The following is a 144,179-nucleotide window of genomic DNA, read 5'->3' as shown; positions in this document are numbered from 1 at the left end:
TCAATGTGGGAAGAGTTTTTCTACGTCTAGCGATCTCACTATACACCAGAGAACACACACAGGAGAGAAATCATATAGCTGTACTCAATGTGGGAAGAGTTTTTCTACGTCTAGCTATCTCACTAAACACCAGAGAACTCATACAGGAGAGAAACCATATAGCTGTACTCAATGTGGGAAGAGTTTTTCTACGTCTAGCTATCTCACTATACACCAGAGAACACACACAGGAGAGAAACCTTATAGCTGTACTCAATGTGGGAAGAGTTTTTCTACGTCTAGCTATCTCACTATACACCAGAGAACACACACAGGAGAGAAACAATATAGCTGTAGTCAATGTGGGACAAGATTTTCTTGGCTAACCAGCCTAGTATCACATCAGAGAACACACACAGGAGAGAAATCTCCTAGCTGTGATCAATGTGGGAAGAGATACTCTGATAACAGATCTCTGATTAAACATCAGAAAATACATGAAGGAGTTGTTTCATGATATCAATGAAATTATGTCACAATGTAGAATGTTTTAACATTGTAGTAGGAGTATTTTAATGATGTCACAATGTAGAATGTTTGAACATTGTAGTAGGAGTATTTTAATGATGTCACAATGTAGAACCCTAAATATTTGCCTAAATATTATATTATATTTGTTCTATTGATTTTAGTTTCAGGGGGAAAATCCAGACTCTGAAATGGAAGAGTACTATTTATGTGATTTAACAAAAAGTGACTAACAAAAAAAGAGCTGTGTTACACTTACCACGTTGGTGACGCACTTGAATCAAAATGCAACACTTCAAAATGTAGCTAGCTGCTTTCTACAAGTTGTCCTCTAACCAGGGATGTACACATTATTCCCAGATTCCGTGTGCTTTTTGAGCTGTTCGTTTTAACAGGACGTGCAACTTCATCGCCCTCCTGTCACACAAATGATTTTAACATGATATCGATGAGTTATGACAAATAAGTGTTGTGTTCCTTTGTTTAGCGACCCCTACATTTAAATGCATCACTCCAAAATGTAGCTGACTGTCTTCTGCAGGTTGTCCTCTAACCAGTGAGGTAAAATATATCTCCCATTTCCATGTGTTTTTTTAGTTGTGTTAGTTTCAACAGCACGAACAACCTGATTTCCCCCCTAATCGATATCAGTGATTTATTGCTACTTGTCAAAACAACAGTGTTTTTGGTGCTTGTGCAGTTTATAAGGTGCTTGTTTAAGTAATATGATTATTGTGGCAGATGTTTGTGTATATAGCACATGTTATGTTTAGGTTTTCAATATATCCCAACTGTTTCTGCTTATTGGTTATTGATTAGGACACGTTAAAACTGTGTTTTGACATTGGGGATATCCCACCTAGCAACATGTCATTGATAAGACGTTGAAAATATGACTATGCAAACAAATATTTCATATTTACATTTCATGATCAGATTTAGTAATCGATTTATTGATGATATTTATTAATGCAACCAACTGACAATTTTTGGTACAATTATATTGACATTGTTGCCCTGCTTTTAAAATATCAGGGTTCATTCTCAGATGTGCCAACCCAAATGTACTAGAACATGACATTGGGGACTGGGCCCCGATCCAACAACATGCCTATCTAGTGAACACTGAAAAGAGAGAGAAGCTCTGCAATGAGGTGGAAAGTTACTACGGATATTAAGGAGTTTCCTCTTGAAATCAGACATGTCTGTGGTGAGGACAACTTGGTTGCTGATTGTCTCAAGGGTGGGCAGTTAAAAAGTTTTGTGTTTAGCTAGTGCGTTGCCATGGATCACAATGTATTTTGACTGCACGTTTTTCCGTATTGGAGATGAGTTTTGTTTGGGCTCGTTCCAAGGGGACGAGAGTTCTAGAAGCTAGTGAGTTTTAGGAAGACGAGAGTTCTAGAAGCTAGTGAGTTTTAGGAAGACGAGAGTTCTAGAAGCTAGTGAGTTTTAGGAAGACGAGAGTTCTAGAAGCTAGTGAGTTTTAGGAAGACGAGAGTTCTAGAAGCTAGTGGGATTTAGGAAGACGAGAGTTCTAGAAGCTAGTGAGTTTTAGGAAGACGAGAGTTCTAGAAGCTAGTGAGTTTTAGGAAGACGAGAGTTCTAGAAGCTAGTGGGATTTAGGAAGACGAGAGTTCTAGAAGCTAGTGGGATTTAGGAAGACGAGAGTTCTAGAAGCTAGTGAGTTTTAGGAAGACGAGAGTTCTAGAAGCTAGTGAGTTTTAGGAAGACGAGAGTTCTAGAAGCTAGTGAGTTTTAGGAAGACGAGAGTTCTAGAAGCTAGTGAGTTTTAGGATTCTATAGAAAGAAAAAGGAGAAACAAATAATCCTATTGTATATTATTATTTAGAAATACGTGTTTTTTTCTTGTTTTTAATTGTTGACAGCCAGTAGACACCATGTTTATATTGGTGAAGGTGAATCATTGTAATTGATTATAATGTGAAATGGAAGTTTTTTTCTGTTGGTGGTGAGCAAACTTGTCCAACAAAAATATAGGATATATTTGTTGTCTTAAGGTGTTACAGGCTTTGGTTTTTCCATTTATGTTTTGAGGTTGGACTTTAGTACGTCTAGCTCGTTAGCACGTATAGCTCGTTAGCACGTCTAGCCCGTTAGCACGTATGGCCCGTTAGCACGTCTAGCTCGTTAGCACGTCTAGCTCGTTAGCGCGTCTAGCTCGTTAGCACGTCTAGCTCCGTCAGCCCGTCTAGCTCGTTAGCGCGTCTAGCTCGTTAGCACGTCTAGCTCCGTCAGCACGTCTAGCTCGTCAGCACGTCTAGCTCGTTAGCACGTAGGACGCACTGATTGGTGTCACCTCGTTAGTCAGTATGTGTTACACCTGTGCTGGCTTGTCCATCTCGTTAGTGGGAAGGTGTTTCACCTGAGCTGGTCCAGGTTCTATTTAAGAGTGTCTGGCCCAGTGCTCCAGTTGTCTTGATACATGTGGAGAGTCAACACCTTTAGTTGCTCCACCTTTTTGGTTTGCTTCCTGTCTTTAAGTTTGGTGTGGGTTTTTATGTTGTTTGCCTCTTCTTGGGCAGATTTAGTGGGTCTCATGGTGGGTGTCTTTTAGATCCCAGTTGTTGTTACTAGTCAACTTTCAGTGGACACCCCCATAGTGTCTTTCAGAACCCCTCCTAAAAAACAAGTTATATTTTGGGTTGGATGTTGCATCCAATTAATATTTTAGTCAATGTCATTTCCTTAGAATGTTCATTAGTCTTTCAGTTGTTAGTCTTCTGTTTGTTGTGTTCTAAATATTTTCATTTTTATTTATTTTTTCCTGTGAAGCCATTGTGTTGCATCCGTGTCTGAAATGTGCTGTATAAATAAAACTTAATTTGATTTCAACAAATGAACCCAATGACTGACCAATCAACAAACTCTTGGTCCCTCTTAGTATGAAAAACAGTATCAATCCCACTTTTCCAGCCTGCTGAAGGCGTGGTGGAGTGGTAAACACCACCCCCGGCTCTACCAGGGGCTTGAGGTGGTCTCCCACAGCTCTGCTTATGTCATGTTCTGTGGCCTTGCTGTTCCATTTCTTGACTGCCCCTGCAACACAGAAACACATTTAGTCATATTATATAAAACACAGAGCCGGTTTCACATAGAAGGCTTAAGCTTAGTCCCAGACTAAAATGCTTGTTTGAGCTGTCTTAACTCAAAGCGACTTGCACAGACTTATCTTAAAATAGTCGTAGATTTAGACTGTTCTGGACAAATCAAAGGCGATTGCAAGAGGGAGGATTAGAGCTACTCCAGGACTAAATGGAAGATTAAATGAATCTTTCAAAGAGGCAGGTTTAACTTCTACTTAGTGCTGTTTGTGAGGGAGCCTGGATGATGTGGAATGTCTAAAGGAAGACCAGCATGCACTACAGAGGCCAGACCAGTACTTGTGGATAGGAGGAATCCATTACATTACCTTGAGGCCGCTTTCGTATGTACAAAGAAAATGCATTGGAGCACTGGGCCAGAAACTCTTAAATAGAACCTGGACCAGCTCAGGTGAAACACCTTCCCACATATCTCTGCTTGAGCCTAGACTTTCCTCTCTGTCTCAAAGAGGAAGGCCTTCACCCAATTCTCTCCAAGTTCTGATCACTGTGAGGTTTTTGGCATCTGGAATCTTTCATTGTGAAACTGGTGATTTGTGTCGGTGCCAGTGAAGCAACTGTGTGTTTAATAGTTCACAAAGTCTGCAGGAGGAGTCTTTACATCTAGTTTCCTGATGCTGCTGGCCAAGCCAACTATAAAGTCTGCAGGAGGAGTCTTTACATCTAGTTTCCTGATGCTGCTGGCCAAGCCAACTATAAAGTCTGCAGGAGGAGTCTTTACATCTAGTTTCCTGATGCTGCTGGTCAAGCCAACTATAAAGTCTGCAGGAGGAGTCTTTACATCTAGTTTCCTGATGCTGCTGGCCAAGCCAACTATAAAGTCTGCAGGAGGAGTCTTTACATCTAGTTTCCTGATGCTGCTGGCCAAGCCAACTATAAAGTCTGCAGGAGGAGTCTTTACATCTAGTTTCCTGATGCTGCTGGCCAAGCCAACTATAAAGTCTGCAGGAGGAGTCTTTACATCTAGTTTCCTGATGCTGCTGGCCAAGCCAACTATAAAGTGCAATATGAATATCTGAATGTGGGCAGCTCCCAGGAGTGATTGGCTGGTTAGATGGATGTCATGTTCCCATCAAGTGTCCATCAACTCCTGATGCTGAGGGGTACCGTAACCATAACAACTGGTTTTCCATCAACTCCTGATGCTGAGGGGTACCGTAACCATAACAACTGGTTTTCCATCAACTCCTGATGCTGCGGAGTACCGTAACCATAACAACTGGTTTTACATCAACTCCTGATGCTGAGGAGTACCGTAACCATAACAACTGGTTTTCCATCAACTCCTGATGCTGCGGAGTACCGTAACCATAACAACTGGTTCTCCATCAACTCCTGATGCTGAGGAGTACCGTAACCATAACAACTGGTTCTCCATCAACTCCTGATGCGGAGGAGTACCGTAACCATAACAACTGGTTCTCCATCAACTCCTGATGCTGAGGAGTACCGTAACCATAACAACGGGTTCTCCATCAACTCCTGATGCTGAGGAGTACCGTAACCATAACAACGGGTTCTCCATCAACTCCTGATGCTGAGGAGTACCGTAACCATAACAACGGGTTCTCCATCAACTCCTGATGCTGAGGAGTACCGTAACCATAACAACTGGTTTACCATCAACTCCTGATGCTGAGGAGTACCATAACCATAACAACTGGTTCTCCATCAACTCCTGATGCGGAGGAGTACCGTAACCATAACAACTGGTCAACCATCAATGTTCAGGGTGGATGCTAATCCTCATTTAGAGTTCTCAAACATTGTTGCCTGTTGGAAAGGTACAACTCACCATTGAAGGATTTCCCTCAACTCTTCATTGGTCTCAGTTTCAGAGAGGACAACACAGTGGACTACTAGAGTAACTTTTTATTCACTCCAGACATAAATCCCACAACAGCTGAGCAGCAAAGATACAACAGACCTCATATCCACACGAGAGGGATGGTCCAGCGTGTGTTTGGCGTATGGAAAAATAGATTCCAGTGTTTTCGCAATACACTTGGTTTCAAGCCAAGAAGTTGCTGCAAGGTGATCATTGCTACAGCTGTGCTGCACAACTACCTGAAGCAGCATGGCTGTCCTGATCCTCCCATGATCAGCATCAAGCAGATGTACCCATGACTGTCCTGATCCTCCCATGATCAGCATCAAGCAGATGTACCCATGGCTGTCCTGATCCTCCCATGATCAGCATCAAGCAGATGTACCCATGGCTGTCCTGATCCTCCCATGATCAGCATCAAGCAGATAATGCAGATATCTCACCTCTAGTTGTTGTTTCTTCCTGTAATCCTGATAATAATGCAGATATCTCACCTCTAGTTGTTGTTTCTTCCTGTAATCCTGATAATAATGCAGATATCTCACCTCTAGTTGTTGTTTCTTCCTGTAATCCTGATAATAATGCAGATATCTCACCTCTAGTTGTTGTTTCTTCCTGTAATCCTGATAATAATGCAGATATCTCACCTCTAGTTGTTGTTTCTTCCTGTAATCCTGATAATAATGCAGATATCTCACCTCTAGTTGTTGTTTCTTCCTGTAATCCTGATAATAATGCAGATATCTCACCTCTAGTTGTTGTTTCTTCCTGTAATCCTGATAATAATGCAGATATCTCACCTCTAGCTGTTGTTTCTTCCTGTAATCCTGATAATAATGCAGATATCTCACCTCTAGTTGTTGTTTCTTCCTGTAATCCTGATAATAATGCAGATATCTCACCTGAAGTTGTTTCTTCCTGTAATCCTGATAATAATGCAGATATCTCACCTCTAGTTGTTGTTTCTTCCTGTAATCCTGATAATAATGCAGATATCTCACCTCTAGTTGTTGTTTCTTCCTGTAATCCTGATAATAATGCAGATATCTCACCTCTAGTTGTTGTTTCTTCTTGTAATCCTGATAATAATGCAGATATCTCACCTCTAGTTGTTGTTTCTTCCTGTAATCCTGATAATAATGCAGATATCTCACCTCTAGTTGTTGTTTCTTCCTGTAATCCTGATAATAATGCAGATATCTCACCTCTAGTTGTTGTTTCTTCTTGTAATCCTGATAATAATGCAGATATCTCACCTCTAGTTGTTGTTTCTTCCTGTAATCCTGATAATAATGCAGATATCTCACCTCTAGTTGTTGTTTCTTCTTGTAATCCTGATAATAATGCAGATATTTCACCTCTAGTTGTTGTTTCTTCCTGTAATCCTGATAATAATGCAGATATCTCACCTCTAGTTGTTGTTTCTTCTTGTAATCCTGATAATAATGCAGATATCTCACCTCTAGTTGTTGTTTCTTCCTGTAATCCTGATAATAATGCAGATATCTCACCTCTAGTTGTTGTTTCTTCCTGTAATCCTGATAATAATGCAGATATCTCACCTCTAGTTGTTGTTTCTTCTTGTAATCCTGATAATAATGCAGATATCTCACCTCTAGTTGTTGTTTCTTCCTGTAATCCTGATAATAATGCAGATATCTCACCTCTAGTTGTTGTTTCTTCCTGTAATCCTGATAATAATGCAGATATCTCACCTCTAGTTGTTGTTTCTTCCTGTAATCCTGATAATAATGCAGATATCTCACCTCTAGTTGTTGTTTCTTCCTGTAATCCTGATAATAATGTAGATATCTCACCTCTAGTTGTTGTTTCTTCCTGTAATCCTGATAATAATGCAGATATCTCACCTCTAGCTGTTGTTTCTTCCTGTAATCCTGATAATAATGCAGATATCTCACCTCTAGCTGTTGTTTCTTCCTGTAATCCTGATAATAATGCAGATATCTCACCTCTAGCTGTTGTTTCTTCCTGTAATCCTGATAATAATGCAGATATCTCACCTCTAGTTGTTGTTTCTTCCTGTAATCCTGATAATAATGCAGATATTTCACCTCTAGTTGTTGTTTCTTCTTGTAATCCTGATAATAATGCAGATATCTCACCTCTAGTTGTTGTTTCTTCCTGTAATCCTGATAATAATGCAGATATCTCACCTCTAGTTGTTGTTTCTTCCTGTAATCCTGATAATAATGCAGATATCTCACCTCTAGTTGTTGTTTCTTCCTGTAATCCTGATAATAATGCAGATATCTCACCTCTAGTTGTTGTTTCTTCCTGTAATCCTGATAATAATGCAGATATCTCACCTCTAGTTGTTGTTTCTTCCTGTAATCCTGATAATAATGCAGATATCTCACCTCTAGTTGTTGTTTCTTCCTGTAATCCTGATAATAATGCAGATATCTCACCTCTAGTTGTTGTTTCTTCCTGTAATCCTGATAATAATGCAGATATCTCACCTCTAGTTGTTGTTTCTTCTTGTAATCCTGATAATAATGCAGATATCTCACCTCTAGTTGTTGTTTCTTCCTGTAATCCTGATAATAATGCAGATATCTCACCTCTAGTTGTTGTTTCTTCTTGTAATCCTGATAATAATGCAGATATCTCACCTCTAGTTGTTGTTTCTTCCTGTAATCCTGATAATAATGCAGATATCTCACCTCTAGTTGTTGTTTCTTCCTGTAATCCTGATAATAATGCAGATATCTCACCTCTAGTTGTTGTTTCTTCCTGTAATCCTGATAATAATGCAGATATCTCACCTCTAGTTGTTGTTTCTTCTTGTAATCCTGATAATAATGCAGATATCTCACCTCTAGTTGTTGTTTCTTCCTGTAATCCTGATAATAATGCAGATATCTCACCTCTAGTTGTTGTTTCTTCCTGTAATCCTGATAATAATGCAGATATCTCACCTCTAGTTGTTGTTTCTTCCTGTAATCCTGATAATAATGCAGATATCTCACCTCTAGTTGTTGTTTCTTCCTGTAATCCTGATAATAATGCAGATATCTCACCTCTAGTTGTTGTTTCTTCCTGTAATCCTGATAATAATGCAGATATCTCACCTCTAGTTGTTGTTTCTTCCTGTAATCCTGATAATAATGCAGATATCTCACCTCTAGTTGTTGTTTCTTCCTGTAATCCTGATAATAATGCAGATATCTCACCTCTAGTTGTTGTTTCTTCTTGTAATCCTGATAATAATGCAGATATCTCACCTCTAGTTGTTGTTTCTTCCTGTAATCCTGATAATAATGCAGATATCTCACCTGAAGTTGTTGTACTCTTCTTGTGGTTACATTTCCATTGAATTCACAGCAAATTGCAGCCCAACCCGCTTGTTCTACTGCTCAGTAGCAGCAGTGTGGCTCAGTTGGTAGAGCATGGTGTTTACAACGCCAGCATGGTGTGTTATACATACTGGCCTTCCCCGTGGCTCAGTTGGTAGAGCATGGTGTTTGCAACGCCAGGGTTGTGGGTTTGATTCCCACGGGGGGCCAGTACAAAAAATGCATGAAAATGAAATTAAATGTATGCATTCACTACTGTAAGTCGCTCTGGATAAGAGCATCTGCTAAATGACTAAATTTAGCAGACTAAATGTACCTTCAATAACTGGATGGTTTGACAACATTTGTTTTGGAGCGTTTTTTTGAACAAATTATTTTTGCCTCTGCCGTTGTTTCGTCTCCAGATTCACACCAGTATTGGTGTTTTCTATTCCGGGTTTTAATGAGCACCACTAGACCAACAGCATGTGTTCATACTGAACCTAATCAGGATTAACCCAGGTGTTCATACTGAACCTAATCAGGATTAACCCAGGTGTTCATACTGAACCTAATCAGGATTAACCCAGGTGTTCATACTGAACCTAATCAGGATTAACCCAGGTGTTCATACTGAACCTAATCAGGATTAACCCAGGTGTTCATGCTGAACCTAATCAGGATTAATCCAGGTGTTCATGCTGCACCTAATCAGGCTTAACCCAGGTGTTCATGCTGAACCTAATCAGGATTAACCCAGGTGTTCATACTGAACCTAATCAGGAGTAACCCAGGTGTTCATACTGAACCTAATCAGGATTAACCCAGGTGTTCATACTGGACCTAATCAGGATTAACCCAGGTGTTCATACTGAACCTAATCAGGCTTAACCCAGGTGTTCTCATTCAGGCTTACTTACCTTACTCCAGTCTCCGACTAACTAAGCCAAATTTAAGACACGATCACGAAAGCTACTTAAATATCCTAGTTTAACTAGTTCTGGCTGAATCTAAGCTCTGCAGGGTCTGAATGAAACCTAATGTCCAGTGGGATTGATCTGTTTGATCCAATTGTTTGTTTCAGTTTTCAGTTGTTGAATCCTTGACGTATTGTTGACTTCAAAACTTTTCACTTTCAACAAATGCACTGGGTTGGTTGAAAAGTGATACTGTTTTGACATAGTGGAAGATATACTGAATTGATACTGTTTTTCATACTAAGATATGTGCTCATTGGTTATGCAAGAGGGCGGCAGGTAGCCTAGTGGTTAGAGCTGACAAGGTAAAAATACACTGCTCAAAAAAATAAAGGGAACACTTAAACAACACAATGTAACTCCAAGTCAATCACACTTCTGTGAAATCAAACTGTCCACTTAGGAAGCAACACTGATTGACAATACATTTCACATGCTGTTGTGCAAATGGAATAGACAATAGGTGGAAATTATAGGCAATTAGCAAGACACCCCCAATAAAGGAGTGGTTCTGCAGGTGGGGACCACAGACCACTTCTCAGTTCCTATGCTTCCTGGCTGATGTTTTGGTCACTTTTGAATGCTGGCGGTGCTTTCACTCTAGTGGTAGCATGAGACGGAGTCTACAACCCACACAAGTGGCTCAGGTAGTGCAGCTCATCCAGGATGGCACATCAATGCGAGCTGTGGCAAGAAGGTTTGCTGTGTCTGTCAGCGTAGTGTCCAGAGCATGGAGGCGCTACCAGGAGACAGGCCAGTACATCAGGAGACGTGGAGGAGGCCGTAGGAGGGCAACAACCCAGCAGCAAGACCGCTACCTCCGCCTTTGTGCAAGGAGGAGCAGGAGGAGCACTGCAAGAGCCCTGCAAAAGGACCTCCAGCAGGCCACATGTGCATGTGTCTGTTCAAACGGTCAGAAACAGACTCCATGAGGGTGGTATGAGGGCCCGACGTCCACAGGTGGGGGTTGTGCTTACAGCCCAACACCGTGCAGGACGTTTGGCATTTGCCAGAGAACACCAAGATTGGCAAATTCGCCACTGGCGCCCTGTGCTCTTCCCAGATGAAAGCAGGTTCACACTGAGCACGTGACAGACGTGACAGAGTCTGGAGACGCCGTGGAGAACGTTCTGCTGCCTGCAACATCCTCCAGCATGACCGGTTTGGCGGTGGGTCAGTCATGGTGTGGGGTGGCATTTCTTTGGGGGGCCGCACAGCACTCCATGTGCTCGCCAGAGGTAGCCTGACTGCCATTAGGTACCGAGATGAGATCCTCAGACCCCTTGTGAGACCATATGCTAGTGCTGTTGGCCCTGGGTTCCTCCTAATGCAAGACAATGCTAGACCTCATGTGGCTGGAGTGTGTCAGCAGTTCCTGCAAGAGGAAAGCATTGATGCTATGGACTGGCCCGCCCGTTCCCCAGACCTGAATCCAATTGAGCACATCTGGGACATCATGTCTCGCTCCATCCACCAACGCCACGTTGCACCACAGACTGTCCAGGAGTTGGCGGATGCTTTAGTCCAGATCTGGAAGGAGATCCCTCAGGAGACCATCCGCCACCTCATCAGGAGCATGCCCAGGCATTGTAGGGAGGTCATACAGGCACGTGGAGGCCACACACACTACTGAGCCTCATTTTGACTTGTTTTAAGGACATTACATCAAAGTTGGATCAGCCTGTAGTGTGGTTTTCCACTTTAATTTTGAGTGTGACTCCAAATCCAGACCTCCATGGGTTGATAAATTGGATTTCCATTGATTATTTGTGTGTGATTTTGTTGTCAGCACATTTAACTATGTAAAGAAAAAAGTATTTGATAAGATTATTTCATTCATTCAGATCTAGGACGTGTTATTTTAGTGTTCCCTTTATTTTTTTGAGTAGCATATGTTGTTCTGCCCCTGAACAAGGCAGTTAACCCACTGTTCCCTGGTAGGCAATCATTGTAAATAAGAATTTGTTCTGTTGGGGCTAGGGGGCAGTATTGAGAATTTTGAAAAAAATATGCGCCCATTTTTAACTGCCTCCTACACCAACTCAAAAGCTAGGATATGCATATTATTAACATATTTGGATAGAAAACACTCTGAATTTTCTAAAACTGTTTGAATGGTGTCTGTAAGTATAACAAAACTCATATGGCAGGCAAAAACCTGAGAAAAATACAACCAGGAAATTAGAATTTTGTGGCTGTACTATTTTCGAGTCATTGCTAATAAATCACACAGTGACAAAGGATTCATTTTGCACTTCCTACGGCTTCCACTAGATGTCAACGATCTTTATAAAGTTGTTTGAAGCGTCTATGATGAACAGAGACCGAATTAGAATGCAGGGAAGTTGACGTCCCTGGGATGTCGTCACTTCATTATTGTGCGCACCTGCGCGTGCATGTGAGGCGAGACATTTTTCAAAAACGTTTTTCAAGACACAGGAGAGGTCGGGTTGAAATATTACTGATGTTTCACGTTAAAAATGGCCCTAAAGATTGATGCTAAACAACGTTTGACATGTTTGAACGAACGTAAATAGATTTTTTTTTTAACTTTTCGTCGTGACTCCCCCCCCCCCCCCCCTACATTTTGAGGAGCCTACTGAACGCGCTAACAACATGGAACAACTTGGAGTTATTTGGACACAAATTATGAACTTTGTCGAAAGAAACCACATTTGTTGTGGATCTGGGAATCCTGGAAGTTCCTTCTGATGAAGATAATCAAAGGTAAGGGATTATTTACAATAGTATTATTGATATTAGATGGTTCCAAGATGGTGCTAACCTGTATATCCTAGCCTATTGTTCTTAGCATAGCACCCCGTTTATTGCAAAGTGTGATTTCCCAGTAAAGTTATTTTGAAATCTGGCAATGCGGTAGCATTTATGAGATGTTAATCTATAATTCTTTGAATGACAATATTATAATTTACCAATGTTTTCGAATAGTAATTTTGTAAATTGTAACGCTGCTTCACCGGAAGCATTTGAGGGAAAAAAAATTCAGAATTTCACCGCCACTGTAAAATGCTGTTTTTGGATATAAATATGAACTTGATGGAACAAAAAAATGCATGTATTGTATAACATAATGTCCTAGGAGTGTCATCTGATGAAGATTGTCAAAGGTTAGTGCATAATTTTAGCTGGTTTTCTGCTTTTGGTGACGCCCGTCTTTGAATTGACAAAACATTACACGCAGCTATTTTCAATGTACTCTCCTAACATAACCTAACTTTATGCTTCGCCGTAAAGCCTCTTTGAAATCGGACAATGTGGTTGGATTTAGGAGATGTTTATCTTTCAAATGGTGAAAAATAGTTGATTGTTTGAGAAATTGAAATTATTAGATTCTTGCAGTTTTGAATTTCCCGCCATGGTATCTTATCAATAAATCCCATTAGCGGGATCAGAGCGGGAAGGGGTCCTCTAGAGGTTAACCGACTTGCCTAATTAAATAAAGGTTAAATAAAATGTAAAAATAATGAAGTCTGTTGATTGGTCAGTCATTGGGTTCCTTTGTTTTGCAATATGCTCAAATCAAATCAAGCTTTATTTATACAGCACTTTTCAGACATGGATGCAACGCAATGGCTTCACAGGAAAAAACAATGAAAATAAACGGATATTTACTACACAACTGAAAGACTACGGAACATTCCAAGGAAAATCCATTGATTAAAATATTAACAATTGGATGCAATATTCAACAATAACGAGATGGACAAGCCAGCACAGGTGTAACACATTCTGACTAACGAGGTGACACCAATCAGTGCTAACGAGCTAAAGTCCAACCACAAAACATAAATGGAAAAACCAAAGCCTGTAACACCTTCCCCTTTAAGACAACAAATATATCCTATATTTTCGTTGGACAAGTTTGCTCACCACCAACAGAAAACAACTTCCATTTCACATTATAATCAACTACAATGCTTCACCTTCACCAATATAAACATGATGTCTACTGGCTGTCAACATTTAAAAACAAGAAAAAACACTTACTTTTAAATAATAATAATATACAATAGTATTTTTTCACCTTTTTCTTTCTATAGAATCCCCCACCTTGGTTCTCTATAGAATCCTAAAACTCACTAGCTTCTAGAACTCTCGTCTTCCTAAAACTCACTAGCTTCTAGAACTCTCATCTTCCTAAAACTCACTAGCTTCTAGAACTCTCGTCCCCTTGGAACGAGCCCAAACAAAACTCATCTCCAATACGGAAAAACGTGCAGTTATAATAAATTGTGATCCATGGCAACGCACTGGCTAAACGCAAAACACAAATCTTTTTGACTGCCCACCTTGAGACAATCAGCAACCAAGTTGTCCTCACCACAGACATGTCTGATTTCAAGAGGAAACTCCTGCAATATCCATAGTAACTTTCCACCTCACTGCAGAGCTTCTCTCTCTTCTCAGGGTTCACTAGATAGGCATGTTGTTGGATCGGGGCCCAGTCCCCAATGTCATGCTCTAGTACATTTGGGTTGGCACATCTGAGAATGAACCCTGATATTATAAAAGCAGGGCAACAATGTCAATATAATTGTACCAAAAATTGTCAGCTGGTTACATAAATAATTATGATTACTAAATGTCACATGAAATGTAAATATTAAATATTTGGTTGCATAGTCTTATTTTCAAAGTCTTTTCAATTACATTTTGCTGGGTGGGATATCCCCGATGTCAAAACACAGTTTTAACGTGTCCAAATCAATAACCAATATGCAAAAACTGTTTGTGATAAATTGAAAACCTAAACATAACATGTGCCTATTTACACAAACATCTGCCACAATAATCATATTACTTGTATTTTTTTTTAAACAAGCACCTTTATAAAACTGCGCAAGCAGCAATAAATCACTGATATCGATTAGGGGGGAAATCAGGTTGTTCGTGCTGTTGAAACTAACACAACTAAAAAAACACATGGAAATGGGAGATATATTTTACCTCACTGACTAGAGGACAACCAGCAGAAGACAGTCAACTACATTTTGGAGTGATGCATTTCAATTTAGGGGTCGCTGAACAAAGGAACACAACACTTATTTGTCATCACTCATCGATATCATGTTGAAATCAATTGTGCGAGAGGAGGGAGATGAGGTTGCACGTCCTGTTAAAACTAACAGCTCAAAAACCACGCGGAATCTGGGAATAATGTGTACATCACTTGTTAGTGGACAACATGTAGAAAACAGCCAGATACATTTTGAAGTGTTGCATTTTGATTCCAGTGGGTCACCAACATGGTAAGTGTAACACAACTCTTTTTTTGTTAGTCACTTTTTGTTAAATCACATAAATAGTACTCTTCCATTTCAGAGCCTGGATTTTCCCCCTGAGGCTAATATCCATATCATGCTGAAATCAATAGAACAGGGGACAAACGTTTAGGTTCTACATTGTGACATCATTAAAATACTCCTACTACAATGTTTAAACATTCTACATTGTGACATTAATTCATTGATATCATGAAACAACTCCTTCATGTATGTATTTTCTGATATTTGATCAGAAGTCTTTTATCAGATTATCTCTGGTCACAGCTATAAGATTTCTCTCCTGTGTGTGTTCTCTTGTGTACTGTCAGACCGCTAGATGAAACAAAACTCTTCCCACATTGATTACAGCTATAAGGTTTCTCTCCTGTGTGTGTTCGTTGGTGTATAGTCAGATAGCCAGATTGACTAAAACTCTTCCCACATTGATCACAGCTATAAGATTTCTCTCCTGTGTGCGTTCTCTGGTGCATTGTCAGATAGCTAGATTGACTAAAACTCTTCCCACATTGACCACAGATAAAAGGTTTCTCTCCTGTGTGCGTTCTCTGGTGCTTTGTCAGATAGCTAGATTGACTAAAACTCTTCCCACATTGATCACAGATATAAGATTTCTCTCCTGTGTGTATTCTCTGGTGTGAAGTCATAGAGCCAGATGTAGTAACTCTTCCCACATTGATTACAGCTATATGATTTCTCTCCTGTGTGTGTTCGTTGGTGTATAGTCAGATAGCAAGATGTAGTAAAACTCTTCCCACATTGATCACAGCTATAAGGTATCTCTCCTGTGTGTGTTCTCTGGTGTAGTGTCAGAGTTCTAGATGCAGCAAAATTCTTCCCACATTGACCACAGCTATAAAGTTTCTCTCCTGTGTGTGTTCTCTGGTGCACTGTCAGCACTCCAGATCCACCAAAACTCTTCCCACATTGGTCACAGCTATAAGGTTTCTCTCCTGTGTGTATTCTCTGGTGTGATACCAGATGGCCAAATGTAGTAAAACTCTTCCCACATTGATCACAGCTATAAGGTTTCTCTCCTGTGTGGATTCTCTGATGAATTTTAATGCCTGATGGGGAGGTGAATCTCTTCCCACAGTCAGAGCAGCAGTGAGTTCTCTTCCCTGTGGATGTCTGCAGGTGTTTATTGAGGTGTCCTAATGTGGAGAGACTCTTCTCTGCCTCTTCAGCATCATGAGGTTGTTGAGGCTCCCCAGAGGATCCACGATAGTGAAGTATCTCTCCTGTGTGAACAACAAAGTCAGACAGATGATTAAAGGCCCACAACAGCGGTAACCCACTGTAAAAGGTGATGCCAACAGCGGAGCCATTATGTTGGACAACAATTGACGTCTGTAATGAATGTTAAAATAATTTGACAATTGTCTTAAAATGAGCAAGAAAACTCATATTTTGTCTTGTTTTCACATTAGTAGTAACATCGATGATTGTAGGCTAGAAATAAGTTATTCATGTTGTTGAAACTCTAAGCAGTGTGCCAGACGAATATTGGTCTCCAATATAGGCCCCTTTCTGTGTTTGCTAAAATTGCGGCACGAGGGCAATTTGATTGTAGAAACTCCTCCCTGCTAATGAGGAAAGCGATAGTTACGGATGTACTATATCTGCCTGGAACAAAAATGGTGAGCAAAGATTTTAGTTTTTCACAATGTATTCTGAATGTGAATAGGGGAAAACTCAGGGGAGTAACCTCCATTTCCAGGTTGCTTAGGAGTTCATTTCACACTACTTTGGATTATAATTGTAAGGATATTTTTGAATGTCCTGTTTAATAAAATGTTTGCTAAAGCATTAAGAATTATGTGTAATTATTGAAGAACTGCGTTAATGACAGTATCCATTTGGGTGTTGTCAATAAAGTTAAGATTCTATTTTTTTATTTCACCTTTATTTACCCAGGTAGGCCAGTTGAGAACAAGTTCTCATTTACAACTGCGACCTGGCCAAGATAAAGCAAAGCAGTGCGACACAAACAACACAGAGTTACAAGTGGGATAAACAAACGTACAGTCAATAACACGACAGAAAAATCTATATACAGTGTGTGCAAATGGAGTACGGAGGAAAGGCAATAAATAGGCCATAGAAGCAGAGTAATTACAATTTAACAAATGAACACTGGAGTGATAGATGTGCAGATGATGTGCAAGTAGAAATACTGGGGTGAAAAAGAGCAGAGAAAGTAAATAAAAACATGGGGATGAGGTAGGCAGTTGGATGGGCTATTTACAGATGGGCTGTGTACAGCTGCAGCGATCGGTAAGCTGATCAGATAGCTGATGCTTAAAGTTAGTGAGGGAGATATATGTCTCCAACTTCAGCGATTTTTGCAATTCGTTCCAGTCATTGGCAGCAGAGAACTGGAAGGAAATGCGGCCAAAGTAGGTGTTGGCTTTGGGGATGACCAGTGAGATATACCTCCTGGAGCGCGTGCTATGGGTGGGTGTTGCTATGGTGACCAGTGAGCTGAGTTAAGGCGGAGCTTTACATAGCAAAGACTTATAGATGACCTGGAGCCAGTGGGTTTGGCGACGAATATGTAGCGAGGGCCAGCCGACGAGAGCGTACAGGTCGCAGTGGTGGGTGGTATATGGGGCATTGGTGACAAAACGGATGGCACTGTGATAGACTGCATCCAGTTTGCTGAGTAGAGTGTTGGAGGCTATTTTGAAAATGACATCGCCGAAGTTAACCTGTTAGGGCTAGGGGGCAGTATTGACACGGCTGGATAAAAAACATACCCGATTTAATCTGGTTACCACTCCTACCCAGTAACTAGAATATGCATATACTTATTACATATGGATAGAAAACACCCTACATTTTCTAAAACTGTTTGAATGGTGTCTGTGAGTATAACAGAACTCAAATGGCAGGTCAAAACCTGAGAGATTCCTTTACAGGAAGTGGCCTGTCTGACCATTTCTTGAACTTCTTTTCCATCTCTATCATTTACTAAGGATCTCTGCTCTAACGTGACACTTCCCACGTCGTCCATAGGCGCTCAGAGCCCGGGAAAAAACAGAATGTCGTCATTCCAGCCCCAGGCTGAAACACATTATCGCCTTTCTCAAGTGGCCGATCAAGGGACACTCGGCTTAGGCGCGTGACCCGACCGCCCCCGCCTTTGGGATTTTTTCCTCTGTTTGCCGAAAAGGAGATTCCCTGTCGGAATATTATCGCTTTTCTACGAGAAAAATGTCGTAAAAATTGATTTTAAACAGCGGTTGACATGCTTCGAAGTACGGTAATGGAATATTTAGAATTTTATTGTCACGAATTGCGCCATGCGCGCGACACTTCTTTACTATTTCGCATAGTGTCTGGAACGCACGAACAAAACGGCGCTATTCGGATATAACGATGGATTATTTTGGACCAAACCAACATTTGTTATTGAAGTAGCAGTCCTGGGTGTGCATTCTGACGAAGACAACAAAAGGTAATCAAACTTTTATAATAGTAAATATGATTATGGTGAGTGCTAAACTTGCCGGGTGTCTAAATAGCGAGCCCGTGATGCCTGGGCTATGTACTTAGAATATTGCAAAATGTGCTTTCACCAAAAAGCTATTTTAAAATCGGACATATCGAGTGCATAGAGGAGGTCTGTATCTATAATTCTTAAAATAATTGTTATGCTTTTTGTGAACGTTTATCGTGAGTAATTTAGTAAAATGTTAGCGAATTCCCCGGAAGTTTGCGGGGGGTATGCTAGTTCTGAACGTCACATGCTAATGTAAAAAGCTGGTTTTTGATATAAATATGAACTTGATTGAACAAAACAGGCATGTATTGTATAACATATTGTCCTAGGGTTGTCATCTGATGAAGATCATCAAAGGTGAGTGCTGCATTTAGCTGTCTTCTGGGTTTTGGTGACATTATATGCTGGCTTGAAAAATGGGTGTCTGATTATTTCTGGCTTGGTACTCTGCTGACAATCTAATGTTTTGCTTTCGTTGTAAAGCCTTTTTGAAATCGGACAGTGTGGTTAGATTAACGAGAGTCTTGTCTTTAAATAGCTGTAAAATAGTCATATGTTTGAGAAATTGAAGTAATAGGATTTTTTACGTTTTGAAAATCGCGCCACAGGCTGCCAGTGGCTGTTACGTAGGTGGGACGCAAGCGTCCCACCTAGCCCATAGAGGTTAACCTCTATGGGCTTTTTACATGCTAATGTAAAAAGCTGGTTTTTGATATAACTATGAACTTGATTGAACAAAACATGCATGTATTGTATAACATAATGTCCTAGGAGTGTCATCTGATGAAGATTATCAAAGGTTAGTGCTGCATTTAGCTGTGGTTTTGGTTTTTGTGACATATCAAACGCTGTTTAAAATCAATTTTTATGCTACTTTTCTCGTAAAATAGCGATAATATTACAACCGGGCAACGTTGTATTCATTCAAAGGCTGAAAGAAAAAAAAATTGAATTCTCGTGAACGCGCATCTCAGTCTCACTGTCCCCAGGCTGACTGATCACAAACAGAGCTGCTGTACTTTGCCCAGAGACAGCAGACACCCCATTCCACTTTCTGGTGGCTTTAGAGAGCAAATGGAAGCCTTAGAAAGTGTCACGTTACAGCACAGATGCTGTAATGTCGATAGAGATGCAGAAGGACAACAAATTATCAGACAGGGCCTTCCTGTATGGAATCTTCTCAGGTTTTTGCCTGCCATATGAGTTATGTTATACTCACAGACACCATTCAAACAGTTTTAGAAACTTTAGAGTGTTTTCTATCCAAATCTACCAATTATATGCATATTCTAGTTTCTGGGCAGGAGTAGTAACCAGATTAAATCGGGTACGTTTTTTATCCGGACGTGAAAATACTGCCCCCTATCCCAAACAGGGTAAACTATCATTTTGACATCATGGATGAATTCTAGAATATAGTATATAGCCTAGAAACCTGGTTAAACTATCATTATGACATCATGGATGAATTCTAGAATATACTATATATCCTAGAAACCTGGTTAAACTATCATTATGACATCATGGATGAATTCTAGAATATACTATATAGCCTAGAAACCTGGTTAAACTATTATTATGACATCATGGATGAATTCTAGAATATACTATATATCCTAGAAACCTGGTTAAACTATCATTATGACATCATGGATGAATTCTAGAATATACTATATAGCCTAGAAACCTGGTTAAACTATCATTATGACATCATGGATGGCCAGTCCTTGTATTCATAGTGTAGTGAATTCAGGGGGAGGCCCTGAGCTGAACTCAAACCTGGGTCCAGTGACTGTCAAGCCAACACCTTATAACTGTTACGCCATGATTATCTGAACTTCTTGACGAGGTCCCTATGAATTTGAGAGTGGTTACACTTCTCCTTCCCCCATCCCTCAGCTGTTCACCAAACCAAGCCTCTGGGCAGCCATTTAGTTGATGTTTAAAACTAGGTCCCCCTTTAAAAAAGCCACACAATCAATCAACCAATCTGCAGTCCAAACAACAACAAAGCTGTAATTCCACCACTGTTTTGGTAATAAGATGATGGGGCTGGAGAAATGTAACTACTCTCAAATTCATAGATAGACCTATGGATGCAAGGACTGACCATCCATGATATCAACATTATAGTTTTAACCATGTTGAGGCTATACAGTGTTGATTTACATTGTTTCTAAACATTGGAGTAAAAAAAGCTTATTTGGGGTTCTGATGGGGTACAACAGTTGAACTAAGCTCATGAGGCATGTGTTATATTCTTCAAGAATCAATGGCTATAAATTAATAATTATAAAGTCACAATATGGATGTAGCTATTGCAGATTTCCCCTTTAACACCACACATCAGTTCAACAACTGCAGAGTTTGTGCCTCTGTATTTAAGACAGTACTTACTAGTGTTTATCAGGGCCCGTTCATCGTTAAAACCATTGGATGCCTTAACATGCCTTTGGGAAACCGGGCCCAGATATCCAGTTTCCTCCTCTTCTTCCTTTTTCGATGTGATAGTCATCTCCCCCTCCTCTTCCACTCCATAAACTGCATCTTCCTCCTCTTCTTTTACTGTAACATCCTCCTCCTCTTTCACTCTGAACGCATCTTCCTCTTCTTTTACTGAAACGTCTTTCTCTTCTTCTTTCACTGTAACAGCCTCACCCTCCACTTGTTTTTGTATTGTAACATCTTTCTCTTCCTCCTCCTCTTTCACAAGAGCTTCTTTCTCCGTCCAGCAGGCCTCTTCTTTAACAGGAGAGTAGCTCAGTGAACTCATGGTCGGAGATGTTAGCTAGCTAAGCTAATGCTAACTTAACCAGCCCGCTAGCTGAATAATAACAACAACACCGTAAATTTGAAATTAAATCGGATAACTAACTAGACGACAGAAGTGGGTTTAAAACACAGTGGCTAATATACACGAAAGCATCTAAAGAGCTTTATTGGTTTGGCTATTTTGTCTAGCAAGCTACCGAGGAGGCTTAATAACTGTTGCTGCTGTTGAAAGAAGCGTTCCGTCCACTACATTATACGTCACACCAACAGCATTACCTTAAATTCCCACACCGCCATCTGCTGACTGGAGTGGGTAACGCAGTTGAGTAAAATGTATATTATAATGTTCAGACAAAAAGTTAAACGGTAGGAACTTCCTGAATTGGAATTACCCCTCTACACATGTACTGCACTGGAATTATCCCATTGGCTGGCAGAAACGTGCAGTTTCGTTTTTATTGGGCCATCAAAGCTGTGTCAGGGATTTTTGTGATTGGTTCCATTTCAGTCACATGTGCATAAGGGAGAGGTGGTGTCTGATGTCTGCAGGTCAATGCAGCTGAGAAATATGATCCTTGTAACTATTCTCTGTGAATATCAGCAGTGGGAATGATTGTGAAATATGATCCTTGTAATTATTCTCTGTGAATATCAGCAGTGGGAATGATTGTGAAATATGATCCTTGTAATTATTCTCTGTGAATATCAGCAGTGGGAATGATTGTGAAATATGATCCTTGTAATTATTCTCTGTGAATATCAGCAGTGGGAATGATTGTGAAATATTTAGTTCATTTCATCAGAGCAACATGATAATTAATGATTTCTGAACAACCATTTTTTATTTAATGTCTATTAAGAATATCTGATCAACTTTATTTCACTTGGTGATGTTTCATTATAGAGAACATAACATGACAATACATGACATCTACAGTGGTGATGTTTCATTATAGAGAACATGACAATACATGACATCTACAGTGGTGATGTTTCATTATAGAGAACATAACATGACAATACATGACATCTACAGTGGTGATGTTTCATTATAGAGAACATGACATAACAATACATGACATCTACAGTGGTGATGTTTCATTATAGAGAACATGACAATACATGACATCTACAGTGGTGATGTTTCATTATAGAGAACATAACATGACAATACATGACATCTACAGTGGTGATGTTTCATTATAGAGAACATGACATAACAATACATGACATCTACAGTGGTGATGTTTCATTATAGAGAACATAACAATACATGACATCTACAGTGGTGATGTGTCATTATAGAGAACATGACAATACATGACATCTACAGTGGTGATGTTTCATTATAGAGAACATAACATAACAATACATGACATCTACAGTGGTGATGTTTCATTATAGAGAACATAACATGACAATACATGACATCTACAGTGGTGATGTTTCATTATAGAGAACATGACATGACAATACATGACATCTACAGTGGTGATGTTTCATTATAGAGAACATAACAATACATGACATCTACAGTGGTGATGTTTCATTATAGAGAACATGACATAACAATACATGACATCTACAGTGGTGATGTTTCATTATAGAGAACATAACAATACATGACATCTACAGTGGTGATGTTTCATTATAGAGAACATGACATAACAATACATGACATCTACAGTGGTGATGTTTCATTATAGAGAACATAACAATACATGACATCTACAGTGGTGATGTGTCATTATAGAGAACATGACATAACAATACATGACATCTACAGTGGTGATGTTTCATTATAGAGAACATGACAATACATGACATCTACAGTGGTGATGTTTCATTATAGAGAACATGACAATACATGACATCTACAGTGGTGATGTTTCATTATAGAGAACATGACATAACAATACATGACATCTACAGTGGTGATGTTTCATTATAGAGAACATGACAATACATGACATCTACAGTGGTGATGTTTCATTATAGAGAACATGACAATACATGACATCTACAGTGGTGATGTTTCATTATAGAGAACATGACAATACATGACATCTACAGTGGTGATGTTTCATTATAGAGAACATAACATGACAATACATGACATCTACAGTGGTGATGTGTCATTATAGAGAACATAACATGACAATACATGACATCTACAGTGGTGATGTTTCATTATAGAGAACATGACAATACATGACATCTACAGTGGTGATGTTTCATTATAGAGAACATGACATGACAATACATGACATCTACAGTGGTGATGTTTCATTATAGAGAACATGACAATACATGACATCTACAGTGGTGATGTTTCATTATAGAGAACATGACAATACATGACATCTACAGTGGTGATGTTTCATTATAGAGAACATAACAATACATGACATCTACAGTGGTGATGTTTCATTATAGAGAACATGACAATACATGACATCTACAGTGGTGATGTTTCATTATAGAGAACATGACATAACAATACATGACATCTACAGTGGTGATGTTTCATTATAGAGAACATAACATGACAATACATGACATCTAAGTAGCTGAATATGATTATAGACTAACAGTCTGAAGGACACAACTCATGTTATTCTGGTTAAACAGTGGGAGACTAGTTGGACTAACATTTTGGACACACTTATTCAATTTTTTACATATTTTTTTTTTACTATTTTCTACATTGTACAATAATAGTGACAACAATTACACTATTGGCATTCTCTCAACCTGCTTCATGAGGAATTCATCAGGAATGCTTTTCCAACAGTCTTGAAGGAGTTCCCACATATGCTGAGCACTTGTTGGCTGCTTTTCCTTCTTTTCCTTCTCTGCGGTCCAACTCATCCCAAACCATCTCAATTGGGTTGAGGTCGGGTGATTGTGGAGGCCAGGTCATCTGATGCTACATATCGCTGTCCTTCTTGGTCAAATAGCCCTTACACAGCCTGGAGGTGTGTTGGGTCATTGTCCTGTTGAAAAACAAATGATAGTCACACTAAGTGCAAACCAGATGTGATGGAGTATCACTGCAGAAAGATTACAGGTAACTTATTAGATATTTTGTAGTCATGTTGGGCGAGTTGGAACCGGTGTTTTTCTGGATCAAACACGCCAAATAAATGGACATTTTGGAGATATAACGACGGAATTAGTCGAACAAAAGGACCATTTGTGATGTTTATGGGACATATTGGAGTGCAAACAAAAGAAGATCTTCAAAGGTAAGGCATGAATTATATCGTTGTTTCTGAGTTTTGTGTCGCGCCGGGCGGTCTGAAATATGATTGTCTGTGTTTGTTTGATGGGGTGCTGTCCTCAGATAATCGCATGGTTTGCTTTCACCGTAAAGCCTTTTTTGAAATATGACACCGTGGCTGGATTAACAAGAAGTCAAGCTTAAATTTGACATATTGCATGTGTATTTTCAAGAATGTTAAATATTTACAATTCTGTAGTTTGAATTTGGTGCCCTGCACTTCACTGGATGTTGGCCAGGTGGGAGGCTACCGTCCCACGTACCCTAGAGAGGTTTAAATAGCCATCACGTCAGCAAAGTGAATATGTTCCATCATCCATGTTTATTAACATTAGTTCAAATTGTCCACTCATATTGGTGTAATTTCTCACCCCTTTTGGCTGTATGAAAGTTAATTTCCCCTCAGACACACACATTTGTTCTTTGTTATTACCCGAGCCACTGCCTGTTCAGCCTGCTATCATCCAGAAGGCGAGGTCAGTACAGGTGCATCAAAGCAGGGACCGAGAGACAGAAGCTGTTTTTCAATCTCAAGGCCATCAGACTGTTAAATAGCATCACTAACACAGAGGCTGCTGCCTACAAACACAGACTTGAAATCATTAGTCACTTTAATAATGTTTACATATCTGGCATTACTCATCTCATATGTATATACTGTATTCTATTCTATTCTACTGTATCTTAGTCTATGCATTACTCATCTCATATGTATATACTGTATTCTACTGTATCTTAGTCTATGTATTACTCATCTCATATGTATATACTGTATTCTATACTATTCTACTGTATCTGTCTATGTATTACTCATCTCATATGTATATACTGTATTCTATTCTACTGTATCTGTCTATGCAGCTCTGACATTGCTCGTCCATATATTTATATATTCTTATTCCATTACTTAGATTTGTGTGTATTAGGTATTTGTTGTGAAATTGTTAGATATTGCTGCACTGTGGGAACTAGGACAAGCATTTCACTACACCCGCAATAACATCTGCTGAACCCCTGTATGTGACCAATAAGATTTGATTTATTATGAAGGTAATTTGTGTAGAATGTATTTTCCCCACTCATTCACCCCATCTCTTTACATTGCTTATGCATATTCAGTGGTCTGACTGCGTCCAGACTATGTCAAAGGCCCATCCTGGTAGATCTGAACCTAATGCAGCTTGGAGTGATCGGATGACAGAAGTCGCATTTAGGTGCCAGGTGTAACTGAGGCCATAGATGCTCCATATCCATTACTTTGAGTGTTTTATATAATATGACTAAATGTGTTTCTGTGTTGCAGGGGCAGTCAGAAATGGAACAGTAAGGCCACAGAACATGACATAAGCAGAGCTGTGGGAGACCACCTCAAGCCCCTGGTAGAGCCGGGGGTGGTGTTTACCACTCCACCACGCCTTCAGCAGGCTGGAAAAGTGGGATTGATACAGTTTTTCATACTAAGGTGGACCAATAGTTTGTTGATTGGTCGGTCATTGGGTTAATTTGTTTTACAATATGTTCAAATCAAATCAAGCTTTATTTATACAGCACATGTCAGACATGGATGCAACACAATGGCTTCACAGGAAAAAACTATGAAAATAATCAGAAATATTTAGTACACAAATATGAGGATAAAAAACAATAATAACAACTGAAAGACTAATGAGCATTGTAAGGAAATGCCATTGATTAAAATATCAACAATATGATGCAATATCCAACCCACAATATAACTTGTTTTTTTAGGAGGGGTTCTGAAAGACACTATGGGGGTGTCCACTGGAAGTTGACTAGTAACAACAACTGGGACCTAAAAGACACCCACCATGAGACCCACTAAATCTGCCCAAGAAGAGGAAAACAAAAGAAAAACCCACATCGAACTTAAAGACAGGAAGCAAACCAAAAAGGTGGAGCAACTAAAGGTGTTGACTCTCCACATGTATCAAGACAACTGGAGCACTGGGCCAGACACTCTTAAATAGAACCTGGACCAGCTCAGGTGAAACACCTTCCCACTAACGAGATGGACAAGCCAGCACAGGTGTAACACATACTGACTAACGAGGTGACACCAATCAGTGCGTCCTACGTGCTAACGAGCTAGACGTGCTGACGGAGCTAGACGTGCTGACGAGCTAGACGGGCTAACGAGCTAGACGGGCTAACGAGCTAGACGGGCTAACGAGCTATACCTGCTAACGAGCTAGACCTGCTAACGAGCTAGACGTGCTAAAGTCCAACCTCAAAACATAAATGGAAAAACCAAAGCCTGTAACACCTTAAGACAACAAATATATCCTACATTTCTTTTGGACAAGTTTGCTCACCACCAACAGAAAACAACTTCCATTTCACATTATAATCAACTAGAATGATTCACCTTCACCAATATAAACATGGTGTCTACTGGCTGTCAACAATTAAAAAGAAGAAAAAAACACGTATTTCTAAATAATAATATACAATAGGATTATTTGTTTCTCCTTTTTCTTTCTATAGAATCCTAAATCCCACTAGCTTCTAGAACACTCGTCTTCCTACAACTCACTAGCTTCTAGAACACTCATCTTCCTAAAACTCACTAGATTCTAGAACTCTCCTCTTCCTAAAACTCACTAGATTCTAGAACTCTCATCTTCCTAAAACCCACTAGCTTCTAGAACTCTCGTCCCCTTGGAACGAGCCCAAACAAAACTCATCTCCAATACGGAAAAACGTGCAGTCAAAATAAATTCTGATCCATGGCAACGCACTGCCTAAACACAAAACACAAATCTTATATCCATTTGGGGGGAAATCAGGTTGAACCTGCTCCTGAAACTAACACAACAAAACACATGGAAATGGAGATATATTTTACCTCACTGGTTAGAGGACAACCTGCAGAAGACAGTCAGCTACATTTTGGAGTGATGCATTTAAATTTAGGGGTCCCTAAACAAAGGAACATAACACTTATTTGTCATCACTCATCGATATCATGTTGAAATCAATTGTGCGAGAGGAGGGAGATGAGGTTGCACGTCCTGTTAAAACTAACAGCTCAAAAACCACACGGAATCTGGGAATAATGTGTACATCCCTGGTTAGAGGACAACTGGTAGAAAACAGCTGGCTACATTTTGATTCAAGTGGGTCACCAATGCTGTAAATGTAACACAGCTCTTTTTTTGTTAGTCACTTTTTGTTAAATCACATAAATAGTAACTCTTCCATTTCAGAGCCTGGATTTTCCCCCTGAGGCTAATATCCATATCATGTTGAAATCAATAGAACAGGGGACAAACGTTTAGGGTTCTACATTGTGACATCATTAAAATACTCCTTCTACAATGTTAAAACATTCTACATTGTGACATCATTAAAATATATTGATATCATTTAACAACTCCTTCATGTATTTTCTGATATTTGATCAGAGGTCTTTTATCAGATTATCTCTGGTCACAGCTATAAGGCTGTGTGTGTTCTCTTGTGTACTGTCAGCTCTCCAGATCGACCAAAACTCTTCCCACAATGATTACAGCTAAAAGGTTTCTCTCCTGTGTGTATTCTCTGGTGCACTGTCAGCTCTCCAGATCGACCAAAACTCTTCCCACATTGATCACAGCTATAAGGTTTCTCTCCTGTGTGTATTCTCTGGTGCACTGTCAGCTCTCCAGATCGACCAAAACTCTTCCCACACTGATCACAGCTAAAAGGTTTCTCTCCTGTGTGTGTTCTCTGGTGTAAAGTCAGAGAGCCAGACTTACTAAAACTCTTCCCACATTGATCACAGCTATAAGGTTTCTCTCCTGTGTGTATTCTCTGGTGCACTGTCAGCTCTCCAGATCGACCATAACTCTTCCCACACTGATCACAGCTAAAAGGTTTCTCTCCTGTGTGTGTTCTCTGGTGTAAAGTCAGAGAGCCAGACTTACTAAAACTCTTCCCACATTGATCACAGCTATAAGGTTTCTCTCCTGTGTGTATTCTCTGGTGCACTGTCAGCTCTCCAGATCGACCATAACTCTTCCCACACTGATCACAGCTATAAGGTTTCTCTCCTGTGTGTATTCTCTGGTGTAGAGTCAGCGTGCTAGATGCAGCAAAACTCTTCCCACATTGACCACAGCTATAAGGTTTCTCTCCTGTGTGTGTTCTCTGGTGTAAAGTCAGAGAGCCAGACATACTAAAACCCTTCCCACATTGATCACAGCTATAAGGTTTCTCTCCTGTGTGTGTTCTCTGGTGTAAAGTCAGAGAGCCAGACATACTAAAACCTCTTCCCACATTGACCACAGCTATAAGATTTCTCTCCTGTGTGGGTTCTCTGGTGTAAAGTCAGAGAGCCAGACTTACTAAAACTCTTCCCACATTGATCACAGCTATAAGGTTTCTCTCCTGTGTGTGTTCTCTGGTGCACTGTCAGATCTCCAGATCGACCAAAACGCTTCCCACACTGATCACAGCTACAAGGTTTCTCTCCTGTGTGCGTTCTCTGGTGTCGAGTGAGAGTGCTAGGTGCAGCAAAACTCTTCCCACATTGACCACAGCTATATGGTTTCTCTCCTGTGTGTGTTCTCTGGTGTAAAGTCAGAGAGCCAGACTTACTAAAACTCTTCCCACATTGATCACAGATATAAGATTTCTCTCCTGTGTGTGTTCTCTGGTGTAATGTCAGCTGGCCAGATTGAACAAAACTCTTCCCACATTGACCACAGCTATAAGATGTCTCTCCTGTGTGGATTCTCTGATGAATTTTAATGCCTGATGAGGTGAATCTCTTCCCACAGTCAGAGCAGCAGTGAGTTCTCTTCCCTGTGGATCTCTGCAGGTGTTTCTTGAGGTGTTCTGATGTGGAGAGACTCTTCTCTGCCTCGTCAGCATCATGAGGTTGTTGAGGCTCCCCAGAGGATCCACGATAGTCCCGTCTCTCTCCTGTGTGAACAACAAAGTCAGACAGATGATTTAAAGGCCCACAACAGCAGAAATCCACTGTAAAAGGTGATGCCAACAGCGTAGCCATGATGTTATACAACAATTGACGTCTGTAATGAATGTTAACATGATTTAACAATTGTCTTAAAATGAGCAAGAATAGTCATATTTTGTCTTGTTTTCACATTAGTAGTAAAACCGATGATTGTAGGCTAGAAAGAAATTATTAAAGTTGTTGAAACCCTAAGCAATGTGCCAGACGACTTTGGTCTCCAATATAGGCCCCTTTCTGTGTTTGCTAAAATTGCGGCACGAGGGCAAAGCACACAATTTGGTTGCAGAAACTCATCCCTGCTAATGAGGAAACGGCTAGTTATGGATGTAGTATATCTGGTAATGAGGAAACCACTAGTTATGGATGTAGTATATCTGGTAATGAGGAAACCACTAGTTATGGATGTAGTATATCTGGTAATAAGGAAACCACTAGTTACGGATGTAGTATATCTGGTAATGAGGAAACCACTAGTTATGGATGTAGTATATCTGCATGGAGCAAAAATGGTGAGCAAAGATTTTAGCACAAGATCAGGAGTGCTACTCAAGGAAACTCACATTAAGCTCTGTGTCTATTTACTAATTCACCACCGTGGGGGAAAACTCAGGGGAGTTCTCATAGGCTGACAGCAAAAATAGCCTCCATTTGCAGGTTGCTTATGAGTGCATTTCACATTACTTTTGGATTATAATTGTAAGGCTCGCTTGAATCTCCTGCTTAATATGTTTGTGTTATTGTCGCAAATCAACTGCTTTATACTTAAAAAACACTTCAACCAGTAAAATGCTCCTTGGCTAGCTTTTCCATCAGCCTGACAATGAGGGTTTGTACACTAAGTGTTTAACAAACAATAACAGTAATTTTTTTCTTCACATCAAAAAGCAAGTAAACAAAGTCTAATCAAAATCAATTGCAAATGAGAATAGTTCCTCAAAGTATTTAAAAAATATATTTCCAGCTCTCACCCTTTCGATAACCACTCAGCATTAAAGGGACAAATGTAATTCTCTGATCCTGTGGAAATGTCATAAAATACCTGATTACTTCTTATCCTTTGAACAAATAGCCTACAGCTGTGTCTGTCCCAAACTCACTGGCCGGGAAACTCTGAGGGCCCAGAATATTTTATACAATGTTGCAAGCTTGCTATCACAAGTTTAGGAGGACCCAGTTGATAGTTGATATGTTTTAAGTTCGTTGTAGACAGGCCATGTGCAGCCAAAGTGATTTATAGGATATTTATTACCTGCAGGCTGCAATGTTTTTATTTGTTGGCTTTATGTAGGTTATTTTTACATAGTTGGCAATAAAAATTCCTTTTAGATTTGTATAATTTTCTTTTAGATTTAGATAGAATGTAGATTAATCACAGACAATGATTTTAAAATCTTCCATGAAAATGTGCATATGAAAATCCTAACTGGCACCAGATCAGTAGAAATGGTCAGATAAATTGCCACTCGAAATGGAAAAGGTTCGAGTCATCCCTCGAGTCATTTGTCTGTCTTAATTATTTGGTCAAACAGTGTGCTTAAAGCATCAGACCAGTTCAGTACATATAGTTGATTTTATTAAAACACATGGGTTGTGTCTATATATGGAAAAATATACATAACATTTCAACCAATCGATTGGTAGAAAGAACAGATGACTCTTGGTTGACCAAGATGTATTTTAGGTGGGGACAGCACTAGAACATGATGTTGGGGACAGCACTAGAACATGATGTTGGGGACAGCACTAGAACATGATGTTGGGGACAGCACTAGAACATGATGGTGGGGACAGCACTAGAACATGATGGTGGGGACAGCACTAGAACATGATGTTGGGGACAGCACTAGAACATGATGTTGGGGACAGCACTAGAACATGATGTTGGGGACAGCACTAGAACATGATGTTGGGGACAGCACTAGAACATGATTTTGGGGACAGCACTAGAACATGATTTTGGGGCCTCTGAGTGGTGCAGCGGTCTAAAACACTGTATCTCAGTGCTTGAGGCGTCACTACAGACACCCTGGTTCGAGTCCAGGCTGTGTCACAACTGGCCGTGATTGGGAGTTACAGTGAGGGAAAAAAGTATTTGATCCCCTGCTGATTTTGTACATTTGCCCACTGACAAAGAAATGATCAGTCTATAATTTTAATGGTAGTTTTATTTGAACAGTGAGAGACAGAATAACAAAATAATCCAGAAAAACACATGTCAAAAATGTTATAAATTGACTTGCATTCAATGTTTGGGGCATCGCGACAGGTTACCTATTTTGATGTGATATGAAAGTATTGTGTGAAATTATTTTGATGTGAAAGTATTTTAAACAATTTTGATGTGATATGAAAGTATTATTTGAAATAATTTTGATGTGAAAGTATTTGAAATAATTGATGTGATATGAAAGTATTATTTCAAATAATTTTGATGTGATATTTAAGTATTGTGTGAAATTATTCTGAATTGATATGAAAGTACAGCGATTTATGTTTCTAGAAACGTATCGCAATTGAGAATCGATTCACATTTAGATGGATTATTTGACTATTTTAGCTGCCAGAGCCAGTCTACCTCTGAAAATAACATTCAGTCCTTGGACCTTGAGGAGTAACGGGGGCAGCAATCAGCAGTAGAAACAATAACAAAGCGTACTCCCTGCCCGTTTCGGTAACAAGCTGAGGGATGGGGCTGGAGAAATGTAACCATCCATGATATCAACATTCTAGTTTTAACCATGTTTTGAGGATATACAGTGTTTGTTTATATTTACTGACAAACATTGGAGTAAATAAAAGCTTATATTTTGGGTTCTGATGGGGTACGACAGTTGAACTAAGCTCATGAGGCATTTATAAGTGATTTCTTCAAGAAACAGATGGGTACATATCATTAATGTATAAGTCCCCAAATGGATGTAACAACTGCTGATTGCCCCTTTAAGATAACATCTTGGGCTAATCTAATAGGAGATATTGAGGACTACAGTATTTCAGGCATTGTCATTGGATGCATTTGATCAATTGTTAACGTTTTGTTGATGGTCCACTCTTGATGTTCTACACGTTACAGTGAAGCTTCAGCCATTCCTACAGAACAACATTAAAGTGTAGAACCCCTTTACTGCATATTGGTTCAACGACTGCAGAGACGGTACTTACTGGTGTTAAACAGATCTCCAACCTCCTCTTCTTCCCCCAAGTGACAGTCATCTCCCCCTCCTCCTCTTTCACTCCAAAAACTGCCTCCTCTTTCTCTTCTTCTTTTACTGTAACATCCTCCTCCTCTTTCACTCTGAACGCGTCTTTCTCTTCTTCTTTCACGGTAACAGCCTCACCTTCTACTTGTTTTTGTATTGTAACATCTTTCTCTTCCTCCTCCTCTTTCACTAGAGCTTCTTTCTCCGTCCAGCAGACCTCCTCTTCTTTATCAGGAGGAGAGTAGCTTAGTGAACTCATGGTCGGTATGTTAGCATTAGCGACTAGCTTAGTTCTAAGCTAACTTAGCAAACCAGCTAGCTGACAAACAACGTAAATATATCATTAAATGGGCCAACAAGTACATACGACAGAAGTGTGTTTAATACACAGCGACTAATATACACCAAAACAGTGTAAAGAGCGTGAATGTTGTAGCTATGTTTGTTAGAAAGCTACCGACGTGTCTGACTAGCTGTTGTTGTTGAAGGAGCGTCCCGTCCACTAGATTATACGTCACACTGGCAGCATCGCCTGAACCTAAAAGACGCACATCGCCATCTGCTGACTGGACTGGGCAACGCAGTTGAGGAACCAAACGTTTATTTTTCATTTATTTCATAAAAGTTTAATATTATATTAAGTCGTTCAAAGAGAAGCATGTGTTGATTGATTAGTTTTTAATGAGTGAGAAATTAAAACAAACTTTAAACCCACTACATATTTGCTTTGAACCATACTTCTGACATGGATCATTTTGACCCCAGAGGCATATCTTTTATCATAGCCAAAATGTAGTTTATTCAATTCTTCATGACTTTGTCAATCAACTTGTTCTTAATAAATCTAAATCATGGTTTAGTGTTTCTATGTCAATATGGACTTTTAACAAATTAAAATCCTTTGGAGTCATTTTGACCCCAACCAAAAGCACCTTTGATAAATAGGACGTTTATTTCAAATCAAATCACATTTTATTGGTCACATACACGTGTTTAGCAGATATTATTGCAGGTGTAGTGAAATGCTTGTGTTTCTAGCTCCGACAGTACAGTAATATCTAACAATTAATATCTAACAATATCACGACATAGACCCAATACACACAAATCTAAGTATTTGAATCTAGGTTTCTCTGTAGACATGATCCATGCCACCAGAGGGTGGAGGGGCTCCTGTATCAGTGGTTTTGACCAGATAGACACATGCAGACACACAGTATAGTGCCTCCCATGTACTCTCCTAAGATTGGACTTTTCTATACCACGTATCACATGACAGTGTACAAAACTGCCAATGATAGAAAACTCTGCCAGCGGTTTACAATGCATTTGTTAAGTATTCAGACCCCTTCACTTTGGAGGAGAGAGCAGCTGTAACACAGCACCTGGTCTAGTTCATGACATTGAGGAGGAGAGAGCAGCTGTAACACAGCACCTGGTCTAGTACATGACATTGAGGAGGAGAGAGCAGCTGTAACACAGTACCTGGTCTAGTTCATGGCATTGAGGAGGAGAGAGCAGCTGTAACACAGTACCTGGTCTAGTTCATGACATTGAGGAGGAGAGAGCAGCTGTAACACAGTACCTGGTCTAGTTCATGACATTGAGGAGGAGAGAGCAGCTGTAACAGTACCTGGTCTAGTTAGTGACATTGAGGAGGAGAGAGCAGCTGTAACACAGTACCTGGTCTAGTTCATGACATTGAGGAGGAGAGAGCAGCTGTAACACAGTACCTGCTCTAGTTCATGACATTGAGGAGTAGAAAGCAGCTGTAACACAGTACCTGGTCTAGTTCATGGCATTGAGGAGGAGAGAGCAGCTGTAACACAGTACCTGGTCTAGTTCATGACATTGAGGAGGAGAGAGCAGCTGTAACACAGTACCTGGTCTAGTTCATGACATTGAGGAGGAGAGAGCAGCTGTAACACAGTACCTGGTCTAGTTCATGGCATTGAGGAGGAGAGAGCAGCTGTAACACAGCACCTGGTCTAGTACATGACATTGAGGAGGAGAGAGCAGCTGTAACACAGTACCTGGTCTAGTTCATGGCATTGAGGAGGAGAGAGCAGCTGTAACACAGTACCTGGTCTAGTTCATGGCATTGAGGAGGAGAGAGCAGCTGTAACACAGTACCTGGTCTAGTTCATGACATTGAGGAGGAGAGAGCAGCTGTAACAGTACCTGGTCTAGTTCATGGCATTGAGGAGGAGAGAGCAGCTGTAACACAGTACCTGGTCTAGTTCATGACATTGAGGGGGAGAGAGCAGCTGTAACAGTACCTGGTCTAGTTCATGGCATTGAGGAGGAGAGAGCAGCTGTAACAGTACCTGGTCTAGTTCATGACATTGAGGAGGAGAGAGCAGCTGTAACACAGTACCTGGTCTAGTTCATGGCATTGAGGAGGAGAGAGCAGCTGTAACACAGTACCTGGTCTTGTTCATGACATTGAGGAGAGAGCAGCTGTAACACAGTACCTGGTCTAGTTCATGACATTGAGGAGGAGAGAGCAGCTGTAACACAGTACCTGGTCTAGTTCATGGCATTGAGGAGGAGAAAGCAGCTGTAACAGTACCTGGTCTAGTTCATGACATTGAGGAGGAGAGAGCAGCTGTAACACAGTACCTGGTCTAGTTCATGGCATTGAGGAGGAGAGAGCAGCTGTAACACAGTACCTGGTCTAGTTCATGACATGGAGGAGGAGAGAGCAGCTGTAACACAGTACCTGGTCTAGTTCATGACATTGAGGAGGAGAGAGCAGCTGTAACAGTACCTGGTCTAGTTCGTGACATTGAGGAGGAGAGAGCAGCTGTAACACAGTACCTGGTCTAGTTCATGACATTGAGGAGGAGAGAGCAGCTGTAACAGTACCTGGTCTAGTTCATGACATTGAGGAGGAGAGAGCAGCTGTAACACAGTACCTGGTCTAGTTCGTGACATTGAGGAGGAGAGAGCAGCTGTAACACAGTACCTGGTCTAGTTCATGACATTGAGGAGGAGAGAGCAGCTGTAACACAGTACCTGGTCTAGTTCATGACATTGAGGAGGAGAGAGCAGCTGTAACACAGTACCTGGTCTCGTTCATGACATTGAGGAGGAGAGAGCAGCTGTAACACAGTACCTGGTCTAGTTCATGGCATTGAGGAGAGAGAGCAGCTGTAACACAGTACCTGGTCTAGTTCATGACATTGAGGAGGAGAGAGCAGCTGTAACACAGTACCTGGTCTAGTTCATGACATTGAGGAGGAGAGAGCAGCTGTAACACAGTACCTGGTCTAGTTCATGACATTGAGGAGGAGAGAGCAGCTGTAACACAGTACCTGGTCTAGTTCATGGCATTGAGGAGGAGAGAGCAGCTGTAACAGTACCTGGTCTAGTTCATGACATTGAGGAGGAGAGAGCAGCTGTAACACAGTACCTGGTCTAGTTCATGGCATTGAGGAGGAGAGAGCAGCTGTAACAGTACCTGGTCTAGTTCATGACATTGAGGAGGAGAGAGCAGCTGTAACAGTACCTGGTCTAGTTCATGACATTGAGGAGGAGAGAGCAGCTGTAACACAGTACCTGGTCTAGTTCATGACATTGAGGAGGAGAGAGCAGCTGTAACAGTACCTGGTCTAGTTCATGACATTGAGGAGGAGAGAGCAGCTGTAACAGTACCTGGTCTAGTTCATGACATTGAGGAGGAGAGAGCAGCTGTAACACAGTACCTGGTCTAGTTCATGACATTGAGGAGGAGAGAGCAGCTGTAACACAGTACCTGGTCTAGTTCATGACATTGAGGAGGAGAGAGCAGCTGTAACACAGTACCTGGTCTAGTTCATGACATTGAGGAGGAGAGAGCAGCTGTAACACAGTACCTGGTCTAGTTCATGACATTGAGGAGGAGAGAGCAGCTGTAACAGTACCTGGTCTAGTTCATGACATTGAGGAGGAGAGAGCAGCTGTAACAGTACCTGGTCTAGTTCATGACATTGAGGAGGAGAGAGCAGCTGTAACACAGTACCTGGTCTAGTTCATGACATTGAGGAGGAGAGAGCAGCTGTAACACAGTACCTGGTCTAGTTCATGGCATTGAGGAGGAGAGAGCAGCTGTAACACAGCACCTGGTCTAGTACATGACATTGAGGAGGAGAGAGCAGCTGTAACACAGTACCTGGTCTAGTTCATGGCATTGAGGAGGCGAGAGCAGCTGTAACACAGTACCTGGTCTAGTTCATGGCATTGAGGAGGAGAGAGCAGCTGTAACACAGTACCTGGTCTAGTTCATGACATTGAGGAGGAGAGAGCAGCTGTAACAGTACCTGGTCTAGTTAGTGACATTGAGGAGGAGAGAGCAGCTGTAACACAGTACCTGGTCTAGTTCATGACATTGAGGAGGAGAGAGCAGCTGTAACACAGTACCTGGTCTAGTTCATGACATTGAGGAGTAGAAAGCAGCTGTAACACAGTACCTGGTCTAGTTCATGGCATTGAGGAGGAGAGAGCAGCTGTAACACAGTACCTGGTCTAGTTCATGACATTGAGGAGGAGAGAGCAGCTGTAACACAGTACCTGGTCTAGTTCATGACATTGAGGAGGAGAGAGCAGCTGTAACACAGTACCTGGTCTAGTTCATGGCATTGAGGAGGAGAGAGCAGCTGTAACACAGCACCTGGTCTAGTACATGACATTGAGGAGGAGAGAGCAGCTGTAACACAGTACCTGGTCTAGTTCATGGCATTGAGGAGGAGAGAGCAGCTGTAACACAGTACCTGGTCTAGTTCATGGCATTGAGGAGGAGAGAGCAGCTGTAACACAGTACCTGGTCTAGTTCATGACATTGAGGAGGAGAGAGCAGCTGTAACAGTACCTGGTCTAGTTCATGGCATTGAGGAGGAGAGAGCAGCTGTAACACAGTACCTGGTCTAGTTCATGACATTGAGGAGGAGAGAGCAGCTGTAACAGTACCTGGTCTAGTTCATGGCATTGAGGAGGAGAGAGCAGCTGTAACAGTACCTGGTCTAGTTCATGACATTGAGGAGGAGAGAGCAGCTGTAACACAGTACCTGGTCTAGTTCATGGCATTGAGGAGGAGAGAGCAGCTGTAACACAGTACCTGGTCTAGTTCATGACATTGAGGAGGAGAGAGCAGCTGTAACACAGTACCTGGTCTAGTTCATGACATTGAGGAGGAGAGAGCAGCTGTAACACAGTACCTGGTCTCGTTCATGACATTGAGGAGGAGAGAGCAGCTGTAACACAGTACCTGGTCTAGTTCATGGCATTGAGGAGAGAGAGCAGCTGTAACACAGTACCTGGTCTAGTTCATGACATTGAGGAGGAGAGAGCAGCTGTAACACAGTACCTGGTCTAGTTCATGACATTGAGGAGGAGAGAGCAGCTGTAACACAGTACCTGGTCTAGTTCATGACATTGAGGAGGAGAGAGCAGCTGTAACACAGTACCTGGTCTAGTTCATGGCATTGAGGAGGAGAGAGCAGCTGTAACAGTACCTGGTCTAGTTCATGACATTGAGGAGGAGAGAGCAGCTGTAACACAGTACCTGGTCTAGTTCATGGCATTGAGGAGGAGAGAGCAGCTGTAACAGTACCTGGTCTAGTTCATGACATTGAGGAGGAGAGAGCAGCTGTAACAGTACCTGGTCTAGTTCATGACATTGAGGAGGAGAGAGCAGCTGTAACACAGTACCTGGTCTAGTTCATGACATTGAGGAGGAGAGAGCAGCTGTAACAGTACCTGGTCTAGTTCATGACATTGAGGAGGAGAGAGCAGCTGTAACAGTACCTGGTCTAGTTCATGACATTGAGGAGGAGAGAGCAGCTGTAACACAGTACCTGGTCTAGTTCATGACATTGAGGAGGAGAGAGCAGCTGTAACACAGTACCTGGTCTAGTTCATGACATTGAGGAGGAGAGAGCAGCTGTAACACAGTACCTGGTCTAGTTCATGACATTGAGGAGGAGAGAGCAGCTGTAACACAGTACCTGGTCTAGTTCATGACATTGAGGAGGAGAGAGCAGCTGTAACAGTACCTGGTCTAGTTCATGACATTGAGGAGGAGAGAGCAGCTGTAACAGTACCTGGTCTAGTTCATGACATTGAGGAGGAGAGAGCAGCTGTAACACAGTACCTGGTCTAGTTCATGACATTGAGGAGGAGAGAGCAGCTGTAACACAGTACCTGGTCTAGTTCATGGCATTGAGGAGGAGAGAGCAGCTGTAACACAGCACCTGGTCTAGTACATGACATTGAGGAGGAGAGAGCAGCTGTAACACAGTACCTGGTCTAGTTCATGGCATTGAGGAGGAGAGAGCAGCTGTAACACAGTACCTGGTCTAGTTCATGGCATTGAGGAGGAGAGAGCAGCTGTAACACAGTACCTGGTCTAGTTCATGACATTGAGGAGGAGAGAGCAGCTGTAACACGTACCTGGTCTAGTTCAGTGACATTGAGGAGGAGAGAGCAGCTGTAACACAGTACCTGGTCTAGTTCATGACATTGAGGAGGAGAGAGCAGCTGTAACACAGTACCTGGTCTAGTTCATGACATTGAGGAGGAGAGAGCAGCTGTAACACAGTACCTGGTCTAGTTCATGGCATTGAGGAGGAGAGAGCAGCTGTAACACAGTACCTGGTCTAGTTCATGACATTGAGGAGGAGAGAGCAGCTGTAACACAGTACCTGGTCTAGTTCATGACATTGAGGAGGAGAGAGCAGCTGTAACACAGTACCTGGTCTAGTTCATGGCATTGAGGAGGAGAGAGCAGCTGTAACACAGTACCTGGTCTAGTTCATGACATTGAGGAGGAGAGAGCAGCTGTAACACAGTACCTGGTCTAGTTCATGGCATTGAGGAGGAGAGAGCAGCTGTAACACAGTACCTGGTCTAGTTCATGACATTGAGGAGGAGAGAGCAGCTGTAACACAGTACCTGGTCTAGTTCATGACATTGAGGAGGAGAGAGCAGCTGTAACAGTACCTGGTCTAGTTCATGACATTGAGGAGGAGAGAGCAGCTGTAACACAGTACCTGGTCTAGTTCATGACATTGAGGAGGAGAGAGCAGCTGTAACACAGTACCTGGTCTAGTTCATGGCATTGAGGAGGAGAGAGCAGCTGTAACAGTACCTGGTCTAGTTCATGACATTGAGGAGGAGAGAGCAGCTGTAACACAGTACCTGGTCTAGTTCATGGCATTGAGGAGGAGAGAGCAGCTGTAACACAGTACCTGGTCTAGTTCATGACATTGAGGAGGAGAGAGCAGCTGTAACACAGTACCTGGTCTAGTTCATGACATTGAGGAGGAGAGAGCAGCTGTAACACAGTACCTGGTCTAGTTCATGGCATTGAGGAGGAGAGAGCAGCTGTAACCAGTACCTGGTCTAGTTCATGACATTGAGGAGGAGAGAGCAGCTGTAACACAGTACCTGGTCTAGTTCATGACATTGAGGAGGAGAGAGCAGCTGTAACACAGTACCTGGTCTAGTTCATGACATTGAGGAGGAGAGAGCAGCTGTAACACAGTACCTGGTCTAGTTCATGACATTGAGGAGGAGAGAGCAGCTGTAACAGTACCTGGTCTAGTTCATGACATTGAGGAGGAGAGAGCAGCTGTAACACAGTACCTGGTCTAGTTCATGACATTGAGGAGGAGAGAGCAGCTGTAACAGTACCTGGTCTAGTTCATGACATTGAGGAGGAGAGAGCAGCTGTAACACAGTACCTGGTCTAGTTCATGACATTGAGGAGGAGAGAGCAGCTGTAACACAGTACCTGGTCTAGTTCATGACATTGAGGAGGAGAGAGCAGCTGTAACACAGTACCTGGTCTAGTTCATGACATTGAGGAGGAGAGAGCAGCTGTAACACAGTACCTGGTCTAGTTCATGACATTGAGGAGGAGAGAGCAGCTGTAACACAGTACCTGGTCTAGTTCATGGCATTGAGGAGGAGAGAGCAGCTGTAACACAGTACCTGGTCTAGTTCATGACATTGAGGAGGAGAGAGCAGCTGTAACACAGTACCTGGTCTAGTTCATGACATTGAGGAGGAGAGAGCAGCTGTAACACAGTACCTGGTCTAGTTCATGACATTGAGGAGGAGAGAGCAGCTGTAACACAGTACCTGGTCTAGTTCATGGCATTGAGGAGGAGAGAGCAGCTGTAACAGTACCTGGTCTAGTTCATGACATTGAGGAGGAGAGAGCAGCTGTAACACAGTACCTGGTCTAGTTCATGACATTGAGGAGGAGAGAGCAGCTGTAACACAGTACCTGGTCTAGTTCATGACATTGAGGAGGAGAGAGCAGCTGTAACACAGTACCTGGTCTAGTTCATGACATTGAGGAGGAGAGAGCAGCTGTAACACAGTACCTGGTCTAGTTCATGACATTGAGGAGGAGAGAGCAGCTGTAACACAGTACCTGGTCTAGTTCATGACATTGAGGAGGAGAGAGCAGCTGTAACAGTACCTGGTCTAGTTCATGACATTGAGGAGGAGAGAGCAGCTGTACACAGTACCTGGTCTAGTTCATGACATTGAGGAGGAGAGAGCAGCTGTAACACAGTACCTGGTCTAGTTCATGACATTGAGGAGGAGAGAGCAGCTGTAACACAGTACCTGGTCTAGTTCATGACATTGAGGAGGAGAGAGCAGCTGTAACACAGTACCTGGTCTAGTTCATGACATTGAGGAGGAGAGAGCAGCTGTAACACAGTACCTGGTCTAGTTCATGACATTGAGGAGGAGAGAGCAGCTGTAACACAGTACCTGGTCTAGTTCATGGCATTGAGGAGGAGAGAGCAGCTGTAACACAGTACCTGGTCTAGTTCATGACATTGAGGAGGAGAGAGCAGCTGTAACACAGTACCTGGTCTAGTTCATGACATTGAGGAGGAGAGAGCAGCTGTAACACAGTACCTGGTCTAGTTCATGACATTGAGGAGGAGAGAGCAGCTGTAACACAGTACCTGGTCTAGTTCATGACATTGAGGAGGAGAGAGCAGCTGTAACACAGTACCTGGTCTAGTTCATGACATTGAGGAGGAGAGAGCAGCTGTAACACAGTACCTGGTCTAGTTCATGACATTGAGGAGGAGAGAGCAGCTGTAACAGTACCTGGTCTAGTTCATGACATTGAGGAGGAGAGAGCAGCTGTAACACAGTACCTGGTCTAGTTCATGGCATTGAGGAGGAGAGAGCAGCTGTAACAGTACCTGGTCTAGTTCATGACATTGAGGAGGAGAGAGCAGCTGTAACAGTACCTGGTCTAGTTCATGACATTGAGGAGGAGAGAGCAGCTGTAACACAGTACCTGGTCTAGTTCATGACATTGAGGAGGAGAGAGCAGCTGTAACAGTACCTGGTCTAGTTCATGACATTGAGGAGGAGAGAGCAGCTGTAACAGTACCTGGTCTAGTTCATGACATTGAGGAGGAGAGAGCAGCTGTAACACAGTACCTGGTCTAGTTCATGACATTGAGGAGGAGAGAGCAGCTGTAACACAGTACCTGGTCTAGTTCATGACATTGAGGAGGAGAGAGCAGCTGTAACAGTACCTGGTCTAGTTCATGACATTGAGGAGGAGAGAGCAGCTGTAACACAGTACCTGGTCTAGTTCATGACATTGAGGAGGAGAGAGCAGCTGTAACACAGTACCTGGTCTAGTTCATGACATTGAGGAGGAGAGAGCAGCTGTAACACAGTACCTGGTCTAGTTCATGACATTGAGGAGGAGAGAGCAGCTGTAACACAGTACCTGGTCTAGTTCATGGCATTGAGGAGGAGAGAGCAGCTGTAACACAGTACCTGGTCTAGTTCATGACATTGAGGAGGAGAGAGCAGCTGTAACACAGTACCTGGTCTAGTTCATGACATTGAGGAGGAGAGAGCAGCTGTAACAGTACCTGGTCTAGTTCATGGCATTGAGGAGGAGAGAGCAGCTGTAACACAGTACCTGGTCTAGTTCATGACATTGAGGAGGAGAGAGCAGCTGTAACAGTACCTGGTCTAGTTCATGGCATTGAGGAGGAGAGAGCAGCTGTAACAGTACCTGGTCTAGTTCATGACATTGAGGAGGAGAGAGCAGCTGTAACACAGTACCTGGTCTAGTACATGACATTGAGGAGGAGAGAGCAGCTGTAACACAGTACCTGGTCTAGTTCATGGCATTGAGGAGGAGAGAGCAGCTGTAACAGTACCTGGTCTAGTTCATGACATTGAGGAGGAGAGAGCAGCTGTAACACAGTACCTGGTCTAGTTCATGACATTGAGGAGGAGAGAGCAGCTGTAACAGTACCTGGTCTAGTTCATGACATTGAGGAGGAGAGAGCAGCTGTAACAGTACCTGGTCTAGTTCATGACATTGAGGAGGAGAGAGCAGCTGTAACACAGTACCTGGTCTAGTTCATGACATTGAGGAGGAGAGAGCAGCTGTAACACAGTACCTGGTCTAGTTCATGACATTGAGGAGGAGAGAGCAGCTGTAACACAGTACCTGGTCTAGTTCATGGCATTGAGGAGGAGAGAGCAGCTGTAACAGTACCTGGTCTAGTTCATGACATTGAGGAGGAGAGAGCAGCTGTAACACAGTACCTGGTCTAGTTCATGGCATTGAGGAGGAGAGAGCAGCTGTAACAGTACCTGGTCTAGTTCATGACATTGAGGAGGAGAGAGCAGCTGTAACACAGTACCTGGTCTAGTTCATGACATTGAGGAGGAGAGAGCAGCTGTAACAGTACCTGGTCTAGTTCATGACATTGAGGAGGAGAGAGCAGCTGTAACACAGTACCTGGTCTAGTTCATGACATTGAGGAGGAGAGAGCAGCTGTAACAGTACCTGGTCTAGTTCATGACATTGAGGAGGAGAGAGCAGCTGTAACAGTACCTGGTCTAGTTCATGACATTGAGGAGGAGAGAGCAGCTGTAACACAGTACCTGGTCTAGTTCATGACATTGAGGAGGAGAGAGCAGCTGTAACACAGTACCTGGTCTAGTTCATGACATTGAGGAGGAGAGAGCAGCTGTAACAGTACCTGGTCTAGTTCATGACATTGAGGAGGAGAGAGCAGCTGTAACAGTACCTGGTCTAGTTCATGACATTGAGGAGGAGAGAGCAGCTGTAACACAGTACCTGGTCTAGTTCATGACATTGAGGAGGAGAGAGCAGCTGTAACACAGTACCTGGTCTAGTTCATGACATTGAGGAGGAGAGAGCAGCTGTAACACAGTACCTGGTCTAGTTCATGGCATTGAGGAGGAGAGAGCAGCTGTAACACAGTACCTGGTCTAGTTCATGGCATTGAGGAGGAGAGAGCAGCTGTAACACAGTACCTGGTCTAGTTCATGACATTGAGGAGGAGAGAGCAGCTGTAACAGTACCTGGTCTAGTTCATGGCATTGAGGAGGAGAGAGCAGCTGTAACACAGTACCTGGTCTAGTTCATGACATTGAGGAGGAGAGAGCAGCTGTAACAGTACCTGGTCTAGTTCATGGCATTGAGGAGGAGAGAGCAGCTGTAACAGTACCTGGTCTAGTTCATGACATTGAGGAGGAGAGAGCAGCTGTAACACAGCACCTGGTCTAGTACATGACATTGAGGAGGAGAGAGCAGCTGTAACACAGTACCTGGTCTAGTTCATGGCATTGAGGAGGAGAGAGCAGCTGTAACAGTACCTGGTCTAGTTCATGACATTGAGGAGGAGAGAGCAGCTGTAACACAGTACCTGGTCTAGTTCATGACATTGAGGAGGAGAGAGCAGCTGTAACAGTACCTGGTCTAGTTCATGACATTGAGGAGGAGAGAGCAGCTGTAACAGTACCTGGTCTAGTTCATGACATTGAGGAGGAGAGAGCAGCTGTAACACAGTACCTGGTCTAGTTCATGACATTGAGGAGGAGAGAGCAGCTGTAACACAGTACCTGGTCTAGTTCATGACATTGAGGAGGAGAGAGCAGCTGTAACACAGTACCTGGTCTAGTTCATGGCATTGAGGAGGAGAGAGCAGCTGTAACAGTACCTGGTCTAGTTCATGACATTGAGGAGGAGAGAGCAGCTGTAACACAGTACCTGGTCTAGTTCATGGCATTGAGGAGGAGAGAGCAGCTGTAACAGTACCTGGTCTAGTTCATGACATTGAGGAGGAGAGAGCAGCTGTAACAGTACCTGGTCTAGTTCATGACATTGAGGAGGAGAGAGCAGCTGTAACACAGTACCTGGTCTAGTTCATGACATTGAGGAGGAGAGAGCAGCTGTAACAGTACCTGGTCTAGTTCATGACATTGAGGAGGAGAGAGCAGCTGTAACAGTACCTGGTCTAGTTCATGACATTGAGGAGGAGAGAGCAGCTGTAACACAGTACCTGGTCTAGTTCATGACATTGAGGAGGAGAGAGCAGCTGTAACACAGTACCTGGTCTAGTTCATGACATTGAGGAGGAGAGAGCAGCTGTAACAGTACCTGGTCTAGTTCATGACATTGAGGAGGAGAGAGCAGCTGTAACAGTACCTGGTCTAGTTCATGACATTGAGGAGGAGAGAGCAGCTGTAACACAGTACCTGGTCTAGTTCATGACATTGAGGAGGAGAGAGCAGCTGTAACACAGTACCTGGTCTAGTTCATGACATTGAGGAGGAGAGAGCAGCTGTAACACAGTACCTGGTCTAGTTCATGGCATTGAGGAGGAGAGAGCAGCTGTAACACAGTACCTGGTCTAGTTCATGGCATTGAGGAGGAGAGAGCAGCTGTAACACAGTACCTGGTCTAGTTCATGACATTGAGGAGGAGAGAGCAGCTGTAACAGTACCTGGTCTAGTTCATGGCATTGAGGAGGAGAGAGCAGCTGTAACACAGTACCTGGTCTAGTTCATGACATTGAGGAGGAGAGAGCAGCTGTAACAGTACCTGGTCTAGTTCATGGCATTGAGGAGGAGAGAGCAGCTGTAACAGTACCTGGTCTAGTTCATGACATTGAGGAGGAGAGAGCAGCTGTAACACAGTACCTGGTCTAGTTCATGGCATTGAGGAGGAGAGAGCAGCTGTAACACAGTACCTGGTCTAGTTCATGACATTGAGGAGAGAGCAGCTGTAACACAGTACCTGGTCTAGTTCATGACATTGAGGAGGAGAGAGCAGCTGTAACACAGTACCTGGTCTAGTTCATGGCATTGAGGAGGAGAGAGCAGCTGTAACAGTACCTGGTCTAGTTCATGACATTGAGGAGGAGAGAGCAGCTGTAACACAGTACCTGGTCTAGTTCATGTTATTGAGGAGGAGAGAGCAGCTGTAACACAGTACCTGGTCTAGTTCATGACATGGAGGAGGAGAGAGCAGCTGTAACACAGTACCTGGTCTAGTTCATGACATTGAGGAGGAGAGAGCAGCTGTAACAGTACCTGGTCTAGTTCGTGACATTGAGGAGGAGAGAGCAGCTGTAACACAGTACCTGGTCTAGTTCATGACATTGAGGAGGAGAGAGTAGCTGTAACAGTACCTGGTCTAGTTCATGACATTGAGGAGGAGAGAGAAGCTGTAACACAGTACCTGGTCTAGTTCGTGACATTGAGGAGGAGAGAGCAGCTGTAACACAGTACCTGGTCTAGTTCATGACATTGAGGAGGAGAGAGCAGCTGTAACACAGTACCTGGTCTAGTTCATGGCATTGAGGAGGAGAGAGCAGCTGTAACAGTACCTGGTCTAGTTCATGACATTGAGGAGGAGAGAGCAGCTGTAACACAGTACCTGGTCTAGTTCATGGCATTGAGGAGGAGAGATCAGCTGTAACAGTACCTGGTCTAGTTCATGACATTGAGGAGGAGAGATCAGCTGTAACAGTACCTGGTCTAGTTCATGACATTGAGGACGAGAGAGCAGCTGTAACACAGTACCTGGTCTAGTTAATGACATTGAGGAGGAGAGAGCAGCTGTAACACAGTACCTGGTCTAGTTCATGGCATTGAGGAGGAGAGAGCAGCTGTAACACAGTACCTGGTCTAGTTCATGGCATTGAGGAGGAGAGAGCAGCTGTAACACAGTACCTGGTCTAGTTCATGGCATTGAGGAGGAGAGAGCAGCTGTAACACAGTACCTGGTCTAGTTCATGACATTGAGGAGGAGAGAGCAGCTGTAACACAGTACCTGGTCTAGTTCATGGCATTGAGGAGGAGAGAGCAGCTGTAACAGTACCTGGTCTAGTTCATGACATTGAGGAGGAGAGAGCAGCTGTAACACAGTACCTGGTCTAGTTCATGGCATTGAGGAGGAGAGAGCAGCTGTAACAGTACCTGGTCTAGTTCATGGCATTGAGGAGGAGAGAGCAGCTGTAACACAGTACCTGGTCTAGTTCATGGCATTGAGGAGGAGAGAGCAGCTGTAACAGTACCTGGTCTAGTTCATGACATTGAGGAGGAGAGAGCAGCTGTAACACAGTACCTGGTCTAGTTCATGGCATTGAGGAGGAGAGAGCAGCTGTAACAGTACCTGGTCTAGTTCATGACATTGAGGAGGAGAGAGCAGCTGTAACAGTACCTGGTCTAGTTCATGACATTGAGGAGGAGAGAGCAGCTGTAACACAGTACCTGGTCTAGTTCATGACATTGAGGAGGAGAGAGCAGCTGTAACAGTACCTGGTCTAGTTCATGACATTGAGGAGGAGAGAGCAGCTGTAACAGTACCTGGTCTAGTTCATGACATTGAGGAGGAGAGAGCAGCTGTAACACAGTACCTGGTCTAGTTCATGACATTGAGGAGGAGAGAGCAGCTGTAACACAGTACCTGGTCTAGTTCATGACATTGAGGAGGAGAGAGCAGCTGTAACAGTACCTGGTCTAGTTCATGACATTGAGGAGGAGAGAGCAGCTGTAACAGTACCTGGTCTAGTTCATGACATTGAGGAGGAGAGAGCAGCTGTAACACAGTACCTGGTCTAGTTCATGACATTGAGGAGGAGAGAGCAGCTGTAACACAGTACCTGGTCTAGTTCATGACATTGAGGAGGAGAGAGCAGCTGTAACAGTACCTGGTCTAGTTCATGACATTGAGGAGGAGAGAGCAGCTGTAACAGTACCTGGTCTAGTTCATGACATTGAGGAGGAGAGAGCAGCTGTAACACAGTACCTGGTCTAGTTCATGACATTGAGGAGGAGAGAGCAGCTGTAACACAGTACCTGGTCTAGTTCATGACATTGAGGAGGAGAGAGCAGCTGTAACACAGTACCTGGTCTAGTTCATGACATTGAGGAGGAGAGAGCAGCTGTAACACAGTACCTGGTCTAGTTCATGGCATTGAGGAGGAGAGAGCAGCTGTAACAGTACCTGTTCTAGTTCATGACATTGAGGAGGAGAGAGCAGCTGTAACACAGTACCTGGTCTAGTTCATGGCATTGAGGAGGAGAGAGCAGCTGTAACAGTACCTGGTCTAGTTCATGACATTGAGGAGGAGAGAGCAGCTGTAACAGTACCTGGTCTAGTTCATGACATTGAGGAGGAGAGAGCAGCTGTAACACAGTACCTGGTCTAGTTCATGACATTGAGGAGGAGAGAGCAGCTGTAACAGTACCTGGTCTAGTTCATGACATTGAGGAGGAGAGAGCAGCTGTAACAGTACCTGGTCTAGTTCATGACATTGAGGAGGAGAGAGCAGCTGTAACACAGTACCTGGTCTAGTTCATGACATTGAGGAGGAGAGAGCAGCTGTAACACAGTACCTGGTCTAGTTCATGACATTGAGGAGGAGAGAGCAGCTGTAACACAGTACCTGGTCTAGTTCATGACATTGAGGAGGAGAGAGCAGCTGTAACACAGTACCTGGTCTAGTTCATGACATTGAGGAGGAGAGAGCAGCTGTAACAGTACCTGGTCTAGTTCATGACATTGAGGAGGAGAGAGCAGCTGTAACAGTACCTGGTCTAGTTCATGACATTGAGGAGGAGAGAGCAGCTGTAACACAGTACCTGGTCTAGTTCATGACATTGAGGAGGAGAGAGCAGCTGTAACACAGTACCTGGTCTAGTTCATGGCATTGAGGAGGAGAGAGCAGCTGTAACACAGTACCTGGTCTAGTTCATGACATTGAGGAGGAGAGAGCAGCTGTAACAGTACCTGGTCTAGTTCATGGCATTGAGGAGGAGAGAGCAGCTGTAACAGTACCTGGTCTAGTTCATGACATTGAGGAGGAGAGAGCAGCTGTAACACAGTACCTGGTCTAGTTCATGGCATTGAGGAGGAGAGAGCAGCTGTAACACAGTACCTGGTCTAGTTCATGACATTGAGGAGAGAGCAGCTGTAACACAGTACCTGGTCTAGTTCATGGCATTGAGGAGGAGAGAGCAGCTGTAACAGTACCTGGTCTAGTTCATGACATTGAGGAGGAGAGAGCAGCTGTAACACAGTACCTGGTCTAGTTCATGTTATTGAGGAGGAGAGAGCAGCTGTAACACAGTACCTGGTCTAGTTCATGACATGGAGGAGGAGAGAGCAGCTGTAACACAGTACCTGGTCTAGTTCATGACATTGAGGAGGAGAGAGCAGCTGTAACAGTACCTGGTCTAGTTCGTGACATTGAGGAGGAGAGAGCAGCTGTAACACAGTACCTGGTCTAGTTCATGACATTGAGGAGGAGAGAGTAGCTGTAACAGTACCTGGTCTAGTTCATGACATTGAGGAGGAGAGAGAAGCTGTAACACAGTACCTGGTCTAGTTCGTGACATTGAGGAGGAGAGAGCAGCTGTAACACAGTACCTGGTCTAGTTCATGACATTGAGGAGGAGAGAGCAGCTTTAACACAGTACCTGGTCTAGTTCATGGCATTGAGGAGGAGAGAGCAGCTGTAACAGTACCTGGTCTAGTTCATGACATTGAGGAGGAGAGAGCAGCTGTAACACAGTACCTGGTCTAGTTCATGGCATTGAGGAGGAGAGATCAGCTGTAACAGTACCTGGTCTAGTTCATGACATTGAGGAGGAGAGATCAGCTGTAACAGTACCTGGTCTAGTTCATGACATTGAGGAGGAGAGAGCAGCTGTAACACAGTACCTGGTCTAGTTAATGACATTGAGGAGGAGAGAGCAGCTGTAACACAGTACCTGGTCTAGTTCATGGCATTGAGGAGGAGAGAGCAGCTGTAACACAGTACCTGGTCTAGTTCATGGCATTGAGGAGGAGAGAGCAGCTGTAACACAGTACCTGGTCTAGTTCATGGCATTGAGGAGGAGAGAGCAGCTGTAACACAGTACCTGGTCTAGTTCATGACATTGAGGAGGAGAGAGCAGCTGTAACACAGTACCTGGTCTAGTTCATGGCATTGAGGAGGAGAGAGCAGCTGTAACAGTACCTGGTCTAGTTCATGACATTGAGGAGGAGAGAGCAGCTGTAACACAGTACCTGGTCTAGTTCATGGCATTGAGGAGGAGAGAGCAGCTGTAACAGTACCTGGTCTAGTTCATGGCATTGAGGAGGAGAGAGCAGCTGTAACAGTACCTGGTCTAGTTCATGACATTGAGGAGGAGAGAGCAGCTGTAACACAGTACCTGGTCTAGTTCATGACATTGAGGAGGAGAGAGCAGCTGTAACAGTACCTGGTCTAGTTCATGACATTGAGGAGGAGAGAGCAGCTGTAACAGTACCTGGTCTAGTTCATGACATTGAGGAGGAGAGAGCAGCTGTAACACAGTACCTGGTCTAGTTCATGACATTGAGGAGGAGAGAGCAGCTGTAACACAGTACCTGGTCTAGTTCATGACATTGAGGAGGAGAGAGCAGCTGTAACACAGTACCTGGTCTAGTTCATGGCATTGAGGAGGAGAGAGCAGCTGTAACAGTACCTGGTCTAGTTCATGACATTGAGGAGGAGAGAGCAGCTGTAACACAGTACCTGGTCTAGTTCATGGCATTGAGGAGGAGAGAGCAGCTGTAACAGTACCTGGTCTAGTTCATGACATTGAGGAGGAGAGAGCAGCTGTAACAGTACCTGGTCTAGTTCATGACATTGAGGAGGAGAGAGCAGCTGTAACACAGTACCTGGTCTAGTTCATGACATTGAGGAGGAGAGAGCAGCTGTAACAGTACCTGGTCTAGTTCATGACATTGAGGAGGAGAGAGCAGCTGTAACAGTACCTGGTCTAGTTCATGACATTGAGGAGGAGAGAGCAGCTGTAACACAGTACCTGGTCTAGTTCATGATATTGAGGAGGAGAGAGCAGCTGTAACAGTACCTGGTCTAGTTCATGACATTGAGGAGGAGAGAGCAGCTGTAACACAGTACCTGGTCTAGTTCATGACATTGAGGAGGAGAGAGCAGCTGTAACACAGTACCTGGTCTAGTTCATGACATTGAGGAGGAGAGAGCAGCTGTAACACAGTACCTGGTCTAGTTCATGGCATTGAGGAGGAGAGAGCAGCTGTAACACAGTACCTGGTCTAGTTCATGGCATTGAGGAGGAGAGAGCAGCTGTAACACAGTACCTGGTCTAGTTCATGGCATTGAGGAGGAGAGAGCAGCTGTAACACAGTACCTGGTCTAGTTCATGACATTGAGGAGGAGAGAGCAGCTGTAACACAGTACCTGGTCTAGTTCATGGCATTGAGGAGGAGAGAGCAGCTGTAACAGTACCTGGTCTAGTTCATGACATTGAGGAGGAGAGAGCAGCTGTAACACAGTACCTGGTCTAGTTCATGGCATTGAGGAGGAGAGAGCAGCTGTAACAGTACCTGGTCTAGTTCATGACATTGAGGAGGAGAGAGCAGCTGTAACAGTACCTGGTCTAGTTCATGACATTGAGGAGGAGAGAGCAGCTGTAACACAGTACCTGGTCTAGTTCATGACATTGAGGAGGAGAGAGCAGCTGTAACAGTACCTGGTCTAGTTCATGACATTGAGGAGGAGAGAGCAGCTGTAACACAGTACCTGGTCTAGTTCATGACATTGAGGAGGAGAGAGCAGCTGTAACACAGTACCTGGTCTAGTTCATGACATTGAGGAGGAGAGAGCAGCTGTAACACAGTACCTGGTCTAGTTCATGGCATTGAGGAGGAGAGAGCAGCTGTAACACAGTACCTGGTCTAGTTCATGGCATTGAGGAGGAGAGAGCAGCTGTAACACAGTACCTGGTCTAGTTCATGACATTGAGGAGGAGAGAGCAGCTGTAACACAGTACCTGGTCTAGTTCATGACATTGGGAAAGGGACAAGGGGGATACTAAGAGGGACCAAGAGTCTGTTGATTGGTCAGTCATTGGGTTTATTTGTTTCGCAATATGTTCAAATCAAATCAAGCTTTATTTATACAGCACATGTCAGACATGGATGCAACACAATGGCTTCACAGGAAAAAACTATGAAAATAATCAGAAATATTTAGTACACAAATATGAGGATAAAAAACAATAATAACAACTGAAAGACTAATGAGCATTGTAAGGAAATGCCATTGATTAAAATATCAACAATATGATGCAATATCCAACCCAAAATATAACTTGTTTTTTAGGAGGGGCTCTGAAAGACACTATGGGGGTGTCCACTGGAAGTTGACTAGTAACAACAACTGGGACCTAAAAGACACCCACCATGAGACCCACTAAATCTGCCCAAGAAGAGGCAAACAAAAGAAAATCCCACACCAAACTTAAAGACAGGAAGCAAACCAAAAAGGTGGAGCAACTAAAGGTGTTGACTCTCCACATGTATCAAGACAACTGGAGCACTGGGCCAGACACTCTTAAATAGAACCTGGACCAGCTCAGGTGAAACACCTTCCCACTAACGAGATGGACAAGCCAGCACAGGTGTAACACATACTGACTAACGAGGTGACACCAATCAGTGCGTCCTACGTGCTAACGAGCTAGACGTGCTAAAGTCCAACCTCAAAACATAAATGGAAAAACCAAAGCCTGTAACACCTTAAGACAACAAATATATCCTATATTTTTGTTGGACAAGTTTGCTCACCACCAACAGAAAACAACTTCCATTTCATATTAAAATCAACTAAAATGCTTCACCTCCTGTCAACAATTAAAAACAAGAAAAACACACTTATTTCTAAATAATAATATACAATTGAAATCTTTTTTTCTCCTTTTTCTCTTCTTTCTATAGAATCCTAAAACTCACTAGCTTCTAGAACTCTCGTCTTCCTAAAACTCACTAGCTTCTAGAACTCTCGTCTTCCTAAAACTCACTAGCTTCTAGAACTCTCGTCTTCCTAAAACTCACTAGCTTCTAGAACTCTCGTCTTCCTAAAACTCACTAGCTTCTAGAACTCTCGTCTTCCTAAAACTCACTAGCTTCTAGAACTCTGGTCCACTTGGAACGAGCCCAAACAAAACATCTGCAAAACGGAAAAAGTCAAAATAAATTGTGATCAAATGTACACCCCTTGGTTAATATGTATTGGCAATAATTAACTTAATGGTAAGGCATGGAATAATAAAACGTATATTTTGTCAGGCTGAATGTTTGAAATATGAGGTGATTTGAGACATGATTCTTCAGTAGTGGAATAAAGACAATTAACGCTTGAATGTTGTGAAGAAATACTGGAGTGATGTAGGATTGTTAATAAAATTGATTACAGACCAAATGATTATACTGCGTCCATGTGTATTTATTTCTTTATTTTAACCTTCATTTAACAGTAACCGAAAGGTTGCTGGATTGAATCGCGAGCTGACAAGGTAAATCTGTCGTTCTGCACCTGAACATGGCAGTTAACCCTCTGTTCCCCGGTAGGCAATAATTGTCAATAAGTCAGTTATGAACAAATTCTGATTTACAATGACGGCCCAACGCTCTAACCACTAGGCTACCTGCAACTAAAGTTGAAATGAAGTTTTTTTCAAGTCACTGAAAAAACGGGGCATAGTCTTCTTTTCAAAGTCTTTTCAATTACATGTTGCTAGACGGGATATCCCCAATGTCAAAACACAGTTTTAAAGTGTCCCAATCAATAACCAATAAGCAGAAACAGTTTGTGATATATTGAAAACCTAAACATAAAATGTGCTATATACACAAACATCTGCCACAATAATCATATTACTTGTAATTTTTTAAACAAGCACCTTATAAACTGCACAAGCACCAGAAACACTGTTGTTTTGACAAGTAGCAATAAATCACTGATATCGATTAGGGGGGAAATCAGGTTGTACGTGCTGTTGAAACTAACACAACTAAAAAAACACATGGAAATGGGAGATATATTTCACCTCACTGGTTAGAGGACAACCTGCAGAAGACAGTCAGCTACATTTTGGAGTGATGCATTTAAATTTAGGGGTCGCTAAACAAAGGAACTTATTTGTCATCACTCATCGATATCATGTTGAAATCAATTATGCAAGAGGAGGGACATGAGGTTGCACATCCTGTTAAAACGAACAGCTGAAAAACCACATGGAATCTGGGAGTAATGTGTACATCACTGGTTAGAGGACAACTTGTAGAAAACAGCTAGCTACCTTTTGAAGTGTTGCATTTTGATTAAAGTGGGTCACCAATATGGTAAGTGTAACACAACTCTTTTTTTGTTAGTCACTTTTTGTTAAATCACATAAATAGTAACTCTTCCATTTCAGAGCCTGGATTTTCCCCCTGAGGCTAATATCCATATCATGTTGAAATCAATAGAACAGGGGACAAACGTTTAGGGTTCTACATTGTGACATCATTAAAATACTCCTTCTACAATGTTTAAACATTCTACATTGTGACATTAATTCATTGATATCATGAAACAACTCCTTCATGAATTTTCTGATGTTTAATCAGAGATCTTTTACTAGAGTATCTCTTCTCACATTGATTACAGCTATAAGGTTTCTCTCCTGTGTGTGTTCTATGGTGTCTAGTCAGCATGCTAGAACAAGTAAAACTCTTCCCACATTGATCACAGCTATAAGGTTTCTCTACCGTGTGTGTTTTCTGGTGGTATATCAGGCTGCTTAGCAGAGTAAAACTCTTCCCACATTGATTACAGCCAAAAGGTTTCTCTCCTGTGTGTGTTCTCTGGTGTGCTGTCAGGCCGCCAGGTGAAGCAAAACTCTTCCCACATTCATCACAGCTATACGGTTTCTTTCCTGTGTGTGTTCTCTGGTGTGATATCAGAGCGATTAAAATAGGAAAACTCCTCCCACATTGATCACAGCTATAAGGTTTCTCTCTTGTGTGTGTTCTCTGGTGTGATATCAGGCTGGTTGACAGAGGAAAACTCTTCCCACAGTCAGAGCAGAAGTAAGGTTTCTCTTTTGTGTGATTTCTCAGGTGTATTTTGAGTTCTGATGAAGATTTAAAAAATTTCCCACAATCAGAGCAGCAGTGAGAATTATCACTTGTGTGAATTCTCCGGTGTGATATAATGCCTGATGAGGTGCATCTTTTCCCACAGTCAAAGCAGCGGTGAGATCTTATCCCTGTGGTTCTCCGCTGGCGTTTCTTGAGGTGTTCTGATGTGGAGAGACTCTTCTCTGCCTCTTCAGCATCACGAGGTTGTTGAGGCTCCCCAGAGGATCCACGATAGTCCCGTCTCTCTCCTGTGTGAACAACAAAGTCAGACAGATGGTTAAAGGCCCACAACAGCAGAAATCCACTGTAAAAGGTGATGCCAACAGCGTAGCCATGATGTTGGACAACAATTGACGTCTGTAATGAATGTAATGATTACTTGACATTTGTCTTAAAATGAGCAAGAATAGACATATTTTGTCTTGTTTTCACATTAGTAGTAACATCGATGATTGTAGGCTAGAAATAAGTTATTCATGTTGTTGAAACTCTAAGCAGTGTGCCAGGCGACTTTTGGTCTCCAATATAGGCCCCTTTCTGTGTTTGCTAAAATTGCGGCATGAGGGCGATGCACATGCAATTTTGTTGTAGAAACCGATAGTTATGGATGTACTATATCTGGTAATGAGGAAACCACTAGTTATGGATGTAGTATATCTGGTAATGAGGAAACCACTAGTTATGGATGTAGTATATCTGGTAATGAGGAAACCACTAGTTATGGATGAAGTATATCTGGTAATGAGGAAACCACTAGTTATGGATGAAGTATATCTGGTAATGAGGAAACCACTAGTTATGGATGTAGTATATCTGGTAATGAGGAAACCACTAGTTATGGATGTAGTATATCTGGTAATGAGGAAACCACTAGTTATGGATGTAGTATATCTGGTAATGAGGAAACCACTAGTTATGGATGTAGTATATCTGGTAATGAGGAAACCACTAGTTATGGATGTAGTATATCTGGTAATGAGGAAACCACTAGTTATGGATGTAGTATATCTGGTAATGAGGAAACCACTAGTTATGGATGTAGTATATCTGCCTGGAGCAAAAATGGTGAGAAAAGATTTTAGTTTTTCACAATGTATTCTGAATGTGAATGGGGGAAACTCAGGGGAGTAACCTCCATTTCCAGGTTGCTGATGAGTTCATTTCACACTACCTTGGATTATAATTGTAAGGCTCGTTTGAATGTCCTGCTTAATATGTTTGTGTTATTGTTGCAAGTCAACTGCTTTACACTTAAAAAACACTTCAACCAGTAAAATGCTCCTTGGCTTTTCCATCAGCCTGACAATGAGGGTTTGTACACTGCTTGTTTGCCAAATTGGCCCATAACTTCACCTAACAACAAATACAGGAAAATAGCTCTGTGTGTTGTACAATAGCCTATCCATCAAGGAACAGTTTTCTACACATTATGAGCAAAGCAGGAATGTTGGATCCAACGTGGAGCATATCTCTGTGCACAAACAGGCAATAACACATTATAAACATCAATTTGTTAGGGATGTTGGATCCAACGTGGAGCACGGCATAACTGTCTTTACCAGAGTAATGAATGAAGAAGCACTTTTGGTTGTTGTTGCATGTTGTTGCATTCCTGGATCAGCTGATGATAGTTGAACATGTGACTGTAACTAAACAGCTACAGTATTAAGAATTATGAGTAATTATTGAAGAACCACATTAATGACAGTATCCATTTGGGTGTTGTCAATAAAGTTACTATATATTTTTTTACCTTTATTTAACCAGGTAGGCCAGTTACCTGGCCAAGATAAAGCAAAGCGACAAAAACAACAGTTACACGTTGGATAAACAAACAAACAGTCAATAACACAATTAGAAAAATCTATATACAGTGTGTGCAAATGGAGTATGGAGGTAAGGCAATAAATAGGCCATAGTAGCGAAGTAATTACAATTTAGCAAATTTACACTGGAGGGATAGATGTGCAGATGATGATGTGTAAGTAGAAATACTGGTGTGCAAAAGAGCAGAAAAAGTAAATAAAAACATGGGGATGAGGTAGGCAGTTGGATGGGCTATTTACAGATGGGCTATGTACAGCTGCAGCGATCGGTAAGCTGATCAGATAGCTGATGCTTAAAGTTAGTGAGGGAGATATATGTCTCCAACTTCAGCAATTTTTGCAATTCGTTCCAGTCATTGGCAGCAGACAACTGGAGGGAAAGGCGGCCAAAGGGGGTGTTGGCTTTGGGGATGACCAGTGAGATATACCTCCTGGAGCGCGTGCTATGGGTGGGTGTTGCTATGGTGACTAGTGAGCTGCGTTAAGGCAGAGCTTTACCAAGCAAAGACTTATAGATGACCTGGAGCCAGTGGGTTTGGCGACGAATATGTAGCGAGGGCCAGCCGACAAGAGCATACAGGTCGCAGTGGTGGGTGGTATATGGGGCTTTGGTGACAAAACGGATGGCACTGTGATAGACTGCATCCAGTTTGCTGAGTAGAGTGTTGGAGGCTATTTTGTAAATGACATCGCCGAAGTTAAGGATCGGTAGGATAGTCAGTTTTACGAGGGTATGTTTGGCAGCGTGAGTGAAGGAGGCTTTGTTTTGTGAAATAGGAAGCCGGTTCTAGATTTAATTTTGGATTGGAGATGCTTAATATTTTAATATTAGTCTGGAAGGAGAGTTTATAGTCTAACCAGACACCTAGGTATTGTAGCTGTCCACATATTCTAAGTCAGAACCATCCAGAGTAGTGATGCTAGTCGGGCGGGTGTAGGCAGCGATCGGTTGTTGATTGATCGGTTGTTCTTGAGTCTGCCAATAAGAATACGGTGATTGACAGAGTCGAAAGCCTTGGCCAGGTCGATGAAGACGGCTGCACAGTACTGTCTCTTATCGATGGCGGTTATGATATCGTTTAGTACCTTGAGCGTGGCTGAGGTGCACCTGTGACCAGCTCGGAAACCGGATTGCACAGCGGAGAAGGTACGGTGGGATTCAAAATGATCAGTGATCTGTTTGTTAACTTGACTTTCGAAGACTTTAGAATGGCAGGGCAGGATGGATATAGGTCTGTAACAGTTTGGGTCTAGAGTGTCACCTCCTTTGAAGAGGGGGATGACCACGGAAGCGTTCCAATCTTTAGGAATCTCAGACGATATGAAAGAGGTTGAACAGACTAGTAATAGGGGTTGCCACAATGGCGGCGGATAATTATAGAAAGAGAGGGTCCAGATTGTCAAGACCAGCTGATTTGTACGGGTCCAGGTTTTGCAACTCTTTCAGAACATCAGCTATCTGGATTTGGGTGAAGGAGAAGATGGGGAGGCTTAGGGAAGTAGCTGTGGGGAGCTGTTGGCCGGGGTTGGGGTAGCCAGGAGGAAAGCATGGCCAGCCGTAGAGAAATGCTAATTGAAATTCTCGATTATCGTGGAGTTATCGGTGGTGACAGTGTTTCCTAGCCTCAGTGCAGTGGGCAGCTGGGATGAGGTGCTCTTAGTCTCCATGGACTTTACAGTGTCCCAAAACTTTTTGGAGTTAGAGCTACGGGATGCAAATTTCTGTTTGAAAAAGCTAGCCTTTGCTTTCCTAACTGACTGTGTGTATTGGTTCCTGACTTCTCTGAAAAGTTGCATATCGCGGGGACTATTCGATGCTAGTGCAGTACGCCATAGGATGTTTTTGTGCTGGTCAAGGGCAGTCAGGTCTGGAGTGAACCAAGGGCTATATCTGTCCTTAGTTCTACATTTTTTGAAAGGGGCATGCTTATTTAAGGTGGTGAGGAAATTACTTTTAAAGAACAACCAGGCATCCTCTACTGACTGGATGAGGTAAAAATCCTTCCAGGATACCCGGGCCAGGTCGATTAGAAAGGCCTGCTTGCAGAAGTGTTTTAGGGAGCGTTTGACAGTGATGAGGGGTGGTCGTTTGACCGCGGACCCATAGCGGATGCAGGCAACGATCGCTGAGATCCTGATTGAAAACAGCAGAGGTGTATTTAGAGGGCAAGTTGGTCAGGATAATATCTATGAGGGTGCCCATGTTTAGGGATTTAGGGTTGTACCTGGTGGTTTCCTTGATAATTTGTGTGAGATTGAGGGCATCTAGCTTGGATTGTAGGACGGCCGGGGTGTTAAGCATATCCCAGGTTAGGTCACCTAATATAACCAAATCTGAAGATAGATAGGGGGCAATCAATTCACACATGGTTTCCAGGGCACAGCTGGGAGCTGAGGGGGGGTCTATAACAGGCGGCAACAGTGAGAGACTTATTTCTGGAGAGATTCATTTTTAAAATTAGAAGCTCGAACTGTTTGGGTATGGACTTGGGAAGTATGACAGAACTTTGCAGGACATCTCTGCAGTAGATTGCAACTCCTCTCTTTTTGACAATTCTATCTTGACTGAAAATGTTGTGGTTGGGGATGGAAATTTCAGAATTTCTGGTTGCCTTCCTAAGCCAAGATTCAGACACGGCCAGGACATCACACAGGGCCTGGGTTAACCTCTACATCACCCGAGGAACAGAGGAGTAGGATGAGGGTATGGCTAAAGGCTATCAGAATTGGTCGAATAGTGCGTTGGGAACAGAGAATAAAAGGAGCAGATTTCTGGGCGTGGTAGGATAGATTCAAGGCATAATGTACAGACAGGGGTATGGTAGGGTGCGGGTACAGTGGATGTAAACCTAGGCATTGAGTGACGATAAGAGAGGTTGCATCTCTGGAGGCACCAGTTATGCTAGGTGAGGTCACCGCATGTGTGGGAGGTGGGACAAAAGAGTTCTCTGAGGCATGTTGAGTGGGACTAGGGGCTCTGCAGTAAAATAAAACAATGATAACTACCCTAAGAAACAGTATACAAGGCATATTGACAGTTGAGAGACATAAAGCGAGGCATAAAAGCAATCACAGGTGTTGATTGGGATAGCTAGCTAAGACAACAACGGGTAAGACAACAACAGTTAATCAGCTAAGACAATAACAGGTAAAATGGCGATGAATGGGCAGAGAGGGTCAGTTAACTACATACGGGGCCTGAGTTCGAGGCTGTGGCAGACAGATAAACAAAATAAACAAAATGGAGACCCGTGATTAATGAACAATCCAGCAGGCATCAGCTATGTAGCCAAGTGATCATAGGGTCCAGTGAACAGGAATATATGAAACAGGGAATCAGTTAGGTAGTCGTTACTACGCTAGCATCTTCCGCGCCTGGCTCGAGGCTAACTGGTGCTAGCTTCGGGACAAGGGCGTCACCGACATCCTGCAAAGGCCAGTTGAGGGCACATCGGACGGATTACGTTGGCAGACCAGTCGTGATGGATTGGCGGGGCTCCATGTTTACAAAGGGTCCAGGCCAATTGGCAAAAGAGGTATTGTAGCTGGAGTAATTTTGTTTGCTAGCCGGGAGATGCACCTGGCTCAAGGCTAACTGGTGCTAGCTTCAGGACAAGGGTGTTAGCCACTATAGCCACTCCGGTGCAAAGGTCATCACGGCAGGAATCCGGTGATGTAGTGGCTTCTAGTCATCTTAGTGAAGAGTCTGGGAGGCATCAGCTGTGTAGCCGAGTGATCATAGGGTCCACTGAGCAGGCCGGGAGATGGGCCTGGCTCAAGGCTAGCTTCGAGGCTGGGCCACTCGGTAGCAGCTAGCTAGCTGTGATTATCCGATGTAATGGTCCAGAGCTTACGGCAGGAATACGCTGATGTAGTGGAGAAAAAAAGTCCAATATGCTCAGGTTTGATAACGCGCTGTGCAGACTGGCAGGAATAATCCAGGCAAAAAGCGGCTGGTGTCTGAGCTAAAAAGGTAAAGCAGTGGCTAAAAATGACTAAATAGCTAGTTGCTAATTAGCTGCTTAGCTCCTGATGGCTAGGTTCTGATGGAGGTTCTAGCTATAAGGTCTAAAAAAATAGCAGCTCCGTATCACATTGATTGCCGGAAGGTATATTTAATTTAAACATGGAAAAAGAGATTGAAATATTTTGCAATATATACAAAAAAAGACGAAAAACAACAACATTTACAACAACAATCACGTCATACTGCTACGCCATCTTGGATTAGCATTGGATACAGCAAACTCTGAAATGATTTAGTATTTCTGTGCCCACAAACTGTTTTCCCAGAGTAACATAAGGAGCCACTAAATGATACGAAGGTCGAGTGCATTTTCATTCACCCGTCGCTGGAAGCCCCGCCTTCCACAGGTGATGAGCGTGAGGCTCGGGTTTATTCCTTAAAATTTAATACCGCTCTTCACCGACCCAGGAAGGGGTGGGGCCAAACAAGTGTTGCACCTCATTTCCCTCCTTCAGGGAACAGTAATTATAGTGTTAGGTTCTAATTTTTCAGAGTAAATAACTCACGGACACTAGAGAAGCTTGTGCAAGTTTAATTCTTCCCAAAGGGTCGTTACAGCTGTAATTCAGACAAAAACATGTTCTCACCATCACAAGTATATATACCCCACTTTGTACACTCCTTCAAACCAATCCTTACATCTTCTGGTTCAACAGGAAGAGGGTAACAGGATACTAAACCCTTATTACTCCCATCAGGGGATCTGACCTGACCTCCTGACCTCAACCCTTCCTTCGCCTAATCCACAGATGTCCATCCGCTTCCCCTAAAGCAATCCTGTGATCTCCTCCCGTCCACCCAGCACATTCCACAGCCACTCTGTCTTTCTACAGATCTCACTCCTTTATATACTCTGTGTCTGATCTATCATGTCTTTAATATGACCAAAGTTTAGAATCCAACAATAGTCATAAAGTTACACTCCCTTTTAGTCGGTCAACTTCGGTACTATGGGACAATACAATCATTCTCAATGCCGACCCAAACGGATACTAAATGAAACGGCCCCTGGCAGACCACCCAGACCTGACCCCGCAAGATGCTTCAGTTGTCAATTTATTAATTGTCTTTTGTTTGAAACACTCCTGTCAATGTTGAGTAAGGACGCACACCTAATTACGCATATAGAAGTAGGACTAGTCTACCTTGCCTGTGTGCAAATGTAGGTCTATAAATGTGCCCATTTGGGAATGTCTGATAGTATTTCTGATTGTCTTAATGCACAACCACTAATGACTTGTGGAGGTTCTCAAAACAAATGTTTCTTCACCTCAAACAGCAAGTGCACCTCAGCCACGCTCAAGATCCTAAACGATATCTTAACCGCCATCGATAAGAAACAATACTGTGCAGCCGTATTAATTGACCTGGCCAAGGCTTTCGACTCTGTCAATCACCACATCCTCATCGGCAGACTCAATAACATTGGTTTCTCAAATGATTGCCTCGCCTGGTTCACCAACTACTTCTCTGATAGAGTTCAGTGTGTCAAATCGGAGGGCCTGTTGTCCCGACCTCTGGCAGTCTCTATGGGGGTGCCACAGGGTTCAATTCTTGGGCCGACTCTCTTCTCTGTATACATCAATGATGTCGCTCTTGCTGCTGGTGAGTCTCTGATCCACCTCTACGCAGACGACACCATTCTGTATACTAATGGCCCTTCTTTGGACACTGTGTTAACAACCCTCCAGACGAGCTTCAATGCCATACAACTCTCCTTCCGTGGCCACCAACTGCTCTTAAATACAAGTAAAACTAAATGCATGCTCTTCAACCGATCGCTGCCTGCACCTGCCCGCCCGTCCAGCATCACTACTCTGGACGGTTCTGACTTAGAATATGTGGACAACTACAAATACCTAGGTGTCTGGTTAGACTGTAAACTCTCCTTCCAGACTCACTATAAGCATCTCCAATCCAAAGTTAAATCTAGAACTGGCTTCCTATTTCGCAACAAAGCATCTTTCACTCATGCTGCCAAACATACCCTCATAAAACTGACCATCCTACCGATCCTCGACTTCGGCGATGTCATTTACAAAATAGCCTCCAATACCCTACTCAATAAATTGGATGCAGTCTATCACAGTGCCATCCGTTTTGTCACCAAAGCCCCATATACTACCCACCACTGTGACCTGTACACTCTCGTTGGCTGGCCCTCGCTTCATACTCGTCGCCAAACCCACTGGCTCCAGGTCATCTACAAGACCCTGCTAGGTAAAGTCCCCCCTTATCTCCGCTCACTGGTCACCATAGCAGCACCCACCTGTAGCACGCGCTCCAGCAGGTATATCTCTGGTCACCCCCAAAGCCAATTCCCCCTTCGGCCGCCTCTCCTTCCAGTTCTCTGCTGCCAATGACGGGAACGAACTACAAAAATCTCTGAAACTGGAAACACTTATCTCCCTCACTAGCTTTAAGCACCAGCTGTCAGAGCAGCTCACAGATGACTGCACCTGTACATAGCCCATCTATAATTTAGCCCAAACAACTGCCTCTTCCCCTACTGTATGTATTTATTTATTTTGCTCCTTTGCACCCCATTATTTCTATTTCTACTTTGCACTTTCTTCTACTTCAAATCTACCATTCCAGTGTTTTACTTGCTATATTGTATTTACTTTGCCACCACGGCCTTTTTGTCATTACCTTCCTTATCTCACCTCATTTGCTCACATTGTATATAGACTTATTTTTCTACTGTATTATTGACTGTATGTTTGTTTTACTCCATGTGTAACTCTGTGTTGTTGTATGTTGTCGAACTGCTTTGCTTTATCTTGGCCAGGTCGCAATTGTATACGAGAACTATTTCTCTACTTGCCTACCTGGTTAAATAAAGGTAAAAAAAATAAAATAAAATATCAATGTCCCTGTTTTATTAGATAGTACTCACTGTATTTACTGGTGTTAATCAGATCAATGTCCCTGTTTTATAAGATAGTACTCATTGTATTTACTGGTGTTAATCAGATCAATGTCCCTGTTTTATTAGATAGTACTCACTGTATTTACTGGTGTTAATCAGATCAATGTCCCTGTTTTATAAGATATTACTCACTGTATTTACTGGTGTTAATCAGATCAATGTCCCTGTTTTATTAGATAGTACTCACTGTATTTACTGGTGTTAATCAGATCAATGTCCCTGTTTTATAAGATAGTACTCACTGTATTTACTGGTGTTAATCAGATCAATGTCCCTGTTTTATTAGATAGTACTCACTGTATTTACTGGTGTTAATCAGATCAATGTCCCTGTTTTATTAGATAGTACTCACTGTATTTACTGGTGTTAATCAGATCAATGTCCCTGTTTTATTAGATAGTACTCACTGTATTTACTGGTGTTAATCAGTTCTCCAGTCTTCTCTTCTTCGTCCTCCTCTAATGTGACAGTAATCTCCCCCTCTTCATCTTTCACTCCAAAAACTGCATCTTCCTCCTTTTCTTTCACTGAAACGTCTTTCTCTTCTTTTTTCACGGTAACAGCCTCACCCTCTACTTGTTTTTGTATTGTAACAGCCTCCTCCTCTTTCACGAGAACTTCTTTCTCCGTCCAGCAGACCTCTTCTTTAGCAGGAGGAGAGTAGCTTAGTGAACTCATGGTCGGGGATGTTAGCTAGCTAGGCTAGTGCTAACTTAACCAGCCAGCTAGTTGACTTACAACGTAAATATGAAATTAAATGGGGTAGCTAGTTGTTTACACATAAGTATGTTTAAATCACAGTTACAATTAAACCAGGAAAGTGTCTAAAGAACTTGAATGTTCCGACTTTGTCAGCTAGCGAGCTACCGAGGTGGCTGCAGTTGTTGAAGAAGCGTTCCGTCCACTAGATTATACGTCACACTAGAAACATCGCCTGAAAGACACATATCGCCATCTGTTGTCTGGAGGGAGGAAACGCAGTTGAGGAGGGAAAACTATTTTTATTCTTCATTGAATTATAATATTATAAAGCAGTTTAGGAAAACGTTTTTTTCTCTTCATTAAATATGAATATTATATCAACACGTACAAAGAGCAACAAGTGTTGTTTGATTAGTTCAGATTTTTTATGAAAATGTAAAACAAACTTAACCTCTACTTCACATCTGTATTTCTGATTAAGAAGCAAATGATTATATATCAAAATAAGCACCTAGTTATTGATACCCTTGATAAAGATGAGCAAAAATTACTGTATGAAATAAATAAATTAACTTTACCCACTACCAGGATATTTTAGCCCAAAACCTGGTTACCTCTCTGCTAGGAGGCTGAAACTTGGCCATAAGTGGATCTTCCAGCAAGACACATCAACATCCACAACGAAATGGTTATTTGGGCACAAAAATCAACATTTTCAATGGCCATCTCAGTCTTCGGACTTGAACTCCATTGAAAACCTGTGGTTTGAATTGAACAGGGCAGTCCACAAGCGCAGACAAAATAAATCAAGGACATGGAGAGATTCTGTATGGAGGAAGGGTCTAAGATCCCACCCAATGTGTTCTCTAATCTCATTAAACATTTCAGTGTCGTTATTCTCCCAAGGGGAGGGTGCTGGAGTATTGAAAACATGGGTGGCAATAATTCAGACCCCAACCTTTTGAGAATTACATTTTAAACTAAATCTCTTTCTCTGAGCAATTGTATTAGTATAAAATAATATAATTTCCTTTTTTTGTGTTGGTGTAACAATACATCATGTAGATGTATATAATGAACAGACTAGGTCTATACTGCTCCTACATGGTGTAACAATACATCATGTAGATGTATATAATGAACAGACTAGGTCTATACTGCTCCTACATGGTGTAACAATACATCATGTAGATGTATATAATGAACAGACTAGGTCTATACTGCTCCTACATGGTGTAACAATACATCATGTAGAAGTATATAATGAACAGACTAGGTCTATACTGCTCCTACATGGTGTAACAATACATCATGTAGATGTATATAATGAACAGACTAGGTTCTATCCTATTCTACTGTATCTGTCTATGTATTACTCATCACATATGTATATACTGTATTCTATCCTATTCTACTGTATCTCTCTATGCATTACTCATCTCATATGTATATACTGTATTCTATCCTATTCTACTGTATCTGTCTATGTATTACTCATCTCATATGTATATACTGTATTCTATACTATTCTACTGTATTTTAGTCTATGCCACTCTGACGTTGCTCGTCCAAATATTTATATATTCTTAATTCCATTCCTTTACTTTAGATGTGTGTATTTGTTGTGAAGTTGTTACATATTATTGCACTGTTGTCCTTGAGTGGTCCAGCCAGAGCCCGGACTTGAACCCGATCAAACATCTCTGGAGAGACCTGAAAATAGTTGTGCAGCGATGCTCCCCATCCAACCTGACAGAGCTTGAGAGGATCTGCAGAGAAGAATGGGAGAAACTCCCCAAATACAGTTGTGCCAAGCTTCTAGTGTCATACCCAAGAAGACTCAAGGCTGTAATCGCTGCCAAAGGTGTTTCAACAAAGTACTGAGTTAAGGGTCTGAACACTTATGTAAATGTAGGATTGGGCCGTTGTCATCAAACTTCCATGATTAGTAAGAATTAGGGTAGATTTATAGGACTATTGTTTTTATGATTCATACATACTTTCCTAACCCTAAAATGTACCTAAATAATCTACAAGATCAGAGTATTTTTAAATCTACCAGTTGGTGTTGAAACAGAGACGAATGATGACTTTCTTGAATTGATCCCTAGTTTCTGACTCCGTGTATTCTATTGAGTCCGTCAACAAAATTAGAATGAAAAGGTATTTAAAGATACAACATTCTAATTAAAGGTATTACCGTATTTAAAAGAATGGCTTAAGATGAAATGGACTCTAAACCCTATTGAATGAAAACTCCATGACAAAATCTGTTGGCCAACAACTGTGAGGGTTTTCAGCAAGGTATCAACACATGCAGAGTGTGAGTAAGCAAGACATACATTCCTAAATGGGGATCGGCCCCAGTCTCCTGGTAAAACACCAGAACCCTCCCCCTACAGCATTTATGTTCATTTTGAGAAAGTAGCACTACAGTCTCCGGGTAAAAAACTACTTTTGGGTAAAAATAGACGCAACACCTGTCTATGAATTTGAGAGGTTACATTGATGCTCCAGATACTCAACTAGTCTAAAGCAGACCAGTTTTATTGCTTCTTTAATCATAACAACAGTTTTCAGCTGTGCTAACATAATTGCAAAAGGGTTTTCTAATGATCAATTAGCCTTTTAAAATGATAAACTTGGATTAGCTAACACAACGTGCCATAGGAACACAGGAGTGATGGTTGCTGATAATGGGCCTCTGTACGCATATGTAGATATTCCATTAATAATCAGCCGTTTCCAGCTACAATAGTCATTTACAACATTAACAATGTCTACACTGTATTTCTGATCAATTTGATGTTATTTTAATGGACAAAAAATGGCTTTCTTTTAAAAAAAAAGGTTATTTCTAAGTGACCCCAAACTGTTGAACGGTAGTGTACATCTACATCCTCCCATGTTGCTGAACCACTGATCAATAACTCCCTATTACAGGAAAAAACACTATTTCCATTGGTTGTTAGTACTGTACTGACCTCTCGTCCTCTGTCTCTCTCGTACTCTGCCTTGTGTATTTATCTTCAAAATATCCTTATAGTCCCAACATAGAACCAAATAGACTTCCCAAAAATAATATGGCATTTACTTTATTTCACATTTATTTAATCAGATATGTCAATTGAGAACCAATACGCATTTACAATGACAATCTGAATGAAGAAATACTAATATCAATCTATTTAATAATTAACATGTTTGAAATATCCCAATGATATAGTGAACAACATTTAGGGGTTTACACTTGCATTCAATCAATCTTAAGTTCATAATCAAAACATTTTTTTTTTACTCTTTTAATCCGATTTTCGACATGATCATGTCTTGAGCTGGAAAAAACATGTAGACCTATTTTTCAGTATGATTTCATTCATACAATATTATTTAATGTAGAATGAACAAAAACACAATTTCTCAATCAAAAACATAAGTCAGAACACAGCCTCTCTATTCTCTCATGTGATTTCAGGTCCTCTGACTGGGAAAATGTCTTTCCACAATGAGAGCAGTGGTATGTCTTCTCCTCCTGTGTATGTGTATGTATTCTTTCATGCTCTTTCAGGTACCTTAACCGGGTAAATCTCTTTCCACTGTGGGAGCAGTGGTAAGGCTTTTCTCCTGTGTGTATTCTCTCATGCTCCTTCAGGCTCCCTAACTGGGTGCAACTCTTTCCACAATGGGAACATTGGAAAGGCTTTTCTCCTGTGTGTGTTCTCTCATGCCTTTCCACGCTCCCTAACCACCTAAAACTCTTTCCGCACAAGGAGCAGTGGTAAGGCTTCTCTCCAGTGTGTATTCTCTTATGTGTTCTCAGGCTCCCTTACTGAGTAAAACTCTTTCCACACTGGGAGCAGTCATGTTGTCCTGCTGGTTTGGACATCTCAGGGTCTGGTTCCTCTGAAGAACTCTTCCTGCTGTCAGAAGGAGAGTCTGGTCTCTCTCCTGTCAAAGACAAACAGATTATATAATTAATTAAACAGAGACCTGAATGAAACATGATAAAACTTCCTATGATGTTTAATCTCGACTAGATCCCTCAATCACCTGAAGTCAGTTTTCACAAGTATTATTAAACCCACTTCAAAATGCAGGTCTCTGTGTGCTTCTTAGGATGTCCAGGCAGGTGATTCACTTCTAACCGAAGTCTTGCAGGTGTTTACATGGTTTTCACATCTGCCAGATCATCGAAAAATCAAATTTCAGTACGAGTGTATATATATATATATATATATATTTTTTTGTACTTTTACACCTTTTTCTCACCAATTTCATGATATCCAATTGCAACTCCCCTACGGACTCCGGGGAGAGGCGAAGGTCGAGCCATGTGTCCTCTGAAACACGACCCTGCCAAGCCGCACTGCACATCTTGACACACTGCTCGTTTAACCCGGAAGACAGCCACACCAATGTGTCGGAGGAAACACTGTCCAGCTGGCGACCGAAGTCAGCGTGCATGCTGACCACCACAAGGAGTCGCTAGAGCACAATGGGACAAGGACGTCCCGGCCAGCCAAACCCTCCAAACCCTCCCCAAACATAACGCTTTGTATTCAGGATATAAAGTTTGTTTCTTTGCCACATTCTTTTGTAGTATTACTTTAGTGCCAACAGCCTCTCTATTCTCTCATGTGATTTCAGGTCCTCTGACTGGGAATGCTTCCTTCTTTTCACTCTGTCATTTAGGTTAGTATTGTGGAGTAACTACAATGTTGTTGATCCATCCGCAGTTTTCTCATATCACAATCATTAAACACTAACTATTTTAAAGTCACCATTGGCCTCATGGTGAAATCCCTGAGCGGTTTCCTTCCTCTCCAGCAACTGAGTTAGTGACTGGGTATATTGATACACCATCTAAAGTGTAATTAATAACTTCACCATGCTCAAAGGGATATTCAATGTCTGCTTTTTTTTACCCATCCACCAATACATGCCCTTCTTTGCGAGGCGTTGGAAAACCTCCCTGGTCTTTGTGGTTGAATCTGTGTTTGAAATTCACTGCTCAACTGAGAGACAATACAGATAACTGTATGTGTGGGGAACAGAGATGAGGTATTCATTCAAATATCATGTTAAACACTATTATTGCACACAGTGAGTCCATGCAACTTATGTGACTTGTTAAGCAAAATCTTTACTCCTGAACTTATTTAGGCTTTTAATTAAATGTGTAAACATTTCCAAAAACATAATTCCACTTTGACATTATGGGGTATTGAATCCATTTAACCCCAGTATCTCTACTTGCACATTCATCTTCTGCACATCCTACCATTCCAGTGTTTAATTGCTATATTGTAATTACTTCGCCACCATGGCCTATTTATTGCCTAACCTCTCTTATCCTACCTCATTTACACATGCTGTATATAGATTTTTCTACTGTATAATTGATTGTATGTTTGTTTTACTCCATGTGTAACTCTGTGTTGTTGTATGTGTCGAATTGCTATGCTTTATCTTGGCCAGGTCGCAGTTGCAAATGAGAACTTGTTCTCAACTGGCCTACCTGGTTAAATAAAGGTGAAATAAAAATAAATAAAAATATTTTTTAAATTTAGGCTGTAACACAACGAAATGTGGGACAAGTCAAGGGGTGTGAATACTTTCTGAAGGCACTGTATATATAAAACTCCCCCCACACAGCAATCTAATAGCATCAGTAAAATCTGTTCAAATTAAACCACAGATAAATATACCTAACATAGTACATCTATTAAACAATTCATCACAACACATACATCAGAAATAGTTACACATTATAGAGATCCATTCATGGATGTACAGGTCTGTTGGATAAACGTTCAGAAATGTCCACTGCTGATTTTTTCCAGGCGTCCATAGCGGACACCCTGGCCCTATGAATCCTGGCCGTGGACAAATTCTCAGTCAGAAACACAAGTCAGAACACAGCCTCTCTATTCTCTCGTGTGATTTCAGGTCCTCTGACTGGGAAAATGTCTTTTCACAATGAGAGCAGTGGTATGTCTTCTCCTCCTGTGTATTAGTATGTTGGAAAGGCTTTTCTCCTGTGTGTTTTCTCGCATGCTTTTTCAAGCTCCCCGACCACCTAAAACTCTTTTCACACTGGGAACATTGGAAAGGCTTTTCTCCTGTGTGTATTCTCTCATGCGTTTTCAGGCTCACTAACCACCTAAAACTGTTTCCACAGTGAGAACAGTGATAAGGTTTCTCTCCCGTGTGTATTCTCTCATGCTTTTTCAGGACCCATAACCACCTAAAACTCTTTCCACAGTGGGAACAGTGGTAAGGCTTCTCTCCCGTGTGTGTTCTCTCATGCCCAACCAGGGCTCCTAACTGAGTAAAATTCTTTCCACAGTGGGAACAGTGGTAGGGCTTTTCTCCTGTATGTGTTCTCTCATGCATTTTCAGGCTCCCAAACCACCTAAAACTCTTTCCACAGTGGGAGCAGTGGTGTTGGTTAGGCGTCTCTGGGTCTGTTTCCCCTGAGGAACTCTTCCTGCTGTCAGAGTCTGGTCTCTCTCCTGCCAAAGACAAACAGAGTATCTAGTTAAACAGAGACCTGAATGAAACCTGCATTAAATAAAAATGTCTTCCTATGAGGTTTAATCTAGACTAGATCCCTCAATACCCTGAGGTCAGTTTTCACAACATTACATCATTAATAATAAACTTGGTGACGGTGAGATTTAAAAACAAATGATGAAGAGCTCCAAATCTAATCTCTCAGGGAATGTCATGTTTATAGGCTGATCAGAGCTCTATAATAATACATAATGTCATGTTTATAGGCTGAGCAGAGCTCTATAATAATAGATAATGTCATGTTTATAGGCTGAGCAGAGCTCTATAATAATAGATAATGTCATGTTTATAGGCTGAGCAGAGCTCTATAATAATAGATAATGTCATGTTTATAGGCTGATCAGAGCTCTATAATAATACATAATGTCATGTTTATAGGCTGATCAGAGCTCTATAATAATAGATAATGTCATGTTTATAGGCTGATCAGAGCTCTATAATAATAGATAATGTCATGTTTACAGGCTGAGCAGAGCTCTATAATAATAGATAATGTCATGTTTATAGGCTGATCAGAGCTCTATAATAATAGATAATGTCATGTTTATAGGCTGATCAGAGCTCTATAATAATAGATAATGTCATGTTTATAGGCTGAACAGAGCTCTATAATAATAGATCATGTTTATAGGCTGAACAGAGCTCTATAATAATAGATAATGTAATGTTTATAGGCTGATCAGAGCTCTATAATAATAGATAATGTCATGTTTATAGGCTGATCAGAGCTCTATAATAATAGATAATGTCATGTTTATAGGCTGATCAGAGCTCTATAATAATAGATAATGTCATGTTTACAGGCTGAGCAGAGCTCTATAATAATAAATAATGTCATGTTTATAGGCTGAACAGAGCTCTATAATAATAGATAATGTCATGTTTATAGGCTGATCAGAGCTCTATAATAATAGATAATGTCATGTTTATAGGCTGAACAGAGCTCTATAATAATAGATAATGTCATGTTTATAGGCTGAGCAGAGCTCTATAATAATAGATAATGTCATGTTTATAGGCTGAACAGAGCTCTATAATAATAGATAATGTCATGTTTATAGGCTGATCAGAGCTCTATAATAATAGATCATGTTTATAGGCTGATCAGAGCTCTATAATAATAGATAATGTCATGTTTATAGGCTGAGCAGAGCTCTATAATAATAGATAATGTCATGTTTATAGGCTGATCAGAGCTCTATAATAATACATAATGTCATGTTTATAGGCTGAACAGAGCTCTATAATAATAGATAATGTCATGTTTATAGGCTGAGCAGAGCTCTATAATAATAGATCATGTTTATAGGCTGAGCAGAGCTCTATAATAATAGATAATGTCATGTTTATAGGCTGAGCAGAGCTCTATAATAATAGATCATGTTTATAGGCTGAGCAGAGCTCTATAATAATAGATAATGTCATGTTTATAGGCTGAGCAGAGCTCTATAATAATAGATCATGTTTATAGGCTGATCAGAGCTCTATAATAATAGATAATGTCATGTTATAGGCTGATCAGAGCTCTATAATAATAGATAATGTCATGTTTATAGGCTGAGCAGAGCTCTATAATAATAGATAATGTCATGTTTATAGGCTGATCAGAGCTCTATAATAATAGATAATGTCATGTTTATAGGCTGATCAGAGCTCTATAATAATATATATTACTATTCCAGTCAGTGTTATAGGCTGCAGTTGATCCAATGTCAATAACGTTTTGTTGGTGTCCCACTTCATCTCTAAAGTAATAATGGACATTACTATCTCTCTAAATTATATTTTTTTGTTTAGCCACACCTTTCCTTCAAAATTGTTATTTTGAAGACTTACAAACTGTCCTTTTGCTATTATGTTCAGTCTCCCCAAAACACTTGTCCTTTTGCTAATATTTTCAGTCTCCCCAAAACGCTTGTCCTTTTGCTAATATGTTCAGTCTCCCCATAACACGTGTCCATTTCATTTCAATAATGCTTCTTATTGTAACGGGCGTCGTATAGAGGGGACCAAAACGCAGCGTGTTGAGTGTTCATTATTATATTTATTTACTCAAAACACTAATGACAAAATAACAAAAGGAAATTATCAACTTACAGTTCTGTCAGGTACAGAGACTAAACAGAATGCAACTGCCCACAAAAACCCAGGAAGAAAAACCCCTACTTAAATATGATCTCCAATCAGAGGCAACGAGGACCAGCTGCCTCCAATTGGAGATCAACCCCCCAAAAAAACATAGAAATAGAAAACCTAGAACTAACACATAGAAATAGAAAACATAGAAAAACACAAAACACCGCCTGTCAAACCCTGACCTACTCTACCATAGAAAATAACCAGTTACTATGGTCAGGACGTGACACTTATTTTATGTATTTCTCCAACATTATTTAGAAATCTGCTTTTTGCGGGTATACACACTCTACGCAAGGCCTACAATGGACACACGTCAAAAATTTCATTTATAACATGTTTGCCATTCTGTGAGACAATTAAGTTGTGATTTTGTGGTGGGGGGACTCTGATGGTATACACATGTTACAGTTAAGTAATAAGGCCAGAGGAAGTGTGGTATATGGCCAATATAGCACGGTTAAAGACTGTTCTTAAGCACGACTCAACACAGAGTGCCCGGATACAGAACTTAGCCGTGGTATATTGGCCATCTATCACAAACCCCTGAGGTGTCTTATTGCTATTATAAACATGTTACCAACATAATTAGAACAGTAAAAATACATGACATACCCGTGGTATACGGCCTGATATACCACGGCTGTCAGCCAATCAGCATTCAGGGCTTTAATCATCCATTTTAAAATGTAGCTTTAACATTATATTATAACATGAATTCCTATAGTACAGAACAACATCTTCAAGTATAGAATTTCAGTAGCATGCTGCTTTAAAACAACACATTCGTTCAAACCCTTTGGACAGTTAGAGCCCGTTTTTAAGACAGTACTTACTGATGGTAATCAGATCTCCTGACTCCTCTGTCAATATGACAGTTATCTCTCCCTCTTTCTCCTCCTTCACTCCAAAAACTACATCCTCCTCTTTCACCTCCTCCTCTTCTTTTACTGTAACATCCTCCTCTTTCTCTTCCTCCTCTTCTTTTACTGTAACATCCTCCTCCTCTTTCACTCTGAACGTGTCTTCCTCTTCTTTCACTGAAACGTCTTTCTCTTCTTCTTTCACTGTCACAGCCTCACCCTCTACTTCTTGTTTTACTGTGACATCCTCCTCTTCCTTCTCCTCTTTCACGACAATGTTCAGCCCCAGAGCTTCTTTCTCCGTCCAGCAGACCTCCTCTTCTTTAACAGGAGGGGAGTAGTTTAGGGAGCTCATGTTCGGGGATGTTAGCTAGCTAGTTAGCATGAGCGACTAGTTTAGTGCTAGGCTAACTTATCAAGCCAGCTAGTTGACTAACAATGTACCTATAACATGTAAATGGGGGCAATTAACTAGATGTCAGAAGTATATTTAAAACACAGAGGCAAATATGCACAGAAACAGTCTAAATGTTTCTGCGTCACGCTGCAGCATCACCTGAAAGACGCACATCGCCGTCTGCTGACTGGAGGGAAACGTAGTTAAGATACGTTTTTTGTTGTTGTTGCACACAAATTTATTTTTCATTCCTTTCATGAAATAATAATATTATATTGAGACGTTCAAATAGAGCAATGCATATTTTAAGTGAGAATTTAAAACATACTATCATTCACATCTGTATTTAAGGCAGTTTCATATTCATTCATTAATTTGGTCACTGCGCTCAATGCAATGGCACTTACAAATGTAGATCCTTCAAACACCCCCAAACAGGGAAACAGATCCCAATCACAGGTGTTATCAGGTGCACCACTAAGGCAGTTATTTATCTTTTCATTTGTCCTTGTGGTAAAATCTTTTTGGAAGCGAACCCCTTGATTTCGTCCCTACATTATATCGGCATCGAACACGTCACCCTCCCTAGGAGAGGGGGTGACCTCGACAATTTATTGTTAAAAACAAGAGGCTGTCTGGATCTTTAATTTAAAGACCTTTGCTCCCGTCTGTCTCAACGTAGCCATTATTGTAATATTGCTATTCATTGTAAATGTTTGGAGGTCTATGTATCCATTATTGTAATATTGCTATTCATTGTAAATGTTTGGAGGTCTATGTATCCATTATTGTAATATTGCTATTCATTGTAAATGTTTGGAGGTCTATGTATCCATTATTGTAATATTGCTATTCATTGTAAATGTTTGGAGGTCTATGTATCCATTATTGTAATATTGCTATTCATTGTAAATCTTTGCAGGTCTATGTATCCATTATTGTAATATTGCTATTCATTGTAAATGTTTGGAGGTCTATGTATCCATTATTGTAATATTGCTATTCATTGTAAATGTTTGGAGGTCTATGTATCCATTATTGTAATATTGCTATTCATTGTAAATGTTTGCAGGTCTATGTATCCATTATTGTAATATTGCTATTCATTGTAAATGTTTGGAGGTCTATGTATCCATTATTGTAATATTGCTATTCATTGTAAATGTTTGGAGGTCTATGTATCCATTATTGTAATATTGCTATTCATTGTAAATGTTTGGAGGTCTATGTATCCATTATTGTAATATTGCTATTCATTGTAAATGTTTGGAGGTCTATGTATCCATTATTGTAATATTGCTATTCATTGTAAATGTTTGGAGGTCTATGTATCCATTATTGTAAAATTGCTATTCATTGTAAATGTTTGGAGGTCTATGTATCCATTATTGTAATATTTCTATTCATTGTAAATGTTTGTAGGTCTACATAGCCAAATTGTATCTATGATCGTATGCTATCCATTTATGTTTTCATATGTTCTATTTATATCTGTAAATGAACCAATGATATCAGGCCACACTCAGACATGATTACAGACACCTGTGTGTGTCCTTTGACACAATATAAACCAGTTACCTGCAGTGTTTGTCATTATACCGTGATGAAGACAGCTTGTCTGTGGAAACGTTGGTTATTAGGTTATTAAATTATTGCATCTGAGCTCCTGGAGCGTGAAGTTCTCCTTTTCTTTTTCAGGCCACCGGGGTCTGACAACTTGGATGGAAAAATGACTGAGGATAATAGAGGACGACATCGCCACTCCTATTTGCCATATGTTCAATATAAGCCTACTAGAAAGTGAGAAAACCCTACCTTGTCACAACACAACTGATTGGCTCAAATGCATTAAGGAAAGACATTTCACAAATTAACTTTTTATTATTATTTGTTCTGTGACAAATGGTGAATTAGTTATTGATTTATACCACTTTTAAATGGCATTTTATATATTTATGTATTTCTATAAAATCAAAACTGGAATTTTTGTTTAAAAAAAGTTGTAAAAGTATGCTAGACATGTATATAATAAATCTAGTTTGATGTTTCTGTGATAATCAATGAATTAGTTATTGATTTATACCATTTTAAATGGCTTTTGGCCAATGTCTGTTGAATATCTGAATGTGTGAATATAAATCCAACTTTACCTCGGTCTTAACTTTCATTGCCTAGGTCTCATTTTTAGCCATCTTACTCATTGCTATAACCAGGACATTGTGATTAGGAAACTATGAGAACCACACAAAGTCCAGGGGTTGATCACACTCTACCACTAAGGGTCAGTTTAGTTGGAGCAACGTAAGACAGTCTCGTGTTCCAATTGTATGTTTTAGTAGCATGAATTGTTCCGGTTCACACCGAGGTGAAGAGCGGAATAATGGAAGGAATGAATCCCAGCCTGACCCTCATCACCTGTGGAAGGCGGGACTTCCAGTCCGGAGCGGATTTCATTGGCCTTTTCAGGTGTGATTTTAGATCCTTCAACCGAAGTCGCGACTCCCTATAGTATGTTGTACCAAAGTTGACTGACCCTGAAGGGAACTACACTGCCATAAATACAAGGAAAGTCAAGTAGTGTTAAATAAAAAAAATAAAAAAAATACAAATCCGGCAAGGCACCAACTTTGAGAAGGGTTTAAAACAAAGGTTTCAGACAATGTATAAATGTTATTGAATGTAGGTATGTTTCTCCTTTAATGTAATGGCATTGAAAACAATTGAAAAAAGGCGAATATCTGTGTTTGACTACCCATACTAACATACTGTATACAACTTACTTAATGAGTATATACTACATACTATTAGTTAATTGTAGTATACTGTAACTACATACTTAATGAGTATATACTACATACTATTAGTTAATTGTAGTATTCTGTAACTACATACTTAATGAGTATATACTACATACTATTAGTTAATTGTAGTATACTGTATATTAGATACTTAATGAGTATATACTACATACTATTAGTTAATTGTAGTATACTGTAACTACATACTTAATGAGTATATACTACATACTATTAGTTAATTGTAGTATTCTGTAACTACATACTTAATGAGTATATACTACATACTATTAGTTAATTGTAGTATACTGTAACTACAACCTGTTATGGCTAGGGGGCAGTATTTTCACGGCCGGATAAAAAACGTACCCGATTTAATGTGATTATTACTCCTGCCCAGAAACTAGAATATGCATATAATTATTAGCTTTGGATAGAAAACACCCTAAAGTTTCTAAAACTGTTTGAATGGTGTCTGTGAGTATAACAGAACTCATTTGGCAGGCCAAAACCTGAGAAGATTCCTTACAGGAAGTGCCCTCGCTGACCATTTCTTGGCCTTCTACACTCTCTTTATTGAAAACTGAGGATCTCTGCCGTAACGTGACACTTCCTACGGCTCCCATAGGCTCTCAGAAGGCGGCAAAACGGTGAATGATGACTCTGCTGTCTCTGGCTGAAAAACAGTGCTGTCACGTCCTGACCAGTAAAAGGGGTTATTTGTTATTGTAGTTTGGTCAGGGTGTGGCAGGGAGTGTTTGTTTTGGGTGTTTTGGGTGATGTTCTATGTTTGTATTGACTGTTATGTAGGTTAAATGTACACTTCAAATGCAGCTGTCCTACAACATATCTGTACCTTCTTCTTGATCCCAATTGCATTGTGTCCATGTTCTGTCCTATAAGAATTTCAAAGGAAGAGAAAATGTGTCAAAGAATAGTCTTACAAGTATTAATATATATATATATATATATATATATATATATATATATATATATTTTTTTTTTTAAATGAATATTGAAAGATATATGGCATCGACATACAATGTAATGTAAAATAGAAGAACATATTGGAGAAAGCACTAGCCAATACAGTACTGCCATACAGTAACAGTACTGCCATACAGGCATAATATCACATTTCAAGATATCTTTGTACACAAATTGTTCAATATTTTATCAGGCTGACTTGAAAGATTATACACAACATTTTGCTGCGTGGCAATACTGTGTTTGGATTCTGAAGGGCATTTATACAAAAGAGGTAGTCTAGACACTGTATTAATACCATTATGCATTTGAATCCCATCTACAGCTACCATCTAAGATATTAATTTCCCTCCACAAGGGGGCGGACATGTAACGTTTCCAAAATGGGATAGTATTGTCCATGTAACGTTACCAAAATGGGATTGTATTGTACATGTAACGTTTCCAAAATGGGATAGTATTGTACATGTAACGTTTCCACAATGGGATAGTATTGTACATGTAACGTTCTGCCCCCTTGTGAGTTAATAGTATTGCATGCTGTAGCAGGCTATATAAAGAGGAAGACCTCCATTGACGATTCAGTTCGTTGTAACATCTCGTCTGGACAGGTCACCGTCCTTAGTTAGTTAGTTAACGAAGCTAACGTTAGCTAGTTCATTATCACAAAAATGAGAACTGCTCTAGATTGGAAACTTACGTTAATGAGTGTAAAGCCATGTTGTCTTTATGGAAACGATATACAATATATGGGAAAGAATATAGTTGAGGAAATAATCCAAACCTAGTTGTGCCTAGTTAGGACATAACGTTAGCTAGCTAGCTAACGGTACTGTACTGTAGCTCATACAACGCCGACGGTCAAACCCGGCTTTCTAATATTAACTTTAATTAACTATAGTAACGTTATGGAAGATATTCACAGAAAACTATCATTGTCTTCGTTATTCATTATTAGTATGTTATTTTATTATAATACATTATTTCGAGACATATTCAGAGCCAAACATCAACCCAACTTAACCTTTTTAACTGTTGTCGCATCCAAACTTGTCACCATCGTTTTCAGTTGTAATTGCGAAGTTCCCGGAAGAAGTCCAGCAACAACGGAGGTTCCTCGATGAACCCACCTTCTAACAAGTTCTTTGAAGAACCTTTTGGGGCTGTTTTTCATTGACCAAGAACCCTACGGTTCTTAGGGGATCTGAGAACGACTCCAGTTGAACCCTTCATTTTTAGAGTGTAGTCGGCTCTATTTACTCTCAGATTCAAACATGATGATTAGTATCAACGATCAAGTCAGCTGCTGCTGCTCCAATACAGTATGAGGTGAGACGGTGAACTGATGTTGAACTGGGCAGTCAGCTGCTGCTGCTCCAATATAGTATGAGGTGAGACGGTGAACTGATGTTGAACCGGGCAGTCAGCCGCTGCTGCTCCAATACAGTATGAGGTGAGACGGTGAACTGATGTTGAACCGGGCAGTCAGCAGCTGCTGCTCCAATACAGTATGAGGTGAGACGGTGAACTGATGTTGAACCGGGCAGTCAGCTGCTGCTGCTCCAATACAGTATGAGGTGAGACGGTGAACTGATGTTGAACTGGGCAGTCAGCTGCTGCTGCTCCAATACAGTATGAGGTGAGAGGGTGAACTGATGTTGAATCATAATGATTAAGTTAATTAAAATGAATTTGTGAAACTGTTAAAAAAATTGTATATTCAATATTTTACGCTATTGTTATCAGATAGAAACATCATGGAATATTGTACATCATATTAAATATATTACTCTATTGTTATCATATAGAAACATCATGGAATATTGTACATCATATTAAATATATTACTCTATTGTTATCATATAGAAACATCATGGAATATTGTACATTATATGACCATCAACATACATTATTGTTTCATTCAATTTCACATAATAAGGATATTTAATATTTTCAAGTTCAGAAGTCAGAACCCATCACCTGCTATGTAAAAGAGACAGAAGAATGCACAATGGTCAATGCTATCTGGGATCCTTGGTACATCCCTACCCTAAACCCTAACCTTAACCCCTACCTTAACCATTTTAAATGTCAACTTCAACGGGCTAGGGACGTCCCAAGGATGTATCTCTACCTGAAAATACATGATCTAAGTGATTGATAGTTGGTATTCAGCAGTCATAAAGCCTTATTTACTTTAATGAACTACTAAAATAGTGATTTTGTCAGACAGCATAGACAGCAGCTCTACACATTATTGACTGACTGAACCATTCATCCTTCCATCCCTCCTCAGCCTTCCTCTCCTCTGAAGACCCAGTGAGGGTGGAGCTCAGTCAGAGAGCTGTTGAGGGACTGGTTAGGCAGAACACTTCTACAGCCAGAGAGGTGAGAGGTCACACATGGTTTAGATGGTAAATATTTATGTCCCCTTAGCGGTTCATCACGTCAGCTAAAGGGAATATGTTCCATCTATGTTTATTTACATTAGTGCAAATTGTCCACTGATATTGGTGTAATTTCTCACCCTTTTGGCTGTATGAAGTTAATTTCCCCTCAGGCACACACATTTGTTCTTTGATATTACGAAGGTCATTTGTGTATAATGTACTTTTCCCAACATCTCTTTACATTGCTGATGCATATTTGGTGGCCTGACTGTATCCATACTGTGTCAAAGGCCCATCCTGGTAGATCTGAACCTAATGCAGCTTGGAGTGATCAGATGACAGAAGTCACATTTAGGTGCCAGGTGTAACTGAGGCCATAGATGCTCCATATCCATTACTTTGAGTGTTTTATATAATATGACTAAATGTGTTTCTGTGTTGCAGGGGCAGTCAAGAAATGGAACAGCAAGGTCACAGAACATGACATAATCAGAGCTGTGGGAGACCACCTCAAGCCCCTGGTAGAGCCGGGGGTGGTGTTTACCACTCCACCACGCCTTCAGCAGGCTGGAAAAGTGGGATTGATACAGTTTTTTCATACTAAGGTGGACCAAGAGTCTGTTGATTGGTCGGTCATTGGGTTCATTATATGTTCAAATAAAATCAAGCTTTATTTATACAGCACATTTCAGACATGGATGCAACAAAATGGCTTCACAGGAAAAAGATTAAAAAAACATTGAAAATAAACAGAAATATTTAGTACACAAAAAACAGAAACAAAGACTAATGAGTAATTGCCATTGATTAAAATGTTAATGGGAATATCCAACCCAAAATATAAGCTTGGGACACTGGAAGTTGACTAGTAACAACAACTGGGACATAAAAGACACCCACCATGAGACCCACTAAATCTGCCCAAGAAGAGGAAAACAAAAGAAAAACCCACACCAAACTTAAAGACAGGAAGTAAACCAAAAAGGTGGAGCAACTAAAGGTGTTGACTCTCCACATGTATCAAGACAACTGGAGCACTGGGCCAGACACTCTTAAATAGAACCTGGACCAGCTCAGGTGAAACACCTTCCCACTAACGAGATGGACAAGCCAGCACAGGTGTAACACATACTGACTAACGAGCGATACTTGTCAACAATTAAAAACAAGAAAAACACATTTCTAAATAATAATATACAATCAAAATATTTTTTTATCCTTTTTCTTACTATAGAATCCTAAAACTCACTAGCTTCTAGAACTCTCGTGTTCCAAAAACTCACTAGCTTCTAGAACTCTCATCCCCTTGGAACGTGGCCCAAACAAAACTCATCTCTAATACGGAAAAACATGCAGTTATAATAAATTGTGATCCATGGCAACGCACTGGCTAAACACAAAACACAAAACTTTTTAACTGCCCACCCGTGAAACAATCAGCAAATTGTCCTTAAAACGAACATGTCTGATTTCAAGAGGAAACTCCTGCAATATCCGTAGTAACTTCCCACCTCACAGCTTCTCTCTCTTTTCAGGGTTCACTAGATAGGCATGTTGTTGGATCGGGGCCCAGTCCCCAATGTCATGCTCTAGTACATTTGGGTTGGCACATCTGGGAATGAACCCTGATATTCTAAAAGCAGGGCAACAATGTCAATGTAATTGTACCCAAAAATTATCAGTTGGTTGCATAAATAATTATGATTACTAAATCTTACATGAATATTAAACATGAAATATAAAACCCAAATGTACACCCCTTTGTTAATATGTATTAGCAATAATTAACTTAATGGTGAGGCATAAAATGTATCTTTTGTCAGGCTTAATGTTTGAAATATGAGGTGATTTGAGTCATGCTTCTTCAGTAGTGGAATAAAGACAATTAGTACTTGAATGTTGTAAATAAATACTGGAGTGATGTAGGATTGTTCATATAATTGATTATTGTACTGTGACTATGTGTTTAGGCTGTAAGTATGTTGAAATTAAATTGTTTTCTTTTCAACTTTCACTTTCAACTAAAACCAAACTTATATTGTATGTCGGGCATAGTCTTATTTTCTACGACATTTTGCTAGGTGAGATATCCCCAATGTCACAGCTTAAACGTGTCCAAATCAGTAGTCCAAATGCAGAAACAGTTTGTGATAAATTGAAAACCTAAACATAAAATGTAATACATACACAAACATCTGTCACAATAATCATATTACTTGTATTATTTAAAACAAGCACCTTATAAAACTGTACAAGCACCAAAAACGCTGTTGTTTTGACAAGTAGCAATAAATCACTGATATCAATTAGGGGGGAAATCAGGTTGTACATGATGTTGAAACTAACACAACTAAAAAAACACATGGAAATGGGAGATATATTTTACCTCACTGGTTAGAGGACAACCTGCAGAAGACAGTCAGCTACATTTTGGAGTGATGCATTTAAATGTAGGGGTCACTAAATAAAGGAACACAACACTTATTTGTCATCACTCATTAATATCATGTTGAAATCAATTGTACGACAGGAGGGAGATGAGGTTGCACGTCCTGTTAAAACGAACAGCTCAAAAATCACACGGAATCTGGGAATAATGTGTACATCCCTGGTTAGAGGACAATTTGTATAAAACAGCTCGCTACATTTTGAAGTGTTGCATTTGGATTCCAGTGGGTCACCAACGTGGTAAGTGTAACACAGCTATTTTTGTGTTAGTACTTTTTGTTAAATCACATCAATAGTAACTCTTCCAATTCAGAGCCTGGATTTTCCCCCTGAGGTTAATATCCATATCATGCTGAAATCAATAGAACAGGGGACAAACGTTTAGGGTTCTACATTGTGACATCATTAAAATACTCCTACTACAATGTTAAAACATTCTACATTTTATTTCACTGATATCATGAAACAACTCCTTCATGAATTTTCTGATGTTTAATCAGAGATCTTTTATCAGAGTATCTCTTCCCACATTGATTACAGCTATGAGATTTCTCTCCTGTGTGTGTTCTCTGATGTGATACCAGGCTGTTTGACTGAGTAAAACTCTTCCCACATTCACCACAGCTATAAGATTTCTGTCCTGTGTGTGTTCTCTGATGTGATACCAGGTTGGTTGACTGAGTAAAAGTCTTCCCACATTGATTACAGCTATAAGGTTTCTCTCCTGTGTGTATTCTCTGGTGTTTAGTCAGATAGAAAGATGTAGTAAAACTCTTCCCACATTGATCACAGCTATAAGGTTTCTCTCCTGTGTGTCTTCTCTGGTGCACTGTCAGCACTCCAGATCGACAAAAACTCTTCCCACATTGATCACAGCTATAAGATTTCTCTCCTGTGTGTTTTCTCTGGTGTAGTGTCAGAGTTCTAGTTGCAGCAAAACTCTTCCCACATTGATCACAGCTATAAGATTTCTCTCCTGTGTGTATTCTCTGGTGAGCTGTCAGCTCTCCAGATCGAGCAAAACTCTTCCCACATTGATCACAGCTATAAGATTTCTCTCCTGTGTGTGTTCTCTGGTGTTGAGTCAGATGGCAAGATTGACCAAAACTCTTCCCACATTGACCACAGATATAAGGTTTCTCTCCTGTGTGTGTTCTCTGATGTAGAGTCAGACTGGTAGATGCAGCAAACCTCTTCTCACATTGACCACAGCTATAAGATTTCTCTCCTGTGTGTATTCTCTGGTGTTTCGTCAGACCACTAGAGTCAGTAAAACTCTTCCCACATTCACCACAGCAATAAGATTTCTCTCCTGTGTGTGTTCTCTGATGAATTTTAATGCCTGATGAGGTGAATCTCTTCCCACAGTCAGAGCAGCAGTGAGTTCTCTTCCCTGTGGATGTCTGCAGGTGTTTATTGAGGTGTTCTGATCTGGAGAGACTCTTCTCTGCCTCTTCAGCATCAAGAGGTTGTTGAGGCTCCCCAGAGGATCCACGATAGTCCCATATCTCTCCTGTGTGAACAACAAAGTCAGACAGATGATTAAAGGCCCACAACAGCGGTAATCCACTGTAAAAGGTGATGCCAACAGCGGAGCCATGATGTTGGACAACAATTGACGTCTGTAATGAATATTAAAATTATTTGATATTTGCCTTAAAATGAGCAAGAATAGTCATATTTTGTCTTGTTTTCACATTAGTAGTAACATCGATGATTGTAGGCTAGAAATAAGTTATTCATGTTGTTGAAACTCTAAGCAGTGTGCCAGAGGAATTTTGGTCTCCAATATAGGCCCCTTTCTGTGTTTGCTAAAATTGTGGCACGAGGGCAATTTGATTGCAGAAACTCCTCCCTGCTAATGAGGAAACTGATAGTTATGGATGTACTATATCTGCCTGGAGCAAAAATGGTGAGCAAAGATTTGAGTTTTTCACAATGTATTCTGAATATTATCTTTGCTACTTCCAGACACAAATGAGACTCTGACCATTTTACTCGCCCTAGCAGAGCTGTTAGGCAGTTTTCATGTTATCCAGGGTGACTGTAACTGTGCTGCTGGAAAACATTTGTTGCCTACGTTTACTGACACCTGGACATATTGAACGGGTGTTGAGCGCTAGTAAATTCATTATTCTGCACTCTGGTACTCAGACGAGAGTGCTCTGAAATCAGAGTAGATAGTCAATCAGAGTGAATTTATGAAAGCAACTGAATGTCCATTGAGAAAGCACAACGACTATACCATTTAGCTAAGCTAAGAATGACGGGAATAATCAAGTCAATAAACGTTGGGTAGTTAGTTAGATAGAATATAGTTCATATACTGGCAAGTTTGATGTATAAGTAGCCAACTAACGTTAGGTAGCTAGTTAACATACCGGTACATACTGCTGTAATAACATGCTAGCAAATAGTCAGCCAAAATGACGTGTAAAGTAACTTATTTGAAAAGTAATTATTTTATTACATTGCTCAACATTTTCTTAACATTTGTCATAATTAGTTAAAGCAATGAATTTGATTCGGCTCTTGTTGGACTTCGGCTGCATATTTTCTGCAATTTTCTTCAAATCTGAAAACGATGTGAAGCCACGCCCATTTCCTGAAGAATTGCATTATGGGCCCTAACGTACTGCGTGTTTACGTCATATTATGGCGAATTTAGTACGACATCCGGGAGGTTTTGGCATACTAACTATATCATACTATGACCAATAAGCACACTATATACTCAATTAACATCACAAATAGTACGGTTAGTATGAGTATTCTAACACAGCTAATGACTTATCAACAGCTCTAACAATTTGACCCCCACAGGAAAATCTACACTGGCAGTTATAGAAAGACCCATTTACTATATAACCATTGATTCTTGAAGAATATAACTTAGAAATGCCTCAAATGTTTCAACTGTATTACCCCATCAGAAACCAAAACATAAGCTTGAAAAACGCCACTGTTTGTAAACAAGCACTGTATAGCCTTGAAATCTGGTTAAAACTATAATTTTGACCTTATGGCCAGCCAGTCCTTGTATTCAGAGTGTAGTGAATTCAGGGGGTAGTCCTGAGCTGAACTCAAACCTGGGTCCAGCGACTGTCAAGTCAACAGCTTATAACTGTTACGCCAAGATGTCTGAACTTCTTGACGAGGTCGCTAGGTATTGGGTTACGGTTGCTACAATAGCTTTCTCTATGAATTTCAGAGTGGTTACAATTCTCCAGCCCCCATGCCTCAGCTGTTTACCAAACCAAGTCTCTGGGCAGCCATTTTGTTTCTGTTTAAAAACTAGGTTGTCCCTTTAAACAAGCCACACAATCAACCAATTAATCTGCAGTTCAAACAATAACAAAGCTGTAATTCCACCACTGATTTGGTAATAAGATGATGATGGGGCTGGAGAAATGTAACTACTCTCAAATTCATAGACGGACCTATGGATACAAGGACTGACCATCCATGATATCAACATAGTTTTAACCATGTTTTGAGTGTGAGTGTTTACAGTGTTTGTTTATCATTTAAATTGTTTCTAAACATTGGAGTATAAAAAGCTTATTTGGGGTTCTGATGGGGTACAACAGTTGAACTAAGCTCATGAGGCATGTGTTATATTCTTCAAGACTCAATGGCCATAAATAAATAATTTAAAAGTCAAAATATTGATGTAGCTATTGAATATTTCCCCTCTAACACCACACATCAGTTCAACAACAACATAATCTTTATCAGGAGGAGAGTAGCTTAGTGAACTCATGGTCGGAGATGTTAGCTAGCTAGGCTAATGCTAACTTAACCAGCCCGCTAGCTGACTAATAACAACAACACCGCAAATATGAAATTAAATCTGATAACTAACTAGACGACAGAAGTGGGTTTAAAACACAGTGGCTAATATACACGAAAGCGTCTAAAGAGCTTTATTGGTTCGGCTATTTTGTCTAGCAAGCTACCGAGGTGGCTGAATAACTGTTGCTGCTGTTGAAAGAAGCGTTCCGTCCACTACATTATACGTCACACCAACAGCATTACCTTAAATTCCCACACCGCCATCTGCTGACTGGAGTGGGTAACGCAGTTGAGTAAAATGTTTATTTTAATTTTCAGACAAAAGGTTAAAGTATAGGAAGCATTCGTTTTTACTCGCTAGTGTAACAACACAGTGTGGTTAAAGACGTAGTAAGCTAGTTGTAGTCACGATATGGTTCCCTATAAGTACAAACAGTTATGTTTTTGCGTTGTTACATATTTCTTGACTTATTTCCGGATATCTTCTAAACTACCCACAATGCACTATGTGCTACAGAGTTTGTATGCTAGCTCGGTATCTAGCTCCAGCTTGTAAACGTCAGCCACACCTCATGCTTTCATATACTGTGTGGTTGTGATATATAGTGGGAACGCATTAGCACGGTAGACTCTGCTGCCTTGTTGTCAGTAGGGATGTTACTTTTGATACCGGAGCTACGACGCCTGCGTCCAAATCGATAAGCAGTAAACTTCAAAGCAGTGTACCGATGCCTGTATCACTTTATCAGCAGCACGTCATCAATGGCGTCTGAAGCTTCATTTCATCAAACAACCACCTGATTGGTTTGGTATTGGGCTTGAAGATCCCACCCAATGTGTTCTCTAATCTCATAAAACATTTCAGTGTCTTTATTCTCCCAAGGGGAAGGTGCTGGAGTATTGAAAACATGGGTGGCAATAATTCAGACCCCTACCTTTTGAGAATTACATGTTAAACTAAATATCTTTCTCTGAGCTATTGTATTAGTATAAAATCATTTCCCTGTATTTTTGACACAATATAGCTCAGTATTTGAATTTTTTTTATAGAGTCGTTTTTGCTCATCTTTATCAAGAGTGTCAACAATTTTGTCCCCCACTGTACCTCCATACTGCTGCTACATGGTGTAACAATACATCATGTAGATGTATATAATGAACAGACTAGGTCTATACTGCTCCTACATGTTGTAACAATACATCATGTAGATGTATATAATGAACAGACTAGGTCTATACTGCTCCTACATGGTGTAACAATACATCATGTAGATGTATATAATGAACAGACTAGGTCTATACTGCTCCTACATGGTGTAACAATACATCATGTAGAAGTATATAATGAACAGACTAGGTCTATACTGCTCCTACATGGACTAACAATACATCATGTAGATGTATATAATGAACAGACTAGGTCTATACTGCTCCTACATGGTGTAACAATACATCATGTAGATGTATATAATGAACAGACTAGGTCTATACTGCTCCTACACGGTGTAACAATACATCATGTAGATGTATATAATGAACAGACTAGGTCTATACTGCTCCTACATGGTGTAACAATACATCATGTAGATGTATATAATGAACAGACTAGGTCTATACTGCTCCTACATGGTGTAACAATACATCATGTAGATGTATATAATGAACAGACTAGGTCTATACTGCTCCTACATGGTGTAACAATACATCAGGTGGGGCTTTAAGGCGATGCTAGTGTGACGTATAATGTAGTGGACGGAACGCTTCTTTCAACAGCAGCAACAGGGAATTTGTAGATCAGTCAATCGGCAGTCGCTTGCAATGTCGAACAAGCCATTCCTCCATACAGAATCTCTCCAGGTCCTTGATTTATTTAGTCTGTCTTATGGACTGCCCTGATCAATTCAAACCACAGGTTTTCAATGGAGTTCAAGTCTGAAGACTGAGATGGCCATTGAAAATGTTGATTTTGTGCCCAAATAACCATTTCTTCATGGATGTTGATGTGTCTTGCTGGAAGATCCACTTATGGCCAAGTTTCAGCCTCCTAGCAGAGAGGTAACCAGGTTTTGGGCTAAAATATCCTGGTAGTGGGTAAAGTTTATTTATTTATTTTATACAGTAATTTTTGCTCATCTTTATCAAGGATATCAATAACTAGGTGCTTATTTTGATATCTAGTTATTTGACCGAATCAGAAATACAGATGTGGAGTAGATGTAGAGTTTGTTTAAAATTCTCAGAAAAAATCTGAACTAATCAAACAACACTTGTTGCTCTTTGTACGTGTTGATATAATATTAATATTTAATGGAGAGGAAAAAAACGTTTCCCTAAACTGCTTTATAATATTATAATTCAATGAAGAAGAAAAATAGTTTTCCCTCCTCAACTGCGTTTCCTCCCTCCAGACAGCAGATGGCGATATGTGTCTTTCAGGCGATGTTTCTAGTGTGACGTATAATCTAGTGGACGGAACCCTTCTTCAACAACTGCAGCCACCTCGGTAGCTCGCTAGCCGACAAAGTCGGAACATTCAAGTTCTTTAGACAATTTCGTGGTTTATTTGTCACTATGATTTAAACATACTTATGTGGAAACAACTAGCTACCCCATTTAATGTAATATTTACGTTGTAAGTCAACTAGCTGGCTGGTTAAGTTAGCATTAGCCTAGCTAGCTAACATCCCCGACCATGAGTTCACTAAGCTACTCTCCTCCTGCTAAAGAAGAGGGCTGTTGGACGGAGAAAGAAGCTCTCGTGAAAGAGGAGGCTGTTACAATACAAAAACAAGTAGACGGTGAGGCTGTTACCGTGAAAAAAGAAGATAAAGACGTTACAGTGAAAGAAGAGGAAGACGCCTTCAGAGTGAAAGAGGAGGAGGATGTTACAGTAAAAGAAGAGGAGGATGCAGTTTATGGAGTGAAAGATGAAGAGGGGGAGATTACTGTCACATTAGAGGAGGACGAAGAAGAGAAGACTGGAGAACTGATTAACACCAGTAAATACAGTGAGTACTATCTAATAAAACAGGGACATTGATCTGATTAACACCAGTAAATACAGTGAGTACTATCTAATAAAACAGGGACATTGATCTGATTAACACCAGTAAATACAGTGAGTACTATCTAATAAAACAGGGACATTGATCTGATTAACACCAGTAAATACAGTGAGTACTATCTAATAAAACAGGGACATTGACCTGATTAACACCAGTAAATACAGTGAGTACTATCTAATAAAACAGGGACATTGATCTGATTAACACCAGTAAATACAGTGAGTACTATCTAATAAAACAGGGACATTGATCTGATTAACACCAGTAAATACAGTGAGTACTATCTAATAAAACAGGGACATTGATCTGATTAACACCAGTAAATACAGTGAGTACTATCTAATAAAACAGGGACATTGATCTGATTAACACCAGTAAATACAGTGAGTACTATCTAATAAAACAGGGACATTGATCTGATTAACACCAGTAAATACAGTGAGTACTATCTAATAAAACAGGGGCATTGATCTGATTAACACCAGTAAATACAGTGAGTACTATCTAATATAACAGGGACATTGATCTGATTAACACCAGTAAATACAGTGAGTACTATCTAATAAAACAGGGACATTGATCTGATTAACACCAGTAAATACAGTGAGTACTATCTAATAAAACAGGGACATTGATCTGATTAACACCAGTAAATACAGTGAGTACTATCTAATAAAACAGGGACATTGATCTGATTAACACCAGTAAATACAGTGAGTACTATCTAATAAAACAGGGACATTGATCTGATTAACACCAGTAAATACAGTGAGTACTATCTAATAAAACAGGGACATTGATCTGATTAACACCAGTAAATACAGTGAGTACTATCTTATAAAACAGGGACACAAACTCTGCAGTTGTTGAACTAATGTGTGATTTTTAAAAGAGCATTCTACACTTGAATATGTTTTTGTACTGTATGAATTGTCCATGACGCCCTCCAGTGATTTTGTAAAAAACTTTTCCCGTTGAAAAGTGATATAATAATAAATGAAAACAACTTAACTTTATTGACAACACCCAAATGGATACTGTCATTAACGCGGTTCTTCAACAATTACACATAATACTTAATACTGTAGCTGTTTAGTTACAGTCACATGTTCAACTATCATCAGCTGATCCAGGAAATCATTTTCTGAATGACAGTCACATGACGAACATCAGGACATGCAACAACAACCAAAGTGCTTCTTCATTCATTACTCTGGTAAAGACAGTTATGCCGTGCTCCACGTTGGATCCAACATCCCTAACAAATTGATGTTTATAATGTGTTATTGTCTGGTTGATTTACAGTAGGGTCTCGTTAGTCTGTTTGGATACAGAGATACTTCGCTCATAATGTGTAGAGAACTATTCCTTGATGGATAGGCTATTGTACAACACACAGAGCTATTTTCCTTTATTCAGGACATTTAGAATGACAACACATTAAAGAGTAGCCTAGTGGGATTATTCACAAAATTATCTGGTGATCAGGTTATGAAATGTCACGACAGACATTTTAGTTTCCATGTTTCAATTGAAATATTTAATATATAGTCTTAGGTCTATGTTGTTGTTAGGTGAAGTTATGGGTCCTACAGTAGGTCTATGTTGTTGTTAGGTGATGTTATGGGTCCTACAGTAGGTCTATGTTGTTGTTAGGTGAAGTTATGGGTCCAACAGTAGGTCTATGTTGTTGTTAGGTGAAGTTATGGGTCCTACAGTAGGTCTATGTTGTTATTAGGTGATGTTATGGGTCCTACAGCAGGTCTATGTTGTTGTTAGGTGAAGCTATGGGCCAATTTGTTAAACACTTGGTGTACAAACCCTTATTGTCAGCTTGATGGCAAAGCTAGCCAAAGAGCATTTTACTAGTTGAAGTGTTTTTTTTAAGTATAAAGCAGTTGATTTGCGACAATAACACAAACATATTAAGCAGGTGATTCAAGCGAGTCTTACAGTTATAATCCAAAAGTAGTGTGAAATGCACTCATAATCAACCTGTAAATGGAGGCTATATTTGCTGTCAGCCTATGAGAACTCCCCTGAGTTTCCCCCCACGGTGGTGAATTAGTGAATAGACACAGAGCTTAATGTGAGTTTCCTTGAGTAGCACTCCTGATCTTGCGCTCTAATATTCAGAATGCTTTGTGAAAAACTAAAATCTTTGTTCACTATTTTTGCTCCATGCAGATATTCTACATCCATAACTAGTGGTTTCCTCATTACCAGATATACTACATCCATAACTAGTGGTTTCCTCAATTTCCAGATATACTACATCCATAACTAGTGGTTTCCTCATTACCAGATATACTACATCCATAACTAGTGGTTTCCTCATTACCAGATATACTACATCCATAACTAGTGGTTTCCTCATTACCAGATATACTACATCCATAACTAGTGGTTTCCTCATTACCAGATATACTACATCCATAACTAGTGGTTTCCTCATTACCAGATATACTATATCCATAACTAGTGGTTTCCTCAATTTCCAGATATACTACATCCATAACTAGTGGTTTCCTCGTTACCAGATATACTACATCCATAACTAGTGGTTTCCTCATTACCAGATATACTACATCCATAACTAGTGGTTTCCTCATTACCAGATATACTACATCCATAACTAGTGGTTTCCTCATTACCAGATATACTACATCCATAACTAGTGGTTTCCTCATTAGCAGGGAGGAGTTTCTGTAATCAAATTGTGTGTGCTTTGCCCTCGTGCTGAAAGGACCTATATTGGAGACCAAAAGTCATCTGGCACACTGCTTAGAGTTACAACAACTTTAATAACTTATTTGTAGTTACTACTAATGTGAAAACAAGACTAAATATGACTTGTTGCTAACTTGACTGTCTTAATTGTCAAATAATTTAACAGATATGAATTGTTGTACAACTTCACGGGTATGCTCTGGGCATCACCTCAAATAAACAGTCTCAGACCTGCAGACCTGCTGTTTTCAACTCTCTAGAGACAGCAGGAGCGGTAGATATACTCTCAATGATCAGCTATGAAAAGCCAACTGACATTTACTCCTGGGGTCCTGACCTGTTGCACCCTCGACAACTACTGTGATTATTGTTATTTGACCATGCTGGTCATTTATGAACAATTTAACATCTTGGCCATATTCTGTTATAATCTCCACCCGGCACAGCCAGAAGAGGACTGGCCACCCCTCATAGCCTGGTTCCTCTCTAGGTTTCTTCCTAGGTTTTGGCCTTTCTAGGGAGTTTTTCCTAGCCACCGTGCTTCTACACCTGCATTGCTCGCTGTTTGGGGTTTTAGGCTGGGTTTCTATACAGCACTTTGTGACATCAGCTGATGTAAGAAGGGCTATATAAATACATTTGATTTGATTTCTGCTGTTGTGGGCCTTTAACCGTCTGTCTGACTTTGTCATTCACACAGGAGAGAGACGTGACTATCGGGGATCCTCCTGGGAGCCTCAACAACATCATGATGCTGAAGAGGCAGAGAAAAGTCTCTCCAGATCAGAACTCCTAAAGAAACACCAGCAGAGACCCACAGGGAAGAAATCTAACTGCTGCTCTGGCTGTGGGAAGAGATTCAACACTTCATCAGACCTTAAAATACATCAAAGAATTCACACTGGAGAGAAACCTTACAGCTGTGATCAATGTGGGAAGAGATTTACCAGATCTAGCTATCTCACTATACATCAGAGAATACACACAGGAGAGAAACCATATAGCTGTGATCAATGTGGAAAGAGTTTCGGTGCATCTGGCTGTCTGACAAAACACCAGAGAACACACACAGGAGAGAAACCTTATAGCTGTAGTCAATGTGGAAAGAGTTTCTGTATATCTGGCTCTCTGACTGAACACCAGAGAACACACACAGGAGAGAAATCTTATAGCTGTGATCAATGTGGGAAGAGTTTTTCTCGGCAATACAGCCTGATAGTACACCAGCGGACACACACAGGAGAGAAATCTTATAGCTGTGATCAATGTGGGAAGAGTTTTACTACATCTAGCTATCTAACTATACACCAGAGAACACACACAGGAGAGAAACCTTATATCTGTGACCAATGTGGGAAGAGTTTTTCTACATCTAGCAATCTAACTATACACCAGAGAACACACACAGGAGAGAAACTTTATAGCTGTAGTCAGTGTGGGAAGCGTTTTACTTGGCTAAACAACCTAATATCACACCAGAGAAGACACACAGGAGAGAAATCTTATAGCTGTGACCAATGTGGAAAGAGTTTCGGTACATCTGGCTGTCTGACAAAACACAAGAGAACACACACAGGAGAGAAATCTCATAGCTGTAATCAATGTGGGAAGAGATACTCTAATAAAAAATCTCTGACTAAACATCAGAAAATACATGGAGTTGTTTCATGATATCAATGAAATAATGTAAAATGTTTTTAATATTGTGGAAGTATTTTAGTAACGTCACAATATAGAATGTTTTAACATTGTAGTAGCAGTATTTTAAGGAATGAATGTAGAACCCTAAATGTTCAGTTGATATTAGCCTCAGTGGAAAGTAAAATCCAGGCTCTGAATTGAAAGAGTTACTATTTATGAGATGTAACAAAAAGTGACTAACAAAAATAGAGTTGTGTTACACTTACCACGTTGGTCACCCACTTGAATCAAAATGCAACACTTCAAAATGTTTAGGTTTTCAATATATCCCAAACTGTTTCTGCATATTGGTTATTGATTTGGACACGTTAAAACTGTGTTTTGACATTGCGCTATTGTCATTTAGCAAAATGTCATTCAAAAGACGTTGAAAATAAGACTATATATATGTTCGCTTGTAGTTCAAAGTGAAAGTTGAAAAGATGTATTTTCGGGTCGTTCTTTCAATGACTTGAAAACAACTTAATTTCAAGGTACTTGCAGCCTATACATAAGGACGCAGTGTAATAAATTGGTCTATAATAAAAAAAAATGTAACAATCTTACATCACTCCAGTATTTATTTACAACATCCAAGTGTTATATGTCTTTATTCCACTTCTGAAGAAGCAGGTCTCAAATCACCTCATATTTCAAACATTCAGCCTGACAAAAGATACGTGTTTTATTATTCCATGCCTCACCCTTAAGTTAATTATTGCCAATACATATTAACAAAGGGGTGTACATTTGCTTTTCATATTTCATATTTACAATTCATGTAACATTTAGACATCATAATTATTGATGCAACCATCATTATCCTGCTTTTAGAATATCAGGGTTCATTCTCAGATATGCCAACCCAAATGTACTGGAGCATGACATTGGGGACTGGGCCCCGATCCAACAACATGCCTATCGAGATATTGCAGGAGTTTGCTCTTGAAATCAGACATGACTAATACAATTTGATTTTTGTTTGGGCTTGTTCCAAGGGGACGAGAGTTCTAGAAGGTAGTGAGTTTTAGGAAGACGAGAGTTCTAGAAGCTAGTGAGTTTTAGGAAGACGAGAGTTCTAGAAGCTAGTGAGTTTTAGGAAGACGAGAGTTCTAGAAGCTAGTGAGTTTTAGGAAGACGAGAGTTCTAGAAGCTAGTGAGTTTTAGGAAGACGAGAGTTCTAGAAGCTAGTGAGTTTTAGGAAGATGAGAGTTCTAGAAGCTAGTGAGTTTTAGGAAGATGAGAGTTCTAGAAGCTAGTGAGTTTTAGGAAGACGAGAGTTCTAGAAGCTAGTGAGTTTTAGGAAGATGAGTGTTCTAGAAGCTAGTGGGATTTAGGAAGACGAGTGTTCTAGAAGCTAGTGAGTTTTAGGAAGACGAGAGTTCTAGAAGCTAGTGAGTTTTAGGAAGATGAGAGTTCTAGAAGCTAGTGAGTTTTAGGAAGATGAGAGTTCTAGAAGCTAGTGAGTTTTAGGAAGACGAGAGTTCTAGAAGCTAGTGAGTTTTAGGAAGATGAGTGTTCTAGAAGCTAGTGGGATTTAGGATTCTATAGAAAGAAAAAGGAGAAAAATTATATGATTGTATATTATTATTTAGAAATACGTTTTTTTTCTTGTTTTTAATTGTTGACAGCAAGTTGTTTTCTGTTGGTGGTGAGCAAACTTGTCCAACAAAAATGTAGGATATATTTGTTGTCATAAGGGGGAAGGTGCTACAGGCTTTGATTTTTCCATTTATGTTTTGTGGTTGGACTTTAGCTTGTTATCACGTCTAGCTCGTTAGCTCGTTAGCAGGTATAGCTCGTTAGCCCGTCTAGCTCGTTAGCACGTCTAGCTCGTTAGCACGTCTAGCTCCGTTAGCACGTCTAGCTCGTTAGCACGTAGGACGCACTGATTGGTGTCACCTCGTTAGTCAGTATGTGTTACACCTGTGCTGGCTTGTCCATCTCGTTAGTGGGAAGGTGTTTCACCTGAGCTGGTCCAGGTTCTATTTAAGAGTGTCTGGCCCAGTGCTCCAGTTGTCTTGATACCTGTGGAGAGTCAACACCTTTAGTTGCTCCACCTTTTTGGTTTGCTTCCTGTCTTTAAGTTTGGTGTGGGTTTTTCTTTTGTTTGTCTCTTCTTGGGCAGATTTAGTGGGTCTCATGGTGGGTGTCTTTTAGGTCCCAGTTGTTGTTACTAGTCAACTTTCAGTGGACACTGAGCGCAAAACACTGACAGGAGATTTACAATGTCTTTTGGGTGATAAAACCTAAAGAGACTGCATTCCAGAGCATAAGTTAATGTTTCTGTTCTATATGGTACCAGGGAGAGATGACCCCAGGGCCAGACCCTGGTCTCTACACAAAGAGTACTGTTTTTACAGCAGATACTGTCTGCTGAGAATTGTAAGTATTTTTCATACAAATCTTAACCTTGTGACCCGTTCTATACATCTGTTGTTTGTGTAGGTTGAAAGGGGTGTATCTTGGCTATAAAAGACCTTTGTACTTTCATCTGGGGGTGATTCGTCGACCAGCCATCATTATTGTAGAACACTCAATTGATTAACTTTATATGTGTATGTTGTATTGACCTGCTCCCTAATTAATAAGTGAATAAAGATTTAGTTTTAGAATAACTCTGACTTGTGTGATAAGTTGGTCTCATTTGATTTTAAAGAAATTAACAACCACATTTGGCGATGGGGATGTGAATCTTGACTTGGTGACCGCTCCTGACGACCTGGGTAAATGGTGCTCCAGGGATCCCTCTAACTTGGGATCTCAGGGAGACCACACTGCGGGAACAGAACAAATGGACCCACCTTTGATCTGAGAGGCAGCGAGCCGAGTATAGATGAGCATGAGATAGAAATGTGAAAATATTACTGCAGGTTAAAATATTGTTGAAAAACAACTCATTGATTAGGTTTGTTTGAGAATAGCATTGTATGACTGTGATATGAGAGTTGTGTGACTGAGTCTTAATCTGATGTTTGGATAGTAACAGAGATCTGTAGTTCCTCACAGAGATCTATAGTTCTTCATATAGAAATATGCTTAATCAGATGATTGACATTTTACATTTTAGTCATTTAGCAGATGTTCTTACCCAGAGCAACTTAGAGTAGTGAACGCATACATTTCATACATTTGTAATTTTTTTGTACTGGCCCCCCGTGGGAATCGAACACACAACCCTGGCGTTGCACACACCATGCTGGCGTTGCAAACACCATGCTCTACCAACTAACGTTATCTTGTGGTTCCGTTCCTTCACTGCCAACATAGAATATCACGGGGTGGTATTGAGAGGGGAATGATATTTTAGGAAGCAGCGGAAGGTCTATAGTTCCTGCGAGGCTTGATTTTGCCGTGGTCTCTGGGAGGTTAGAGAACAGTTGAGGATCCCATGGTCATTGTCTGGGAAACTAAAGTTTATTTTTGGTTCTGCTGGGAGGATGTTTGGAGAGATGCTTCGTAGCTATGGAGAGTCCCTGAAAAAGCAAATGGAATGGTTGTCGTGACTACCTGAGAATTTCTTACGTTTTATATGGATTCTGTGAATATATGAAAATATGATGAATTGTATGTGTGTATAATGATTAATAGAGATTTGATGAAGTAATACTGGGAATATAATTAGATACAATTTAAACAACCCATATGTAGATGAACGTAGGTTTTGAGTTGGAATCTTTAATGGATTATTTGATAAAGATGAGGTTTAAGCATTATTAAACTGTCTACAAAGTCTGGGCAGTTGTCTCAGAAACTGATGGGAGTGTGTCCACTTTAGGGTAAGTTGCCCTAAGGATGAAACTATAAAACGTCCGGGTACCTTAATTGAAATAAAACTGCCCTTAAGGCGTAGGGTTCTTCCCAGTATGAGAGGAGTTGCTAGATTTATTGAATAAACCTTTTTCCATAAAGTTAGAGTGAACCAAGGTGTCTGACTAGCTGTTGATGTTGAAGAAGTGTCCCGTAAAGGTTCCTGGAGTTTAGGGGTTCTTCAAATTGAACATTGAAACTGTGGGGGAACCCCTATAAGTTCCTCAAAGAACATTTTGGGGTTAATTTTTTTAACTCTCGGTCCACCCTCCCTGCATTATAAAAACATATTTTAATAACAATATTGACAATATTGATTTAAATAATTCATTGTTTATTTAGTGGCACCACAAATGTGAATTCATATTTACAAAACACATAAACAAATTGCAACATTTCTGCAGACATGTCAGACCCTAATAAATAATACATTTACTTTGTATAGTGATTTTCATGACATTTAAAATATATAAATAATAATGATGTACAATAAAAATAACATTAAAAATGAATCATAGGTCAACTAACAATATTGTAGACTTGATGCTAAATACAGATTTTTCAGCTTTAGTGTGTATATCGTATCCACTTAGTTATGTTAGGAAGTTTTCCATCTTTATGACCGGCCCTGGTAACTTCACCCCAACTTCTCTGATCCCCAGAACACAGTAACTTCACAACATAAGTGTTTTTCTGACATTTTGGGGAAATGTAAGGGAAAATAAAAAATCCAGTCGTAGCAGAGCTCCAAGTCCCATGGGGACGTCCTCGAGGGCCTGGATGTTCTCCCCATCAAAGGCCAGCGGGATTTCACTCTCATGGTGAAATGGATTTCCACCGATGTGCAGTAAAGGAGTGAAGAGCGGTGAAATCTGTGTCAACAAAAGTAAGAAAAGATTGATACACATACAATTAACAAAGAACATAAATGTTCAGCTGTAGTTTTATATCAGCATGCACACCTATGTTTATGAAGAAACAGATGATTGGTGTATAGACATACCTTGTCACGGACATAAAGGCCACTCGGGTCCTCATTGAAGAGGTAGGGCAAGAACAGAATCGCTGCTGTGGTCTCCAGTCCTAGTAAAGTAAAGCAATGATATTACTACACTTGCTAATTTTACTAGAAAATACATTAGAGAAAGGGAAGGAATAAGAGCAAATCCCTCTTCTGTATTGTCCTTCAGGGACTGTCAAAATAGCAGGATGATGTCCTCACCCCTGCCTCGCCTCTCTACCTCTGATAGTCCTTGAATTCTCTTTTTGTCTATATCCATTCCATGGACTTGATTCATTTCTGAGAAGATCTGAAAAGATCATTTGCACACATTTGTATGCTAATAGATGTCAGTTTGTATTGACTGCTATGTAGGTTAAATGTACACTTCAAATGCAGCTGTCCTACAACATATCTGTACCTTCTTCTTGATCCCAATTGCATTGTGTCCATGTTCTGTCCTATAAGAGTTTCAAAGGAAGAGAAAATGTGTCAAAGAATAGTCTTACAAGCATTAATATATATATATCTATATATATATACTTTGTAATTTGTAAGTCGCTCTGGATAAGAGCGTCTGCTAAATTACGTAATTGTAAATGTACTACATCAATATTTAAAGATAAATGGCATCGACATACAATTGCATGTAAAATAGAAGAACATATTGGAGAAAGCACTAGCCAATACAGTACTGCCATACAGTAACAGTACTGCCATACAGTAACAGTACTGCCATACAGTAACAGTACTGCCATACAGGCCTAATATCACATTTCAAGATATCTTTGTACACAAATTGTTCAATATTTTATCAGGCTGACTTGAAAGATTATACGCAACATTTTGCTGCGTGGCAATACTGTGTTTGGATTCTGAAGAGCATTTATACAAAAGAGGTAGTCTAGACACTGTATTAATACCATTATGCATTTGAATCCCATCTACAGCTACCATCTAAGATATTAATTTCCCTCCACAAGGGGGCGGACATGTAACGTTTCCAAAATGGGATAGTATTGTACATGTAACGTTTCCAAAATGGGATAGTATTGTACATGTAACGTTTCCAAAATGGGATAGTATTGTACATGTAACGTTTCCACAATGGGATAGTATTGTCCATGTAACGTTTCCAAAATGGGATAGTATTGTACATGTAACGTTTCCAAAATGGGATAGTATTGTACAAGTAACGTTTCCAAAATGGGATAGTATTGTACATGTAATGTTTCCAAAATGGGATAGTATTGTACATGTAATGTTTCCAAAATGGGATAGTATTGTACATGTAACGTTTCCAAAATGGGATAGTATTGTACATGTAACGTTTCCAAAATGGGATAGTATTGTACATGTAATGTTTCCAAAATGGGATAGTATTGTACATGTAATGTTTCCAAAATGGGATAGTATTGTACATGTAACGTTTCCACAATGGGATAGTATTGTCCATGTAACGTTTCCAAAATGGGATAGTATTGTACATGTAACGTTTCCAAAATGGGATAGTATTGTACAAGTAACGTTTCCAAAATGGGATAGTATTGTACATGTAATGTTTCCAAAATGGGATAGTATTGTACATGTAATGTTTCCAAAATGGGATAGTATTGTACATGTAACGTTTCCAAAATGGGATAGTATTGTACATGTAACGTTTCCAAAATGGGATAGTATTGTACATGTAATGTTTCCAAAATGGGATAGTATTGTACATGTAACGTTTCCACAATGGGATAGTATTGTACATGTAACGTTCTGCCCCCTTGTGAGTTAATAGTATTGCATGCTGTAGCAGGCTATATAAAGAGGAAGACCTCCATTGACGATTCAGTTCGTTGTAACATCTGGTCTGGACAGGTCACCGTCCTTACTTAGTTAGTTAATGAACTAGCTAACGTTAGCTTCGTTATCACAAAAGTGAGAACTGCTCTAGATTGTAAACTTACGTTAATGAGTGTAAAGCCATATTGTCTTTATGGAAACGATATAGAATATATGGGAAAGAATACAGTTGAGGAAATAATCCAAACCTAGTTGTGCCTAGTTAGAACATAACGTTAGCTAGCTAGCTAACGGTACTGTACTGTAGCTCATACAACGCCGACGGTCAAACCCTGCTTTCTAATATTTACGTTCATTAACTATCGTAACGTTATGGAAGATATTCACAGAAAACCATCATTGTCTTCGTTACTCATTATTAGTATGTTATATTATTATAATACATTATTTCGAGACATATTCAGAGCCAAACATCAACCCAACTTAACCTTTTTAACTGTTGTCGCATCCAAACTTGTCACCATCGTTTTCAGTTGTAATTGCGAAGTTCCCGGAAGAAGTCCAGCAACAACGGAGGTTCCTCGATGAACCCACCTTCTAACAAGTTCTTTGAAGAACCTTTTGGGGCTGTTTTTCATTGACCAAGAACCCTACGGTTCTTAGGGGATCTGAGAACAACTCCAGTTGAACCCTTCATTTTTAGAGTTGTAGTCGGCTCTATTTACTCTCAGATTCAAACATGATGATTAGTATCAACGATCAAGTCAGCTGCTGCTGCTCCAATACAGTATGAGGTGAGACGGTGAACTGATGTTGAACTGGGCAGTCAGCTGCTGCTGCTCCAATACAGTATGAGGTGAGACGGTGAACTGATGTTGAACCGGGCAGTCAGCCGCTGCTGCTCCAATACAGTATGAGGTGAGATGGTGAACTGATGTTGAACTGGGCAGTCAGCTGCTGCTGCTCCAATACAGTATGAGGTGAGACGGTGAACTGATGTTGAACTGGGCAGTCAGCCGCTGCTGCTCCAATACAGTATGAGGTGAGACGGTGAACTGATGTTGAATCATAATGATTAAGTTAATTAAAATGAATTAGTGAAACTATAAAAAAAATAGTATTTGTCATATTAAATATATTACTCTATTGTTATCAGATAGAAACATGATGGAATATTGTACATCATATTAGCATCAACATACATTATTGTTTCATACAATTTCACATAATAAGGATATTTAATATTTTCAAGTTCAGAAGTCAGAACCCATCACCTGCTATGTAAAAGAGACAGAAGAATGCACAATGGTCAATGCTATCTGGGATCCTTGGGACATCCCTACCCTAAACCCTAACCTTAACCCCTACCTTAACCATTTTAAATGTCAACTTCAACGGGCTAGGGACGTCCCAAGGATGTATCTCTACCTGAAAATACATGATCTAAGTGATTGATAGTTGGTATTCAGCAGTCATAAAGCCTTATTTACTTTAATGAACTACTAAAATAGTGATTTTGTCAGACAGCAGCTCTACACTTTATTGACTGACTGATCCATTCATCCTTCCATCCCTCCTCAGCCTTCCTCTCCTCTGAAGACCCAGTGAGGGTGGAGCTCAGTCAGAGAGCTGTTGAGGGACTGGTTAGGAAGAACACTTCTACAGCCAGAGAGGTGAGAGGTCACACATGGTTTAGATGGTAAATATTTATGTCCCCTTAGCGGTTCATCACGTCAGCTAAAGGGAATATGTTCCATCATCTATGTTTATTTACATTAGTGCAAATTGTCCACTGATATTGGTGTAATTTCTCACCCCTTTTGGCTGTATGAAAGTTAATTTCCCCTCAGACACACATTTGTTCTTTGATATAATGAAGGTAATTTGGGTCAAATGTACTTTTCCCCACTCATTCACCCGATCTCTTTACATTGCTGATGCATATTCAGTGGCCTGACTGTGGCAAATGCCCATCCTGGTAGATCTGAACCTAATGCAGCTTGGAGTGATCGGATGACAGAAGTCACATTTAGGTGCCAGGTGTAACTGAGGCCATAGATGCTCCATATCCATTACTTTGAGTGTTTTATATAATAAGACTAAATGTGTTTCTGTGTTGCAGGGACAGTCAATAAATGGAACAGCAAGGCCACAGAACATGACATAAGCAGAGCTGTGGGAGACCACCTCAAACCCCTGGTAGAGCCGGGGGTGGTGTTTACCACTCCAGCAGTCTGTTGATTGGTCAGTCATTGGGTTCATTTGTTTTATTATATGTTCAAATCAAATCAAGCTTGATTCATACAGCACATTTCAGACATGGATGCAACAAAATGGCTTCACAGGAAAAAGATTAAAAAAACAGAAATATTTAGTACACAACAAACATAAGAGGATAAAAAACAGAAGACTAAACTGAAAGACTAATGAGCACCCTATGGAAATGCCATTGATTAAAATGTTAATTGGATGCAATATCCAACCCAAAATATAAGCTTGGGACACTGAAAGTTGACTAGCAACAACAACTGGGACCTAAAAGACACCCACCATGAGACCCACTAAATCTGCCCAAGAAGAGGAAAACAAAAGAAAAACTCACACCAAACTTAAAGACAGGAAGCAAACCAAAAAGGTGGAGCAACTAAAGGTGTTGACTCTCCACATGTATCAAGACAACTGGAGCACTGGGCCAGACACTCTTAAATAGAACCTGGACCAGCTCAGGTGAAACACCTTCCCACTAACGAGATGGACAAGCCAGCACAGGTGTAACGCATACTGACTAACGATGTGACACCAATCAGTGCGTCCTAAGTGCTAACGAGCTAGACGTGCTAACGACCTATACGTGCTAACGAGCTAGCTTGTTATGGATAGCGGGCAGTATTTTCACGGCCGGATAAAAAACGTACCCGATTTAAACTGGTTACTACTCTTGCCCAGAAACGAGAATATGCATATAATTAGTAGATTTGGATAGAAAACACTCTTAAGTTTCTAAAACTGTTTAAATGGTGTCTGTGAGTATAACAGAACTCATTTGGCAGGCCAAAACCTGAGAAGATTCCAAACAGGAAGCGCCCCCTCTGACTATTTCTTGGCCTTCTTGATCATCTCTATCCAAAACAGGGGATCTCTGGCATAACGTGACATTTTCTAACGCTCCCATAGGCTCTCAGAAGGCGCCAGAACTTTGAATGATGACTTTGCAGGCCATGGCTGAAAAACACTAGCGCATTTGGATAGTGGTCGCTCTGAGAACAATGAGACTGGGGGCGCGTGCACGAGCCGACACCATGTTTTTATTTTTTCGTCTTTGAACGAAAACAGGGTTTCCCAGTCGGAATATTATCGCTTTTTTACGAGAAAAAATCGCATAAAAATTGATTTTAAACAGTGTTTGACATGCTTTGAAGTACGGTAATAGAATATTTTGAATTTTTTTGTCACGAAACACGCCTGGCGCGTCACCCTTCTTTACCCTTCGGATAGTGTCTTGAACGCACAAACACAACGCCGCTATTTGGATATAACTATGGATTATTTGGAACCAAACCAACATTTGTTATTGAAGTAGAAGTCCCGGGAGTGCATTCTGACGAAGAACAGCAAAGGTAATCCAATTTTTCTTATAGTAAATCTGAGTTTGGTGGCTGTCAAAATAGCTAGCATGATGGCCGGGCTATCTACTCAGAATATTGCAAAATGTGCTTTCACCGAAAAGCTATTTTAAAGTCGGACACCACGATTGCATAAAGGAGTTCTGTATCTATAATTCTTAAAATAATTGTTATGTTTTTTGTGAACGTTTATCGTGAGTAATTTAGTAAATTCACCGGAAGTGTTCGGTGGGAATGCTAGTTCTGAACGTCACATGCTAATGTAAAAAGCTGGTTTTTGATATAAATATGAACTTGATTGAACAAAACATGCATGTATTGTATAACATAATGTCCTAGGAGTGTCATCTGATGAAGATCATCAAAGGTTAGTGCTGCATTTAGCTGTGGTTTTGGTTTTTGTGACATTATATGCTAGCTTGAAAAATGGGTGTCTGATTATTTCTGGCTGGGTACTCTGCTGACATAATCTAATGTTTTGCTTTCGTTGTAAAGCCTTTTTTGAAATCTGACAGTGTAGTTAGATAAAGGAGAGTCTTGTCTTTAAAATGCTGTAAAATAGTCATATGTTTGATTTTCGAGGACTTTGTATTTCGCGCCACGCCCATCATTGGATATTGGAGCAGGTGTTCCGCTAGCGGAACGTCTAGATGTAAGAGGCTAGACGTGCTAACGAGCTAGACGTGCTAACGAGCTAGACGTGCAAAAATCCAAACCTCAAAACATAAATGGAAAAACCAAAGACTGTAACACCTTAAGAGAATGCTCACCACCAACAGAAAACAACTTCCATTTCACATTATAATCAACTACAATGCTTCACCTTCACCAATATAAACATGGTGTCTACTGGCTGTCAACAATTAAAAACAAGAAAAAAACGTATTTTTTCCCCACTAGCTTCTAGAACTCTCGTCTTCCTAAAACTCACTAGCTTCTAGAACTCTCGTCCCCTTGGAACGAGCCCGAACAAAACTCATCTCCAATACGGAAAAACGTGCAGTCAAAAAAAGATCCATGGCAACTCACTGGCTAAACGCTAAACACAAAACTTTTTGACTGCCCACCCTTGAGACAGTTACAAACCAAATTGTCCTCATCATGGACACAACAACCAAAAACACTGTTGTTTTGACAAGTAGCAATAAATCAATGATATCGATTAGGCGGGAAATCAGGTTGTACGTGCTGTTGAAACTAACACAACTAAAAAAACACATGGAAATGGGAGATATCTTTTACCTCACTGGTTAGAGGACAACCTGCAGAAGACAGTCAGCTACATTTTGGAGTGATGCATTTAAATGTAGGGGTCGCTAAACAAAGGAACACAACACTTATTTGTCATCACTCATTGATATCATGTTGAAATCAATTGCGTGAGAGGAGGGAGATGAGGTTGCACGTCCTGTTAAAACTAACAGCTCAAAAACCACATGGAATCTGGGAGTAATGTGTACATCACTGGTTAGAGGACAACTTGTAGAAAACAGCTATCTACATTTTGAAGTGTTGCAATTTGATTCAAGTGGGTCAATAACGTGGTAAGTGTAACACAGCTCTTTTTTTGTCCGTTATTTTTGTGTTAGTCACTTTTTTGTTAAATCACATAAATAGTAACTCTTCCATTTCAGAGCCTGGATTTTCCCCCTGAGGCTAATATCCATATCATGTTGAAATCAATAGAACAGGGGACAAACGTTTAGGGTTCTACATTGTGACATCACTAAAATACTCCTACTACAATGTTAAAACATTCTACATTGTGACATCATTAAAATACTCCTACTACAATGTTTAAACATTCTACATTGTGACATCATTAAAATACTCCTACTACAATGTTTAAACATTCTACATTGTGACATTAATTCATTGATATCATGAAACAACTCCTTCATGTATGTATTTTCTGATGTTTGATCAGATAACTTTTATCAGAGTATGTCTTCCCACATTGAGTACAGCTATAAGGATTATGTCCTGTGTGTCTTCTCTGGTGCAAAGTCAGCTGGCTAGATGTAGTAAAACTCTTCCCACATTGATCACAGCTATAAGGTTTCTCTCCTGTGTGTGTTCTCTGGTGTACTATCAGGCTGTTTAGCTGATTAAAACTCTTCCCACATTGATCACAGCCATAAGATTTCTCTCCTGTGTGTGTTCTCTGGTGTATAGTTAGATAGCTAGATGTAGTAAAACTCTTCCCACATTGACTACAGCGATAAGGTTTATCTCCTGTGTGTGTCCGTTGGTGTACTATCAGGCTGTTTAGCTGAGTAAAACTCTTCCCACATTGATTACAGCTACATGGTTTCTCTCCTGTGTGTATTCTCTGATGTGATTTCAGGGTTTGTAGCCGAATAAATATCTTCCCACATTGATCACAGCTATAAGGTTTCTCTCCTGTGTGTCCCCGCTGGTGTACTATCAGGTTGCTTAGCTGAGTAAATCTCTTCCCACATTGATCACAGCCGTAAGGTTTCTCTCCTGTGTGTGTTCTCTGGTGTCTAGTTAGATTGCTAGATGTAGTAAAACTCTTCCCACATTGATCACAGCTATAAGGTTTCTCTCCTGTGTGAATTCTTTGATGTATTTTAAGGTCTGATGAAGAGCTGAATCTCTTCCCACAGTCAGAGCAGCAGTGAGTTCTCTTCCCTGTGGATCTCTGCTGGTGTTTCTTGAGGAGTTCTGATCTGGAGAGACTCTTCTCTGCCTCGTCAGCATCATGAGGTTGTTGAGGCTCCACAGAGGATCCACGATAGTCCCGTCTCTCTCCTGTGTGAATGACAAAGTCAGAGAGATGGTTAAAGGCCCACAACAGCAGAAATCCACTATTTATTTGAGGTAAAGGGTGATGTCCAGAGCGTACCCATGAAACTGTACAACAATTGTCATCTGTTAAATTTGAAAATTAAGACAGTCAAGATAGCAACAATAGTCTTATTTAGTCTTGTTTTCACATTAGTAGTAACATCGATGATTGTAGGCTAGAAATAAGTTATTCATGTTGTTGAAACTCTAAGCAGTGTGCCAGACGACTTTTGGTCTCCAATATAGGCCCCTTTCTGTGTTTAATAAAATTGCGGCACGAGGGCAATTTGATTGTAGAAACACCTCCCTGCTAATGAGGAAACCACTAGTTATGGATGTAGTATATCTGGTAATGAGGAAACCACTTGTTATGGATGTAGTATATCTGGTAATGAGGAAACCACTAGTTATGGATGTAGTATATCTGGTAATGAGGAAACCACTAGTTATGGATGTAGTATATCTGGTAATGAGGAAACCACTAGTTATGGATGTAGTATATCTGGTAATGAGGAAACCACTAGTTATGGATGTAGTATATCTGGTAATGAGGAAACCACTAGTTATGGATGTAGTATATCTGGTAATGAGGAAACCACTAGTTATGGATGTAGTATATCTGGTAATGAGGAAACCACTAGTTATGGATGTAGTATATCTGGTAATGAGGAAACCACTAGTTATGGATGTAGTATATCTGGTAATGAGGAAACGACTAGTTATGGATGTAGTATATCTGGTAATGAGGAAACCACTAGTTATGGATGTAGTATATCTGGTAATGAGGAAACCACTAGTTATGGATGTAGTATATCTGGTAATGAGGAAACCACTAGTTATGGATGTAGTATATATGGTAATGAGGAAACCACTAGTTATGGATGTAGTATATATGCCTGGAGCAAAAAATGGTGAGCAAAGATTTTCGTTTTCACAATGTATTCTGAATATTACAGCACTAGATCAGGAGTGCTACTCAAGGAAACTCACATTAAGTTCTGTGTCTATTCACTAATTCACCACCGTGGGGGAAAACCCAGGGGAGTTCTCATAGGCTGACAGCAAAAACAGTCTCCATTTACAGGTTGCTTATGAGTGCATTTCACATTAAATATGGATTATAATTGTAAGACTCGCTTGAATCACCTGCTTAATATGTTTGTGTTATTGTCGCATATCAACTGATTTATACTTAAAAAACACTTCAACCAGTAAAATGCTCTTTGGCTTTTCCATCAGCCTGACAATGAGGGTTTGTACACTAAGTGTTTAACAAATTGGCCCATAACTTCACCTAACAACAACATAGACCTACTGTAGGACCCATAACTTCACCTAACAACAACACAGACCTACTGTAGGACCCATAACTTCACCTAACAACAACATAGACCTACTGTAGGACCCATAACTTCACCTAACAATAACGTAGACCAACTGTAAGACCCATAACTTCACCTAACAATAACATAGACCTAGGACTATAAATCATTTAATATTTCAGGTGAAACATGGAAACTAAAATGTTTTTGTCATGACATTTCATAACCTGATCACCAGATAATTTTGTGAATAATCCCACTAGGCTACTCTGTAATGTGTTGTCATTCTAAATGTCCTGAATATAGGAAAATAGCTCTGTGTGTTGAACAATAGCCTATCCATCAAGGAACAGTTCTCTACACATTATGAGCTAAGTATCTCTGTGTCCAAACAGACTAACAAGACCCTACTGTAAATCAAGCAGACAATAACACTTTATAAACATACATTTGTTAGGGATGTTGGATCCAACATGGAGAACGGCATAACTGTCTTTACCAGAGTAATGAATGAAGAAGCACTTTGGTTGTTGTTGCATGTCATGATGTTTGTCATGTGACTGTCATTCAGAAAATGATTTCCTGGATCAGCTGATGATAGTTGAACATGTGACTGTAACTAAACAGCTACAGTATTAAGTATTATGTGTAATTATTGAAGAACGACGTTAATGACAGTATCTATTTGGGTGTTGTCAATAAATTAAGGTGACTCTCGGTTAGAACCATTGGATTTAGCAAACTCTGAAATTATTTAGGATTTCTGTGCCCATAAAAACTGTTTTGCCAGCGTAACATAAGGAGACACTAAATGTTACGTAGGTAGAGAGCATTTCAGAGATCTGAATACAAAAAACTGTCATAACAGGACAATAACCTAAACCACAAGGCCAAATCTACACTGGAGGAGCTTACCAAGATGACATTGAATGTTCCTGAGTGGCCTAGTTACAGTTTGGACTTAAATCATCTTTAAAGTCTATAGCAAGACTTGAAAACGGCTTTCTAGCAATGATCAACAAACAACTTGACAGAACAGGAAGGATTTTAAAAAGAATAATGAATATTCACATGAAGATCAGTCTCCTATTGGATGACATCACGACTTCCCATCAAGCCAACTCCTTGAAGGCCTTACTATGACATCACTCACTCCTTCTAGTTTGCAGTTGTTAAAAAAACACTATTTTGCTCAAAACATGTATTTGTTTCCCATTAGTGTGTTTATAATTTACTGTATTTATATATCACTTTTCAACAGGAAAAGTTTAAAAATCCCTGGAGGACTTCATGGACAATTCATACAGTACAAAAACATATTCAAGTGTAGAATGTCCTTTTAAAAATCACACATTAGTTCAACAACTGCAGAGTTTGTGTCCCTGTTTTATAAGATAGTACTCACTGTATTTACTGGTGTTAACCAGATCAATGTCCCTGTTTTATTAGATAATACTCACTGTATTTACTGGTGTTAATCAGATCAATGTCCCTGTTTTATTAGATAGTACTCACTGTATTTACTGGTGTTAATCAGATCAATGTCCCTGTTTTATTAGATAGTACTCACTGTATTTACTGGTGTTAATCAGATCAATGTCCCTGTTTTATAAGATAGTACTCACTGTATTTACTGGTGTTAATCAGATCAATGTCCCTGTTTTATAAGATAGTACTCACTGTATTTACTGGTGTTAATCAGTTCTCCAGTCTTCTCTTCATCATTGACAGTAATTGACCCCTCTTCAGCCTTAATTCCAAAAACGACTTCATCTTCTTTCACTTCATCCTCCACTCCAAAAACTGCATCCTCCTCCTCTTTCACTCTGAACGCCTCTTCCTCTTCTTTCACTGTAACGTCTTTCTCTTCTTCTTTCACTGTAACAGCCTCACCCTCTACTTGTTTTTGTATTGTAACATCTTTCTCTTCCTCCTCCTCTTTCACCAGAGCTTCTTTCTCCGTCCAGCAGACCTCTTCTTTAACAGGATTAGAGTAGTTTAGTGAACTCATGGTCGGAGATAATAGCTAGTTAGCATTAGCGACTAGACTAGTGCTAATTTAACCAGCCAGCTAGTTGACTTACAACGTAAATATTAAATTAAATGGGGTAGCTAGTTGTTTCCACATAAGTATGTTTAAATCATAGTAGCAAATAAACCACGAAATTGTCTAAAGAACTTGAATGTTCCGACTTTGTTGGCTAGCGAGCTACCGAGGTGGCTGCAGTTGTTGAAGAAGCGTTCCGTCCACTAGATTATACGTCACACTAGAAACATCGCCTGAAAGACACATATCGCCATCTGCTGTCTGGAGGGAGGAAACGCAGTTGAGGAGGGAAAACTATTTTTATTCTTCATTGAATTATAATATTATAAAGCAGTTTAGGGAAACGTTTTTTTCCTCTCCATTAAATATGAATATTATATCAACACGTACAAAGAGCAACAAGTGTTGTTTGATTAGTTCAGATTTTTATGAGAATTTAAAACAAACTCTACATCTACTCCACATCTGTATTTCTGATTCGGTCAAATAACTAGATATCAAAATAAGCACCTAGTTATTGATACCCTTGATAAAGATGAGCTAAAATTACTGTATAAAATAAATAAATAAACTTGACCCACTACCAGGATATTTTAGCCCAAAACCTGGTTACCTCTCTGCTAGGAGACTGAAACTTGGCCATAAGTGGATCTTCCAGCAAGACACATCAACATCCACAAAGAAATGGTTAATTGGGCACAAAATCAACATTTTCAGTGGCCATCTCAGTCTTCGGACTTGAACTCCATTGAAAACCTGTGGTTTGAATTGAACAGGGCAGTCCATAAGACAGAGTAAATAAATCAAGGACCTGGAGAGATTCTGTATGGAGGAATGGCTTGTTCGACATTGCAAGCGACTGCCGATTGACTGATCTACAAATTCCCTGTTGCTGCTGTTGAAAGAAGCGTTCCGTCCACTACATTATACGTCACACTAGCATCGCCTTAAAGCACCACATGATGTATTGTTACACCATGTAGGAGCAGTATAGACCTAGTCTGTTCATTATATACATCTACATGATGTATTGTTACACCATGTAGCAGCAGTATGGAGGTACAGTGGGGGACAAAATTGTTGACACTCTTGATAAAGATGAGCAAAAACGACTCTATAAAAAAAATTCAAATACTGAGCTATATTGTGTCAAAAATACAGGGAAATGATTTTATACTAATACAATAGCTCAGAGAAAGATATTTAGTTTAACATGTAATTCTCAAAAGGTAGGGGTCTGAATTATTGCCACCCATGTTTTCAATACTCCAGCACCTTCCCCTTGGGAGAATAAAGACACTGAAATGTTTTATGAGATTAGAGAACACATTGGGTGGGATCTTCAAGCCCAATACCAAACCAATCAGGTGGTTGTTTGATGAAATGAAGCTTCAGACGCCATTGATGACGTGCTGCTGATAAAGTGATACAGGCATCGGTACACTGCTTTGAAGTTTACTGCTTATCGATTTGGACGCAGGCCTCGTAGCTCCGGTATCAAAAGTAACATCCCTACTGACAACAAGGCAGCAGAGTCTACCGTGCTAATGCGTTCCCACTAGATATCACAACCACACAGTATATGAAAGCATGAGGTGTGGCTGACGTTTACAAGCTGGAGCTAAATACCGAGCTAGCATACAAACTCTGTAGCACATAGTGCATTGTGGGTAGTTTAGAAGACATCCGGAAATAAGTCAAGAAATATGTAACAACGCAAAAACATAACTGTTTGTACTTATAGGGAACCATATCGTGACTACAACTAGCTTACTACGTCTTTAACCACACTGTGTTGTTACACTAGCGAGTAAAAACGAATGCTTCCTACACTTTAACTTTTTGTCTGACAATAAAATAAACATTTTACTCAACTGCGTTACCCACTCCAGTCAGCAGATGGCGGTGTGGGAATTTAAGGTAATGCTGTTGGTGTGACGTATAATGCAGTGGACGGAACGCTTCTTTCAACAGTTATTCAGCCACCTCGGTAGCTTGCTAGACAAAATAGCCGAACCAATAAAGCTCTTTAGACGCTTTCGTGTATATTAGCCACTGTGTTTTAAACCCACTTCTGTCGTCTAGTTAGTTATCAGATTTAATTTCATATTTGCGGTGTTGTTGTTATTAGTCAGCTAGCGGGCTGGTTAAGTTAGCATTAGCCTAGCTAGCTAACATCTCCGACCATGAGTTCACTAAGCTACTCTCCTCCTGATAAAGATGATGTTGTTGTTGAACTGATGTGTGGTGTTAGAGGGGAAATATTCAATAGCTACATCAATATTTTGACTTTTAAATTATTTATTTATGGCCATTGATTCTTGAAGAATATAACACATGCCTCATGAGCTTAGTTCAACTGTTGTACCCCATCAGAACCCCAAATAAGCTTTTTATACTCCAATGTTTAGAAACAATTTAAATGATAAACAAACACTGTAAACACTCACACTCAAAACATGGTTAAAACTATGTTGATATCATGGATGGTCAGTCCTTGCATCCATAGGTCCGTCTATGAATTTGAGAGTAGTTACATTTCTCCAGCCCCATCATCATCTTATTACCAAATCAGTGGTGGAATTACAGCTTTGTTATTGTTTGAACTGCAGATTAATTGGTTGATTGTGTGGCTTGTTTAAAGGGACAACCTAGTTTTTAAACAGAAACAAAATGGCTGCCCAGTGACTTGGTTTGGTAAGCAGCTGAGGGATGGGGGAAGGAGAATTGTAACCACTCTGAAATTCATAGAGAAGCTATTGTAGCAACCGTAACCCAATACCTAGCGACCTCGTCAAGAAGTTCAGACATCTTGGCGTAACAGTTATAAGCTGTTGACTTGACAGTCGCTGGACCCAGGTTTGAGTTCAGTCCAGGACTACCCCCTGAATTGACTACACTATAAATACAAGCACTGGCCATCCATAAGGTCAAAATAATAGTTTTAACCAGATTTCAAGGCTATACAGTGCTTGTTAACAAACAGTGGCGTTTTTCAAGCTTATGTTTTGGTTTCTGATGGGGTAATACAGTTGAAACATTTGAGGCATTTATAAGTTATATTCTTCAAGAATCAATGGTTATATAGTAAATGGGTCTTTCTATAACTGCCAGTGTATATTTTCCTGTGGGGGTCAAATTGTTAGAGCTGTTGATAAGTCATTAGCTGTGTTAGAATACTCATACTAACCGTACTATTTGTGATGTTAATTGAGTATATAGTGTGCTTATTGGTCATAGTATGATATAGTTAGTATTTTTTTTTTTTTTTTTTTTTTTTAAGTTTGCACAAATCTTTATTTAACTAAGTTTGACATATTATTTTACTACACTGATTCCACAATTGAACGTGAGTATGTCATAAATCTCTTTATTTTATTAGGAAAATCTTTCATCCACAAATCAAAATTTATGAAGAAAAAGCCCCTTTTCTTAATTTTTTTATCTGATTTGGAACAGTACTTAGAATCTTTAAAACGTATACAAAACAATATGTCAAAAAAATGATATAGTTAGTATGCCAAAACCTCCCGGATGTCGTACTAAATTCGCCATAATATGACGTAAACACGCAGTACGTTAGGGCCCATAATGCAATTCTTCAGGAAATGGGCGTGGCTTCCCGTTGTTTTTTTAGATTTGTAGAAAATGGCGGAAAATATGCAGCCGAAGTCCAACGAGAGCCGATACAAATTCATTGCTTTAACTAATTATGACAAATGTTAAGAAAATGTTGAGCAATGTAATAAAATAATTACTTTTCAAATAAGTTACTTTACACGTCATTTTGGCTGACTATTTGCAAGCATGTTATTACAGCAGTATGTACCGGTATGTTAACTAGCTACCTAACGTTAGTTGGCTACTTATACATCAAACTTGCCAGTATATGAACTATATTCTATCTAACTAACTACCCAACGTTTATTGACTTGATTATTCACATCATTCTTAGCTTAGCTAAATGGTATAGTCGTTGTGCTTTCTCAATGGACATTCGGGTGCTTTCATAAATTCACACTGTTGTCAGTGACTCTTTGTTAGTTCCCTCTTCAATTTAAGGGACGTTTCTGGTTTCTTGCTGGTGAACGTAACAACAAACAATGGAGTAAAACAACCTTATATTATGGGTTGGATCCATCCAATAAATATTTTAATCAATGGATTTTCCTTAGAATCTTCATTAGTCTTTCAGATGTTATTCTTTTTTTTAATCCTCTTCTTTTCATTTTTCCTGTGAAGCCATTGTGTTGCATCCATGTCTGAAATGTGCTGTATAAATAAAGCTTGATTTGAACATGTTGTAAAACAAATGAACCCAATGACTGACCAATCAACACTAAGCAAACCAATGAACAAATGTGCAAAAGCAACACATAACTTACTATGAAAAACAATATACATTCAGTATATTTTCCACTATGTCAAAATAGTGCATGGTATGTAGATTTAGTATCACTTTTCAACCAACCCAGTAGATTTGCTGAAAATGATAAATGCCCCTGCAACACAGAATCACATTTAGTCATATTCTATAAAACACTCAAAGTAATGGATAGTCTATGGCCTCAGTTACACCTGGCACCTAAATGTGACTTCCGTCATCCGATCACTCCAAGCTGCATTACGTTAAGATCTATCAGGACGGGCCTTTGATGTAGTCTGGACGCAGTCAGGCCACTGAATATGCGTAAGATATGAGAAAGAATAACAAATTACTCATGTGTGCCTGAGGGGAAATTAACTTTCATACAGACAAAATGGGTGATAAATTACACCAATATCAGGGGACAATTTGCACTGCTGCTGAAAAACATCTCCACAGTAATGATGTTGCCACCACCATGCTTCACTGTAAGGATGGTGCCAATTTTCCTCCAGACATGACACTTTGATTTCAGGCCAAAGAGTTCAGTCTTGGTTTAATCAGACCAGAGAATCTTGTTTCTCATGGTCTGAGAGTCCTTCAGGTGCCTTTTGGCAAACTCCAAACGGGCTGCCATATACCTTTTACTGAGGAGTGGCTTCCGTCTGGCCTCTCTACCATAAAGGTCTTATTGATGGAGTGCTGCAGAGATGGTTGTCCTTCTGGAAGCTCTGTCAGAGTGACCATCGGGTTCTTGGTCACCTCTCTGACTAAGGCCCTTCTCCCCTGATTGCTCAGTTTGGCCGGGCGGCCAGCTCTAAGATGAGTCTTGGTGGTTCCAAACGTCTTCCATTTAAGAATGATGGAGGCCACTGTGTTCCTGTGTTCTTGGGGACCTTCAATGCTGCAGACATTTTTTGGTACCTTTTTGGTACCTGTGCCTCGACACAATCCTGTCTCAGAGCTCTACGGACAATACCTTTGACCTCATGGCTTGGTTTTTGCTCTGACATGCACTGAACTGTGGGACCTGATATAGAGAGGTGTGTGCCTTTCCAAATCATGTCTAATCAATTGAATTTACCAGAGGTGGACTCCAATCAAGTTGTAGAAACATCTCAAGGGTGATTAGTGGAATCAGGATGCATCTGAGTTCAATTTCGAGTCTCATAGCAAAGGTTCTGAATACTTAAGTAAATACATTTGTAAAAATGTCTAAAAACCTGTTTTGGGTTTGTCATTGTGGGGTATTGTGTGAAGATTGATGAGGATGAAAAATTATTCAACATTTTTCTATTTAATCCATTTTAGAATAAGGCTGTAACATAACAAAATGTGGAAAAAGTGAAGGGGTCTGAATACTTTACGAATGCGCTGTATACCGCTGGCAGAGTTTTCTACCAATGGCAGTTTTGTACACAGTCACGTGAGACATGGTAAAGAAAAACCCAATCTTAGGAGAGTACATGGGAGGCACTATACTGTGTGTCTGCAGGTGTCTATCTGGTCAAAACCACTGTTACAGGAGCCCCTCCACCCTCTGGTGGGATGGATCATGTCTACAGAGAAACCTAGATTCAAATACTTAGATGTGTGTGTATTGGGTATATGTTGTGAAATTGTTAGATATTACTTGTTAGATATTACTGCACTGTCGGAGCTAGAAACACAGGCATTTTGCTACACCTGCAATAATATCTGCTAAACACGTGTATGTGACCAATAAAATGTGATTTTGATTTGAAATAAACGTCCTATTTATCAAAGGTGCTTTTGTCTGGGGTCAAAATGACTCCAAAGGATTTGAATTTGTTAAAAGTCCATATTGATACAGAAACACTAAACCATGATTTAGATTTATTAACAACCAGTTGATTGACAAAGTCATGAAAAATTGGAAGAATTGAATAAAATACATTTTGGCCATGATAAAAGATATGCCTCTGGGGTCAAAATGATCCATGTCAGAAGTATGGTTCAACGCAAATATGTAGTGGGTGTAAAGTTTGTATTAAATTCTAACTCATTAAACACGAATCAATCAACACATGCTTCTCTTTGAACGACTTAATGTAATATTAATATTTTATGAAATAAATGAAAAATAAACGTTTGGTTCCTCAACTGCGTTGCCCCCTCCAGTCAGCAGATGGCGATGTGCGTCTTTTAGGTTCAGGCGATGCTGCCAGTGTGACGTATAATCTAGTGGACGGGACGCTCCTTCAACAACAACAACTAGTCAGACACCTCGGTAGCTTTCTAGCAAACATAGCTACAACATTCACGCTCTTTACACTGTTTTGGTGTATATTAGTCGCTGTGTATTAAACACACTTCTGTCGTATGTACTTGTTGGACCATTTAATTATATATTTACGTTGTTTGTCAGCTAGCTGGTTTGCTAAGTTAGCTTAGAACTAGGCTAGTCGCTAATGCTAACTAGCTAACATCCCCGACCATGAGTTCACTAAGCTACTCTCCTCCTGTTAAAGAGGAGGTCTGCTGGACGGAGAAAGAAGCTCTTGTGAAAGAGGAGGAGGAAGAGAAAGATGTTACAATACAAAAACAAGTAGAGGGTGAAGCTGTTAGCGTGAAAGAAGAAGAGAAAGACGTTTCAGTTAAAGAAGAGGAAGAGGCGTTCAGAGTGAAAGAGGAGGAGGATGTTACAGTAAAAGAAGAGGAGGAAGAGAAAGAGGAGGTTGCAGTTTTTGGAGTGAAAGAGGAGGAGGGGGAAATGACTGTCACATTGGAGGAAGAAGAGGAGGTTGGAGATGTGTTTAACACCAGTAAGTACCGTCTCTGCAGTCGTTGAACCAATATGCAGTAAAGGGGTTCTACACTTTAATGTTGTTCTGTAGGAATGGCTGAAGCTACACTGTAACGTGTAGAACATCAAGAGTGGACCATCAACAAAACGTTAACAATTGATCAAATGCATCCAATGACAATGCCTGAAATACTGTAGTCCTCAATATCTCCTATTAGATTAGCCCAAGATGTTCTCTTAAAGGGGCAATCAGCAGTTGTTACATCCATTTTGGGACTTATACATTAATGATATGTACCCATTGTTTCTTGAAGAAATCACTTATAAATGCCTCATGAGCTTAGTTCAACTGTCGAACCCCATCAGAACCCAAAATATAAGCTTTTATTTACTCCAATGTTTGTCAGTAAATATAAACAAACACTGTATATCCTCAAAACATGGTTAAAACTATAATGTTGATATCATGGATGGTTACATTTCTCCAGCCCCATCCCTCAACTTTTTACCGAAACGGGCAGGGAGTACGCTTTGTTATTGTTTCTACTGCTGATTGCTGCCCCCGTTACTCCTCAAGGTCCAAGGACTGTATGTTATTTTCAGAGGTAGACTGGCTCTGGCAGCTAAAATAGTCAACTATTCCATCTAAATCTGAATCGATTCTCAATTAAGATACATTTCTAGAAGCATAAATTGATGTACTTTCATATCAATTCAGAATAATTTCACACAATATTTAAATATCACATCAAAATAATTTCACATAATACTTTCCGGACTAGTCTCCCAGTCCCTGCTGCTGAAAAACATCCCCACAGCATGATGCTGCCACCACCATGCTTCACCATAAGGATAGTGCCAGGTTTCCTCTAGACGTGACTCTTGGCAGTCAGGCCAATGAGTTCAATCTTGGTTTCATCAAGCCAGAGACTCTTGTTTCTCATGGTCTTAGAGTCTTAACCTCTCTAGTGTAGGGGGCAGTATTTGCACGGCCGGATAAAAAACGTACCTGATTTAATCTGGTTATTACTACTGCCCAGAAACTAGAATATGCATATAATTGTTTGATTTGGATAGAAAACACCCTAAAGTTTCTAAAACTGTTTGAATGGTGTCTGTGAGTATAACAGAACTCATATGGCAGGCAAAAACCTGAGAAGATTCCAAACAGGAAGTACCCTCTCTGACCATTCCTTGGACTTCTTGGCTCTGTTTATTGAACATTTAGGATCTTTGCTGTAACGTGACACTTCCTACGGCTCCCATAGGCTCTCGGAAGGTGGCAGAACATTGAATGATGACTTTGCAGGCCATGGCTGAAAAACACTAGCGCATTTGGATAGTGGTCGCTCTGAGAACAATGAGACTGGGGGCGCGTGCACGAGCCGACACCATGTTTTTATTTTTTCGTCTTTGAACGAAAACAGGGTTTCCCAGTCGGAATATTATCGCTTTTTTTACGAGAAAAAATCGCATAAAAATTTATTTTAAACAGCGGTTGACATGCTTCGAAGTACGGTAATGGAATATTTCGAATTTTTTTGTCACGAAACGCGTCGGGCGCGTCACCCTTCGTCACCCTTCGGATAGTGTCTTGAACGCACGAACAAAACAGAGGATATTTGAACATAACTATGGATTATTTTGAACCAAACCAACATTTGTTATTGAAGTAGAAGTCCTGGGAGTGCATTCTGACGAAGAACAGCAAAGGTAATCCAATTTTTCTTACAGTAAATCTGAGTTTGGTGAGGGCTAAACTTGGTGGGTGTCAAAATAGCTAGCCCGTGATGGCGAGCTATCTACTCAGAATATTGCAAAATGTGCTTTCACCGAAAAGCTATTTTAAAATCGGACATAGCGATTGCATAAAGGAGTTCTGTATCTATAATTCTTAAAATAATTGTTATGTTTTTTGTGAACGTTTATCGTGAGTAATTTAGTAAATTCACCGGAAGTTTGCGGTGGGTATGCTAGTTCTGAACGTCACATGCTAATGTAAAAAGCTGGTTTTTGATATAAATATGAACTTGATTGAACAAAACATGCATGTATTGTATAACATAATGTCCTAGGAGTGTCATCTGATGAAGATCATCAAAGGTTAGTGCTGCATTTAGCTGTGGTTTGGGTTTATGTGACATTATATGCTAGTATGAAAAATGGGTGTCTGATTATTTCTGGCTGGGTACTCTGCTGGCATAATCTAATGTTTTGCTTTCGTTGTAAAGCCTTTTTGAAATCGGACAATGTGGTTAGATTAACGAGAGTCTTGTCTTTAAAATGGTGTAAAATAGTCATATGTTTGAGAAATTGAAGTAATAGCATTTCTAATGTATTTGAATATTGCGCCACGGGATTCCACTGGCTGTTGAGTAGGTGGGACGATTTCGTCCCACATACCCTAGAGAGGTTAAGGTGCCTTTTGTCAAACTCCAAGCAGGCTGTCATATGCTTTATACTGAGGAGTGGCTTCTGTCTGGCCACTGTACCATAAAGGTCTGATTGGTGGAGTGCTGCAGAGATGGTTGTCCTTCTGGAAGGTTCTCCCATCTCCACAGAGGAACTCTGGAGCTCTGTCAGAGTGACCATCAGGTTTTTGGTCACCTCCCTGACCAAGGCCCTTCTCCCCCAATTGCTCAGTTTGGCCGGGTGACCAGCTCTAGGAAGAGTATTCCATTTAAGAATGATGGAGGCCACTGTGTTCTTGGGACCCATCCCCAGATCTGTGCCTCGACACAATCCTGTCTCGGAGCTCTACAGACAATTCCTTCGACCTCATGGCTTGGTTTTTGCTCTGACATGCACTGTCAACTCTGGGACCTTATATATACAGGTGTGTGCCTTTCCAAATCATATCCAATCAATTGAATTTCCCACAGGTGGACTCCGAACAAGTTGTAGATACATCTCAAGGATGATTCATGGAAACAAGATCCACCTGAACGCAATTTTGAGTCTCATAGCAAAGGGTTTGAATACTTAAGTAAATAAGGTCTTTTGGTTTTTTACCTGTTTTCACTTTGTCATTATGTCATTATGGGCTATTGATGACACCCCTCTGAAATAAGAGCCTAACCATCAGAAAAAAACCTCTTCCTTAGCCTACTCCTCCCGCTGCTGCTTGCCTTCGTAAATTTTGATGTTATGCTCCTAACGTTTCTGGTGATGGTGATGCGTTGTGCAGACCTCACTACCCTCTGGAGAGCCTTTCGGTTATGGGCGGAGCAGCTGCCATACCAGGCGGTGATACAGCCCGACAGGATGCTCTCGATTGTGCATCTGTAAAAGTTTGTGAGTGTTTTTGGTGACAAGCCGACCATTACACTGGATAATCGCAGCTAGCTAGCTGCTACCGAGTGGCCCAGCCTCGAAGCTAGCCTTGAGCCAGGCCCATCTCCCGGCCTGCTCAGTGGACCCTATGATCACTCGGCTACACAGCTGATTCCTCCCAGACTCTTCACTAAGACGACTAGAAGCCAATACAACACCGGATTCCTGCCGTAAGCTCTGGACCTTTGCACCAGATTGGCTATAGTGGCTAACACCCTTGTCCCGAAGCTAGCACCAGTTAGCCTTGAGCCAGGTGCATCTCCCGGGTAGAAAACAAAATTACTCCAGCTACAATACCTCTTTTGCCAATTGGCCTGGACCCTTTGTCGACATGGAGCCCCGCCGATCCATCACGACTGGTCTGCCGACGTAATTCCGTCCGATGTGCCCTCAACCGGCCTTTGCAGGATGTCGGTGACGCCCTTGTCCCGAAGTTAGCACCAGTTAGCCTCGAGCCAGGCGCATCTCCCGGCTAGCATAGTAACGACTACTTACCGGCTTCCCTGTTTCGTATATTCCCGTTCACTGGACCCTATGATCACTTGGCTACATAGCTGATGCCTGCTGGACTGTTCATTAATCACGGTACTCCATTTTGTTTGTTTTGTTTATCTGTCGGCCCCAGCCTAGAATTCAGGCCCTGTGTGTAGTTAACTGACCCTCTCTGCCCATTCATCGCCATTTTACCTGTTGTTGTTGTCTTAGCTGATTAACTGTTGTTGTCTTACCCGTTGTTGTCTTAGCTAGCTCTCCCAATCAACACGGGTGATTGCTTTTTGCCTCTCTTTATGTCTCTCTAATGTCAATATGCCTTGTATACTGTTGTTTAGGGTAGTTATCATTGTTTTATTTTACTGCGGAGCCCCTCGTCCCACTCAACATGCCTCAGAGAGCTCTTTTGTCCCACCTCCCACACATGCGGTGACCTCTGTGGTGGTTAATTTCTTTACTATCAAATGAGGAGAGACAAACTTCACACAAGTTAGAGTTATACTTAAACTAAATCTTTAATAATAAGATCTTTACAATAGCAATGACTTATCAACGATTCACCATTTTCTAATGATCCGTTCAGAGTGGCAAAACAAAAGTACAAAGATCTTTTATAGCCAAGATACACCCCTTTCAACCTACATGACGAACAACAGATACATAGAATGGTCACAAGGTTAACATTTGTATGAAAGATATCTATAATACATAGCAGACAGCATCTGCTGTGTCAGCAGTTTTCATTGTAAAGACCAGTGTCTGGTCCTCCTACTCCAAACTGGAACCGTCTCTTCCTGGTACGGTATAGAACAGAACCATTAACTCATGTTCTCTGGAATGCTCTTTAGGTTTTATCACCCAAAGACATCGTAAATCCTCTGTCCGTGTTACCTCATAGAGGCCCATCCTCAGTAAAACACACACAATAGTTAACAAAATACTCTATTCTGTCAAATAAAACAACCATTATAATGCAATACAAGCATTATAACATAATCTTGCAATTTCCCTGACACCTCACCTAGCATAACTGGTGCCTCCAGAAATGCAACCTCTCTTATCGTCACTCAATGCCTAGGTTTACCTCCACTGTACTCGCACCCTACCATACCCCTGTCTGTACATTATGCCCTGAATCAATTCTACCACACCCAGAAATCTGCTCCTTTTATTCTCTGTCCCCAACGCACTAGATGACCAGTTCTGATAGCCTTTAGCCGTACCCTCATCCTACTCCTCTGTTCCTCGGGTGATGTAGAGGCTAACCCAGGCCCTGTGTGTCCCCAGGCACTCTCATTTGTTGACTTCTGTAATCGAAAAAGCCTTGGTTTCATGCATGTTAACATCAGAAGCCTCCTCCCTAAGTTTGTTTTATTCACTGCTTTAGCATACTCCGCCAACCCTGATGTCCTTGCCGTGTCTGAATCCTGGCTTTGGAAGGCCATCAAAAATTCTGAAATTTCCATACCCAACTACAATATTTTCCGTCAAGATAGAACTGCCAAAGGGGGAGGAGTTGCAATCTACTGCAGAGATGGCTTGCAAAGTTCTGTCATACTTTCCAGGTCTATGCCCAAACAGTTTGAGCTTGTAATTAAAAAAATTAATCTCCAGAAATAAGTCTCTCACTGTTGCCAACTGTTATAGACCCCCCTCAGCTCCCAGCTGTGCCCTGGACACCATATGTGAATTGATTGCCCCCCATCTATCTTCAAAGTTCGTTCTGTTAGGTGACCTAAACTGGGATATGCTTAACACCCCGGTCGTCCTGCAATCTAAGCTAAATGCCCTCAATCTCACACAAATTATCAAGGAAACCACCAGGTACAACCCTAAATCCGTAAACATGGGCACCCTCATAGAAGTTATCCTGACCAACTTGCCCTCCAAATACACCTCTGCTGTTTTCAATCAGGATCTCAGCGATCACTGCCTCATTGCCTGCATCCGCTATGGGTCCGCGATCAAACGACCAATCCTCATCACTGTCAAACGCTCCCTAAAACACTTCTGCGAGCAGGCCTTTCTAATTGACCTGGCCCGGGTATCCTGGAAGGATATTGACCGCATCCCGTCAGTCGAGGATGCCTGGTCGTTCTTTAAAAGTAATTTCCTCACCATCTTAAATAAGCTTGCCCCTTTCAAAAAATGTAGAACTAAGAACAGATATAGCCCTTGGTTCACTCTAGACCTGACTGCCCTTGACCAGCACAAAAACATCTTGTGGTGGACTGCAATAGCATCGAATAGTCCCCGCGATATGCAACTGTTCAGGGAAGTCAGGAACCAATACACACAATCAGTCAGGAAAGCAAAGGCTAGCTTTTTCAAACAGAAATTTGCATCCTGTAGCTCTAACTCCAAAAAGTTTTGGGACACTGTAAAGTCCATGGAGAACAAGAGCACCTCCTCCCAGCTGCCCACTGCACTGAGGCTAGGAAACACTGTCACCACCGATAACTCCACGATAATCGAGAATTTCAATAAGCATTTCTCTACGGCTGGCCATGCTTTCCTCCTGGCTACCCCAACCCCGGCCTACAGCTCCGCACCCCCCACAGCTACTTGCCCGAGCCTCCCCAGCTTCTCCTTCTCCCAAATCCAGATAGCAGATATTCTGAAAGAGCTGCAAAACCTGGACCCGTACAAATCAGCTGGGCTAGACAATCTGGACCCTCTCTTTCTAAAACTATCCGCTGCCATTGTTGCAACCCCTATTACCAGTCTGTTCAACCTCTTTCGTATCGTCCGAGATCCCTAAAGATCGGAAAGCTGCCGCGGTCGTCCCCCTCGTCAAAGGGGGTGACACTCTAGAGCCAAACTGTTACAGACCTATTTCCATCCTGTCCTACCTTTTCTAAAGTCTTCAAAAGCCAAGTTAATAAACAGATCACTGACCATTTATTATCCCACCAGACCTTCTCCGCTGTGCAATCCGGTTTCCGAGCTGATCACGGGTGCACCTCAGCCACGATCAAGGTACTAAAAGATATCATAACCGCCATCGATAAATGACAGTACTGTGTAGCCGTCTTCATTGACCTGGCCAAGGCTTTTGACTCTGTCAATCACCGTATTCTTATCGGCAGACTCAATAGCCTTGGTTTCTCAAATGACTGCCTCGCCTGGTTCACCAACTACTTCGCAGACAGAGTTCAGTGTTTCAAATCGGAGGGCCTGTTGTCCGGACCTCTGGCAGTCTCTATGGGGGTACCACAGGGTTCAATTCTCGGGCCGACTCTTTTCTCTGTATATATCAACGATGTCGCTCTTGCTGTGGGTGATTCCCTAATCCACCTCTACGCAGACGACACCGTTCTGTATACATCTGGCCCTTCTTTGGACACCGTGTTAACTAACCTCCAAACGAGCTTCAATGCCATACAACACTCCTTCTGTGGCCTCCAACTGCTCTTAACCTGTTAGGGCTAGGGGGCAGTATTTGCACGGCTGGATAAAAAAATGTACCCGATTTAATCTGGTTACTAATCCTACCCAGTAACTAGAATATGCATATACTTATTATATATGGATAGAAAACACTCTAAAGTTTCTAAAACTGTTTGAATGGTGTCTGTGAGTATAACAGAACTCGTTTGGCAGGCAAAACCCTGAGACATTTTCTGACAGGAAGTGGATACCTGATGTGTTGTATTACCTTTAAACCTATGCCATTGAAAAAAAACAGGGGCTGAGGAATATTTTGGCACTTCCTATTGCTTCCACTAGATGTCACCAGCCTTTACAAAGTGTTTTGAGTCTTCTGGAGGGAGATCTGACCGAACAAGAGCCATGGAACGATGATGGCCCATTAGACACCTGGCGCTTTGGGTACCCTCGTTGGGTACCCTCGTTCCAATACGTTATAAAAGAGAATGCATTCGTCCACCTTGAATATTATTAATGTTCTGGTTACAAAAGGCCCTAATGATTTATGCTATACAACGTTTGACATGTTTGAACGAACGTAAATATATTTTTTCCCCTCGTTCATGAAGTGAAGTCCGGCGGGCTTAGATCATGTGCTAACAAGACGGAGATTTTTGGACATAAATGATGAGCTTTTTTGAACAAAACTACATTCGTTATGGACCTGTGATACCTGGAAGTGACATCTGATGAAGAGAATCAAAGGTAATGGATTATTTACATAGTATTTTCGATTTTAGATCTCCCCAACATGACGGCTAGTCTGTATCGCAACGCGTATTTTTCTGGGCGCAGTGCTCAGATTATTGCAAAGTGTGATTTCCCAGTAAGGTTATTTTTAAATATGGCAAGTTGATTGCGTTCAAGAGAGATGTAAATCTATAATTCTTTAAATGACAATATAATATTTTACCAATGTTTTCTAATTTTAATTATTTAATTTGTGGTGCTGACTTGACTGCCGGTTATTGGAGGGAAACGATTTCCTCAACATCAATGCCATAGTAAAACGCTGTTTTTGGATATAAATATGAACTTGATAGAACTAAAAATGCATGCATTGTCTAACATAATGTCCTAGGAGTGTCATCTGATGGAGATTGTAAAAGGTTAGTGCATCATTTTAGCTGGTTTTATGGTTTTGGTGACCCTGTCTTTGAATTGACAAAACATTACACACAACTCTTGTAAATGTACTGTCCTAACATACTCTAAATTTATGCTTTCGCCGTAAAACCTTTTTGAAATCGTAAAACGTGGTTAGATTAAGGAGATGTTTATCTTTCAAAGGGTGTAAAATAGTTGTATGTTTGAAAAATTTGAATTTTGACATTTATTTCGATTCAAATTTGCCGCTCTTGAAATGCACCTGCTGTTGATGGAGTGCACCACGGGTGGGACGCTTGCGTCCCACCTAGCCCATAGAGGTTAAACGCTAGTAAATGCATGCTTTCAACCGTTTGCTGCCAGCAACCGCCCGCCCGACTAGCATCACTACTCTGGACGGTTCTGACCTAGAATACGTGGACAACTACAAATTCCTAGGTGGCTAGACTGTAAACTCTCCTTCCAGACTCATAGCAAACATCTCCAAAATCAAATCATGAATCGGCTTTCTATTTCGCAACAAAGCCTCCTTCAGTCACTCCGCCAAACTTACCCTAATAAAACTGACTATCCTACCGATCCTCGACTTCGGCGATGTCATCTACAAAATAGCTTCCAATACTCTACTTAGACTACATACAATTTGCTATCACAGTGCCATCTGTTTTGTTACCAAAGCCCCTTATACCACCCACCATTGTGACCTGTATGCTCTAGTCGGCTGGCCCTAGCCACATATTCGTCTCCAGTCCCACTGGCTCCAGGTCATCTATAAGCCTATGCTTCGTAAAGCTCCGCCTTATCTCAGCTCACTGGTCACGATAACAACACCCACCCGTAGCACGCGCTCCAGCAGGTATATCTCACTGGTCATCCCCAAAGCCAACACCTCCTTTGGGCGCCTTTCCTTCCAGTTCTCTGCTGCCAATGACTGGAACAAATTGCAAAACTTGGTGAAGTTGGAGACTTACATTTCCCTCACTAACTTTAAACATCAGCTATCTGAGCAGCTAACCGATCGCTGCAGCTGTACATAGTCCATCTGTAAATAGCCCATCCAATCTACCTACCTCATCCCCATATTGTTTTATTTACTTTGCTGCTTTTTTGCGCACCAGTATCTCTACTTGCACATCGTCATCTGCTCATCTATCACTCCAGTGTTAATCTGCTAAATTGTAATTACTTCGCTACTATGGCCTATTTTATTGCCTTACCTCCTTACTCCATTTGCACACACTGTATATAGATTTTTCTATTGTGTTATTGACTGTACTTTTGTTTATCCCACGTGTAACTGTTGTTTTTTTGTCGCACTGCTTTGCTTTATCTTGGCCAGGTCACAGTTGTAAATGAGAACTTGTTCTCGACTGGCCACCTGGGTAAATAAAGGTGAAAATAATATATATATATTTTTTACTTTATTGACAACACCCAAATGGATACTGTCATTAACACAGTTCTTCAATAATTACACATAACTCATAACTCTGTAGCAAACATTATATTAACCTGTTGGGGATAGGGGGCAGTATTTGCACGGCCGGATAAAAAACGTACCCGATTTAATCTGATTATTACTCCTGCCCAGAAACTAGAATATGCATATAATTATTAGCTTTGGATAGAAAACACTCCAAAGTTTCTAAAACTGTTTGAATGGTGTCTGTGAGTATAACAGAACTCATTTGGCAGGCCAAAACCTGAGAAGATTCCAAACAGGAAGCGCTCTCTCTGACCATTTCATGGCCTTCTTGATCATCTCTAACCAAAACAGGGGATCTCTGGCATGACGTGACATTTTCTAACGCTCCCATAGGCTCTCAGAAGGCGCCAGAAATTTGAATGGTTGCTTTGGAGCCCCAGGCTGAAACACATTAGCGCCTTTTGTAAGTGGTCTATCAGAGGACAATGAGAATGGCGTGCGCGTGCACGAGACGACTCCATGTTTACTTTCTCTCTCTTTGAACGTATACAGGGTTTCCCGGTCGAAATATTATTGCTTTTTTACTAGAAAAATAGCATAAAAATTGATTTTAAACAGCGGTTGACATGCTTCGAAGTACGGTAATGGAATATTTAGATTTTTTTTGTCACGAAATGCGCCGTGCACGTGACCCTTATTTACCTTTCGGATAGTGTCTTGAACGCAAGAACAAAACGCCGCTATTTGGATATAACTATGGATTATTTTGAACCAAACCAACATTTGTTATTGAAGTAGAAGTCCTGGGAGTGCATTCTGACAAAGACAGCAAAGGTAATCAAACTTTTCTAATAGTAAATCGGAGTTTGGTGAGTACCACACTTGGTGGGTGTCAAAATAGCTTGCCTGTGATGGCCGGGCTATGTACTCAGAATATTGCAAAATGTGCTTTCACCGAAAAGCTATTTTAAAATCGGACAGAGCGAGTGCATAAAGGAGTTCTGTATCTATAATTCTTAAAATAATTGTTATGTTTTTTGTGAATGTTTATCGTGAGTAATTTAGTAAATTCACCGGAAGTTTGCGGGGGTATGCTAGTTCTGAACGTCACATGCAAATGTAAAAAGCTGTTTTTTGATATAAATATGAACTTGATTGAACAAAACATGCATGTATTGTATAACATAATGTCCTAGGATTGTCATCTGATGAAGATCATCAAAGGTTAGTGCTGCATTTAGCTGTGGTTTTGGTTTTTGTGACATTATATGCTAGCTTGAAAAATGGGTGTCTGATTATTTCTGGCTGGGTACTCTGCTGACATAATCTAATGTTTTGCTTTCGCTGTAAAGCCTTTTTGAAATCGGACAGTGTGGTTAGATAAAGGAGAGTCTTGTCTTTAAAATGGTGTAAAATAGTCATATGTTTGAGAAATTGAAGTAATAGCATTTCTAAGGTATTTGAATATCGCGCCACGGGATTCAACTGGCTGAGCGTCCCACCTAGCCCATAGAGGTTAAACAGGACATTCAAACGAGCCTTACAATTATAATCCAAAGTAGTGTGAAATGAACTCATAAGCAACCTGGAAATGGAGGTTACTCCCCTGAGTTTTCCCCCATTCACATTCAGAATACATTGTGAAAACTAAAATCTTTTCTCACCATTTTTGCTCCAGGCAGATATACTACATCCATAACTATCGGTTTCCTCATTAGCAGGGAGGAGTTTCTGCAATCAAATTGCCCTCGTGCCACAATTTTAGCAAACACAGAAAGGGGCCTATATTGGAGACTAAAAGTCGTCTGGCACACTGCTTAGAGTTTCAACAACATGAATAACTTATTTCTAGCCTACAATCATCGATTTCACTACTAATGTGAAAACAAGACAAAATATGACTATTCTTGCTCATTTTAAGACATTTGTCCAACAATTTTAACATGACATTACAGATGTCAATTGTTGTACAACAACATCATGGCTCCGCTGTTGGCATCCCCTTTTACAGTGGATTTCTACTGTTGTGGGCCTTTAATCATCTGTCTGACTTTGTTGTTCACACAGGAGAGAGATGTGACTATCGTGGATCCTCTGGGGAGCCTCAACAACCTCATGATGCTGAAGAGGCAGAGAAGAGTCTCTCTAGATCAGAACTCCTCAATAAACACCTGCAGACATCCACAGGGAAGAGAACTCACTGCTGCTCTGACTGTGGGAAGAGATTCACCTCATCAGGCATTAAAATTCATCAGAGAATCCACACAGGAGAGAAACGTTATAGCTGTGATCAATGTGGGAAGCGTTTTTGTCAATCTGGACAGCTGACAGTGCACCAGAGAACACACACAGGAGAGAAACCTTATAGCTGTCATCAATGTGGGAAGAGTTTTACAACATCTGGCCATCTGACTAAACACCAGAGAATACACACTGGAGAGAAATATTATAGCTGTGATCAATGTGGGAGGAGTTTTACTACATCTGGCCATCTGACACTACACCAGAGAATACACACAGGAGAGAAACCTTCTTGCTGTGATCAATGTGGGAAGCGTTTTTGTCAATCTGGACAGCTGACAGTGCACCAGAGAACACACACAGGAGAGAAACCTTATAGCTGTAATCAATGTGGGAAGAGTTTTACAACATCTGGCTCTCTGACTGTACACCAGAGAATACACACAGGAGAGAAATCTTATAGCTGTGATCAATGTGGGAAGAGTTTTATAACATCTGGCTCTCTGACTGTACACCAGAGAACGCACACAGGAGAGAAACCTTATAGCTGTGGTCAATGTGGGAAGAGATTCACCGATAAAAGACATCTGATCAAACATCAGAAAATACATGAAGGAGTTATTTCATGATATCAATGAATTAATGTCACAATGTAGAATGTTTTAACATTGTAGTAGGAGTATTTTAATTATGTCACAATGTAGAACCCTAAACGTTTGTCCCCTGTTCTATTGATTTCAACATGATATGGATATTAGCCTCAGGGGGAAAATCCAGGCTCTGAAATGGAAGAGTTACTATTTATGTGATTTAACAAAAAGTGACTAACAAAAGAAGAGTTGTGTTCCACTTATCACGTTGGCGACCCACTTGAATCAAAATGCAACACTTCAAAATGTAGCTAGCTGTTTTCTACAAATTGTCCTCTAACCAGGGATGTACACATTATTCCCAGATTCCGTGTGGTTTTTGAGCTGTTAGTTTTAACAGGACGTGCAACCTCATCTCCCTCCTCTCACAAAATTGATTTCAACATGATATCGATGAGTGATGACATAAATGTTGTGTTCCTTTGTTTAGCGACCCCTACATTTAAATGCATCACTCCAAAATGTAGCTGACTGTCTTCTGCAGGTTGTCCTCTAATCAGTGAGGTAACATATATCTCCCATTTCCATGTGTTTATTTTAGTTGTGTTAGTTTCAACAGCACGTACAACCTGATTTCCCCCCTAATCGATATCAGTGATTTATTGCTACTTGTCAAAACAACAGCTGTTTTGGTGCTTGTGCAGTTTATAAGGAGCTTGTTTAAAAAATTACAAGTAATATGATTATTGTGGCAGATGTTTGTGTATATAGCACATGTTATGTTTAGGTTTTCAATTTATCACAAACTGTTTCTGCATATTGGTTATTGATTTAGACACGTTAAAACTGTGTTTTGACATTAGGGCTATCCCACCCAGCAAAATGTCATTGAAAAGCTGTTGAAAGTAGACTATGCAACCAAATATTTCATATTTACATTTCATGTAACATTTAGTAATGATTATTTTTAATGCAACCAACTGACAATTGTTTTGTACAATTATATTGACATTGCTGCCCTGCTTTTAGAATATCAGGGTTCATTCTCAGATGTGCCAACCCAAATGTACTGGAGCATGACATTGGGGACTGGGCCCCGATCCAACAACATGCATATCTAGTGAACCCTGAAATGAGAGAGAAGCTCTGCAGTGAGGTGGAAAGTTACTATGGATATTGCAGGAGTTTCCTCTTGAAATCAGACATGTCTGTGGTAAGGACAACTTGGTTGCTGATTATCTCAAGGGTGGGCAGTCAAAAAGTGTTGTGTTTTGCATTTAGCCAGTGCGTTGCCATGGATCACAATTTATTTTGACGGCTTTTCCGTATTGGAGATGAGTTTTGTTTGGGCTCGTTCCAAGGAGACGAGAGTTCTAGAAGCTAGTGGGTTTTAGGAAGACGAGAGTTCTAGAAGCTAGTGAGTTTTAGGAAGACGAGAGTTCTAGAAGCTAGTGGGGAAAAATAGTTCTAGAAATATGTTTCTTCGTGTTTTTAATTGTTGACAGCCAGTAGACACCATGTTTATATTGGTGAAGGTGAAGCATTGTAGTTGATTATAATGTGAAATGGAAGTTGTTTTCTGTTGATGGTGAGCAAACTTTTCCAACAAAAAATATAGGATATATTTGTTGTCTTAAGGTGTTACAGGCTTTGGTTTTTCCATTTATGTTTTGAGGTTGGACTTTAGCACGTCTAGCTCGTTAGCCCGTATAGCTCGTTAGCCCGTCTAGCTCGTTAGCACGTCTAGCTCATCAGCCCGTCTAGCTCGTTAGCAGGTCTAGCTCGTTAGCACGTAGGACGCACTGATTGGTGTCACCTCGTTAGTCAGTATGTGTTACACCTGTGCTGGCTTGTCCATCTCGTTAGTGGGAAGGTGTTTCACCTGAGCTGGTCCAGGTTCTATTTAAGAGTGTCTGGCCCAGTGCTCCAGTTGTCTTGATACATGTGGAGAGTCAACACCTTTAGTTGCTCCACCTTTTTGGTTTGCTTCCTGTCTTTAAGTTTGGTGTGGGTTTTTCTTTTGTTTTCCTCTTCTTGGGCAGATTAAGTGGGTCTCATGGTGGGTGTCTTTTAGGTCCCAGTTGTTGTTACTAGTCAACTTTCAGTGGACACTGTGAGAGCAAAATTGCAAGATTATGATATTATACTTGTATTGCATCAAATGGTTGTTTAATGCAACAGAATAGAGGGTTCTTAGAACTATTGTGTCTGTGTTCTACTGAGGATGGGCCTCTGGGAGAAAACACTGCCAGGAGATTTACAATGTCTTTTGGGTGATAAAACCTAAAGAGACTGCATTCCAGAACATGAGTTAATGTTTCTGTTCTATATGGGACCAGGGAGAGATGACCCCAGGGCCAGACCCTGGTCTCTACACAAAGAGTACTGTTTTTACAGCAGATACTGTCTGCTGAGAATTATAAGTATCTTTCATACAAATCTTAACCTTGTGACCCGTTCTATACATCTGTTGTTGGTCATGTAGGTTAAAAGGGGTGTATCTTGGCTATAAAAGACCATTGTACTTTTGTATTGTGGCTCTCAACGAATCATCTGGGGGTGATTCGTCGACCAGCCATCATTATCGTAGAGCACTCAATTGATTCACTTTATATGTGTGTGTTGTATTGACCTGCTCCCTTATTATTAAGTGAATAAAGATTGAGTTTTAGTATAACTCTGACTTGTGTGATAAGTTTGTCTCATTTGATATGAAAGAAATTAACCACCACATTTGGCGATGGGGATGTGAATCTTCACTTGGTGACCGCTCCTGATGACCTGGGTAAATGGTGCAGTTTTTAGAAAATCCTCTGAGTGTGTATTTCTGTGTGAGGGGGGGCACCTTGGAGGCGTAAACAGGGCCGAGGCAGTAGGCTCTGAGTGTGTAGTATTGTACATGTAACGTTATGCCCCCTTGTGAGTTAATAGTATTGCATGCTGTAGCAGGCTATATAAAGAGGAAGACCTCCATTGACGATTCAGTTCGTTGTAACATCTGGTCTGGACAGGTCACTGTCCTTAGTTAGTTAGTTAGTTAGTTAGTTAACGAAGCTAACGTTAGCTAGTTCATTATCACAAAAGTGAGAACTGCTCTTGATTGGAAACTTACATTAATGAGTGTAAAGCCATGTTGGCTTTATGGAAACGATATAGAATATATGGGAAAGAATATAGTTGAGGAAATAATCCAAACCTAGTTGTGCCTAGTTAGGACATAACGTTAGCTAGCTAACGGTACTGTACTGTAGCTCATACAACGCCGACGGTCAAACCCGGCTTTCTAATATTAACGTTAATTAACTATAGTAACGTTATGGAAGATATTCACAGAAAACTATCATTGTCTTCGTTATTCATTATTAGTATGTTATATTATTATAATACATTATTTCGAGACATATTCAGAGCCAAACATCAACCCAACGTAACCTTTTTAACTGTTGTCGCATCCAAACTTGTCACCATCGTTTTCAGTTGTAATTGCGAAGTTCCCGGAAGAAGTCCAGCAACAACGGAGGTTCCTCGATGAACCCACCATCTAACAAGTTCTTTGAAGAACCTTTTGGGGCTGTTTTTCATTGACCAAGAACCCTACGGTTCTTAGGGGATCTGAGAACAACTCCAGTTGAACCCTTCATTTTTAGAGTGTAGTCGGCTCTATTTACTCTCAGATTCAAACATGATGATTAGTATCAACGATCAAGTCAGCTGCTGCTGCTCCAATACAGTATGAGGTGAGACGGTGAACTGATGTTGAACTGGGCAGTCAGCTGCTGCTGCTCCAATACAGTATGAGGTGAGACGGTGAACTGATGTTGAACTGGGCAGTCAGCTGCTGCTGCTCCAATACAGTATGAGGTGAGACGGTGAACTGATGTTGAACTGGGCAGTCAGCTGCTGCTGCTCCAATACAGTATGAGGTGAGACGGTGAACTGATGTTGAACTGGGCAGTCAGCTGCTGCTGCTCCAATACAGTATGAGGTGAGACGGTGAACTGATGTTGAACTGGGCAGTCAGCTGCTGCTGCTCCAATACAGTATGAGGTGAGACGTGAACTGATGTTGAACCGGGCAGTCAGCTGCTGCTGCTCCAATACAGTATGAGGTGAGACGGTGAATATGTACATGTAGGTAGAGTTATTAAAGTGACTATGCATAGATGATAACAGAGAGTGGGGGGGGGGGGGCTTCCTCTGACACCGCCTGGTAAAGAGGTCTTGGATGGCAGGGAGCTTGGCCCCAGTGATGTACTGGGCTGTACGCACTACCCTCTGTAGTGCCTTGCGGTCAGAGGCAGAGCAGTTGCCATACCAGGCAGGGATGCAACCAGTCAGGATGCTCTCGATGGTGCAGCTGTAGAACCTTTTGAGGATCTGAGGACCCATGCTAAATCTTTTCAGTCTCCTGAGGAGGAATAGGTTTTGTCGTGCCCTCTTCACGATTATCGTGGTGTGCTTGGACCATGATAGTTTGTTAGTGATGTGGACACCAAGGAACTTGAAGCTCTCAACCTGCTCCACTACAGCCCCATTGATGAGAATGGGGACATGCTCGGTCCTCCTTTTCCTGTAGTCCACAATCATCTCCTTTGTCTTGATCACGTTGAGGGAGAGGTTGTTATTCTGGCACCACCCGGCCAGGTCTCTGACCTCCTCCCTATAGGCTGTCTCATCGTTGTTGGTGATCAGGCCTACCACTATTGTGGCATGGGCAAACTTAATAATGGTGTTGGAGTCGTGCCTGGCCGTGCAGTCATGAGTGAACAGGGACTACAGGAGGAGACTGAGCAGCACCCCAGAGGGGCCCCTGTGTTGAGGATCAGCGTGGCGGGTGTGTTGTTACCTACCCTTAAAAAACCTCTCTGGGCTACGCAACAGCCAGTGTAATCCCGTGGCGGGATATTCAAATACCTTAGAAATGCTATTACTTCAATTTCTCAAACATATGACTATTTTACACCATTTTAAAGACAAGACTCTCGTTAATCTAACCACACTGTCCGATTTCAAAAAGGCTTTACAATGAAAGCAAAACATTAGATTATGTCAGCGGAGTACCCAGCCAGAAATAATCAGACACCCATTTTTCAAGCTAGCATATAATGTCACATAAACCCAAACCACAGCTAAATGCAGCACTAACCTTTGATGATCTTCATCAGATGACAATCCTAGGACATTATGTTATACAATACATGCATGTTTTGTTCAATCAAGTTCATATTTATATCAAAAACCAGCTTTTTACATTAGCATGTGACGTTCAGAACTAGCATTCCCACCGAACACTTCCGGTGAATTTACTAAATTACTCACGATAAACGTTCACAAAAAACATAACAATTATTTTAAGAATTATAGATACAGAATTCCTTTATGCACTCGCTATGTCCGATTTTAAAATAGCTTTTCGGTGAAAGCACATTTTGCAATATTTTGAGTAGATAGCCCAGCATCACAGGGCTAGCTATTTAGACACCCACCAAGTTTAGCCCTCACCAAAGTCAGATTTACTATACGAAAAATGTTATTACCTTTGCTGTTCTTCGTCAGAATACACTCCCAGGACTTCTACTTCAATAACAAATGTTGGTTTGGTTCAAAATAATCCATAGTTATGTTCAAATATCCTCTGTTTTGTTCGTGCGTTCAAGACACTATCCGAAGGGTAAATAAGGGTGACGCGCCCAACGCGTTTCGTGACAAAACATTTCTAAATATTCCATTACCGTACTTCGAAGCATGTCAACCGCTCTTTAAAATCAATTTTGATGCCATTTTTCTCGTAAAAAAGTGATAATATTCCGACCGGGAAAGCGTGTTTAGTTCAAAGACAGAGAAAATAAAAACATGGGGTCGCCTCGTGCATGCGCCTCAGTCTCATTGTCCTCTGATAGACCACTTACCAAAGGCGCTAATGTTTTTCAGCCAGGGGCTGCAAAGACATCATTCAGCTTTTTCCCGAGTTCTGAGAGCCTATGGGAGCCGTAGGAAGTGTCACGTTACAGCAAAGATCCTAAGTTTTCAATAAAGAGAGTCAAGAAGCCCTAGGAATGGTCAGAGAGGGCACTTCCTGTACAGAATCTTCTCAGGTTTTTGCCTGCCATATGAGTTCTGTTATACTCACAGACACCATTCAAACAGTTTTAGAAACTTTAGGGTGTTTTCTATCCAAAGCCAATTATATGCATATTCTAGTTTCTGGGCAGCAGTAATAACCAGATTAAATCAGGGGCGTTTTTTATCCGGCCGTGTAAATACTGCCCCCTACCCCTAACAGGTTAAAAAACATGAGCTGGCGCACACCCAGAAAAATAGTTTGTGAGGAGGTGCTGACTAACGGCGAATAAACTATAAACTATCAAAATAAATAAAGTCGCACACTCCATGTATAAACTCCCAGCAATTTATTGGGTATTTACCAACGTTTCAGCATCACTGTGCCTTCCTCAGGGTGATGTCATCAATACTTGAACCAGGTTATGTAGACAAACAGTGCAATTAGTGCAACCAATGACAATAGAGAGGGCTGTGTCATAATGATTAAGTTAATTAAAATGAATTAGTGAAATTGTTAAAAAATATGACATATTAAATATATTACTGTATTGTTATCATATAGAAACATCATGGAATATTGTACATCATATTAAATATATTACTCTATTGTTATCATATAGAAACATCATGGAATATTGTACATCATATTAAATATATTACTCTATTGTTATCATATAGAAACATCATGGAATATTGTACATCATATTAAATATATTACTGTATTGTTATCATATAGAAACATCATGGAATATTGTACATCATATTAAATATATTACTGTATTGTTATCATATAGAAACATCATGGAATATTGTACATTATATGACCATCAACATACATTATTGTTTCATTCAATTTCACATAATAAGGATATTTAATATTTTCAAGTTCAGAAGTCAGAACTCATCACCTGCTATGTAAAAGAGACAGAAGAATGCACAATGGTCAATGCTATCTGGGATCCTTGGGACATCCTACCCTAAACCCTAACCTTAACCCCTACCTTAACCATTTTAAATGTCAACTTCAACGGGCCAGGGACGTCCCAAGGATGTATCTCTACCTGAAAATACATGATCTAAGTGATTGATAGTTGGTATTCAGCAGTCATAAAGCCTTATTTACTTTAATGAACTACTAAAATAGTGATTTAGTCAGACAGCATAGACAGCAGCTCTACACATTATTGACTGACTGATCCATTCATCCTTCCATCCCTCCTCAGCCTTCCTCTCCTCTGAAGACCCAGTGAGGGTGGAGCTCAGTCAGAGAGCTGTTGAGGGACTGGTTAGGCAGAACACTTCTACAGCCAGAGAGGTGAGAGGTCACACATGGTTTAGATGGTAAATATTTATGTCCCCTTAGCGGTTCATCACATCAGCAAAAGGGAATATGTTCCATCTATGTTTATTTACATTAGTGCAAATTGTCCACTGATATTGGTGTAATTTCTCACCTCCCTTGGCTGTATGAAGTTAATTTCCCCTCAGGCACACACATTTGTTCTTTGATATTACGAAGGTCATTTGTGTATAATGTACTTTTCCCCAACATCTCTTTACATTGCTGATGCATATTCAGTGGCCTGACTGTATCCATACTATATCAAAAGCCCATCCTGGTAGATCTGAACCTAATGCAGCTTGGAGAGATCAGATGACAGAAGTCACATTTAGGTGCCAGGTGTAACTGAGGCCATAGATGCTCCATATCCATTACTTTGAGTGGTTTATATAATATGACTAAATGTGTTTCTGTGTTGCAGGGGCAGTCAGAAATGGAACAGCAAGGCCACAGAACATGACATAAGCAGAGCTGTGGGAGACCACCTCAAGCCCCTGGTAGAGCCGGGGGTGGTGTTTACCACTTCAGCAGTCTGTTGATTGGTCAGTCACTGGGTTCATTTGTTTTATTATATGGTCAAATCAAATCAAGCTTGATTCATACAGCACATTTCAGACATGGATGCAACAAAATGGCTTCACAGGAAAAATATTTTTAAAAACATTGAAAATAAACAGAAATATTTAGTACACAACAAACATAAGAGGATAAAAAACAGAAGACTAAACTGAAAAACTAATGATTAAAATGTTAATTGGATGCAATATCCAACCCAAAATATAAGCTTGGGACACTGAAAGTTGACTAGTAACAACAACTGGGACCTAAAAGACACCCACCATGAGACCCACTAAATCTGCCCAAGAAGAGGCAAACAAAAGAAAAACCCACACCAAACTTAAAGACAGGAAGCAAACCAAAAAGGTGGAGCAACTAAAGGTGTTGACTCTCCACATGTATCAAGACAACTGGAGCACTGGGCCAGACACTCTTAAATAGAACCTGGACCAGCTCAGGTGAAACACCTTCCCACTAACGAGATGGACAAGCCAGCACAGGTGTAACACATACTGACTAACGAGGTGACACCAATCAGTGCGTCCTACGTGCTAACGAGCTAGACGTGCTGACGGGCTAGACGTGCTGACGGACGTAGACGTGCTAACGAGCTAGACGGGCTAACGAGCGAGACGTGCTAACGAGCGAGACGGGCTAACGAGCTAGACGGGCTAACGAGCTAGACGTGCTAACGAGCGAGACGGGCTAACGAGCTAGACGTGCTAACGAGCTAGACGTGCTAACGAGCTAGACGTGCTAAAGTCCAACCTCAAAACATAAATGGAAAAACCAAAGCCTGTAACACCTTCCCCTTTAAGACAACAAATATATCCTATATTTTTGTTGGAAAAGTTTGCTCACCACCAACAGAAAACAACTTCCATTTCACATTATAATCAACTACAATGCTTCACCTTCTACAATATAAACATGGTGTCTACTGGATGTCAACAATTAAAAACAAGAAAAAAAACACGTATTTCTAAATAATAATATACAATAGTATAATTTTTCTCCTTTTTCTTTCTATAGAATCCTAAATCCCACTAGCTTCTAGAACACTCATCTTCCTAAAACTCACTAGCTTCTAGAACTCTCCTCTTCCTAAAACTCACTAGCTTCTAGAACTCTCGTCTTCCTAAAACTCACTAGCTTCTAGAACTCTCGTCTTCCTAAAACTCACTAGCTTCTAGAACTCTTGTCCCCTTGGAACGAGCCCAAACAAAATGTATCTCCAATACGGAAAAACGTGCAGTCAAAATAAATAAAGATCCATAGCAACGCACTAGCTAAACACAAATCTAATATCCATTTGGGGGGAAATCAGGTTGAATCTGCTCTTGAAACTAACACAACAAAAAAAAAAACACTTGGAAATGGAGATATCTTTCACCTCACTGGTTAGAGGACAACCTGCAGAAGACAGTCAGCTACATTTTGAAGTGATGCAGTTAAATTTAGGGGTCGGTAAACAAAGGAACACAACACTTATTTGTCATAACTCATCGATATCATGTTGAAATCAATTGTACGACAGGAGGGAGATGAGGTTGCATGTCCTGTTAAAACGAACAGCTCAAAAACCACACAGAATCTGGGAATAATGTGTACATCACTGGTTAGAGGACAATTTGTAGAAAACAGCCAGATACATTTTGATTCCAGTGGGTCACCAACATGGTAAGTGTAACACAACTCTTTTTTTGTTAGTCACTTTTTATTAAATCTCATAAATAGTAACTCTTCGATTTCAGAGCCTGGATTTCCCCCCTGAGGCTAATATCCATATCATGTTGAAATCAATAGAACAGGGGACAAACGTTTAGGGTTCTACATTGTGACATTATTAAAATACTCCTTCTACAATGTTAAACATTCTACATTGTGAGATTTCATTGATATCATGAAACAACTCCTTCATGTATTTTCTGATGTTTGATCAGATGTCTTATCGGAGAATCTCTTGTCACACTGATCACAGCTATGATTTCTCTCCTGTGTGTGTTCTCTGGTGTAGAGTCAGAGAGCCAGATGTAGTAAAACTCTTCCCACATTGATCACAGCTATAAGGTTTCTCTCCTATGTGTGTTCTCTGGTGTAATATCAGGTTGTCTGACCGAGTAAAACTCTTCCCACATTGATTACAGCTATAAGATTTCTCTCCTGTGTGTACTCGCTGGTGTTTAGTCAGATGGCAAGATGAAATATAAGTCTTCCCACATTGATCACAGCTATAAGGTTTCTCTCCTGTGTGTGTTCTCTGGTGTATTATCAGGCTGTCTGGCCGAGTAAAACTCTTCCCACATTGATCACAGCTATAAGGTTTCTCTCCTGTGTGTGTTCTCTGGTGTACAGTCAGGTAACTAGATGAAATAAAACTTTTCACACATTGATTACAACTAAAAGATTTCTCTCCTGTGTGTATCCTCTGGTGTGATAACAGGTTGCTTGACTGAGTAAAACTCTTCCCACATTCAGTACAGCTGTACGGTTTCTCTCCTGTATGTGTTCTCTGGTGTATAGTCAGATAGCTAAATGTAGTAAAACTCTTCCCACATTGATCACAGCTGTAAGGTTTCTCTCCAGTGTGAATTCTCAGGTGTACTTTTAGTGCTTTTAATCTTAAGTAACTCTTCCCACAATCAAAACAGTGGTGAGATTTCTCTCCTGTGTGTGTTCGCTGGTGTATTTTAAGTTCTGATGAAGATTTGCAATGTTTTCCACAGTCAGAGCAGCAGATAGATTTCTTCCCTGTGGGTCTCTGCTGGTGTTTCTTGAGGTGATAGAATCTGGACAGACTCTTCTCTGACTTGTTAGCATCATGATGTTGAGGCTCCCCAGAGGATCCATGATAGTCACGTCTCTCTCCTGTGTGAACAAGTCAGACAGATAGTTAAAGGCTCACAACAGCAGAAATCCACTGAAAAAGGTGATGCCAACAGCGTAGCCATGATACTGTACAACAATTGACGTCTGTAATGAATGTTAAAATGACTTGACAATTGTCTTAAGACAGTCAAGTGAGCAACAATAGTCATATTTAGTCTTGTTTTCACATTAGTAGTAACTAGAAATAAGTAAAAGGTGTTGAACTCCTAAGCAGTGTGCCAGGCCACTTTTGTTCTCAAATATAAGCACCTTTTTCTGTGTTTGCTAAAATTGCGACAAGGGCGATGCACACACAATTTGATTGCAGAAACACCTCCCTGCTAATGCAGAAACCGCTAGTTATGGATGTAGTATATCTGCCTGGAGCAAAAATGGTGAGCAAGTGGCCTAAGCTGTGCCATTAGAGATTCTGGGTTCGAGTCCAAGCTCTGTTGCAGCCGGCCGAAACCGGGAGGCCCATGGGGCGACACACAATTGGCCCACCGTTGTCCGGGTTAGGGGAGGGTTTGGCCGATTTTGATCTTAAGTAACTCTTCCCACAATCAAAACAGTGGTGAGATTTCTCTCCTGTGTGTACTCGCTGGTGTATTTTAAGTTCCGATGAAGATTTGCAGTAAGATTTCCATGTGAGAGATCTTCGTCTCTGCAGGTGTTTCTTGAGGTGTTCTGATGTGGAGAGACTCTTCTCTGCCTCTTCAGCATCATGAGGTTGTTGAGGCTCCCCAGAGGATCCATGATAGTCCTGTCTCTCTCCTGTGTGAACAACAAAGTCAGACAGATGGTTAAAGGCCCACAAAAGCGGAAATCCACTGTAAAAGGTGATGCCAACAGCGTAGCCATGATGTTGTAAACAATTTAAGTCAGTAATGAATGTTACAATTATTTGACAATTGTCCTAAAATGAGCAAGAATAGTCATATTTTTTTGTCTTGTTTTCACATTAGTAGTAACATGATGTTTGTAGGCTAGAAATAAGTTATTAAAGTTGTTGAAATCCTAAGCAGTGTGCCAGACGACTTTTGGTCTCCAATATAGGCCCCTTTCTGTGTTTAATAAAATGCAGCACGAGGACAATTTGATTGCAGAAACTCCTCCCTGCTAATAAGGAAACCGATAGTTACGGATGTAGTATATCTGGTAATGAGGAAACCACTAGTTATGGATGTAGTATATCTGCTAATGAGGAAACCACTAGTTATGGATATAGTATATCTGGTAATGAGGAAACCACTAGTTATGGATGTAGTATATCTGGTAATGAGGAAACCACTAGTTATGGATGTAGTATATCTGCTAATAAGGAAACCGATAGTTATGGATGTAGTATATCTGGTAATGATGAAACCACTAGTTATGGATGTAGTATATCTGCTAATGAGGAAACCACTAGTTATGGATATAGTATATCTGGTAATGAGGCAACCACTAGTTATGGATGTAGTATATCTGGTAATGAGGAAACCACTAGTTATGGATGTAGTATATCTGGTAATGAGGAAACCACTAGTTATGGATGTAGTATATCTGGTAATGAGGAAACCACTAGTTATGGATGTAGTATATATGGTAATGAGGAAACCACTAGTTATGGATGTAGTATATCTGGTAATGAGGAAACCACTAGTTATGGATGTAGTATATCTGGTAATGAGGAAACCACTAGTTATGGATGTAGTATATCTGGTAATGAGGAAACCACTAGTTATGGATGTAGTATATCTGGTAATGAGGAAACCACTAGTTATGGATGTAGTATGTCTGGTAATGAGGAAACCACTAGTTATGGATGTAGTATATCTGGTAATGAGGAAACCACTAGTTATGGATGTAGTATATCTGGTAATGAGGAAACCACTAGTTATGGATGTAGTATATCTGGTAATGAGGAAACCACTAGTTATGGATGTAGTATATCTGGTAATGAGGAAACCACTAGTTATGGATGTAGTATATCTGCTAATGAGGAAACCGCTAGTTATGGATGTAGTATATCTGGTAATGAGGAAACCACTAGTTATGGATGTAGTATATCTGGTAATGAGGAAACCACTAGTTATGGATGTAGTATATCTGCTAATGAGGAAACCACTAGTTATGGATGTAGTATATCTGGTAATGAGGAAACCACTAGTTATGGATGTAGTATATCTGCTAATGAGGAAACCACTAGTTATGGATGTAGTATATCTGGTAATGAGGAAACCGCTAGTTATGGATGTAGTATATCTGGTAATGAGGAAACCACTAGTTATGGATGTAGTATATCTGGTAACGAGGAAACCACTAGTTATGGATGTAGTATATCTGGTAATGAGGAAACCACTGGTTATGGATGTAGTATATCTGGTAATGAGGAAACCGCTAGTTATGGATGTAGTATATCTGGTAATGAGGAAACCACTAGTTATGGATGTAGTATATCTGGTAACGAGGAAACCACTAGTTATGGATGTAGTATATCTGGTAATGAGGAAACCACTAGTTATGGATGTAGTATATCTGGTAATGAGGAAACCACTAGTTATGGATGTACTATATCTGCAAATGTAATCTAATCTGCTAAAATAGATGCACACGCAATTTGGTTGCAGAAACTCCTCCATGCTAATGCAGAAACTGCTAGTTATACCAATACCATAGACCTACTGTAGGACCCATAACTTCACCTAACAACAACATAGACCTACTGTAGGACTCATAACTTCACCTAACAATAACATAGACCTACTGTAGGACCCATAACTTCACCTAACAATAACAGAGACCTACTG

General features: G+C 40.6%; 5 protein-coding genes and 2 pseudogenes across 5 annotated transcripts in view; 1 reads left to right on the top strand and 6 right to left on the bottom strand.

The window, feature by feature from the left end:
* Positions 1–15,159: 15,159 nt before the first annotated feature.
* On the bottom strand, positions 15,160–20,472 carry LOC145876268 (uncharacterized; annotated as a pseudogene).
* A 7,463-nt stretch (positions 20,473–27,935) lies between these two features.
* Positions 27,936–76,683, bottom strand: LOC145876267 (uncharacterized; annotated as a pseudogene).
* Positions 76,684–83,072: 6,389 nt separating this feature from the next.
* LOC145876266 (uncharacterized) lies at positions 83,073–85,787 on the bottom strand. The gene is made up of 2 exons (XM_082972063.1): positions 85,783–85,787; positions 83,073–84,704 (listed from the first exon to the last, which is right to left on the bottom strand). Exons 1-2 carry the CDS (start codon positions 85,785–85,787, stop codon positions 83,594–83,596), a joined length of 1,116 nt encoding a protein of 371 aa, XP_082828189.1. The 3' UTR covers positions 83,073–83,593.
* Positions 85,788–89,436: 3,649 nt separating this feature from the next.
* On the top strand, positions 89,437–94,971 carry LOC145876282 (uncharacterized). Its single transcript, XM_082972071.1, has 2 exons — positions 89,437–89,938; positions 93,426–94,971. The coding sequence occupies exons 1-2, from the start codon at positions 89,623–89,625 to the stop codon at positions 94,394–94,396; spliced, it is 1,287 nt and encodes a 428-aa protein (XP_082828197.1). The 5' UTR covers positions 89,437–89,622; the 3' UTR covers positions 94,397–94,971.
* An 8,291-nt stretch (positions 94,972–103,262) lies between these two features.
* LOC145876265 (uncharacterized) lies at positions 103,263–107,499 on the bottom strand. The gene is made up of 2 exons (XM_082972062.1): positions 107,496–107,499; positions 103,263–107,401 (listed from the first exon to the last, which is right to left on the bottom strand). The coding sequence occupies exons 1-2, from the start codon at positions 107,497–107,499 to the stop codon at positions 106,524–106,526; spliced, it is 882 nt and encodes a 293-aa protein (XP_082828188.1). The 3' UTR covers positions 103,263–106,523.
* Positions 107,500–139,137: 31,638 nt separating this feature from the next.
* LOC145876264 (uncharacterized) lies at positions 139,138–141,391 on the bottom strand (the record flags this gene model as incomplete). Its single annotated transcript, XM_082972061.1, has 1 exon — positions 139,138–141,391. A coding segment is annotated over one exon (891 nt), but the record flags the coding sequence as incomplete, so codon positions are not given.
* A 2,199-nt stretch (positions 141,392–143,590) lies between these two features.
* LOC145876275 (cell adhesion molecule CEACAM6) overlaps positions 143,591–144,179 on the bottom strand; it is a 26,176-nt gene continuing 25,587 nt past the window's right edge. Inside the window, exon 9 of the mRNA XM_082972067.1 lies at positions 143,591–144,179. This exon is cut by the window's right edge and continues 3,118 nt beyond it. The gene's annotated coding sequence lies outside the window, so the exon portion shown is untranslated.

Source organism: Salmo salar, unplaced genomic scaffold, assembly GCF_965601325.2.
Source record: "Salmo salar unplaced genomic scaffold, fSalSal1 ptg000536l, whole genome shotgun sequence".
NCBI lineage: Eukaryota > Metazoa > Chordata > Actinopteri > Salmoniformes > Salmonidae > Salmo > Salmo salar.
The sequence above is the reverse complement of the archived record's forward strand: the minus strand, read 5'-3'. Positions and strand labels throughout refer to the sequence as shown.

What these genes read in the sequence shown, in the direction of transcription:
- LOC145876282 (XM_082972071.1), top strand. Translation starts at nt 89,623, where the DNA reads ATGAGTTCACTAAGCTACTCTCCTCCTGCTAAAGAAGAGGGCTGTTGG. An exon ending in GATTAACACCAGTAAATACA is followed by an intron (nt 89,939 to 93,425) that starts GTGAGTACTATC and finishes TCATTCACACAG; the next exon opens with GAGAGAGACGTGACTATCGG.